The following is a 142,591-nucleotide window of genomic DNA, read 5'->3' as shown; positions in this document are numbered from 1 at the left end:
GCATTGGGCTCCATGCTCCGCGGGGAGCCTGCTTCTCTCTTTGCCTTCTGCTCCCCCTGTTTGTGTGCTGCTCTCTCTCTCTCTCTCTCTCTCTTTCTGACAAATAAATAACCTGTAAAAAAATAAAAATAAAATAAACTTGCGGAGTTAGAAAAAAAGTAGTTTGTAAGAATTTCCACATTAATATAGTCACTTAATTTTCAATCCATGTAACTGTAGGTATTCCTTAAAAAGCAGAAAAACAATTCCCCTGGCATTAAAAAACACAAATTATTATCATAACTAAATACTTATAATAATAGAAGAAAACAAAATCTCAGGTTTAAAAAAAATCTGATGATATGTATATTATATTTAAATAGGAAATTAAAAAAAATACAGGCCAATCAAATAAAAAGTTAGTTTGACATCTCTCTAGAAATTTGGATAACTTGTCACTTGTGAACTCTGGGTCTAAAATAAGATAAATTGGATATCAGACAGTAAAAATAAGCACAATTTAAAATCAGACTCACAGTAAAAATATTATATTGTATTTCATCAAGCAACTATTGCTTGCAGATATTAAGGATCAACTATAGTTTCCATCTTATCGAGGCTACCTCAAAGAATAACACAGGCAGTATACAGACCTACTCACCACTGTTTCCTTCATTTCCTTATTCATTCATTCTTACGTCCGTTAGTTCATTCCAAAAATACCCGTTATAACCAACTGGTGTATGACTGCTCCATGCCTCCAAGGAGCTCATTTTCCAGACAGGTAACCCGCTCTAGGGCAGGGGCTAGGAACCAAGACCAGATTATGCGTGGCTTCGACTGTCATGCAAATGAGCTTGAACTTCTGGCCTGGTGGGGTGTTTTAAGCTGGGGAGAAACCTGATATGGTTTATATTTTTAGAAAATTCACTGGGTTAGCCCTCTGGAGGTTTGTTTAGAAGCCAAAGACTACAAAGGCCAAGATCGAATAGGAGACTTAACAGGGGAGAGAGGATGTCTCTGCTGTCAAAGTCAGGTGAGCAGAGGGAGGTGTCTGACTATTCGGAGATGCACAATGTTAGTATTTCGGCTAATCCAAGTTTTACTGCAATAAAAATAGTTTAGAATGTCTAATTTGGGACTTAGCCCCATTAGGGGAGGGGTAGAGGTTACCATGACACCATTTCCAGTGTTGAGGGCGGTGAGCGGCTGGAGAGCCTTCTCATAGTGGATTAAGAAGGAAACCAAGAGTGTTCAGGTAAGTTGCAGGCATATCCTGGGACAGCCTGCAGTATATCTTTAATAAAATGTTTATGGTGTTTTGGTAAAGTAACAGTTTCAATAAAGCTTTTCCTCATGCGGGCGCCTGGGAGGCTCAGTCAGTCCAGCGTCTGCCCTTGGTTCGGGTCATGACCCTGCAGTCCTGGGATCCAGTCCCACATGGGGCTCCTTGCTCAGCAAAGAGGCTGCTTCTCCCTCTCCTCCCCACTTGTGTTTTTCTCTCGCTTGCTCTGCTCTCTCTCTCTCTCTCTCTCAAATAAAAAATTAAATAAATCTTAAAAAAAAAGTTTTTCTTCACAACTCACAAAGATTCTTTGCTTGACGAAACTTGAGTCAGGGTCCTGAGTCTTCTCTTAGGCCCTTCTCTATACTTACTTGTAAACAGTATCAGCCCGAACCCGGCTAAATCAATTTAGCAAGAAACCTCACCCTGGATATCTGATCATTGTGGCTGATCTTCAGCAAGAATCCTACGCAGTACCTTTAGCCAGAATCACCCTTTATACCTGATGTTTCCTTCCCCTTAGTGATTTGCTTTACAACAATCCCTATCCTGTTCTTTGTCTATACAGTCTCACTTGCTCACACTATCTTTGGAGTTGAGTCTAATTCCCTTCTGTAAGACCCCATTTCAGGGGTCCCTACACCTACCATCATGGCCCCCTTTGATGCTTTACCATCTGGTAAAGTAAGTGCCATTGAATAATTTTTTCTTTCATATGCAAGAGGATGAACAAGTAAGGATCATACAGACAGATGGAAGCTGTTGTCAGATTTCTGGTTTCCGTGTTAAGTGGTGATTTCTTTTTCTTTTTCTTTTTCTTTTTTTTTTTTTAGATTTTATTTATTTATTTATGAGAGAGACAGAGAGAGAGAGAGAGTAAGTGGGAGGGGCAAAAGGAGAGGAAGAGGGAGAATCTCAAGTAGGCTCCACACACAGGTTGGAGCCTGATGCAGGGCTTGATGTCATGATCCTGAGATCATGACCTGAGCTGAAACTAAGAGTCAGCCACTTAACCAACTGAGCCACCCAGGTACTCCTCCATGTTGGGTGGTGATTTTGATGGGAGCAGGAGACTGGCTGAGGACAAAGCAAAAGCTGGCACCTTGCACCCCCTCTCCACCTGCTCCCCTCGGTAATGTGTGTGACATTCCTCAGGGACCCCTGACTGCCATAAGCGAGAAACAAATAGCTAACTTGCAGAAATCACAATCCTACAAGACAGGAGTCTCCCTTGGTTTACAAATGTCCCTGAGATCTATAAACAAAGAAGTTACCTTATCAATAGCACAATTTCCAGAAGCAAATAACTCAGTTCCTCAAGCCCTAAATAAAGTTAAATTTCTTCTAAACCCAAATCTCACTAACAAGGACACTTGATAGGAGAAATGTGAAACTTTATCTCTAGATCTCCAAGATAGTGTCGAGAATCATTCCCAAGCATATGGCCCACAGATATACATCTAAAGGGTCTCACAAGAAGATTTTTACTACTAGTAATAAATAACCTTTCTCCCAAAAATAGCTAGCCCCTCAAGGTCCTTGCTTCCAAAATTCCTTGGAGACTAACATCACCCGCTTTGTTCTCACCTACCCAACTCCTGTGTATATAATCAGCCACTCCTCAGGATAACAGGGCAGCAGCTCTTCCTGCCCATGGGTCCTGTCCCCGTGCTTTAATAAACCACCATTTTGCACCAAAGATGTCTCAAGAATTCTTTCTTGGTCATTGGCTCCGGAACTCAGCCCACTGAACCTCACCTAGGTTCTAGAACTTCATCAATTTCAAGGGCATTTCTTATATTATTATTATTATTATTATTAATAGAAGTTCTTACATAGACATGTAATGAGAATTATGATTCCTCTCTCTCTGTGATCCCAAAGTCCAGTTTTATAAAAAGAGAAAAAAAAAAAAAGAGAAAACACCCTCCCTACCACAAGGGAGGGAAGGTAGCTAATGTGGAACAAAGAAGGAGGCTAATCAAATGAGAACTAGAATCTTTAAATCTTGTCTTTCCAATAATTTTCCCAGTTTTTCCTAGGTTACCACTCCTCCTACCTCTCTCATGAATCCTTCAATTTATTACGTCTCATAAAATATCTTTTTAAAAATATTTTATTTATTTATCAGAGAGAGAGAGAGAGAGACGGCAAGCACACAAGCAGGCAGAGTGGCAGGCAGAGGTGGAGAGAGAAGCAGTCTCTCTGCCAAACAAGGAGCCCGATGGGGGACTCGATCCCAGGACCGTGGAATCATGATCTGAGCTGAAGGCAGTGGCTTAACCCACTGAGCCACCCAGGTGTCCCTTTCATAAAATATCTTGATAATGGTTCAACTTTGGGCTTTAATCTGAAAAACTGTCCTCCTATTCCTCTTGTGTTAGAAAAATGCAGTTATTATTACCTATGCATAACGATAATCATATAAAATAATAATAAATACCCTTAAAACTGTTACCCAACATGGACATTAGAGACGTCCCATATGATTTTACAAATGGAATATGAAACAACTTCAAATCATTGTGTACTTCTCTTCCCACTGGATGAAGTTTAATCACATACAATTTTAAAGAGCCAACATCACACTAATAATACCTTTTTTTTAATGTCTCAGGTAGAAGAAGTCTGGAGGGAGGAGGTCTGGGACTGGTCTAGGAAATGGGACTGGCTTTGCAAGCTCTGTGCCAGATCCAGCTGTCATCCGAGACAGTCTTTCCTATAGTTCCAGACATTCCTAAAGACACACTCCTTGAGAGCAGGACACACATCTAATTCTTATCTCATTCTCATCCATGGTGTTGGTACTATGTCAGAACAATTCTTCAGTCAATATTGGTTGTAAGATATAGGACAGATCGATGGCCTGGTGGATGGGTGTAAGATTCTACTGGAACTTAATATCTCGTACCAACTGTGCTGACATAAGAAAAATTACATAAGCGTTTATTGGCTTTACTGCCTTATCTGGTGGGCCACTGAACAGACCTTTTAGAGTAGGTGTCTACAAACCAAACAGTAAATATTTGAGGCTTTGTGAGTCATAAGGTCTCTGTCACAACTATTCAACTCACGATAGCCATAGACACAAGTAAATGAATGACTATGCACCAATAACACTGAAATTTGGATTTCATATAATTTTCACATGTACCAAAATATTCTTCTTTTTATTTTTTAACCATCCAGTATTATAAAAACCATTCGTGAGGCTCCTGGGTGGCTCACTTGGTTAACCGACTACCTTTGACTCCGGTTATGATCTCAGGGTCATGGGATCGAGCCCCACATCAGGCTCCCTGCTCCTCCAGGAGGCTGTTTCTCCCTCTCCCTCTGCCTTCCACTTCCCCTGCTTGTACTCTCTCTTTCAAATAAAACAAAATCTTTACAAAAAGAAAAACAAAAAGCTATTCTTAGTTTGCGAGCTGCACAAAAAAATGGCAGTGAGCTTTAATTTGCTAACCCCTAGCCTAGAAAGGCAAGCTGACCTAGAATTAGAAGTGCTAAGAAAGGCAATAAACCATGAGGTGGAAACCCTAGGAAGCCAGAGTGGAATCTAGCTGGCTTTCATTTTCCTTTGGCTTTCCTTTTTCCTCCCCAGGGTTATTCCACTTCACTTTCCTGGGCTCCTCAGTACTTGTTTTCAACCAGTGTGCCCATTTCTTCATACCTCCAATGTTATATTCTTCAGAACAATATTTGCTTAAAATAGGATTCTGGAAGACCAAAGAACATTCGAGACCCAAAGGAATGGCTTTCTAATGAACGGCTTTCGTGCACTGAGAAACGTCATTTCATTAATACGAATAAATCTCTATGTGCCCCCATGATGAATATCATGTTGGCTTCCATTCTTCTCACAAAAGGAACATGCTTCCTGCTTGCCTGACTTGGGGCACCCGTGAAGGCAGAAACAGATGTACAGATGTACAGATGTACATACCTATGCGGGAACGAGGAGTGACAACCTATCTGAAGGGAAAAACATATTCTGCAGTTATCATGTGGAGACTGAGACTTCTCATGTGGAGACCTCACTGCTCTTTTCAGAAGTGCCTAGATTTTAGGTAGTTTCCTTCGTGATATGTGACTAAAATAAAGGTTGCAGTGTATGACAGATCACATCGTCACTTAAATGAGCATTTGTTATATACTTAGGGTATACTCGGCACTTTGACAGTGAGCACTAAGTTATCTCCTTCAGCTCTCACCTAGTTATTTTTGGATCTCTTATTAAACCTCTGTGGTGGGGCACCTGAGTGGCTCAGTGGGTTAAGCCTCTGCTTTGGCTCAGGTCATGATCTCAGGATCCTGGGATCCAGCCCCGCATCGGGCTCTCTGCTCAGCGGGGAGCCTGCTTCCACCCTATCTCTGCCTGCCTCTCTGCCTGCTTGTGATCTCTCTGTCAAATAAATAAATAAAATCTTGAAAAAAAAAAAAAAAACAAAACCCTCTGTGGCCTCTTAATGATTTCCGAGAGAGAGAAAGTTCAGAAATGACCTCTCTCAATGCATGAAAGCCCTTCCAGTAATGAGAGCCACTTTTCATTCCTTTCTTTCCTGAGTCTCTTCTCCCTTTGCTTGGCTTTCTCTTCTAGAGGCTCTGTGCAAAATTGTTAACCTCATGTACAAGAAGTCTGGAAGTAGGATGTCTCATTCTTACCTCATTCTCATCATCTATGGTGTTGGCACGACGTCAGAACAATTCGTCGATAAACATCTGCCGAAATGAAGGGTTGGAGATGGGTCCTGAACCACAGAAGCCACTCCTGGGAGACTGACAGGTAAGGGGAAAGGGTCACAGACCTAAATCCCATCCCTGGCTAGGTGACCTAGTTAAACCAAACCATTCTGATTTTTTTTTAATTTATTTTTATTTATTTGTCAGAGAGAGAGCGAGAGCACAGGCAGACAGAGTCGCAGGCAGAGGCAGAGGGAGAAGCAGGCTCCCCGCTGAGCATGGAGCCGGATGTGGGACTCGATCCCGAGACACCGGGATCATGACCTGAGCCGAAGGCAGCCGCTTAACCAATTGAGCCACCCAGGCGTCCCCCATTCTGATTTTTTGAATACATGTTTACATTTCCGGCTTTTGTAATAAGGAAGGGTTTGCACTTGGCCATCATCTTCTCAAATCTTTCGCCGTTTGCAAATTGGGGATGATCATCTGTAATGTCCAGGAGTGAACTGAGATCTAGAGGAACGTTCATAAGGCGCTTGGTATAAGGCTGGGTGCCGTAGGGATTTGGGGCGGAGGTGGTGTCAGCTATTATTTTTATTATGGGCAAAACTAATTCCCTTCCGCGGAGAACACGCTTGCAGGCGGGCTGGGGCTCTGAAAAGCGCAGAGACCTCATTCTTCCAGCATCTCAATTTCCTTAGCCCTGAGCCTGCTTTTCCCTTTCTGCCCATCAGTTGGCGCCTCTTTTGCCATCTCTCTCTTTTTTTTTTTTTTTTTTTCCCCTCAAGCTGGTTTTGGGGGCTGCGGTCGCTCCGCAGCTCGCAGGTCACATGGCCTGCCGGAGCGAGGGGACCCGGCGCGGGAGCTGCGCCGCGGGAGGAGGTGAGGCGCCGCGGGAGGAGGTGAGGCTCCGGCGCGCACCAGAACCGCGCTGCGCCCTCTCCGCCTGGGCCTTCGGGTTGGGCGATGGTTCCTCTGTGGCGATGAGCACACCCGCCTAAGCGACGCCAGAGGCGGCCCTCGGCGCACCAGCTGACCGCCCCCACCGGGTAGGTTTTCCCTGCGTGCAATCTGCCCAGCTCCTTGGGCGTCGCGGCCGGAGCTGCCGCTGGCGCGGGAAGAGCCCCGGCGGGTGCTGGCGCCGCTCTGGAGGGCCTGCGCCCCCGGCCGTGCGCTCCGGCCAGTCGAGCTTCGCTGAGGCCCGGCCCGGGGCGCCGGCCGCTTCCTGCCGGAGGACCGCGGGGACCCCTGAAAGGCATCCCCCGCGCGGCCAGGGCCGGTGTCACGGCAGGGATGAATTAGTGTCGCGGCGAGGGCGTCTCTGCACCCTTCGCCCGCTTCGGCTGCGCCGCGAGGCCGACAGGAAGGCGCGAGCCGGGCGCGTGCGAGCCCAGGTAAGACCCTGCTCCCGGCCAGCCCCGCCGGGCGGCACAGCCAAAGGGCGCATCGCATCGCCTAATGGCCGCCGGCACGCTGCAAGGGCCGCTCGCGCGTTCTCCCCTCGAGCCAGCCGGGCTCGCCAAAGCGCTGCTGCGGCGTGGGGTTTCTGCGGGCGACCTCGCCGCCCGGGAACCGAGAAAGGGCGATCCGGCAGAGGAAGGCGTCCCTCCCAGCTCCCGGAAAGACCAGCCGAAGGGAGCCAGCGCGGCGATCGGAACCATCAGCACCGACCTACGGGCCGGGAAACTGAGGCCCGAGCGCGATGGCGACTGCCCAAGGTCAGCAGCAGACGCTAGATCCGGGACTATGGTCTTCCGCTCCCGTTCTCTTTCCTGGAGGATTGGAGAGGACCACCCCCGCTAGTCATATCCTCTTCCTGGCCTCTGGGCGCGGGCGTTGCCGGTGCCGCACTGCGCCCGAAGTGTCCGGGGGCGAGAGCTCCTGCAGGGCGGGTGTGACCCTGGCATCCCCTGCTGGTCCCGTGCTGCCCCCGGGAGAAGCGCAGGGCCGCTCCAATGACGATCTCACTGAGCGGCCCATTAGCAGAACCTGCAGGTGTGTGTGCCTGTGCGCACGTGTATTTCCCCAGGAGAACAGAACCTGGTAAGGGGGATAGATTTTTTAGGCGTGCATTTCTATCAGGTACTTTGGGAGGTGACAAGAGAAAACTATGGGTGTCTAACACCTAGCATTATTAAAATTACTGGAATTTTTTTGAAGGATTAGTGTATTACAGAGCATTTAGGAAACAGAAAAATGTAAAGGAGAAAATAAAGATAACTTAAAACTTCACCTAGTTTGTTGAGATTTTCTGGATATCGTCTTGAAGCTTTCTCTGCATACAAACATCTAAATCAATAAGGTGGACAAAAATAGTATCTTGTTTTAATTTGCACGTCTGATTGCGCAGGGCCCACCGATACCTTTTCCTCTGTGTACTGGCTTTTTGCATTTGCAGGGGTGAGCTGTCTTGTTTCTTTGGCCCCACCACCCCTTTAAAAGGAATTTCTGTGCCCAGCGTGGGGCTCTTGCAACCCTAAGATCACCCGTTGCACACTCCACCATCTGAGCCAGCCAGGCGTCCCTCTTTTGCCTCCTTTTCAATTGGAGTGTCTTTCTGTTTCTCATTTTTTAAGCACTCCTTATATATTATGCATTAAAGAAATAATTCTGTCATTTATGTTGCATAGTCTTTCCCACTCTGCTTGTTGGTTTTATCAGTTTTTCATCTTTGACCATACAGAAATTTAACTTTTTCATTTAGTCATTTTTTTTAAAAAGATTTTATTTATTTATTTGACAGAGATCACAGATAGGCAGAGAGAGAGGGGGAAGCAGGCTCCCTGCTGAGCAGAGAGCCAGATGCGGGACTCCATCCCAGGATCCTGGGATCATGACCCGAGCCTAAGACAGAGGCTTTAACCCACTGAGCCACCCAGGCGCCCCATTTAGTCATTTTTTGAATTAACATATAATGTATTATTTGTTTCAGGGGTACAGGTCTGTGATTCATCAGTCTTACACAATTTACAGTGCTCACTATAGCACTTTTTTTTTTTTCTTTTAATGGTTTCTGCTTGCAGACCTTGTTGAGAAGGGGCTTTCCTAAACCTATGGGCCTTTCCTAAAATATATAAATAATCTTCTGTATTTTCTTCAGGTACCTTTAAGCTTTTGTTTGAAAGTTTTAATGTGAAATTTATTCTAAAGTTATAAAGTGGAGAGCTAATTTACTTTTCCTGAAGAGTTAACCAGTTGCCACAAAACTATTAAGTCTGTTTTTCACCCCGCATTTAAATTGCTTCATTACGGTAGATTGAGTTATTACATGTTTGATATCTATGTGGATTTTCGCTTCTATTTATCAGCATATTTTGGTGCTGGTGCCATGTTATTTTAATTACTGAAGTTTTATGGTAGATTTAAAATCTGGTTAGGCAGATTCCCTCTTACTACTCTGTATTGTCATTTTCCCAGCTCTTAGAAAAATCAGTTTTATTGAAGTATAGTTTGCATGCAGTAAAACACATTTCAATGTATATTTTCATGAATTTTATCAAATGTAACCACCATCACAATAAAAAATTATGAAGTGCTACATAAAATTGATGTCATCATTGCCCAGGAGCCATGCTGATTTTTGATACATCCTCCCAATTTTAGTGTATATGCCAGCAAAGTGAGCATTTCCTAGCAGTTTTTATTAGTATTAATCCCAGAAAATCTTTAGAATACTTTGGTCAATTTAACTAACCTCTCCCTCCCTGTGCCACCAAAAGAAACAGACAAAATCTTGTTCGGATTTCTGTTGGATTTTGATAACAAGGGTCCTCAGAGTATAGGGGCCCTGAATGTCATGTCACTAACCCAGTGCCCGGCACAAGACTCAGTATTTGTTGAATGAACATTTAATAATTATCATAAAAGTAATACATAACTCTTTACAAAAGTGTTGAAAGGGGAGCCTGGGTGGCTCAGTCAGTCTGTCAATTAAGCATCTGCCTTGGCTCAGGTCATGATCTCAAAGTCCTGGGATAGAGCCCCATGTTGGGCTCCTTACGGAGCATGAAGTCTGCTTCTCCCTCTGCCCTCCCCCCCCCCATGCTTGTCCACATGCTCTCTCTCTGAATAAATTAAATAAATATTTATTTAATAAATAAATAAATAAAATCTTTATTTTAAATTCTAAATTCTAAATAAAATCTTTAAAAAAAAAGTGTTGAGGGGTGTCTGGGTGGCTCAGTGGGTTAAGCCTCCACCTTCAGCTCAGGTCATGATCTCAGGAGCCTGGGATGTAGCCCCGCATTGGGCTCTCTGTTCAGTGGGGAGCCTGCTTCCCACCCCCCTCTCTCTCTGCCTGCCTCTCTGCCTACTTGTGATCTCTATCTGTCAAATAAATAAATAAAAATCTTTTTAAAAAAGGGGGGGCATGTTGAAAGCAAAACAGGAAGCTTCCATTCCTCCACACCTTCATCTCTCTTTCACTGAATTATGCTCCATATTAAAAATAGAATGACCATACCCTATACATTTTTTTTGCAATTGCATTGACATAGTTTGCCTTATTTTTCCTTTAGACACTTAAAATCTGCTCAAATTGTAACAAGTTACCATAGATAGGGTGGTGGAAACAGCAAAACATTTCTTTCTGGAGGCTGAAAGTCTGAGATCAGGGTGCCCTGCTGAGGGCCCTCTTCCCGGTGTAGGGATGCTACCTTCTCACTGTATTCTCACTGGCAGAGAGCAGAGAGAGCAAGCCAGTGCTCTCCCACCTCTTCTTATAAGGGCACTAATCCCAACATGAGAGTTCCACCACCAAGACCTAATTACTTCCCAAAGACCCCATATCCGCATATCACATTGAGGATTAGCATTTTCTTTTTAAATTTATTTATTTATTTGACAGAGAGAGAGAGATCACAAGCAGGCAGAGAGGCAGGCAGAGAGAGAGGGGGAAGCAGGCTCCCCCGCTGAGCAGAGAGCCCGATGCAGGGCTCCATCCCAGGACCCTGAGATCGTGACCTGAGCTGAAGGCAGAGGCTTAACCCACTGAGCCACCCAGGTGCCCCGAGGGTTAGCGTTTTAATACATGAATTTGGGGGGAATGCATTCAGTCCCTAGCAGAGACCTAGCTAAGACTTTTTAAATATTAGTATATTTAAAGCTTTCGCTTCCTTTTTAATGGCTCCTATGGTCCCTTTGTATAATTATGTAAAAATGTTTCCTGTTGCTGGGCATTTTCTTTCCCTGCAGTTCCTCCTTCCTTCCTCTCCTTTTCTCCTCCCCCCTCCCCTGTCCCTCCTCCCTTTCCCCTCTTTATCTTTTTCTTACTGTTGCAAATAAAACTGCCATGAACATTCTTTGTCCATCTTTGGTAGCAAGTGTTGGTATTTCTGTGGGATAGATTCCTAGAACAAATTTCTATGTCAAGGGGAATGCACATATAAAATATTTATAGATACTGGTTCAACTTTCCTTCCAAAGTTTGCACCAGTTTTTATCAAGTGCCAGTTTGTTGAACTGGGCCACTCCCTCTTAAAGTAAATTGAACTGACTTTATGTTAAATGTACAGATTAATTCTGGAGAAAGAGATCTCTATCCTCTTTCATTAGTGAGCCTTTTCAGCTGGGAAAGTGTCATGTTTCTCTACGTACCAAAGACTTTTTAAATATCTTTCAGTAGAATTTTATGTATGTATATTCTGCCTATTTAAAAAATTTATTCCCAGGTCTTTTACCCCATTTTCATGGGGCTCTTTTACCCCATTAATTAATTTGGTCATTGTTTGATAAGGTGAAGCTGTGTGTGTGTGTGTGTGTGTGTGTGTGTGTGTAATACTGTATATTATTTTTAAATATTTTTACATTATTATTTTTATATATTAATATTTACATTTGCATCCTGAAATGTTGTTACCATTTCTAATGATTTTTCAGCTGATTTTCTTGGGTTTCCAATCTCTGCAGAGATAGTATTGCATATTGGTTGAGAACATGGGTTCTGGAGTCTGTCCACCTAGGTTTTTAAGTGTTCCCACCCACTTAAAAGCTTTGTTAACCTTTGGTACAATTTAATTCTGTCTTCAGTTTTTGCAGGTATAAAATGAGCTGAATAATAGTATTTCTCATAGGCTTCTTAGGAGGATCGACGAGATGCTTAGAACATTGCCTAGCACACAATACGTGCTCAGTAGACATGTACAAATAAGTTGATCTCTGCACATTGTAAGGCCACACTCTTCGATACTCCCAATTTTATCGCTGAAGAATTGAAACCCACAGAGGTCAAATGACTTAATTATGGGCATTTATTTGCTTGACAAACATTGAGCCTCTCCTATGCATAGAGTACTGTGATGAGCCCGCAAGGGATACCGAAGATAAATCAGACTGAATTCACTAACAAAGGATTTATCAGTCTAACTGGGGCATAAGTCAGGGGTCAGGAATAAAGACATGGAGGGCAGCAGGCATTGTGGACAAAATACGGGCTTTGGAATTTCGCCCCTGTTTTAATTTCCTGCTTTCGACTTGCTAGCATTTATTTTAATTCCATTGCTATTCAAGAGTTGCTATTCTGGTTAAATCAAATAGATGTAAGAGTCTGTTACAGAACTTGGATATGTAGTAGGAGCTTAATAAGTGGTAGCTATACGTAGATACGGTCTAAAGTAGCAAGTGATAAATGAATGTTCTGGGGGAAAATTTATGTAAAGGGGCCAAGCACTTGAGAAACAAGAGTTTATTTCTGGTTGGGGCAGATGAGGGTTGGTTTTTAAGAGGTCCCTTCTAAGCTCATTCTTGGTCGTTAAGTAGCCTGTGCGAGGAGAAGAAATGACTGGAGAGACAGTTGAAGCTGGGTCGTGAAGAATCTAGGCAAAGAAGTTGGACTTCATTCTGTAGTCACTGGGGAATCCTGAACGGCTCCACAAAAAAGAGCATCAGATGAATATAATGTGAAACATTACCATCATTTGCAGTGTCTTCTGTCTGACAAAAGGCTTTCATAGCCATTGTCTCATTTCATCCCCACAATGCCTCCATAAATGAGGTATTTTTTCACTTTCCTGTTTGACAGAGGCAGAATAGTCTCAGATAAATGATTTCTTTACAAATGGACCTAATGAATGAGTGTTGGGACCAGACCTGGACTGAGATCCATGCACTGCTCCTTCTGGAAGCTGGAGGCCTAATTAGGAGCCTCTTGCCATCAGTTGGCTGGGGGGTGATGAGGAGTAACTAGGGTGAGGCAGTGAAGAAGGGCATGGCTGTGGGAGGACAGGAGAGAAGAGAGACATCAAAGAGGCCATACAGTGCCATTGCTAGGGGATGGGAAGTGACTGGATAGGAGTGAGAAGTCAGTGCCTACTGATCTTTTGAACTCAAGGTTCCTGGGAAGTGGTGTTGCCGTTCATGTAGGAGGGAAGACTTGGGAAACAGTGTTCTTGACAGCTTCTCTCCTGACACTCAGCCTAGTGTACTGCCTCATATACTTCTGCAACTCCTTCAGCTTAATTTTTATTTTATTTTAATTTTTAAAGATTTATTTATTTGAGAGAGAGAGAGAGAGTGCAGCGGGAGAGGGGGAGAGAGAGAATCTCTAGTAGATTCCCTGCTGAGCGCGGAGCCCCATGTGGGGCTGGATCCCGTGACCCTGAGATCATGACCTGAGCCTAAATCAAAAGTCGGCTGCTTAACCAACTGAGCCTCCCAAGTGTCCCCAGCTTAATTTTTAAAAGCTGCAGTAAAATGCAACTGTCACTGTCGCTCCATTTATTCATTCTAGCCCTATTTCATGTTCATTTCTTGGTCTTTGTCTTTTATTGTCTTTTCTGAGCCCTCCATCCAAGACACAGTAACAGACATAATCCAATTTAGAAAATGGTTGTGTTTCAAAGTGCACCAGTACGGTATAGATAAGAACTCAGTAATCATTACATAGTAGAATCAGGACTGTAATGGTGTCGTTGTTTCCGGGCCACCTGACAGATCCCAGTCAGTCCCCAGCATTCCTGGATGTGGTCCTGAGCTGGTGATGCCATGGGTAACTATGGAATTCTGGAAACAGACAAAGTGATAATGCACGCGTGGTCCTACTTCTGTCCCACCCCCATATTGGGCTGGGAGTAGAGACTTTCAAACTACCAATGCAAAATCCTGTTTTCAGGTAAATTATCCTAAAACCGAATCAGTAAACTGAAATAAATTATAGGAGGTCCTGAATACCACACCCCATAGTGCAGCAATTGGTTAAATCCTTTAAGAAGATGTTTTAAAAAGCAAACAAAGGGTGCCTGGGTGGCTCAGGGGGTTAAAGCCTCTGCCTTTGGCTCAGGTCATGATCTCAGGGTCCTGGGATCGAGCCCTGCATGGCGGGGTTGGGGGGGGGGTCTCTGCTCAGCAGGGAGCCTGCTTCACCCTCTCTCTCTCTGCCTGCCTCTCTGCCTACTTGTGTTCTCTGTCAAATAAATAAATAAAATCTTAAATAAAAAGCAAACAAGAACATGGTCTTGAAGGCCTACCTGACTCCACGTGGCTGGATTTTAGGCATACTAATCATCTGATCATTGAAGGATCCGATCCCACCTCCCAGAGCCCACTATGGGTGTGCTAGATTGCATCATTGTCCCGGATACTTTCTGCCACTCCCTAGAGAGACGTGTTTTTCTCTAATCATTAGCTTCAGGCTTGGCTATATGTCTTTTGGTACCCCTTCTTGCAGAAAAATTACATAACTCTTATCTTGAACTCAAGAGTTGTTGCGTAACTTGCGCTGGTCAATGAAAGGTAAGTGGACGTGATGTGTGTCATTTTTGAGCTGTGACTTTAAGAGCCAGCTGTGGTCCAATATCCATCTCTTTCTCCTCTGCCACAAACCCAGCAGTGTCTGAAAAAGAGGCAGTGCCATTTACGTGGGTCCCGGAGTGCGAATGACAGGGAGCAGAGTCTTCAGTGATCCATAACGGACAAGTAACATGAGCAAGAATTAAACCTCTTTTCTTATGAACTCCTGAGATTTAGGGGTCATTGATCTCGTCTGTCCTGACTCATACTGTTATAGTGATATGGGGCCAGATGCCTTGTGAGTGTTTCAGAAATGTCCCAGACTCTGAGCAGATTGCTAGAGCCTTTCTCTTTTTTGCTGAGGGCTTAGAAATTGGCCTGCTGCTTTTGCCTCCCATTGTACCTTCATTTTCCCCTTCCTGTGCTCTGCTGGAGGAGTAAATTTCCCTGCCCTGTTGCTTTGGCTGGTGCATGGTGAGTGGACTTAATCTATGGGGTGGTTAAGTGAGGCTGTGAATGTAGCTTCTTGTTTTGACTCTTGTGTACCTCTTGTGTCCACCAAAAGAGCGTGCTCAGACGGCTGTTCCTTCTGCAACGTGACCTGGAACAAGAGGTATATGGAACAGCCTGATTCTGACCCACAGTCCAGAGCTGAACCCAGTTGAAGCACAGCAATCCACAGACCCGGGAGCAAGAAATGCATGTCATTATCATAAGCTCTGAAGGTCTGGGCGGCTCGTCACCCCAGCAAAAACTTATCAGTGTAGGCAGAGACCACGTGCCCTCTGAACTGAGTCCCATTCCTTCCCTGATGGTCAGGAGAACAGCTCTCTCACACTATATATTTAAAGTAAGCTATTTCTGAGATGTTAATGATTTTATTGCCCCCAGTGGGGAAACCGCCTGGGATTAAAGGTCCCCTTGATGTCAACACCAGGTGCTGCAGTTCTTGACCCACCTGCCAGAGAGGAGCATCAGGAGCCTGGGGTGTCAAGGGGCAGGAGAGGGCCTGAGAACAGCAGCACAGTGGGGGCTTGGAGGGGACTGACATCTCCTGTCCTAATTTCTCCTGCCCCACACAAATAACAAAATCGAAGGAAGATCATCATGCTTGCTTGAAAAACAGCTTCAAGAACATTTTCTCCTCTTGTATCCACCTGGAACATACAAGCCTCTTTTATGCAGCAAATTTGAAGCCAGCCCTGCATGCCACACCAGGTCCCTTAGCAAGATCCTAGAAAATAAAACAGGAAGCCAAGGACCTGGGAAGACTGGGTGCTTTTAGGTCCCCTCCAGTCATACCTGGATTTAAAAGTGTGCCCTTTGAGCATATTTTCCTCCTTTTGCTGCACAAATGGTCCACTACACAAATGGTAGCGCATACACACACACACACACACACACACACACACACACACATAAAATACACACATATATAAATATGTACATAAATACATACTTTTCTAGGTCTTTTTTTTAAAGGTTTTATTTATTTATTTGACAGAGTGAGACACAGGGAGAAAAGAAACACGAGTAGGGGGAGTGGGAAAGAGAGAAGCAGGCTTCCCGCAGAGCAGGGAGCCGATGTGGACTCAATCCCAGGACCCTCGGATCATGACCCAAGTCAAAGGCAGACGCTTAATGACTGAGCCACCCAGGAGCCCCAGTCTTTGTTTTTGTTTTTGTTTTTTTCAAATCTAGCTCTTCTTTCACTGAAAATATATCTTAAAATTTTTCCATATCTGTATATGAAGAGTTTGCTTTTTTGAACTTTTTCTTTCTTTTGTGTGTGTGTGTGTGTGTGTGTGTGAGGACACAAGTTCTTCTCTCTTAGCTAATGTCAGTATTGTGTCTTAGCCAGCACAGTATTGGCAGCTGTAGTCACCGAGTTATGCATTAGATCCTCAGACCTTATTCATCTTTAACGAAAAGTTTATACTCTTTGCCCAGACTCTCCCGACTCCCACAGCCCTCCTCTTAGTACCCGGTAACCAACTGTCTATTCTGCTTTTACTTTTTTTTTTTTTTTAGATTCCACATACAGATGATACCGTGCAGTATCTGTTTCTCTGTTTTATTTCACTTAATGTAATGCCCTCTGTATTCATCCCTGCTGTCCCAAATGGCAGCATGTCCTTCCCTTTTTTTCAAGGCTGAATACTATTCCATCGCATAGATACACTACACAGTCTTCATCCATTCATTCTTCCATCAGTGGACACGTGGTTTGTTTCCGTAGAGCTTCTGTGAAAGCTGTATGGATTGTGAATAAGGCTGCAGTCCCGGATCCCTCTTCAAGGGAGTGATTTTTATTTCCTTTGGATAAATACCCAGATGGGGCATTGTTGGATCATTTGGTAGTTGTGTTTTTAATTTCTTGAGGAACCTCCATACTGTCTTCCCTCTGTATCTCCGTAGTGGCTCTACCAGTTTATGTTTCAGCCAACAGTATACAGCATTTCCTTTTTCCACATCTGTGCTAGGATTTGTTATCTTGTGCCTTGTTGATAATAGACATCTTAAGGTCTATTAAGATGTCTGTTAAGGTTCTGAGAGAAATCCAGAACCTAGCTAGCTGAGGAACCCCTACTCACAGGGAAAATGAGATAATATCCACGTTGAAACACATAGGAAAGAAAGCCTGAGACACAATCCAGCCATAAACCCCACCCCAATACAGTGCCCTACAACTGGGAGGGAACATCCCATTTCCAGCTTCTTCCTGAGGAATATAGGGTTTGGGCCACAAATCTAGCACCCTGAACTTTAAGACTCCCACCTGAAGGGTGGGATAGAGGGGTGATATTTTATTGAAGTTTCGATGTGTGTTTCCATGATGATTAGTGATGTTGAGCGCCTTTTCAAGAAGATTTGTTGGCTCTTTATGTCTTTGGAAAAATGTCTATGCAGATCCTCCTTTGTCTGCTGAAATAAGTTGGTTGTTATTATTATTAAATTGGGGATGATCATTTTTGCCTGCTCCCTGCATGCTGGGCCCGGAGGGGATAGAGTTGGCAAGTTCTCATACACCACAAAGAACACCTTCTTTGTTTGCTGTGGTCCTGTTGGTCTCACGGATGCAAGCCCCATTGGCATTCACAGCTAGATCTTTGGGAGCACTGCTTCTAAGTTGCTTCTTCTAACAAGTTGGTTATTATTATTGCTGTTGAGTTGTGTGAATTCTTTGTATATTTTGGATATGAACTCCTTGTCTAATATGTGGTTTGCAAATATTTTCTTCCATTTTGTAGGTTACCTTTTCATTTTATTGATGGTTTCCGTTGCTGTGTGAAACCCTTTAGCTTGATATAGTCCCATTTGGTTATTTCTGCTTTTGCTGCCTGTGCTTTTGGTGTAAAAAAAAAAAAAAAAAATCATTGCCAAGACCAATGTCAAGAAGCTTACCTCCTATGTTTTTCTAAATTGCCTTGGCTATCTGAGGTCTTTTGTAGTTACATACTAATTTTAAGATTGTTTTTCCTATTTCTGTGGAAAATGCCATTGGAATTTTAATAGAGATTGCATTGAATCTGTAGATCATTTTGGGTAATATGGACATTTTAATATGAATTCTTCTAATCCACGACCACAGAATATCTTTCCGTTTATTTGTGTCATTTTTAGTTCTTTCAACAATGTCTTATAGTTTTAAGCATACAGATTGTTCACCTCCTTGGTTAAATTTATTCCTAAGTGGTCTATTCTTTCTGATGGTGTTATAAATGGGATTGTTTTCTTAATTTCTCCTTGTTAGTATATAGATATGCAACTGATTTTTATATGTTGATCTCATATCCTGCAACTTTACTGAATTTTTCTACTGGTTCTCAGTGTTTTGAGTCATATAACATTGGTGACTTGGGGCCAGGGGACCCAGGGGCCCATCACTCAGGTGTTGCTGCAAAAGCTGGGGCATGAGGCCTGTGTAAAGCTCCTTCCAGAGAGATGCTGGCGATCTGGTTTTATCATTGGAGTGAGCCCAAGGGAGAAGATGGGAGAAATGCCTATCACTTCCCCTGGGTTCTGGGGAGAATCTCAGCCAGCTCCTAGGTACGGGCTAAGTAAGAAGCTCTACCCACTGGTGGGAGCTTGTAAAGTATGCAATCTAAACCCTTCCATGGAAAAACTGGGGATGCCTGCTCCCAGCATGCTGGGCCCGGAGGGGATAGAGTTGGGAAGTGTTCATGTACCCACAAAGAACACCTTCTTTGTTTGCTGTGGTCCTATTGGTCTCATGGATGCAAGCCCCAGTGACATTCACAGCTAGATCTTTTGGGAACCCACCCCGGTTGTAGGACACTGTATTGGGGTGGGGTTTATGGCTGGAGTGTGTCTCAGCCTTTCTTTCCTATGTGTTTCAATGTGGGTATTACCTCATTCCCTTATGTGTAGAGGTTCCTCAGCTAGGTTCTGGATTTCTCTCAGGCAACTTCTCATGGTGTAGCTGTACATTTGATGCATCCCTGGGAGAAGAGAAGTTCAGGAGCCTTCTATGTTGCCATCTTGGTCTCTTCCAAGTTTGCTTGCTTTTAATGGGTACTTTGTATTCCTGTCTTTGGATAGATCATAATTTATTGGACTCACTCTCAATTGATGAGCACTTGGCAGTATTTTGCTCTTACAAATGATGCTGCAAGTCATTTCTCACACGTGAGAATACATATTTAGGAAGGAATGTTAGAAATGGAATTGCTGAGTCATTAGTGGTTTTCTTAGGTATTCCCAAATTAATTCTACAGAGCTAATTCCCATTAGGAAAATAGGTGATTGCCAGTTTCGTAGGTCCTACTTTGCATGGGCCAGAGAGAATGTATTAAAGGATGAGAAAAAACTATGAATGTGAAGAAGCAGGGAAGGTGGGGAATGAACTGTTGCAGGGTGTGGGAATTGTGAGAGCAAAGGCCAGGAGTCGGATAGGAGTATAGCATAGTCAGTGTCCAGAAAGATCAGTGTGTCTAGAGCTACCCTGCTAGTTGGTGTCATGTGGCTATTGGTTACTTGAAATGCGACCAGTCTGAATTGAGATATGCAGTAAATGTAAAACATACACTGGATTTTAGAGACTTAGTATTAAAAAAAGGACATACAATTCCTCATTAATAATTTTCATATTGGTTTCATGTAGAAATAATAGTTCTGATGTATTGTACTTAAAATATATTATTAAAATTAATTTCATCTGTTTCTTTTTACTTTTTTACTTGACTTTTTACCTTTTTTACTTTTTTACCGTGGCTGCTAGAAAATTTTAACTACCTCTGTGGCTCTTGCATCATATTTCTATTGGAGAGTGCTGGTCTAGAACAGGGATTGGTGAGGTATGGGCTGCTGGCCAGATTTGTCTTCCGGCTTGTTTTTATGTGGCTGGAGCATTAAAAATAGCTTTTATATTTTTAAAAAGAGTTTTACAGAAGAAAAAATCTAGGAAGAATATGCAACAGAGACAGTATGTGGCCCATGAAATCTAAAATATTTGTTTAATTAAATTAAAATTAAATTTTCAAAAAATATTTTCTAAAATATTTCTAGCCCTTTACAGGAAAATATTGCCAACCTCTGATTTTGAGTAACTTGAGAAAGGGCCAGTTGAACAAGATGACAGGGAAGGGCACAGGTCCAGATCATAAAGGGTCTCGTGGACGATGATAGGAAATGAGGATTTTATTACCAGAGCAGTGGGAAGCTAAAGAAGGGCTTTAAACAGGAGAGCGATAGCATCACATTTATGTTTTTAAATGGTAACTGTGCACACACACACACACACACACACACACACGCAGTTCTTAAACATCCCACCCCTGGGACTAATCGGGGCTAAAGAGCGTCACATTCTTGCCTTACCAGAAACTGTCACTAGAAGATCGTGTCGAAGGCGTGTGGGTGGGGATTTTGCACCAAACACAGAGCTCTGCACTCTCATCGTCATCACCTTGTCATGTTTGCGTTCACCGTGTGCCTGGCATTCTCCAAGCTGCATGCCTTGTCTTGCTGACTGTATTTCATTCCTTCTTCCAAGTGGGTGCAGCTCTCTTGGGTGACAGCAGGCGCAGGGAGAACAAGCCACCTGAAAGACTCCATTCCTTACCAGGAATATAAACTCAATCCAGTTTCGGTCCTTGGCTTCCGCTAGGAGTGATGTGCGTCCACGTGGTTTATTCACTCCATTGGCCTGAGCCAACAGGGAGAAGCATCCCATCTACCGTACTCTGAACGACCTCAGACCCGCAGGCCTGGGGTTGCATGCTCTTCAAACCTCTCCCTGCTATTTCCCCCTTCTGGTACCAGCCAGATCTCTTACTAGTATTGGGGTAGTCCGTCTCACCTCTGGGTCCCACAGTATAATGGGCCGCTGATGCTGAAATGAGACCTTTGATGAATTATTATGTCATCATCCTATAGAGAGAAGTGTGGTATTGTACACGGTTCTACTGGGCTGGACAGGTTATTGGGGCAGTAAAAAGTCCAGTCCAGACTAGACACAGTGGATTACACGTTACTCCCCACCAGCCCACTCTAGATTGGGAAGCTCCTGGGAGGTGAGCAGCGGGAAGCACCACTCTTCTATGAAGTCATTCAGGACCTCAGCCTCCTGCCATCTGGTGGCTCCACACTCCTCCAGACCCGCCCCCCACAAAGTTGGCAAATGGAGAATGAGCAAGGTGGGAAGGCACACCTACTCTCAACCGCTTTGGCCCCGGAGTCACACCTGCCACTTTGCTCATATTTTCCTGGCAAGTCCTAGTCACCAGACGCCACCTGGAAGAAGATGGGCTAGGGAATATGGTCTTTCTGTGTGCCCAAGAAGGGAAGGACATAGAGGAAATGACAGCCCGGAACGCTGCACCACAACCTCATATGGTCCCTGGGCGGCCCTTCCTTTAAGATAACTCACAAGCTAGGCAGTTTCTTCCAAATGTCTACACACTTTCTTATGCTTCTGACATAAGAGGTTTGGGTTTACCTTCTGTTCTTTAGACACCGCTTAGTTTTGCATTCACATTACCGCTGTTATACTGGCTTTGTCCTTTGAATTCTGTTTCTCGGTCTGAGTCTGTTTTCCCTCAGATCATTAGGCCTGCTTACTCCCAAGGAGGTATTACTTGAGTTTGTGTGGATACTTTTTTATTTCTTTATTTTTAAAGATTTTATTTATTTATTTGAGAGAGAGAGAGAAGCAGACTCCCCGCTGAGCAGGGAGCCTGATGTGGGGCTTGATCCCAGGATCATGACCTGAGCCGAAGGAGATGCTTAACTAACTGAGCCTCCCAGGCACCCCTGTATAGATACATTTTTTAAAAAGATATTACTTGTTTCTTTTTTAGAGAGGTTGAGAGAGAGCATGTTCGTGAGTTGGGGGGAGGGGCAGAATGAGAGAGAATTTCAGGCAGACCTGTAGTATGGAGCCCGATGCTGGGTTCGATCCCACAACCCTGAGACCATGTCCTGAGCTGCAACCAAGAGTCAGATGCTAAACCATCTGAGCCAATCAGGTGCCCCTATGTGGATACATTTTTTAAAAATTTTATTTGGAGGCACCCGAGTGGCTCAGTCAGTTAAGTGTCTGCCTTCAGCTCAGGTCATACAGGATCAAGTTCCACATCAGTCTCCTTGCTCAGCGGGGGAGCCTGCTTCTCCCTTTCCCTCTGCCTGCTGCTCCCCTGCTTGTGCTCGCTCTTTCTCTCTCTGGCAAATAAATAAATAAAATCTTTTGAAAAAAAAGTTTTATTTAAGTAATCTCTATGCCCAACACGGGGCTCCAAGTTAGGACCCCGAGATCAAGAGTCACCGGCTCTTCTGACTGAGCCAGCCAGGTGCCCCACGGCTGTGGAGAGGTGATGTCACTTTTCACCCGCTGAGTTGGGAGTCACATGTGCCTGACCTCCAGCCTGCACTCTGAGCCACCACCGCCTGCAACATCCTTTCTGGACCAGGCTGGGCACAGCTGTCTCTTCCATCTTCATTTCTATCTATCCCTCCCTCCCTCATTGCAGAGCTGGTCATGGACCTTTCTTCAGATATTTCCTCCCCTCCCAAGTCTGGGGTTCTGGAGTTCATGTGCATATGGGAGATATTGGTTCCTGGGGTAGTGCTATAAAAAATAAAATAGAAGAACAATCAGTATTAAACTAAGATGCAGGGTTTTTTTAAAAGATTTTATTTATTTGAGAGAGAGAGAGAGCACGCAGGAGCAGGGGGAGGAGAGAGGAGCTGGTTCCCCGCTGAGTAGAGATCAAGGGACTTGATCCCAGGATCCCAGGATCCCAGGATCCCAGGATCATGACCCGAGCTGAAGGGAGACACTTAACTGCCTTAACTGACTGAACCGCTGGGGTGCCCCAAGGTGCAGTTTTTAGTTGTATGAGATTAGGAAATTAGAATAGAAGATCTTGACAAAGACATCTCAGAGAATCCTAAAGAGTCCTTTTCTTGTTTGGAATGTGCAAAAGAGACAGTTTGCGTAGTCCATCAATACACATTTAACTTTGGAATTTACTTTAAAAGTGTATTTGCTTTGTGTCAAGTCTTCCTTTTTCATCCGTTTTAAGAAGGCAGGTGTCTGTAGCTGCTGCATTGAAATAAGGATCGTCCTAGCCTACCCTGTGACTTCCTGGCACATTGTAAACCCAACCTGCCATCTGCGGGTGTGGCAACTTGCTTGGATACACCAGGATTTCCTCACTTGCAGAGATAATGAAAGAATCTCGGGGATCACTAACTGACACAACCACAGGAGAGCGTGCTAGAGAAAATACTTGGAAGTCTCTAGTAGCTACAGCCTAGAGGTAGAATTTCTGGGTTGATGCGTGCTGCTGTCCCCGGGTTTTGTTCTATTTTGTTTAAGGTCTCTCACCATCCTCTACTTGTCTCTCTCTAGGTTTGACTTGCGCTGATTTGGGCCTGCATTCCAGGATGGTTTGTTCTTGGGACCAGACCTGACCAGAAGTTGACCTCATGAGTGCATCAGCCCCTCCCGCTGCCATGCTCCTCCGGAGGCTGAGACGGCTCTCCTGGGGCAGCACCGCTGTCCAGCTCTTGATCTTAACGGTGGTGACATTCGGCTTGCTGGCCCCCCTAGCCTGTCACCGCCTTCTGCACTCTTACTTCTATCTACGCCACTGGCACCTGAACCAAATGAGTCAGGAGTTCCTGCAGCAAAGTTTGAAAGAAGGTGAAGCTGCCCTCCACTACTTTGAGGAGCTGCCGTCTGCCAATGGCTCGGTGCCCATCGTCTGGCAGGCCACCCCCCGCCCCTGGCTGGTCATCACCATCATCACTGTCGACAGGCAGCCTGGCTTCCACTATGTCTTGCAGGTGGTGTCCCAGTTTCACCGACTTCTGCAGCAATGCGGCCCCCAGTGCGAGGGGCACCAGCTCTTCCTGTGCAACGTGGAACGTAGCGTGAGCCATTTCGATGCCAAGCTGCTGTCTAAGTATGTCCCCGTGGCCAACCGCTATGAGGGCACTGAGGATGATTATGGTGATGACCCTTCGACCAACTCGTTTGAGAAGGAGAAGCAGGACTATGTCTATTGCCTGGAGTCCTCCCTGCAGACCTACAACCCAGACTACGTCCTGATGGTGGAAGACGACGCCGTTCCGGAAGAGCAGATCTTCCCGGTCTTGGAGCACCTTCTGCGGGCTCGCTTCTCGGAGCCGCACCTCCGAGATGCCCTTTATCTGAAGCTCTACCATCCCGAGAGGCTGCAGCACTACGTCAACCCGGAGCCCATGCGGATCCTGGAGTGGGTCGGCGTGGGCATGTTGCTGGGGCCCTTGCTAACCTGGATATACATGCGGTTTGCCAGCCGCCCCGGGTTCAGCTGGCCTGTCATGCTCTTCTTCTCCCTGTATAGCATGGGTCTGGTGGAACTGGTGGGCCGGCACTATTTCCTGGAACTGCGGCGGCTGAGTCCTTCCCTGTACAGCGTGGTCCCTGCCTCCCAGTGTTGCACCCCAGCCATGCTCTTCCCGGCCCCTGCGGCCCGCCGGACCCTCACCTACCTGTCCCAGGTGTATTGCCACAAAGGCTTCGGCAAGGACATGGCGCTCTACTCCCTGTTGAGGGCCAAGGGCGAGCGGGCCTACGTGGTGGAGCCCAACCTCGTGAAGCATATTGGGCTCTTCTCCAGCCTTCGGTACAACTTTCATCCCAGTCTGCTCTAGCGTGCCAGGAAATGCCTTTCTGAACGTGGCCGCTTCTCGATGATTCCAATATCGAGTTCTTTATTTGGACGTGGTTGCTTGCAATTATTATGTTGTTTCATGTTGTTAGGGATCTAGGCACTGAGACGGCCGAGAACACACCTGTCAAGAAACTTGGCTTTGGTAGCTCTGGCTGGAGCGGTTGTTCGCCCCCCGGCGAGAGCCCTCTCCCTCCACAGAGCCACGCTGCCTCCCCCAGGGGACACTTCAGTACCAGATGTATTCTGCAGTCGTCCTCAGCTCTGCTTTGTGAAAGAGCTCGTAACTGCCAAAAATATTGTGCACAAAGATATGACTGTTTTAGGATTTTAAGGGTAGAATTTGGTGAAAGGCAATATACTTTCGAATTGGTTTCTCTCTCACTGGGTAAGAGAACAGATTTATGTCTAGAATATAAGTCTGAAGAGGCAGGACCATATTGACAGGTTCCGTTTGTTTCTTTGACCTGGTGTAGTAAAGCCGGTCGGTTAAGGCCGTCACAGTGCCTGGTGACTTGAAGGCAGGCGATCTCACTTCCCTTATGTGATGTTTCTTTTCCTTTCATCTGTAGTGTGCTGATGGTCAGTATTGTTAGTGAGAACTTTGAGACACAGCAAGGTCTGCAAGCGCCTTCTGGGTCATCAAGGTCAGATTGCTTATGTTCAGTAGTGATTTCATATTGAATATTTCCATCATATTCTGATTCTTTGAAAATTGGACATTGCAGAATGATGTAAAATGGGTGAGCTCTTTACTAACAGCATAGCCTTTTTCTGAATTTTGCTGGCTGACTGTTCACCCTCATTTGTTTCCCCTCCTTCTGGGTATCATGATGTTAGAGAAGCAAACGCATAGACTGTGAAGTCGGAAGGGCCTGAATTCTTATTTCAGATCTCTGCCATGTCCCAGTGATGTGCCCTTGGGCAAGCCATGGCCACTCTGAGTCTCAGTTTCTTCACCTATAAAACAGGGATGGTGATACCTACCTTTGAAGGTTGCCTTGAAGATTAAGAGACAGAATGTTTATAAAACACCCAGCAAGTGCTTAGCCCATGGAAGGCACTTGCCAAATACTAGTTCTTTTTCTTTTCTGTGATAAGCTTATAACACTCAAGTGTATTTTCGATGGAGATATTAGTGATGTAGTTTCAAGTGTGCCGCAGGGTGTAGGGCTCCCACCCGGGGAGCAGCCATTCTGCACCAAATTGCTAGAATGAAGGCTGACTTGTCATTGTAATTCATGAAGGAGATGTAGGCTGTCACGTGGCGCCATCCCCAACCAAGCCAAAAATAATGGTTTGTTCCAACTGGAAATGATCTGAGACTCCTTTTAAACTTATTCCAAGACGAGCGTCTGAAAACTACTCTCCTCCAAAGTGACACTTAAATGTCCTTTGCCAATAGTGATCAAACCAGAGGCCAACAAGTTCCTTCGTGAAGCTGGATGTCTACATGGGAGTTGAAGCATTGACGGGTCGTTTCAGCGCCATGTTCGTTGGCTTTTTAAATTTCCAGTGAGCTTCCATCCGGAGATCCCCTTGAGAGCACTGAGACAGTAGCTCACGGCGCCTGGAGTTCCACACCATGCTTTGCAGGTGGACAAACTGAGGCCAAGGGAGGTGAAACAGCCTTCCCAGGTTCGCCCGGCTGGACAGCGGCAGAGCTGGGGTGGGAACCTACTTCCCTTGACTTCCAGCTCCTGCCCTTTTCCCTTAACCACATTCACTTTCTAAGTATCTGTGTAGTCAATGTCTCTTTTGTAGAATCTGATTGTCACCTGGACGGAACAATGTCTCTGTAAGCTGCCATGGTAGACCTGTTGGTCTTGGGGAACAAACAGGTCCATGTGTGTGTTGTTACCGTGAGATGTCATGTGTCGCTCAGGAATGTCCAAAGTGAACGGAGCTGCTGGCTGACGTGGCAGGATGTTCAGATGCCGCTGCTCCACTCAAACTCTCCCGGTCACTGGCTCATCCTGTGTTCGGGAACAGAACCACCCCGGCCTACACCTCATTAGAGCCTGTTGCAGTAACAATCGGATCTCCTCGGGAATGTTTTTTGCCCAGCAGCAGGAGAGTCACATCCAAGCTAGCCAGGCAGAAGATGGGGAATCATTGCTGGTTATAGCTGTGCTTTTTCAGATTCAGTGGTCTATTGCATGCACATATCTCTTCCTTGACTTTTTCACCCAGGATGGCAAAAGCTATCCCAGTCTTGTCTAATTTCTCCCCCTTTCCATGAAGACGCCTTCCCCCGTAGATCTTAACTAGAGCCTGCTGTCTTTGGACATTTACGGGAGATGCAGGCTCAGTTCTGCTATTTCATTCCTATCCTCTTCCAGATCTCCCTCCTTCTTGTCCCTCGTTCCTAGAGTCCAGTTTTTGTATGCTGTCTTTGATCAGGAGAGCTGACAGCTTTATACCAAAGCTGAAGTCTCATTTAATCCTAAGCGAGGGGGCTGGAGGAGAACTAAAGTCCCCTTTTCATTACAAAGGACACCGGTCACCAGGAAGGTGAAGGTCTCTAACAGACTCTTCTCGCCCTTCAGGGTTTAAATAATTATCAGGCCTAAGAAGTTCCCTATTGTGACTGGGTATATTTGCAGAGACGTATCAGTTCAAATAAAAGCACCTGTTCCACTGAGGCATCCTGAGAAGACTTTTGTCATTCTCACTCATTTCAATGGATGGATTTTTTCTTTTTTTTTTTTTTAATTTTTTTAAAAGATTTTATTTATTTGACAGAGAGAGATCCCAAGCAGGCAGAGGCAGGCAGAGAGACAGAGAGGGGGGAAGCAGGCTCCCTGCTGAGCAGAGAGCCCGATGTGGGGCTCGATCCCAGGACCCTGGGATCATGACCTGAGCCCAAGGCAGAGGCTTTATCCCACTGAGCCACCCAGGTGCCCCTGGATGGATTTTTCTAATGTGAATGGTATCAAAACTACAAACACACACACACAATCCATTTTGGAGTCCCAAGGTAGCCATTCACAATTACGGGCTGTTTGCTTAAAAATTCGTAATTGATTTTGTTGTATTTTTAAAAATATTTTATTTATTTATTTGAGAGGGAGACAGAGAGCAAGAGCACAACAAGGGGAGGGGCAGAGGGACAGGCAGGTTCCCTGTCAAGAAGGGAATCCAATGTGGGGCTCAGTCCCAGGACCCTGGGATCATGACTGAGCTGAAAGCAGATGCTTAACCCACTGAGCCACCCAGACGCCCCATGATTTTGTTGTATTAAGTGGAAACATTTGAATTGTGCATTCTTTTTTATTGTTGTTTAAAGAAAAAAGGGAGAGAATACAACTGTGTAGCTGGAGAATATAAATCAGATTAATATGATGAGAGGCTTAATCTAATTTATCTTGGATACACTCCTTATTTGGTAGGACTTATTTAATTGGTAACTTAGTTTGGGTAGAGAGTCATTCTAATTTGAATTGATTACTGTGGGATTTTTATATGCACTATGTTACATTGTGAGTTACAGTAATACATGATATGAAGTTGGCTAATTTTAAGTCACATGAACCACTTGAATATTTTTAACCCAACTATAATGAATTTGCTGAGAAATGTTCATTAACTGGCACTGGTTTTTGGTTTTGTTTTTAGGTTGGATTTTATTTGGAAAACCTTTGGGGGCTATGTCAAAGATGATTGAAAATGTAATTAAAAAGTACTTAATCTATTAGAACCGCAGTGGAAATGTGCTAGTGGCTTCCAGCTCACTCCAGGTCTTGGGTTTCGTGAGTCATCACTCTTGAGAGTGAGGATTTTTGGCTTAGATCTTAACAGATTTTCTTGATCTTTTCCCTAACATCCTACACACAAGTGTGGATGAATGAACTGATTCAAAAGAAGCATCTCTATTAATAATTTGGTGTAAAAACAGATGGAAATCCAAAGCCAAATGGTGACTTTATCCAAAAGAAACAAGGAACAGATGGCCTAAGTATGTAGGAATAGGGTAGCTTTAGGATGTCCGAGAGATGGGAGAGGAAGACAAAGATGTAGAGTGAAGCAGAGGATCTCTCATTTGTCCCCTGTTCTGTGTGTCCCAGACTCCGTATGTAATAAATGCTTTTTTTTTTTAAGATTTTGTTTTTAAGTACTCTCTACACCCAACATGGTGCTCAAACTCACAACCCCGAGATCAAGAGTCACATGCTCCACTGACGGAGCCGGCCAGCGGCTCCTGTAATAAATTCTTCCCGTGTGTCCCACTGTCAAGGAATCTTTATAGGACCAGCCTATGGAGAATGCATAGGAACTAAATAATGAATAGTCACTGTTCTAGAGAATTCACTACTTTGCTAGGACCTGCCTTCCTACTGCATTTAGAATAAATTTCAGCGCCCCTACATTACCTCCCAGGCCGGATGGAATCTTGCCCCTGCAGACTGTCTGACTTCATGTCTTATTACCACTCCTCTGTGTGTCTTCCAGGCTCTAACCATGCCAGCTTTCACTCACTTGCTTAGACTTGCTGCACTGACTCTTACTGCAAGGCCCTTGCATGGCCATCCTCTCTATATGGAACACTTTTCCTTTGGCAGAATCTTTCCTATAATTCAGGCCTCAATTTTAATCCTTTCCAATAGACTTTCCATCCTCTCTAAAGCAGTCTTCCCCTTCCCGACCCCAGGCCCATCTATCACTTACCCAGTTTGATTCTCTTCAAAGCTCTTGTCGTGACCTGAAATTCCCTTATTATTTTGGGATATTTCCCCCTCCTTCCCCTTCCCACAGGATACAAACTTCCCAATATCTGGAATCTTCTTTTTCATTTATTGCTGTACACCCAGATCCTGGAACAATACCTGACACATAGTAGGAAATGAATGAATGAAGAAGGAAAGAAGGAAGGAAAAGAAGGGGAAAAAAGGCGAGCAGGAAGGAAGGGAAGAAAAGAAAAGAAAAAGAAGGGTCAAAAGGGTAGAGGCGTCCACAGTGGAACTGCCTGTGGAAAAGAGGAATACTAGTAGAAGAGAAAAGGGGCTAGGGAAGAAAATTTAGGGGAGAGAGAGTACTGTCCAGATAGTGAGGGTTGGTCATGATGTACAATTCTGAACCCAGTGAAAAGAAGCTTTTTACATGCATTCCAGGCAGAGGGAATGACAAGCACGAAAAGGAACTTTTTTACATCACTGCACGGTTGCTTTTTGGGGTTGTTACGGTTTTATTTCTAGTGTGTGCATTGGGGGTTCTGTGTGGGGAGGTCCTGTGTGTTACCGTCAGGTGAAGGCTGGGATTTTCCTTTCAGGCCTCAACTGCCGCATCTTCAGGAATCATCGAGACATGAACACCACGTGTGGTGGGTCCACGGCCTCTTCTAGGACATTTAGGCCAAGAGGCTGGAAAGAGAGTGACAGAACAATCCCCACACTGTACGGGTGAACTCAGGTTAGAGGGGTCAGTGGCTCTGGGTGGTAGGAGTGGCCCTTGGCAAAATGTTATATGATTTAACACAAACCAAGAACAGAGAAGTAAACCTTCCCAGAGATGAGATGTAAGGAACAGGCCACTCCTAGAGGATTATTTTTTTGGTACGTGACTTGGGTTATTTTATGTTGTGTTAGCATGGCTTTGTTTAAATGGGAATTCTCCACAAAAACCGAGTCCTCTGCAAAACTAATATGCTGGCAACATTTTAGACAAAGAACGTATGACCCCAGTTTGGTTTTATTCAGAAAAGATATAAGTTCTGGCATTGCTGTGACCCCAAGACCTAGTTGCTTATACAGTTATCAGTCCATACTTTATTTTTTTAAAGATTTTATTTATTTACTTGACAGAGAGCGAGAGCACAAGCAGAGCGAACAGCAGAGGGAGAAGCAGACTCCCTGCTGAGCAGAGAGCCCAACATGGGGCTTGATCCCAGTCTGAGCCAAAGGGAGACCCTTAACCAACTGAGGCACCCAGGTCCCCCTAGAGGCCCATAGTTTAGAAATCCAAGTCAACTAGTCTGTGTAAATTTCTTTCTGGCACCATGTTTGGGCAATTCCTCTTATCCTTCTCAACCATACTTTGCTAGCCCTAATACCTCCAAAATCCATAGCCAGCTAGGGTTTACCAGACAAAGGTTGGCTTCCATCTAGCTCCTCCTGCAATGGAGTTTATGATAAAGGAGGCAGGGTTCCAGGAATCTACCTGTGGAGTGCTCTCCTTTTGAAAAAGAGGGAAAAAACATCTAAATTTTGAAAGTATTAAAAATAAAAAAAGAATGGTGTGTGTCTATCACATTCAAAATCATAGTTCATGTATTATTCTGCAAGGAATTATGTCAAGCAAAGTAATCATGTAAATCTAAATATAGCATTTTATCTCATCTTAATAAATGCCTAAATCACATAAGCAATATTCATTCAGATGACTCAAGTTGTTTTCTTATTTTAGAATGTTTTCCCAGTTTTACTGAGAAATAATTGACGTATATCACTGTATAAGTTTAAGGCATACAGCATGCTGGATTGATTTACATATATTATGAAATAAGTACCACCATAGGTTCAGCTAACATCCATCTTGTCATATAGGCACAATAAAAAGAAAAAAAAAAAAAACAAGAAAAAAAACATTTTTTCCTTGTGATGATTTTCTTTTTTATAATTTCACTGAACTATTAGCTGAAACGCCCCACTTTGCAGAAACACACTCCTGTATTTGAAACAGAGAAAGCTTTGAAGAGATTGGGATCACGTTATTTTTCATTTTACCGGTTAACACCTGAGGAAGAAAACCGTTCTAGCCAAATTAACCCCTACAGTCACACTTAAACATGAATCTTCACACTAAGGCAGAGACACACATTAAAATTCACAATCACATCTCATACATCAGGAAGGTGTGCTGCAAATTTGGCAAGTTGGTTTCAGTGCGGGAGATGGTTATAGCAGATGAATTTAGCTGCAAATAGCAGAATCCAGTCTCCCAGGGCCTCAGGCAATAGTGATGTTTGATTTTTATCACCTAAAAAACAGTCTGGAGAGGCCAGGCTCTATAGTGCAATGGTGTCATTCAGGACCCAGATTCTGTCTCTCCTTATCTGCCGTCTTTTGCCATTGGCTATCCCAGCTTCAAATATTAAGTCCTCACAGGGTTACATTCAAAGATGGAAGAGAATCGGGTAGGGAAAACTTTCTCCTTGTGAAGTTCTGTGTTTCTTTTCCAGGAAGAACGATTTCGGGAAATCACCCCGAGTCCTCTCCTTTTGTTTCATTGGCCAGAAAAGGGTCAGGCCCTCTCTTTGACCAGTCCCAGGCCAAGGGAAACCCAATCCCAAATCCCAATCCCAAATCCCTCCCTTTTACTTGGGTGGGGGCTTATCTTTCTTGATGTCAAGCCCTCTCTACCCATCACCTAAAAGGGGTTTCGTTAGCCAGAAAGATGGGTGTGGGAAGCTGAGGGGCGAAATGTGAATCGTGACTGCCCAGTTTCTGGAGGGAGTGGTCAAGACTTTTAGTATTATTTCCTGCTCTTGCCACTTTATATGATATTTAGAAATTGAATGAACATGAAGGTTATTTTACTTAGATGAGATGTATTTAACCAAAAAGTCACAGAGTTATGTCATAGGAGCCTTTAAAAAAAGATACTGCTACCAGATTGTTTTAGAGTGTCAAAAGCTGTGAGAAGCTTAACTTGTCTGATTCCTAGAGGCCCGTAAGACTTCAGTTTCTTCCCAGTATGATAGGGCATCTATCTGAGCTGCTGCACAGGAAACATCATGGAAGCAGTAAGATCTTTGTTGCTAGTTTCAAGGAAGTATAGATATTCAAACTCAAATTGGACAAGGGGATTGACCAGTTGACAACTGAAGATCAGGCTTTCTACTTATTGTTGAACTATTCTGAATTACCGATCTGGGGCACACCAAGAGCCTTTTATTTTTTTCCAAATTCACAGTTTTAGAAAGTGGTCACATGAATGTTGATGTATAGTATGAACTGTGCTATAAATTTCTGAAACAGGCTAATCTTATTATGTCCACATCAGAAAGTATTTTCCTGTCTGTATTCAGTTTCATGAGAAAACTATGATATTGAAATCATGTTTCAATTGAAATCATTGAAATTATGTTCACCAAGAAAACTCAGCGTTCCTGGAAGTTTAGAGGTAGGTCTGACATGAATTCTAGGGAGATCGTGAAATTTCCAGCAATTTCTTGAGCAGTGTTTGGCAGTTCCCTCTTTAAGAAGGGAATAAAGATGAAGATAAGACCTACAGTCAGTTCTAGAATTGCAGACTCTCCCCCACAGAAGACATCCCACAACACAATTAATACTAGAGACAGTAGCCTCACCAGCCTCTGAGTATCAACGTGAAGGTCATATTAATGCTAAGTAATGCAGTTTCCTTTGTTGACACACTCTTCCCCACCCCTAAAAATCCTCACTCGAATATTTCTTGAGAACTTTCAAAAAGGTACCTTAGGTGTACATACCACATAGCAATTTGCTGGCCCCAACTATCACACAGCATCTACCTTGTCTTTCCTCTCCTATTCTGGCCCCACACTGCCTGAAAGGGCCTCTTTCTTTCCCCTGCCGTGATAGTCTGTGCCAAGGTTACTATTTCTGAATGCTCACCAAACCGTCAGTCCTGGAGGCTAAGCCAGACTTCGGCGCTACGAGAACAAATGCTAATGTCTCGGCAACAGAGGTTGATTTCCCACTGCCGTAAGATCTAATAAAGATCCAGGCAACCCTGTAGGACAACTGTTTTCCAAGAAGCAACTCAACAGTTGAGGCTGAGAGAGGTTTCACCGTCCTGTAGCTCAGCGGGAGTGGGAAACCTCCCTGGTCAAGCAGGCTTAAAGAAAGATGAAGAAAAGGCTTACTGGTTACTCAGCAGCTCTTGGCGTCAGACTGCAAATGGCCAGAGCCGTGGCCTCATGGAACTGCAAGAGGGCTGAAAAGTACAGAGAGGTCCTCCGTGCATATGAAAGGGGAGAACAGTAGTGAAACAGTATTTGGTGAATATTAGTAATACCTACTTTACAGGTCAGTGCTGGGTTCTGGGAAAAAGTGGAAACAATGACTCTCTGTTTTTGTTTTTGTTTTTAAGATTTTATTTATGTATTTATTTAGAGAAAGGGAGAGAGAGAGGGTGCAAGCAGGGGGAGGGGCAGAGGCAGAGGGAGAGAGAATCTCAAGTAGACCCTACTGAGCACAGAACCCTACACAGGGTTCAATTTCAGGACCCTGAGATCACAATCCTAGCCAAAATCAAGAGTTGGATGTTTAACTGACTGAGCTACCCAGGTGCTCCTCTCAATTCAGTGCTGCACAGCTACCCTGTGCTCTGTTTTGTCACCTGATCCTCAAATCAGTACTGCTTATATCCAGAGTCCCAGAAACTTTCTCAGGAGGAAGCCCATTGTCATTGTTTAATCCATCATTTTTTCTTTATTAGGAGTCTCTCTTCTTTTTTTTCCGATTTTATTTATTTTTTTGAGAGAGAGAAAGAGCACAGGCAGGAGGAGTGGCGAGCAGAGGGAGAGGGAGAAGCAGCCTCCCTACTGAGCAGGGAGCCCAATGTGGGGCTCCATCCCAGGACCCTGAGATCGTGACCTGAGCCGGAGGAAGTTTAACCAACTGAGTCACCTGGGCGCCCCAAGTGTTTCAACGTAGTCCAAGAATGGAGGCACAAGGCTGTGCCATCTCTCCCTCTTCCTTTTTCATGACAAATCGACATACAGCCTTTTGTTTCTAATCCTTCAGACAGCGTCTGGCATGTTCACTGCTGTACCATAAGTCACGGCCCACTACCTGGAACTTCGAAGCATGTTAATGAGCACATGGTTGGAGGGACAGAAGAGTGGGGGGATCAGTGAATGATGGTTTCGTCTCTACCCAGAGAGGAAGCTCCAAGGGGGCCTGTTACAGCTTTTTATCTACCCTCAGAACCTCTGGCACTTTGACCCTAGTTGCAGACCTTCTACCTTAGACACCATTTTTGTTCTTCTTGGGGGCTCCCTTCGGACTGAGGCCTTTTTTAGGATTAACTATGGGAGTGTGAGCGTTTCAGTTTAGTGGCTGAAATCCTAGCGCTCGGACAACTTCAGGGATTCCTAATTAAGGAATGTGCACGTGGGAACAATAACCAGATGGAGAATGAAATACCTTTTTATTAACTGATGAGTGAGCACCCAATTGTCTGCCAGGGCAGACATCTTGGTTAAGCCAAATTAGATAATGCTGTTTAGGCCTGGAATCTAAGGAAGGCCTGCATCCCTTCTATCACTCAAGAGGGATGGGAAGGTCGGGAACAGACCAGATGCAATTGATGCTGAAGCGCTTAGGTAGAAGGGTGAATGGCCAACCGCTGACCCAGTGCACTGCAGTGAGGAGACTGTTTGCAAAAGAGGGAATCTATCAGCTCGGACACTCTACTCCCTAGTAGGACACTTGGTAATGACCCTGGACTTTGAGTGCATGAGCAATTCCTTTTCCCTCTGGAAGCGGCTAGTAAGAAGAGTGGACAGAAGGTGTGGGAGCAGCAGAAATGCCCCCTCCCCTACAGGCCAATGAGAAAAAGGGAGGAGAACGGGCTGGAGATACTCCATCTCCTCCCCACCCTCTTCCATGCTTAGCTCTTTGCTCTTTTGAATGCCATCTTCACTTTCCCCTTTGCCCAAACCCTTAAGGAGATCACATCCATTCCCCTCATGAGAGACGGTCTCCAGAACTCCAATCTAGGCTAATGTCCTCACTCTACTACACCTGTTTGTGAGAGAGACAAATGCAAAGTATAGGCTTATTACCGCATTTTTTTGTCAAGTCCTTTAAAAACCAAAATCCAAAAACCAAAACCAAAACAAAACTTACTATACATTAACACTGGTCTATGGATACACTCCCCCCCCTTTTTTTTTTTTTTTTACATATCTTTAAATTTATTTTCCAGAGAGAGAGAGAGCACAAGCAGGGGGAGCAGCAGGCAGAGGGAGAAGCAGGCTCCCCGCTGAGCAAGGAGCCTGATGAGGGACTTGAGCCATCATGACCTGAGCTGAAGGCAGACACTTAATGACTGAGCCACCCAGGCGTCCCATGGATCCACCTTCTTTTGCCTGTACATGGATTTCCGATCAAGCGGCTCGCCATGAAAGTTCTCGGGAGCCTTACCACACGGAATAGCCCGCAGCTAGATCCTGCAGCTGAGCTAAGGCCCCCACCTCCTTAACATGTTTGCCACGAAAACAATAAAAAGTTCTCCCATCATCATAATTTTAAAAAGTAACTTTGGGGAAAAAGGACTGTGAAAGTTTGGCCGTGAGAGAGGCAGTGCAACGGGAAAGACTCTGGACGGGGCAGAGTTAGTACTTCCTGCCTGGCTTCTTTCTCTCAACCTCTCCCACCCTCTCCCAATTATAGGCCATTATTTCCCCCATTCATTCACCTTCGCTTCTGCCAGCCTGAGTGAGTGTGAAGGGTCTTTGTCTGCGCCGGAAGCACCAACCTATTCAGGTAGCTGTTAGTTAACATCGCTCTAACTCAGTTTCCATCTGATTGTGTGGCTTATCTAACAGTCCTGTCAACAAAATTTTAGAATAGAAAAATAGAGAGCAAAATGCCTCAAAGCATTCTCATAACTGCAGAAACTTTACAAGAGAAAAAAAAAAAAAACTGAAGCAGCTGAAAGACAAGAATGTACGGATGCTCCACCCAGAAATGGCAGACAAGCACGGGAAAAGACGCCCAGCGAGATTAGTCATTAGGCAAATGCGAATTAAAACCACAATGACATACCCCTACACATGCACCAAAGTGGCTAAAAAATTATTTTTAAGTGACCGTACCAAGTGTTGGGGAGGATGTGAAACAGCCGGACTCTCACAGCTGGTGGGAACATAAAGTGGTAGAGCCACTTTGAAGAACAGGTGGCTCGTTTCTTGAAAAGTCCGATACACACCTACCATCTGATCAGCTCCAGCCATCCCACTCCTAGGTATTTATCCCAATTAACAGTGAAAATATATGTCTCCATGAAGACTTGCCCATGGATATTTACAGAGCTTTATTTATAATAGTTAAAACTTGAAAACCACTCAAACGTCCATCAGCAGCAAGTAGATAAACCAGAGGGACATCCCTCTAACGGAACACTAGTCGGCAATGAAAGGCTTGAATATGGGTGAATCTCAAAATAATGACGCTGAGTGAAAGAAGCCAGAGCAAACACACGAACAGAAGCATGTGTTGGATGATGTCATTTCTGTAAAACTCTAGAAGATAAAAACTAACCCCACAGGGACAGGAAGCAAATCAGTGTTGCTTGAAGATGAGGTGGGGTGAGGTAGGGAGGAAGGGTTTATAAAGGTAGATGAAGAAACTGTTAGGGGTGATGGGTAAATTCGGTATCTTGATTGCAGTGATGGTCTCATGGGTGTATATGTGCCAAAACATCAGATGTTACACTTTACAACTGTGAAGTTTATTATGTCAATTCTATCTCTGTAAAATTGTTATTTTGAAAAGACTCACATAGTGGTTTTTGTGCCAAAGATATAAGAGCTGGCTTGCATCTTTTCATTACATTTCAAACTGCTCTTGATAAGCTCTTTTCAGGAGCGTAGGTCAGCAGAGAGGAGGGCGAATGTGCTGGGTTATCTATCAGCTCACTGTGTTTTGGGGTTTTTTTAAAGAATTTTTATTTATTTATTTGTCAGACAGAAATCATAAGTAGGCAGAGAGACAGGCAGAGAGGGGGAAGCAGGATCTCTGCTGAGCAGAGAGCCCAGTGTGGGGCTCGATCCCAGGACCCTGAGATCATGACCTGAGCCAAAGGCAGAGGCTTAACCCACTGAGCCACCCAGGCGCCCCTTTCACTGTACTTTGATCTGTTGGTTTCTGTAGAGCTTCTCTAAAGACTTATACCAAAAAAGTCCAGCTTTAAGAAACAATGGAAAAAGCCTTTAAAATTTGCTGGATCATCTGATCTTTAATGCCCACTAGTTATAACATTTTATGAATCTAAAGTTCTTTAAATGAATTCCATTTACTGTCCCTTTGATTTGAAGATGCCCTCAATTATAAAAGACATGCCATATCTGGAACCTTTAACAGTTTTTTAGGGGGAAAGAAAGCAAAAGCAATAAAAGTACACTTCTTATAAGATTCCCTCCAGCTTCAAAAATATTAGAAAGTCTTTGTAACAAATTGTCCCAAGGCTGTCAAAAGGGATGTGTAGGGCCCACCTTTATCAGCTCAAGGTGCCCATGTGTGGTCTCAGCACTGAAGCTAGTCTCAGGCACAGTCTCTCAAAGAAGAACCAGCACACTAAATCCCCAAGCTTCATATTTAGCATAAGTTTCCTCTTTTTTTCAGAATCTGTAGAAGCCCCGATATTAGGGTTATATCCAGAACCCATCTTATTTTTTAAAAACGTGAATTGGTTGCACTTATGCATGTTGGATCACAAATCATCACGGAAATGCAAATCAAAACCACAATAAGATATCACCTCACACCTATTAAATGGCTATTACCAAAAAGACAAGAGATCACAAATGTTGCAAGGATGCAGAGAAAAGGGAACCTTCGTGCACTGTTGGTGGAAGTGTAAATTGGTGCAGCCACTATGGAAAATAGTACAGAGGTTCCTCAGAAAATTAAAAATAGAGCCACCATATGAGGTAGCAATTTCACTTCTGGGTATATATCCAAAGGATTGAGATCAGAATCTAAAAGAAATGCTCTGCACTCCTGTAGCCATTGCAGCATTATTTACAGTAGCCAAGACACGGAAGCAACCTAAATGTCCATCAACAGATGAATGGATACAGAAAATGTGTTGTACACATACGATATAATATTAGTCAGCCTTAAAAAAAAGGAAGTCTTGCCAATTTTGATGACATGGATGAGCTGAGAGAGTGTAAAATAAGCTAAACACAGACAAATGCAACATACCATTTATATGAGGAATCTAAAACAGTCAAACTCATTGAACAGAGAGTAGAATGGTGGCTTCTAGCATCTGGGGGCTGGGGGAGAGGGAAACTGAAAAGTATTAACCAAATGGTAAAGTTCCAGCTAACAATAAGCCTATAGCAATTGTACACTTTAAAACTTGATAGGATCTTACGTTAAATCTTCGGTTAAACCTTTGCTAAGATCTTATGTTAAATGTTATCACATACTAAAAGTAATAATAATTAAAGAGGGTGGGAGGAAATTTTGGAGGTGATAGATGTGTCTGGTATATAACCTGTTGGTTTCCTGAGTGTGTATTTATCTCTAACTTATCAAGTGGTACACATTAAATAAACAAAATTAAAATTAAGTGAAAAAAATTGTCCATATCTCTCTTCTTTTGGATATCATACAAAATGAGAGACTCTATCTTAACTTTCCATGTGAGACAATCAGAAACTATTTTAGACTTCCTTATGTAAGAGTATGAAAATGGAAACATTCATAGATTATAAAAATATACATGATGAAAAGAAGGGAATCAATCGAGGAATTAGAGATATATATTCCTATGAAATATAGTTGCTGCAATAAATAAATTCTAGAAAATTTCTGAATTGCGTTTTTGCCAAATTCTCAAGAGAACCTTGACTCAACAAATCATGTAGTCATGAAATGACAAAGAAAACATTAATAAAAAATAAAATGGAGATATCTAAATTTATCTGTTAGTTGTGGTGAATGATACGTATGTCTGGATCCCAAATTTCTGAACCCTGTCTTGACCCCTCCTTTCAATACCTTGGCAAAGGCCACCCCCTTAGAGTCTGTGCGCAGGCGACTATTATGGGAAAATCATCCCCAAATCTTGATGTCATCTGTCTTCTTAGGTCGGGCTATGAAATAGGACTTGTGCCCAGATGAGTCATCCTTTCGCCTGGGGAGACATCACTCCGGTTCTGGCTTTGTCTTCCAATTGAAGGAAGCAAAGTTTTCGAGTGGGAGGAGGACTCAGCCTCCCCCTGTGGTACCAGCTGTGAAGAGGAGCAAGGTGGGAAGCAATTCAACAGGGAATATCTAAAAAGACCAAGAGGCACCTGAGCATTTATCTTAACCCAGCTCTATTGAAGAGCTCCCCGGACTAGAAAGAAGGCGTCTCAGATCTCAGAGAAAGAGCATGAGCTCCCTCTAGAGGAAAGAGTGCAAGCCGGCACTTCCCCATTTGATGCCCCTGGGATTTTTACTTCCCTTTTCCAGAAAAGGCATGCAAGACTCCCTCACTGCTTTGAGCATACCTCTCTTACCGTACTTATCACGTGGCGTTATCTGTTACAGCCCATCTCTCCCCTGCAGATGTGAACCCTGAAGGAAACCAGAACATGTCATCTCCAAAAATGTCACTTTGACATCAAGATTGTTTTGCCACCTAAAGGACAGCAGAGGCAAAAAGGACACTCTGATCTTCCTTTTCATTCCTGAAAGCAGAAGATGATAGTCCTGTGTGAAAGATGCTCCCTCTATAACAGAAGGGCAGAAAAGTTCTTATCACCAGAGGTGGGAGACTGTGCTGAGAGAAATCTGTACAAACCAACCTCGTAAACTAACCCTTCCATCTCAGTCACGTCTCCACCATTGACTGTCCCAAAGCTTTGTCTTTTCATGTTTCCCCAATTTACTACTTTTGTCTGATTTAGAATATAGACGTTCAGCTCTAACTGCTTCCCTGGGTCTTCATTTTCTTGTGGGGCCTCCCACGTACATGTGAAAATCTGTTTGCTTTTCTCCTGTTAACCTGTTTTAGGTTCATTCAATTCTCAGGCCCAGCTGAGGGGAGAGGTCAAGTTTCTCCTCCCCTTCAGCCCCTGAGGGAAGTCTTCTCCATCATTTGTAACAGTGCCTGGAACACAGGCAGCCCTCAGCGATGATACCTGTTGGAGGAATGAAAGCATCTATAAGAAACAAAAACTGTTTGACCACATTCCTATCTTGTAATGTTCAGTTCTTTTTTCTACTTTCTCTTCTGTTCTTCTATCTCTGTCACATATTATAATTAGCATTCTTTTTTTTTTAAGATTTTATTTATTTATTTATTTATTTGTTAGAGAGAGACAGAGAGCGCACATAAGCAGGCAGAGGTGGAGAGAGAAGCAGGCTCCCTGCAGAGCAAGGAGCCCGATGCAGGACTCGATCCCAGCACCCCAGGATCATGGCCTGAGCCGAAGTCAGCGGCTCACCCGACTGAGCCACCCAGGCATCCCTATAATTAGCATTCTTATGGCCCTTGCATAGGCCATATTTCTTAATTCTTAACAGTTCTGTTGGGGGCATATATCTGTGCTTGCCTTTACTAAATGAGAAAACTGACATTCATCCTGGTGAAGTGAGTAGTTGAAGGTCCCAGAGTCAGGCAGTTCCCCTATGGCCTTTTCTCTGTAGCCCAAGGACAAGTATGCAGGAGGCAGGAAGCCAGGGGTACTCCAAGGTAGATGTCCCAACAGGCAGTCTGCAAACCACAAGAGGTCACTAGGGGATAAAAGACCACAGCTTCTCTGAGCAGACTCTACTTGGCTGAACACACTCATTTTCAGGGTGTTTGTTGGCAAAGGCAGGAATCACAGGGACTGAGTGATCTGAGAGGATACCAGAGTTCTGGATTTATCATAGACATTGATTTGCTGTGAGATGTAAAGGAAAACATTTCTTTTGCCAATCATTCCACCAGCCATTGTTTTAGGAATTATCTTGCCATCACAGAAAGCTTGGGTAGAAACAAGTGGTTAAGCACCAGGGCTTGGGAGTCAAATCTGCTGGGGTCATGTCTTAGCTCAGTATGACCTTGGGCAAATTACATAAGCTCTCCACTTGCTTACCTGGAAAATGGTGAGGTCGAGGACACCTATCAATTGAAAGATGTATGTAACATGCTTGGTTCGCATTAAAGGCTAAATCAATGCTAGCGGTTCTTGCGTCTGTGGTTGACAGTGGAAGGGATGTGAGTTCCTTGGAGATGAAAATGGAGAATGAACCAAGAGCAGAGTGAAGTGTGTATAGTCACACGTAGCCTATGGGGGGATTAACCAGACATACTCTCTCAGTTATGCAATCTGGAAATAAATACATTTTGGGGTCATTTTTTTTAGATAGATTCTATTTTATAAACAATAACTCATTTTTACAAGAACCTTCAGGAAGTGCTACTATAGACATGGATCAGACATGAAGAAAAAGTACATGAGTCAAATTAAATGGTGTCTATGAGATGCCAAAATATTTAAATGAAGAAATGAGGAAATGGTAGGGTATCTGGCTGAGGCTTAACCCACTGAGCCACCCATGCACCCTGTTAACAAATATTTTGAGATCCTTATTGCCTGTTAAATACCCTTCCTTTTATTCTTAACATTGATAAAGGAAAAAAAGAAGACTAATAAACACTCTTGGCAAAGGGTGTGTCATTCATTCACTTTTAAAAGAATCTTACCTCTATTTTGTTTCATTTGTTTCCACTCTTATCTTTTCTTTGGGTCTATTTTTTCTTCCAACTTAAGTAGCTTAGCTTAATTTTTAGTCTCTTTGCTATTGTGATGTAAGCATTTAGAACAAAAAATGTCTTTTATTTAAAATTTTCTGAATCTACATTTCTACTGTGTCACTTATAAATAGCATATACTGATTTAAAAAAAAAAAATAAATCCAAGGGCGCCTGGGTGGCTCAGTCATTAAGCCTTCAGTCTGCCTTGAGCTCAGGTCCTGATCCCAGCGTCCTGGGATCAAGCCCAGCCTCAGGCTCCCTGCTCTGTGGGAAGCCGGCTTTTCCCTCTCCCACTCCCCCTGCTTGTGTTTCTGCTCTCACTCTCTCTCTCAGTCAAATAAATAAATAAAAATATTTCTAAAAAATCCAGCAGAGGAAATATATTAACTGGTGACCTTAATCTATTCATATTTATCATAATTGAGATTTTTAAATTTATTTCTACCATCTTATTTTGCACTATCTCTTCTTCCATTTTTGTTTCACTCTCCTTTGTTGCCTTTTTGGGGTGGAATGCGTCTTTTCTCCTTTATTCTTGAAGCACCTGTTCAATTTGTTTTGGAAGTCAGAGGATGATGCGTATCTGGATCTTCATCTACGTTTATATCCTCCTGCCGGCGCACGGTTTATGTGGTTGCTCGTCCTCTCCTCTCGCAGGGATGTCGAGATTCGCTCAGGTAAACCGGCTCGTAGACGGTTATACGGGCTTCATTCCTAGGCAGGGTCGTTGGGTGGCTCCGCTTTCTGCGGCCCCCGCAAGCGTTGGCGCTCGCTGCCCTCGGAGTCCAACTCTGCAGGCTCTGCCTCCGCCGGGGCCACCGCCTGCTCGTGCGCCCCCTGCAGGTCGTTCGGCCTGCTGTGCGCGGCATCGGGTCGCGCAGAGGGGCAGCGCGCTCCCTGCAGAAGGCCTGGGCTGTCCCATTCGCTTCCCCTTCCCCGCCGCTGCGCGCCCCCGACTCCGCCTGTCACGACGATAGCACCCACTCCCCAGCAAGAGCGCGACCTGCCGGGACGGAAACCCCCACCTCGACCCCTTCTGGGTGGCACAGGTCCCTGCATGCCGACCCCGCACCCCCGCCCTGCCCCGCCAGCTCCTCCTGCAGGAGCCCCGGGCTGCCTCCTCGCCGCAGCCAGAACTAGTGCTTCAGTGTTCCTTCTTGTCAGATGAAGATAGACAATTTTCTAAAAACAAATACCTCAAACTTAAAAGCAATATCACGCTTAACAAGAGAACCCTAGTAGACTGCCATGAAAAATAATTTAGAAATAAAGAAGTTCACTATTATCACAAAATTTTAGCCTTTGTAAGGGCTAACCAAGGGGTAAGAGGCTATTGAAAAGGACTATGGCAATACTTTATTAAATCGTACAAGAGATCATTTCTCTTAGAGTAGGATATTCAAGATAGAAGGACGTCAAGTGAAAAACAGAACTGGCTATGAATGTCAAAAAGAAGGTAAGTTACTAAAGAGCTTTTATATAATGAAAGAAATAGATTTTCTAATAGCAGTAATAAGTTAAAAATATAAAGGAAAAATATCTCACTTAACACAGCAACAACAAAAAAGTTCCTAGCGTAAACTTCACAAGAAATGCATAGAGCCTATTATCACAAGAACTATGATCATTTAGTGAATTACAAACATGAAGATGTGTAAGTGGGGTGCCATTTTTATCTTTCTTGGTGCTAAGTTCTAACAACGCAGCAATTATTTCCTATAATTTCAATCAATGTCAAATTGAAAATTTTACAAAACCCTTTTAAAGTTCACTTGGAAGATTAAAAGGTAAGAGGAGCCAAGAAATCTTTGAAGAAGATTATTGGGGAGGTCATCTAGGTATTTACATGTATCACAAAGTTAAAGTAATTAAAACAGAATTGAGTACTACAAGGAAAAAGTAAAATGCATTCATAGAGAAACAGAAAGCATAATATGCATGTGTGTGCTATACGTGCATATACATGTATGTATTATTTTTAAAAACGATTTTATTATTTATTTGAGAGAGAGGGAGTGAGCATGAGCAGGAGGGGAGGCAGAGGGATGGAGAAAGGGAGAAGCAGACTCTCTGCTGAACAGGGAGCCCAACTCAGGGCTCGATGCCGGGCTCTATCCCAGACCCCTGGGATCATGACCTGAGCTGAAGGCAGACACTTAACCCACTGAGCCACCCAGGTGCCCCTACATATATGTATTAATCAAGTATATTATGGACAGTATCTCAGAAGAACACTGAATTGTTTTAGAAATAGTGTCGTGATTACTTCATCATGGTGGTCCAATATCTTTTGAACACCCTCTGACCTTTCTCACTTTGTAAACAAGTCCTGCTTTCCCAGGAGAATCCATAAATCAGGTCTATGACTTAGGTCTACACTCCCCCTTTCTCTGCCCCCATGACACCTGATGTGGAGAAGAGCCACGTGAGGGGGCATATTCAGGGAGGCTATTCCTCTGGGACATGTGGTGTCACGAGTGTTTTGGGGCAGTCATGTTAGAATTGTAGATGTCCCCCTGAATCCATTTTTTAAAAAGTTCGTTTTGTTAGAACCATCCTATGGTATGGTCAGATGTGCTGACCATGCCTGTCTTGTTCTTGGCTGTGTATTATACCCTACAATCCTATTTCTCTGGCTCTCACAGAGGTGTATGAGTTACCAAATATCCTTTAACAAATCCCTCTCTGCTTAAGCTAGTAATGGACTGAATGTGTCCTCACAAAATTCATATTCCTAACCCCTGATGTAATGGTACTAGGAGGTGGGGCCTTTGGGAAGGTGGAGACTTCATGGATGAGATTAGTGCCTTTATAAGAAGAGACAGGGGAAAGCTTGCTTCCTTTCTCTCTGCTCGGCCCTGTGAGGATACAATGAGAAGACAGGCATCTGCAAACCAGGAGACATGTCCTCACCACACCCTGGATCTGCCAGCACCTTGATCTTGGACTTCCCAGCCTCCAGAACTGTGAGAATATAAATGTTTGTTGTTTAAGCCACCCAGTCTATGGTATTTGGGTATAGCAGCCCAAGCTAAGACAAGTTGAGTGTGTTACTTGCACTTAAGAACATGCATGAAGAACGTTAAGAACAAGCATGGCTGGGACGCCTGGGTGGCTCAATTGATTAAATGTCTGCCTTTGGTTCAGGTCATGATCCCAGGGTCCTAGGACTGAGTCCTGGGTAGGGCTCCCTGCTCAGTGAGGAGCCTGCTTCTCCCTCTGCCTATGGCTCCCCATGCTTGTGTTTTCTCTCTGACAAATAAATAAATAAAATATCATTAAAAAAAAAAAAAGAACATGCATGCCTCACATACTTTACTATTTGGGAAAAATACATTTAAATTCCTGTTTCAAACTATTCATTAAAAATAAAAAAACATCTGGATTAATGAATAAAATGTAAGAACACACACACATACACACACAACCGAACATATACTAAAATACCAAAAAACAAAAACCCAAAGATAAACCGAAGCAGAACTAGCCAAACTAATAACAATGATATGAGTAGATCAAAAATATGTCTCTGGATGAACTAGCAGACAACGAGAAATGGAAATGTGGTCAGCTAAGTGGTTTCATGACATTAGAAGATACAATTAAACCGACTGTCCAGGAGTTGCACACCTCTTCATAATGCTCAGTCCAGGCAAGAATTTTTGTCTGTGTACTTCATACCGAGCACGCTCTGTGAGGGGATTATTGGACAATGTCCTGAGCGTGAGTAGCGCAGACCAGTTTTTGGTTTTGGCCCGCAGGCAAGTCAGAACATAACATACCAAGAGCACATCAGTGTTCTTCACCGGAAACAGTTCCAGCAGGAAAGGTGTGGGCCTGGGTAGGCAATATGTCCATTCTCTGTACCTCTGACGGACTGGACCGACTGCATGTTTGCCCAGGGATCCTCTCCTGATGTTTCTTTCAGGCTATCTTCCCAATAATTAAGGGACTTAAGCCCAGGTTTATAGTCCTTTGCTGTAGAACAAAGATATCTCTCTACATAATCAAGAGGCATGGGACAGGGCCTTTCAGAGGCCACAGGAGATCTAAGCTACTCCCCTAATTTTCAGCTTCCAGTAAATATGTTAAAAATGAAGAAATGGCAAAACCAGGGTTATTTTGGGTGCATACAGTTAACATGTTAATGCTTTGAATATACACATCTAATAATAATTTTGTGTATGACTCATTTGGTGATAATGTCGAAACCAAATTTGAGTCCTTTCTTAAATGTGAAGCTCAGATCTTCCTGTCTTCGGATGTTGGTCCTGGTTAGAGTTAAATGCCCAAAATTTAAATAGTCTGTATGTTAATAGCCAAGTAGTTCCAGCCTTGGCTAGATGCCCTCCTTGGCCAAGATGAAAAACCTCATTGATACATACCTAATGAAAACAGCCCTGTTGCTGGCTTTATAAGAAATTGTGTAAAAATGTCACACCAGTTGTGGGCTTGACTTTGAAGACCCCCTTTAAAGGAGGTAAACGTCTATGAACAAATAATTTAAAGTTCTGAATTGTGCAGATCTTCCCTTGCCTTTCTTCCAGGCCATGATTAGCTAACAGAGTCACAGTCTGTCCTTGTCATGTTTAGCTCAAGAAAGTGAAATTACATCATCTGGGTACAAAGGAATACTTGTCCTTTGTTCATTCTTCTCTGGTGTTTTCTGGTTCTGTTTCACTCCCACATTCAGAGCAGTAGGGCAAGGGGAAAACAGGCCCACAGGAGGATTGTTCCTCCTCGAAGCCTGGCACCCACCTCCATCCAAAACACGTACCTGAATTTCTACCTCAGAGTGGGAAAACCTCAACCCTCTCGCTTCTGGTCAGTGGGTCTGCGTTTGGATTCTTCCCTGACCATCTCAGAGAAAGAGATGATCCTCCTTTGAACTCACAAGGGGCCTTGCCTCTCTCGCGGCCCTCACCACACAACCTTGGAATATGCTTACGAGAGAAACCAAAATTGTGATGTAATACCAAACACCCCTGAAGGAAGGTGGGGCAGGTCGGAGAAGCTTCAGGGTTTCTGAGTGGCCTATCAGAGCAGAGCACAGGGCTCTTTCTGACAGCCCAGAACATTGATTTGTTTGGAGATACAAAGGTCTGGAGGTGTGTGGTGGGGTAATGCCTCAGCCTACTGGTTGAGTACAAACAATTCGGACTTCTAAGGACAAACTGAGAGGGAAGAAATGAACAGGGGACATGGCAGAGGAGAGAAATAGAACCTCTAACAGTGAATGAAACACCCCGCCTGGGAGAGGGGGGCTGTTTCGAAGGACTTTTAGGAACAGGGATGACTAATGTTCAATTTTAAATTGTTCTATGGCCGTCATGTAATTACCCTTCCTCTCCACAAACCATTAGCTATGTCTGTGGTTAAATCAATTATACAAGGAGGCCCTTAGACAGAGGTGTCGCTAATGCCATAGAGCCTACCTAAGCAAGCCAAAATCTAAGCCGGTAAATGCCTCAAGGTTACGAAATGGAAACCTAAGGACAGCCAATCCCTAAGAGCCAATTAGGTTTTAAGCTGTAGCTAATCAGTAATTTCTTTTCTCAGTTTCTGCCTTTTAACTAGAAGTCTTTCCTCAACTCTCCTCAAAGGAATGCTTCTAACCACTTGGTGTTATTCAAATAAGTTCTTAGGGTTTTAATATGACTCATTTAAACTTTTAACACTATGAAAAGGCTTTCCACATTGTTCACTTGTTTGTTTTTGCTTTTTTATGGAAATCTAATGAAGGAGTCAAGTTACCCTCTGGGTCACCATGGTAGGGACAGGTGCTTGGGGCATGACCGGTGTGCTTGACTGATTCAGTGAAATGAGAAGCTCTGAGCCAGAGTGACCTTAACCCCCAGAATCTCCCTCAAAGCTGAGGGAAGGCTTGGGCTTTCTGGAGGTTGTAGTACAGAGGTTTGAGCCCATTCTGTCTGGATCTACAAGGGCAAAGAAAGCCAAGCAGAGGTGTAAGTTAACCATAGCTCTTTGCGATCTTGCCTTCTCGTCCTCCTAGACTCAAAAGGGACCTTCACTTTTGCAGAACCATTATTGGCAGCTAACCTCAAAAGTCCAGAATGCATGACAGAAAAGATCCCAGGGACAGTGTCTCTGGGGGTTGGAGGAGAGGAGGGAGCACTGGAAAAAAGATTGGCAGGTTTGACTACACACCACGTGGGCAAGAGCTCTAGCAAGAGGAAACCATGCTCCCTGACCATGACATTCCAGAATATAGTTACTTGTAATAATAAGTGATTGCCTTTTTCCTCCCCACTTTCTAAAGTGGTGGTTTTTACACCCCCTCCCCACCACTGCCCCGCCAGGATCAAAGGTCTTTGTTTTCCCTGGACAAATGGCCCAAAGGAGAGCCTCTGGCAGAAGAAGGCAGGCCTTGGACAGGAAACAGGTTCAAAGAGGGTGAATTCTTCCCTCTCCTGCCTCAGGGGAACCAGCAGATGCCTAGCAGGGTCCGTCTGCCCACAGCCTCCTTCGTGGAGGTGCCAATAATTGGATGAGGACCTCCCTGGGCTCCCTGCCTCAGAGATGACTTGTTCCAGCCTCATAGTTACACCTCTGTCTGGCTGTGCAGTGGGGCCCAGCACAGCCAGGAGCCAGCTCTGCCACAGGGGACTGGCCTGCAGAGGTGCAGCTCAGCCATGTTTCCAGAATGGTGGGCACAGGCGTGCTGAGGAAATCGGCTCCTGCCTGCCTGGCGTGGTGGCCATTCCTGCCGCTCCACCTGCTTTTTTAACTCTGGAAGAGTGGCTGCATGGCCAGCTCACTCTCTGTTTTTCCTTCCTCAGGTTTTTGTTTAAATTCTAGTTAGATAACGTACAGGGTAATATTAGTTTTGGGTGTAGAATTTAGTGCTTCAACATTTCCATACAACACCTGGTGTCATCACCACAAGTGCCCTCCTTAGTCCCTGTCACCTATTTCACCATCCCTCCATCTGCCTCCCTCCCCTCTGGTGACCATCAGTGCATTCTCTGTAGTTGAGAGTCTGTTTCTTGGTTTTCCTCTCTTTTTTCTATGTTTGTTTCTTTTGTTTCTTAAATTCCAAGTTCCCCATATGAGTGAAGTCATATGGTATTTGTCTTTCTCTTTGCATTATACCCTCTAGCTCCATCCAGGTTGCTGCAAATGGCAAGATTTCATTCATTTTTATGGCCAAGTAATATTCCATTATATAGATATATCACACTTTCATTCTCTATTCATCAGTCAATGGACATTTGGACTCTCTCGATAATTTGGCTATTGCTGATAATGCTGCTATAAACATTGGGGTGCATGTATCCCTTTGAATCTGTATTTGTGTATCCTTTGGATAAATGCCTAGTAGAGCAATTGCTGGGTCATAGGGTAGCTCTATTTTTAACTTTTTGAACCTCCCTATTGTTTTCCAGAGTGGCTGCACCAGTTTGCATTCCCACCAACAGTGCAAGAGGGTTCCCCTTTCTCCACACCCACACCAACACCTATTGTTATTGTGTTGTTAATTTTCACCATTTTGACAGGTGTGAGGTGGTATCTTATTGTAGTTTTGATTTGTATTTCCCTGATGATGAGTGCTTTTGAACATCTTTTCATGTGTCTGTTGGCCATCTGTATATCTTCTTTGGGAAACGTCTTCTGCCCATTTTTTAACTGGGTCTTGGGTTTTTATGGGTGTTGAGTTTTATAAGTTCTTTATAGATTTTGGATATTAGCCCTTTATCACAAATGTCATTTGCAAATATCTTCTCCCAGTCCACAGGCTGCCTTTGGATTTCACTGATTGTTTCCTTCATTGTGCAGAACCTTCTTATTTTGATGAAGTCCCAATAGTCATTTTTGCTTTTGGTTCCCTTGCCTCAGGAGAAGCATCTAGTAAGAAGTTGTTATGGCCAATGTCAAAGAGGTTACTGCCTGTGCTCTCCTCTAGGATTTTAGTGGTTTTCTGTCTCACTTTTAAGTCCCTAATACATGGGCATCCCTTTATTCATCTCTCCTCCTTCATGCTTCTTTACACTTTCTACAAATCACGTTGCCATTTTCTTCCATCTCCTCAGACCAGCTTCTACCTCTCTCTTCATCCTTTTCAAGGTATAAATCACCCTTTCAAACTTTGGATACCCTAATGGGTGAAAAAAAAATCTTTCCTCATCTAAAAATCCCCACTACCTTCTTGTGGGGGGAGTGTTCCTTTTCTTGGGTGTGGGTATGCCACTTTTGAGATGAACTCAGGATACAGTTTAATTTTTCTGCTTATTAAATGAAGAAAGCTTCTGAGGGTGGGAGTGAGGTGTGAGGATTCAGGATGAAGGACACAGGACATCATGAGGTTGGGTGTTGTGGGAACAAAAGTTTTAGAGTGACTCTTCTTTGGTAATTGAGAGGCAAAAAGGAATTTGGAGAATGTAGGAGAAGGGGATGATGATGAAGAAGATGATAGCAACTGTTATTTATCTGGTAATTAATCTTTACCAGGCATTATGCAAAACCCTTTTCGTTCATCATCATTCAAGCCAATCCTTCAACAATGTTGTAGGTTACATTTGACTATTATCCTTTTGCTGCTGAAGCAACTGAGGCTCAAAGAGCTTAGAGGACTTACCCAAAATAACACAGCAAGGAAGCTCTGAGTCAGAATTTAAGTTCTATATGACTTCAAAGTCCAGATTCTTAATGATGAAAAGATACCGACTTGCCACAAAATAATTTATGTCTAGATATTCAGATAGGCACGAGGGTTGAGTTTGAAATTTAATTACCTGGGAGGCTGAATGATCCTGTTCTTCACTTTGTGGGAGAGTAGATGGCACTGAGGGGGTCACTAAGCAATGGACTGGCCCACTATTTGCAGATGCTGGCTCACTAGCTGCCTCTCAGAGTCTGGGCCTTCATCCAACTTTCCAGGATCTGGTAAGCCTGGCACTCTTCATTCCTGTGGGATGGAGCAACCCAAAGGGAAGGGGAATATGAGACAGGGAGTTAGAACTACCCACATTCTTTCATACACACCAGTATTTTGAAAATTTCTTTCCCCCTCCCCCCAAGCTTTATTTCTTTATTTTAGAGAAAGAGATTGAGAGCAGGAGCACGAGCTGGGGGAAGGACAGAGGGAGAGAGACTCCTTCAAGCAGACTCCCTGCTGAGCACAGAGCCTGATGCCTGATGCCAGCTCAATCCCAGGACCCTGAGATCATGACTTGAGCTGAAATCAAGAGTCAGATGCCCAACCAACTGGGTCACCCAGGTGCCCTAGTATTTTGAAGATTTCTAGTTAATAAATAATCTATTTTAACAATACCTCCCAAAAGAAAACATTTTACAATCTAATCTAAGTTTCTTTTACTATTGTTTAAAATCATTTACTTTTTTTAGGACAACCATGTGTGTTAAAAACATGCAATTTCAGTGGAGAAGACCACAGAATATTGCTGCTGGAAGCAATCTCTTCTTCACTGCAAAGATGATGAGTCCAAGGCCCTAAGATGGTTTTAAAATCACGGATTGATATTTAAGTCCTTTCCCCAATACTTACTAATGATGTGACCTTGAGCCAGAGACAGGATCAACTCCTTCCTCCCCAAAACAATACCTACCCAGCTAAATGATGTATTCTATGTGAAGTGCCCAGAAAAAGTCCTGGGAGGAGTAAGTGGTCAACAAATGGTACTGCCTTCCCTTGGGCAATACGTTCCATTGTTTAGCATAGAACTAGGTCCAGAACCTTGTTTTCTGATTCTCTTGTGTGTGTGTGTACATATGTACACATATATCACAGAAGCACTGGTAACGTTTGCTTCCCTGGAGTAGCTCGGTCTAGTCTAGTCATCCTGTAATTAGGTAGGGCTTTATCGTTTTCAAAGCACTCACTTAGATGCTATCGCTCACTCAGGGACCACATGGAAACGTTCATTATACAGGGGTGGTATTCCTAGGCCCACTTTGCACGTCAGGGATGGGAGGCCAAGAGAACATGGTTTCCTTCAGTCCCCTGGCTAGCCTGGGGCAGAACTAGACCACCACCCACATCTTCTGCCTCCCTACCTCTACCTCTTTCTACTGGTACGCAATGCCTTCCCATTCTAAAGGCCAGACAGTTCCACCAAAGAGATAAGGAATAGTGAAAAAAATACATGTGGGGGGTGATAAATGACATAAGTAACCGACAGTCCTGATTAGATAGGGAAGAATTGGACTTTGATATGATTGAGCAAAAGGCAAAGAGAGAACACTGACAAGGCAGTAAACAACTCATTAGGAGGGAATATGGGACAATGGGGGCTGGTGGTCACGGCTGACCCCAGTGTAACTCTTTCCTGTCAGATAACTACTGGTCACCCTAATCCTGAAATTCTGCAGCCCCGTCCTTTCTGACTCCATCTCTCCAGCGTCCTAACTGCCCATATGTTTCCTCAGACAAGACAAACCTTGTTCTTTATCACGTTCAAGCTTTAGCTGTTTCTAGTCTCAAGGGGATGGTATTTCTAAGCCCTAGAATTTAGGTCATTTTACATTCTCACCATCCTTCTGCACATAGGTCTTCTAGTCTGATGCACTGGATCAGATGGTATGGAGTGCGGCTTAGCCATGTGGCAGTCTGGCATATCTAGACTTTTCTTTCATGTTACTTCATGGAGCCTTCATTGAACCCGCAGTAACAAATCACCACCACCACAACTTGGTACTTTTTTTAATATGCATTCTCTTATTTGGTTTGATTTTATTTGATTCTCACCTCAACTTTCTCTTCCCACTTCTTAGATTAGAAGTGTCTTGACAACAGGCCTGACTTCCTCGTCGTGTATTCTCTACAAAAGTATCCTCTCTGAGAAATGCCTCTGGAGCTAACCAAATGCCTTGTTCAGAGAACCTCAATACACACTTTGGGAACCATGCTGAAATAACACTAGCTCCATCCCTGGGACCAAAACAATGACTGCTGCTTTCAGGTTGCTGACACCATCCTGACTCCCACAGCAGATCTCAAGACAGTAAGGAAACATCTGCACCACAGGTTGGAAAAGAGATCGTAAAATGCCTTATTGACCCAATCATGGGTCTTCCTTGCATCATGTAGATGTGGCCCCTTTTTATGAAAGTTCTCCCCCTATAATATTACTAACATTCTACTGAGTGTAACTCTGTGATCCAGGAGATTTATTTACGTGTTACAAGTCTGTCTGGGGACTCAGACCTCATAGTGCTCATGAATACGTTGAATTCGTAGCCCATCATACTCAAATCAGAACTATCTGGGGTGGGGTGGGGGGAACTGGACAATAAACATGGCAGTTATTGGAGGTAGTGACAGAAATGCTCATGGATTACATCTGATTTTTGCCTGTAGGAGAGTCTGCACTTGGAAACCTTTAAGCCAGAAGCACGCATTCAGATCAGGCCATTTAATAAAAATGTCCTCTGTGCTACACCCCCCACCAGATGTCATTTCATTCCTGCCTCTGAAGCAGTTTTGGGTGGAGGCATCACCAGCCCATTTTACCAATGGCAACAATGAGGATTGGAGAGGTTGGAGGCTTCGCCAGGGTTTCACAGCCCCCGAGTCCCACGCTCTTTCCACATATCATGTCCTATCTCAGTTTTGAGCAATTGACTAAGTTAAGAGACTTAAAAAACAAAACAAAACAACCTTGCAGGCCGTCTGTGTTGCTCAGGCCCTACTGTCCCTCTAAGCTCCAGGAAGCCTTGCCCTTGCTTTCCTGAACTTGGAGTTTCAGTTGGGCATCCAAGCCCGGAGGCGGCCAAATGCTGATGCCACGGAAGCAGCAGCAGGTGGCACCCATCAGGGGTGAATGTGTTCACGCTCCTCTGCCATGCCTGGCCAAGCTGTTGTCCACGTGAAATGATGCCCAGCCAGAGCAGGGCCACCCGGGTCTGCCGACGCAAGGCATTCTTCTCTGATGAATGCAGGTTTAATGTCCAAGGTTATAAACCGCTGGGAGGGGGAGAGGGAAAGGGCTCATCTATGCTGTCTGTGGTTGCCAAAAGGTAAGAAGCTTTGCTTTAGATCGCTGGCTTGGAGGAAACAGGAGTCCCCATGTAGCTGTCCTGTGATTCTAGGCAAGTTACTACCCTCTCCGAATGAGTTTCCCTATCCAGAAAATAGGAGTAGGAAACCTCTCCTTACAGGAGTGCTGAGACAGCAGATCATGTATAAAAAGAACCAGATGCATCCTAATACCTTAAAAAAATAGTTATTATTACTATTGCTGTCATTGTTATAACAAGAATAATTCATGCAGGTGGCTTAAGTTAAATTATTTCTACCCTGCATCTCTTGGCAGGTGGCATGTTTTAATCACGATTCTGACACTCCAGTCCTGACCCCCACAACAGCTGTCACTAACCCTGCTCTCTGTTCTATCATCGCTATCCTCCATTTTCTTCCTCCATTCTCCTTTGGCAAAAATCAAATCTGATGAAACTGACATATCCCCAGATGAGGTCATCTTGATCTGATGAATCAGGCAGCAGGGGCTTGCATGAGCATCAGGTGGAGATTGGGAAACCAGAAAGTGTGCCTTCAGGGGGCATGTGGAGTCAAGAATGCTGATGACCTTTACTTGGCCTGGCCCTTTGCTCTCCTTAGGACAGGCCTTGGCCAAAACTTCCCAGCCAAATGAACCTCAGTTTTGTGTTTCAAACATTTCAATTTCCTTTAATTCTCATGTTCAATGTCTAATGCTCTCCCACTTTTAGAAGCTGTCTGAGCCTAAACTCTATGAAGACAACCTAATTCTCAGCTTCTTTTTCCTTCATTCCATTGACAGTTCACTTACTAGAGCATCACACCCTATACCATTGAGCACTGTGGTTTTTAGGGTTTTTCTCCCCCTTCCATTTTATGAGTTATTTCGAAGGACTATATTCCTGAGAATTCTATGCTTTCCTGTCATCATGGTCATTCATTATTTTTAGATTTCCCCAGAACTTTTATTTGCCTCAGGAAGACAATTTTATTTGCTTTCTTTTGAATCAGATAGTAGTTTAGTACTCAGGAAAAAAAAAAATCCCTGTAAAATGAACCCTTACCCAGACAGTGCCATAACGAGGGAAGCTGATGGTGGCTTACACCAATCACTTTGAGTTGTATTCTAGTTTTTTACAAACGTTAAAGACAAATGCGTAAGGGGTAAGAAAGAATGAGAATGCGGTAGTTACAGTGTGTTCTGGTATTAAAAACATCAGGGGCCCAGCTTGATTTTGGAGGACAAGGAAGGAGCTCATGCCTATTGCGTACAAGCACTCTACAGCCTCATTCAATGCTCTTGTGAAGTTGAGATCCCACTTTATAGAGGAGGATATTATGGCCCAGAGAAGTTGGAAGGGAGGAAGGGAGAAAGAGAAGAAAAAGAAGAAAGAAAAGAAGGAAGGAAGGAAGGCAGGCAGGCAAGAAAGAAAGAAAAAAGGAAAGGAAAGCAAAGCTTGGCCAAGGTCATTTAGTAAGTGCTAGAGCTAAGGTAACATTGTTCCCAGGTTCTGTTGGTGGCTCTAGAGCTCTGTCATTTACTAACTCTGTGACTTAGGGGAATCCCCTAATCCTCTGTGCCTGTTTCCTCACCTGGAAAAAACAAACTGTCTGCATTAAGAACTACACGGCTCCCCTATAGCTTTAACATTCCCTGAGTCCGGTGAGTATGTGAGCATGATCGGGATTGGGTGTTTATGAGCCAATCAGGCACTGGTTAAACACCTCCCTATCAGGCCAAGGTGGGAAGGGGAGGGTGAAAGTTAAAAAAAAGAAGAAGAAGAAAGAAAGAAAGAAAAAAAAAAAGCAATCCAAAACCAACAAACAAACTCTGACAGGAGGTCTATAAAAACTGCGTGTTCCCAAAGGTTCGTCCTATTCGAAAGCCGCTGCCTCGTCCACAGCTTCTGAACCCTAAGAGGCCTCTCCTCTCCCAAACTGTAAGTAACAGAACTTCCTTTGTCTGCCTGGACTGCACCAGGGAGTGAGGGTCACTGATGGTCCTACACATGTAGCCGAGAAAGTCTGCTTGCTTTTATTTTCAGGAAAAACTCGATGGTGGCCAACATGTGTTGGTGTGCTGAAATGGTTGTTTTCCTCCCTAAGCGTAAATAAATGCTCATCCACAGCTTTGCTGACCCTCTGGGTGGAGGCAGAGTGTTTGAGACCGTTCCCGGTGTTACTCGTATGAAGGCTCTTCTGTCTCTGACTTCAACACACTTTCTTGGTTAGGTTCTAATCATTCCTCATTCCTCCTCTCCCCAAAACAACTGCTTATTTTGATGATTTATTTACAGACCTGTTGTCTTATGTCATTTTCTTTATTCTCTTCCTACACCCACTAGTGTTGGCACTTAAGGTTTTTGGTCACACAAATGGACTCCTGGTGTGTGTTGCCCTTGCCTGCTCCCACTGCTCAGATGAGAACGCATGGAACGGGCGTCGAACGGCCACAGAGCCCCGCAGTCATTGGATTATGAATCGTCCAACTTCCACTCATTTGATAGTTCCTGTAACATTTCCTACTTTGGAAATCCTACAGCTTAAGTTATTTGGAGTCAAAAGCAGGCTGATGTCCTTTGGGACATTTGCTCTACTCTCTGAAAAATAGACATGTTGTGCGGATAGACATGTTGTGCCTTTTAAAATAAACTTCTCTCTAAATAGTTACCCAGGGCTCCATTCGCCAGTTTGGACCTGGAGGGGGAGCGAACTCCAGCCGCCTTAGGTGAAGGTGCATCTGGGCACCACCCAGGCCTGCGCTAGAGTGCCAGGTGCTAAGTGCAGTATAGCTGTTGTAATCCTAAAAGAAAGGGAGCCACTCAGTTCTCTTTCCGAGCTACCTCACGTGGGTTCAAAGGCACCAGGCTGTCCTAAGGCATCTCATTGCATTTGTCACTGTGACACTGAGGACGGTAATGAAGCTGTGAGCATCCTCACACGTCTGTATATAAAAACCTTGCTCACAGTGCCTGCAGATCACAGGCTTTCAATGCATAAGCCCCTCATGTCCTCTTGAAAACCCATCCACCTTGCCTGTTGGAGAAGTGAATGGACTCTCTACTTTCTGATATTTCTTCAAGAGTTAAATATTCATATTTTACAAGGCATTCTCCTTTCACAGAACCTCTTGAAGAAAGGCAGAACGAACCGTACTGTAGGTTTCACGTGCTATTTTGCTAAAAAGGATTGGAAAAAGGATTCTGAGTCATAAGCCAGTAGGATGTGGTTTATAATTCTAGAGCATCACAATTTGGAAGGGGCCACCAGACATAGTCTTTCGGAGCCTCAGTTCCCCCATCTTTAAAGTTGGCAGGGTTGCTATAGATATCCCTGAAGTCATTTGCAGCTGTTTTTCTGTGATTGCTTTCTATTCTCATATTTTCATACTCACAACCTCTTCCAGATTTGTGTATATATCACCTGTTAATGTATAATACATAATGTCATATATACGCCTATTTGAGAAATTAACATTACAAAAAATTTATAAAGTAAAACGTGAGAGTTGGTCCATCCCATCCCAAGCCCCACAGGGAATCCCAGGGTGGTTATTCTCTGCTTATATACATCCACAAATAGTATGTGTTACATCATTTTTTTAATTAAAAAAGTATGATATTATGTATTACATACTTCTCTGAAACTTGCTTTTTTCCCCTTTTTATTTAGTAATATGATATGAACAACTTCCCATCACACTTTAAAATCAAATTGGCTTGAGACCACGGTGAGCAGAGGCTTTTAGCAGCATGAAACCATTCTCTACAGTTACCTACTCCCAGCTGGCCTCCTGTCTCCTGGGGACGAACACTGGTCTGTGACCCTGTTTTATGATTAACAGAGGGGCAACATTTGTGCTGATGTGGTATAGACCTTTAATCCCTCTGTAGAAGTTTAACTTCCCGTAAACAGGATTGGTTCGATTTGACCTTTTCTCTGTTTTTTTTTTTTTTTTTCTGGTCGAGTCAGCACACTGACTCGATGGAAAAAAATAACTTGGTAGTAAATAGAAACACGGAATTTTAGGTAATTATTTTTTAACAAATTTAAAAAGAGAGAAATGGTGACACCAACATTTTCTTTTCTTTTCTTTTAAGATTTTATTTATTTGACACAGAGAGAGACACATAGAGAGAGAGGGAACACAGCAGTGGGAGTGGGAGAGGGAGAAGCAGAATTCCCACTGAGCAGGGAACCTGATGCAGGGCTTGATCCCAGGACCCTGGGATTATAAACTGAGCTGAAGACAGATGCTTAATGACTGAGCCACCCAGGCGCCTCAATACCCAACTTTTTCATAATGCATTATAAAACATCTTCATATTTATCATGAAATTGACTCTACAAATATATTGAGCAACTACAATGAGTAGGGTGGTCACAGGTCACAGTAGATCCACTTGGCAATGAGACACCCAGAGCAGATATTAGTGCCATTTATTCCACAGTAAACTAAGACTCAGAGAAGTTACTGACTTGTCCATGGTCTCAGTGAGGAGGAAGCAGAGCTGGTCCTTGAACCCAAGTCTGTCTGATCTAGTAGCTAAAACCTGTATGAATGTGTGAGATGTTTATGAATTGACAAGGTCCATGGTATATGGACAATGAGCCACAGCCCATGGACTTTGGGTACTCTGGGGGTATCCTCAACAAGTATTCTGGGGGTGTTATCAAGAGTCACACAAAGACTGATACCTTTCACCAGGCTCACTCTTTCCCAGAAGGAGGGGAGTATTACCCCTTATCCCAACTCTATGCCTTATTAGTTAATTGTCCTTGGAAAAATAATTAAACTCTCTCATGTTCTTTCCTTATCTGTTTTGTGGTAGTGGTGGGCGAAGCCCAGCTGCCTTTTGAGGTTATTATGAGTACTGAATTATATAGTACTTGTAAAGCAATTAGCAGAGTACTTGGCATTAATGGTGATTTGCTATCATTGGGCTATGTTTTCCTTTTGTTTCATTAAGGAAACATCTTTATTTCGTATTTGTGAATTCTTTTATGCAATTACCTAAACTAAGAGAGAAAATTTGCACTTTGGCCTGAAGGTCACCAACTTCAGGTTGTTTTTTTCCACATAAAGATCTAGTGACCAGATTTATAGCAAGTAATCCCAGACTATGATATTGCGAACTCATGTGTAACCAAGGGGAAACATGATCTTCATGTGGCTGGGACAGGAGTGGCCTAGGAAGAATATCTTCTCTAGAGATCATTGGCCACTAGCCTGTACTGTCCTCAGGGACAGCACTGTAGTTCCAGGCTTTTGGGTTAAGATGAGGACCCTTGTTGAAGTGACAATGGCATCCGTGATACCAACAATATTTTTTCAAGAATTAGTTCCATAGCCCCATCCACTTCTTACATCAAGCCTGCCTTGAAGCAATGCAGAAAATGTGAAGAAATTGATTTGCCATCAGGGTCAGGACTGGGTGGGGAGCTCTGCCTCACCATAGCTGAGACTTTGGACAAGTCAGTTAACTTCTTTGAGTCTCAGCTTGCTCATTAATTAATGGAGATACTAGGTGGCCTGGTTACCTCATTGCTGAGTGGATCAAATGAGAACTGAGGTATCCTGGGCTTGCAGGAAGTAGAAAGCAGACATGGGATGTCTACCCTACGGATGAGTGTATGAGAGGGGGAAGAAGGAGTAGGTCATAGGACTGGATAGGAAAAAACTCAAGATAGTCTTTACTACCTTTTTTTTTTCTTTGATAGTCCAACATACACAAAATTACTCTTTCTAACATCCAAGATGTGAGCCCTGTGTGTTTGCATTTTTTAAAAAGATTTTATTTATTTATTTGACAGACAGAGATCACAAGTAGGCAGAGAGGCAGGCAGAGAGAGGTGGGGAAGCAGGCTCCCCGCTGAGCAGAGAGCCCGATGCAGGGCTTGATCCCAGGACCCTGAGATCATGACCTGAGCCGAAGGCAGAAGCTTTAACGCACTGAGCCACCGAGGTGCCCCGTGAGTTTGCATTTTTAAGACTGGCCCAAAGTGGCAGCCCAACAAGAACAATGATCCCCTTCAGAGGACCACCACTGAGGCGGGTGCTTGGATGGGGTTCTTCAAAAAAGAGTCCTTCCTTGCTAGAGCAATGAAGCTAAGAATTCCTGGGGCAGGGATCACCATATGACTTTTGCACCTTAGAGTCCATGGGAGCCTCCAGCCCAGAGGCACTAAGGGAAAATCCCTATCTATCCCAAATGGTGTCATAGTCAGAGTCCAGCCTTATACACCACACCCTCTATGTCCCAAAGCTAAGGGAGGGTAACTGCAAGGCCATCTCCTCTCAAGCTTGCTACCCAGAGAATAACACAGGCTAACAGAACAAAATAGGAGATGACCCTAGAAGCTAAAAGTCTCAGTGTCCTGGCCTCAAGTCACCCAGAGCACACAAAGGGACCAGAAATCCACAGAGAGATGGTCAAGCATCACAGTGCTGTCCATTCATCAGGTGTGAGTGGGTCACGAATGAGCTGGCCCAGTCTCTGGTTCAGTGAACCCAAAGGTCTCCTGGAAGACATTCTCTTTAGGATGACCAGGAAATCTGGCAGCCCACCTTCATCCACTATGGCTAATTGCAACCACTTAAGCTAACAGGGGGACGAGCCCAGAACTCAGTTGTTCATCCAGTTATGGAAGTGGGCCGGAAGTGTCAGAGGAGCCTTGAGAGGGTTTGTTTGTACCCCTTCCCTGCCTCGGTCACGAACCTGTCTGAGCTGCCTGCAGTTCTGTTCAGGACACTCCTGCACTCTTTTCCAGACTAGTCACCATGGCCTACCGATTTCCAGCCCTCACCTCAGAACAGAAGAAGGAGCTCTCCGAAATTGCACAGCGCATTGTTGCCCATGGGAAGGGGATCCTGGCTGCAGATGAGTCTGTAGGTGAGTGCAAGTCTCGTCCTACAACAAGCGTATTCTTATTTCTACAACTTAGCCAAGGCAAGCAACAATTACACTTTTTCCTCTCAGAGGAGTAAAGGTACACAGGTGTGGGAGCAGAAGACCCAGCAAGCATTGACATTTTGAGTCCTGTAGTTCTGGTAGGCAGATTTCTGAAAACCAAGGGAAGAGGCTCAAGGCCTCCATTTCAAGGCCCCTTGCCAGGGATCATTTGAATCTAGACTGTAGAAAGGCCAAGAACACAGGAACCAGATTGAGATCAGATACACAGACCTCTGCTGCTAATGAGAAGTCAGTTTAAGGTTAGCTAGGGAAGGGCAGGGAGGGCAGGGAACTGCCCACATCTAGGATAGGGAAGGGCTCGTGGCTGAAAGAAGCCCAGGATGGCACAAGGGAGAGTTGTGGCAGGCCTGTCTGGCCCACCATAAAATGGTAGAAGCCAGGGAAGTCAAGAGCCCACCTTATCCCTCCTTCTGTTGTACGTACATCAAGTCAGATTGATGGCTGGACCTGGGTCAGGGTGGTGGTGGCTGGAGAGGCCTGAGGGCTTGACATACACACTTGGACCCAATGGTGGTCTCCACCCTGACCTTGACACATCTAGTCTATACGCTTCCTAGCCAGCATCCCGGCAGCAGCCAAGGTCTTTCCCCTGGAGCCGAAAAAGGAGACAGGAGTTTTAAAGATCTAGATAAAAAAGAGAGTCTTGCCAACCATCCTGCTGAGGGTCCCTAGAGGGGAGGAGGCTGGCCACAAAGCCCTGGCTGGCTCCTCAAGCTGACTTTGGCCCGCCCACCGTAGGCACCATGGGAAACCGCCTGCAAAGGATCAAGGTGGAGAACACAGAGGAGAATCGCCGACAGTTCCGAGAAATCCTCTTCACTGTGGACACCTCCATCAACCAGAGCATCGGGGGTGTGATCCTGTTCCATGAGACCCTCTACCAGAAGGACAGCCAGGGAAAGCTGTTCAGAAACATCCTCAAGGAAAAGGGGATCGTGGTGGGAATCAAGGTGAACACTTCCATTCCCATCTCCCTTCTGCCTCATCCCAGTCAAACTCCCAGCTCAGTCGCTGGGCAGAGGCTATGAACACCCTCATTGTCTAGTTGCCATTCACTCTCTTTTCCTTCATCAGCCTCCCCCTGAGAGCCAGTTCCTTTTCTAGATTTTTCTGCCAGTGCCTTCTTCTTTCAACCAAGTTTTCTACAAGATATTCAATCTCCTGGTGTCTCAATTTTCTCACTTCTAAAAGGGGAATTGTAGTGCCTACCTCATAAGGCTCCTACAAGGACGAAAGGAGTTTTTAAAACAGTTCCGTCGCATAATTATTATTTAGTTCATGATCACTAGTGTGACTAAACTATTTTCAGGTGTAACTCAGTCTTCCGAAACTACATGAAATTCTCAGGAGTGAAAACTAATATCTGTTGAGTGCTTACAACTCCAAGCGCTCATTTAATCTTCCTTGTAACCTCTGGTGGTCAATTCAGTTCTTATCCTTGTTTAAGAGATGAGGTGAGAAAACAGACTTACAAGGCGTAGCGTAACTTGCCCACAACAAGGCAAAGACAGAGTCAGTTCAAACCCAGCCTGTCTACCTCTTGGGCTCATGACCTCAGCCTCTGCTATGCTGGGAGTTGAGGTTGCATCTTTATTCTTTCAATTTCCTGGAATAATGTTTTGCTCGGTATGTGTCAGTGCTCCCTAAATGTCTTTTGAACAAATAAGCTAAGAGAAGCTGCTCTTATATGGCCCCTCTGCATTCCAGGTATTGTCAGATTACTTACTCCCCAAGCTCCAGGCCTGTGCTTTCCATCCTTTCCATCTTCCTAGTGTTGACACTCTTGCATCGTTCCTTCTAGGTCCTTGCCTTCTGCTATGGATTTAATTGTGTCCCCCCACCTCCACCCCATGACTCATACACCTTCCTAATGTAACTCCTTAACTTGTGAAAGATGAGAACTATTTGTACCAGGGGCTCTGCTTTTGTTTTCCTGGGCCCCCTGACACCTGCTAATTACTTGTTAATTATTTATATTCACAGTTAGACCAGGGAGGTGCTCCCCTTGCAGGAACCAACAAAGAAACCACCATTCAAGGTAAGGCTATCACCTGCTGATATGAATCATGCTAAGAAATGCTAGAAATGCAGGCAAACAAAGAAGTGAGCAAGGGAAAACAAAGCATGAATCTCACCCTGGTTTTAGAGCCACATACACCTGTTTTTCAGCCCTTGCTTCTCTATTCAGTAACTATGTGACCTTAGTCTAGTCATGTTATGTACATGTTCTGAGTCAGAACAGGATGACAATATCTACTTTGCAGAGTAGTCACGGGGATTAATTAGACAGTGTACATAAAGTGCTTACCGCAGTGCTTTGCACAGAGAAGATATTCTGTACCTGAAAGTATAATTTTTAGAGAAAAATCCAGCAGCAGAAAAGAGGAAAGGTCCCAAGCTTTGGGATCGGACCCACCAGGGTTTGACTCCTGGTTCTGTCATTTACTAATTAGACAATTTTGCAAGGTCCTTCACTGCCCAAGTAGACAAATGTGAACCACAGCGTTAGATTAGTCAAGCAGAGTTTGAATCCCAGCTCTGTCACTTCTTAGCCATACAAACATGGTAAAGTCATGTAATGTCTTGGAGCCCCTGTTTTCACATCTGTAGAACAAGTATAACATCAACTATTAGAATCATTATGATAATTAAATGAGATAAGGTATGCAAAATGCCTAGAATCATGCCTGGAACAGAGCAAATATTAAACAAATATTAATTCCCTCTGTTCTTCTCCTTAAGTGTAAAGCCCCAGTTTGGGCTTAGTATTGGGATTAATGTTTTCTTACCTGGATATTTTCAATACTTAAGCTCTGCTGACTGAAAAGTAAGGCAAGGAAGAGCTCCTTCACTTTGACAGTGGCCCCATCTCTCTTTTCCGACTTGCAGGACTTGATGGCCTCTCTGAGCGCTGTGCTCAGTACAAGAGAGATGGTGCTGACTTTGGGAAATGGCGTGCTGTGCTGAGGATTGACAACCAGTGTCCATCCAGCCTTGCCATCCAGGAAAATGCCAACGCCTTGGCCCGCTACGCCAGCATCTGTCAGCAGGTGCTCTGCCTTCCCCTTGGGCTGAAAAGCAGTCAGAAAGAGCTTTCTTCTTTCCAATTTTACTATACCTCTCTTTCCAATTTTACTATAAGTACATGAGCCTTATCTCACCAATATATCCTGGTGCCATTTTCCACCACTTTTGCTATAGCAAAGTGTGGTAGGGAAAGATTTGGTCCCACAAGTCAGCTACGAGCCCACAAGGCCAATGCCATCAATGGCTGCCCTCTGCCAAAGTTCTATAAGCTGGGTCTTAAGAGTGATCCAGCCCCATATGGCCAGGTCATTGCTTACCTATGCTCCATCACGTCTAAAACACGATCCTTTTAGATCCCTAGCTTGAGAGTGATAGCTCTGATTTAGCCCCAATCCAAAGAATATCTTGGAGGATGGTGACCTGACACTAATTTCCAACAGTGTCTCTGGGATCCCACTTAAGTCTGATTTGCTTGTGTGGGTACTATGTTGAGGTTACCTGAGATGTGGGCACCTGGAGAGTCCAAATTAGAACTGTACACAGTGCTTAATTCCTTAATTAACCCACACAAGGGGTATCCTTCTTAGTGATTTAAATTTAACTGCCCCAAAAGGATGATAGTTGGGTTCTGAGGTAGTTAGAATAGTCTCTAAAAGAATCTGTTTCTATAGAAATTAAGGATTTCATTATTTTACGTACTCCCAGGAGAACTTTTTCTTCTTATTTTTAAACCTCATAGCTCTTTTTTGGCTAAGCTACAAATGCTTAGTAGAGATGCCATTAAATTTCTTTGCACTGCCTTTAAGTTAGTGAATGGCATTCCTCTATAAGGGTTTCATTTTATCCCAATCGCAACTGTCAAATATATTCTAAGGAAAGGATTGCAGTGAGCAGAGCCACATTTTATCTCCTCTTTTTTCCTTTTTAGAATGGGCTGGTACCCATTGTTGAACCAGAGGTCATTCCTGATGGAGACCATGACTTGGAACACTGCCAGTATGTTACTGAGAAGGTAAAGTCTTGAATAAAAAGGTCCCAATTCCAGTTGAAATATCTTATTTTTAGGTAAGAGCTGTTACTTAACATGTATCAGCTGTTATATTGAAATATTCTTCAGTTGGAATCATTATGTAGCACTGAGAAGGTAAGGGGATACTTATCAAACCTTCTACTTTTTCGGCATGATGGGATTTTCCTATGGGAAAAGCACAGGATTTGCAGTACCGAGACTTGGATTTGATAATCCTTATTCCCAGCTGTGGGGTTGTGGTTAAATCCTGTTATCTTTTGGGATCAGTTACATTATATGTAAACAAAGAAATTTAAAAGTAAGATGAGACTCACATGACAAAATGTAATTAGAAGGTACTTTGTTCATATTTGCAGTGCAATCTGATTTCACTTTCTCCACTTGCACAAGTAGGTTGACTGAGATGAGGTCTGAAAGTGCTTCTGTCTCTAAAATGTATGTTTTTATGACTACTCAAGCTTTATGACTACTCAAGTTTCTATGAGGATGGAGAGTAGAGGCCAATTTAGATGTCCCCAGCTAGCTAAATCAAGGCAGGCTCAATTGCCCAAAGGGAGTGATGGGAAGGAAGGAGTGAAGGGGCTCCTGGAAGCAGACCCATGCCATCTGTCCCTGCAGTAAGCAGTTAGAGTAGGGGAGGTGGGGCTAGGCCAGCGTGGCTGTGCTTAATGGCTGTGGCTTGCAGGTGCCTGTGTGTTGTCCTGATGAGGACTAGGGGCTGGTTAGGAAACTTTGGCCAAACCCATAGGAGGATTCCTTTGTCTCTCATCCCTGCAACCTAGAAGTGCTAAGGTCAGGTGACTGTCAGACTGGCTCTGGGTTTCACCTTTTGGATGTCTTGTCCCTCAGGTCCTGGCTGCTGTCTACAAGGCCCTGAATGACCATCACGTATACCTGGAGGGCACCCTGCTGAAGCCCAACATGGTGACTGCTGGACACGCCTGCACCAAAAAGTATACTCCAGAACAAGTGGCTATGGCCACCGTCACAGCTCTCCACCGGACCGTTCCCGCAGCTGTTCCCGGTAAGTCTTGCTTTCTTCTCTGACTTGAGGTCTTAGCCCTTATCCCGTGAAGGAGTTCCACCAGCATTGGTGTTGGCCTGGGAGTCTTCTATCCCAGAAACAGACCTCTGTCTCTCACAGGCGGCCAGCGCTTCCCTCACACTCCATGACACCACATTGCCTGAGACTGTCCAAATGCACACAATCCATTGATTTTCTCAATAGTTCGCCAGCCTCCTTATTTATTAAAGCCCTTCCCTCCTTAGCCCAGCTAACCTTGGCAAAAGCAAACTAGTTTTTCTAACCCAGTTCCATGCAAATCAAGTAGAGAAAGAATGGAGGCATTCTATTTCTTTTAGGCTCTGGCTTGCTTTCTCAAGCTGGGTAGAGAAACTGGGACTAGTAGAGTGCAATGGCTTCTCTTCTTCCAGGCATCTGTTTCTTGTCTGGTGGCATGAGTGAGGAGGATGCTACACTCAACCTCAATGCTATCAACCTTTGCCCTCTACCAAAGCCTTGGAAACTGAGTTTCTCCTATGGACGGGCCCTGCAGGCCAGTGCACTGGCTGCCTGGGGTGGCAAGGCTGCCAACAAGAAGGCAACCCAGGAGGCTTTCATGAAGCGGGCCGTGGTAAGATACTATTCCTTTTTTCTTTTTTTTTTTTAAGATTTTATTTATTTATTTGAGAGAGAAAGACAGAGAGCACAAGAGCAGGTATGGAGAGGGGCAGTGGGAGAGGGAGAGAGAGGATATCCAGCAGACTCCCTGGCGAGCACAGAATTGAGTGCTGGGCTGGATCCCACGATGTGAAATCATGATCTGAGCCAAAATCAGGAGTCAGACACTTAACTGACTGAGCCACCCGGGAGCTCTAAGATGCTACTACTTCTTACCTACTTAATCAAGTGGATAGTAGGAGCCTGGCTTTCTTACCTGGAGAAGCATTGTTTTCTTCAGGCCATGATGGTCTCTCAAGATAGTGTCTACTAGATATTTGAAAAGCTGTCATGAGAGCTCAGTAGGAAGGTAGAGGCTGGGGAGAGTTGTAAATGGTCTGCACTGGGAGAATGGTTGATGACAGTAGGCAGTAGACAATCTCCACAGAGACACTTGAGAGGGAAGAGAAGCACTTTTCATTTTAGGAAGCAGTAGAAGAAAGCCACTAGGACAAGCAGCAGTAATAAGATAGGATGTGCCAAGGATCCGGGGAACAAATAGAAACAAGTTTCAAGGGGGACAGTTAAAACACACTGTAGAGAGATTCAGAATAAAGACTGAGAAAAAAGATGAGATTGGCATGTGGGAACCTACTGATGACCCTCAACACAATAGTTTCCACAGAGAGAGAAGAGGAAAGATGCCCATTCAAGAAGGCTGTCAGGAAAAGGCCCAGAAAGAGAAATGAGGACAGAAAAGGATTTTATTTAGTCAGTAACCATTCCTTTTTGAATATCTACTCTGAGCCAAGGACTGGGGTGAACAAAGGAAACACAGATACCAGCTTCAGGAAGCTTAGAGTTTAGCCAGACAGGAGACAGCCAGGCATGTTCAAATGTAAAGCAAAAGGGTGATGGGTATTGAGGAGGGCACGTGTGGTGAAGAGCACTGGGTGTTATACACAGTTAACGAGTCGTTGAGTACTACATCAAAAACCAATGATGTAATATATGTTGGCTAATTGAACATAACAAAAAAATAAAGAAATTAAACGTAAAGCAAAAGGAGCCAGAGGAGAGATTAAAGATGAGGACAGTCGGGATAATTGAGAGGACAAGGAGGTAGAAGAAGGATTGTGTGAGACTATTAAGTGCAGGTGGCAGCTGATCTTGGAAAGGAGGGAAGAGCAAAGAAGAAAAAAAAGTTGGGTTTGGACTCAGGTCTGAAGAGGTGAAGGGATATGGCAGTTGATTACAGTCAAGGGCATCTGTTGAGGGGGATAAGGGAGTGGAGATTTCCGTCTTCACAGCAGGGAAGCTCGGGATAGCTGTTGAACTGGTCCACTAGGAGACCCACTAGACAGAATGGCCAAGTATCAGGCAAGATGCAGCTGAAATGAGAGTGAGTTTGAGATGCATTAACTTAGATCCTGAATTTTCCTAATAGCTCTCTTAATCATGCAGGAAGATCCAGAGCAATCTAAAAGGGAAATAGAATAGAAGTGTAAAAGTTCAAGAGGGAGACAGAAGAGTGCTGAATTTGAGCTATCGCCATATTTGGCTTGCTGATGACAGAGGAGGCTGGGCGAGGAATCAAGTGTAGCCAGAAGTTTGGCAATGAGGCACTAAAGGGAAGGCAGACCCCAGAGAAGCTTAGAAGCCATCTCAGGGGGATAAGAGAGGTGTAAGATGTTAGAGGTAGTGTCTTAACTTTGTTAGGATGGAGAACTGGGTGTGGCTGTGCTGGGATGTAGCCGATGAGGGGTGGCTAGATGTGGCTAATATGATGGGAGGGATTGTGAAAGTAAGGTTGGAAGAGTCATCCACACAAAAGAAGGGAAGCTGAGCTCGTTTAGGATGGTGGTTCTCAAGCTTGAGTATGTGTCTGAATCACCTGGATGGCATGTGAAAACAGATTCTGGGCCCCAGATACTGAGTTTCTAATTGAGACGGTCTGGGGTCAAACCAGAGAATTTCCATTTCTAAGAAGTGCTGAGGTCCATGCAACATGCTTTGAAAATCACTGTAGATATAGAAATAAGTCCCAGAGAGAGCAAGAGAATAGTAACAGCGACTTGAAGACATGGTACCATTGAATGGCACTCAGCTATTATTATGGCGGGCTTTATAATTCTGAACTCCCCTTTAACTGGAATTTACACAAGGAATCAAGATAGTATGATTACAACAACAACAAAATGATATAATCCTGTGGGCAAGTATAGGTGGAAAATGGAAATTTTTTTAAAAAGGAATTTTTTTAAATTTGCCGTGTCATCCCTCTGGCTGCACCTTACCTGATCCTTTGGCATAACGTCCAGTGCGTTTCCTAACAAACCGCAAGCTTCTCCACTTGAAACATCCATTCTCTTATCACTGTATCAATGAGAAGTTTCTCAACTTCAGTCTCTAATACTGTCGTTGCAATACTGTTGGTACTAAAAAAAAAAACTTTCTCAGTAACTGACACAGACTTCAGCTTGCCTGAGAGATGCTCAGAAAACTGGGATAAAAAAGGAGATGATGTATTAGAGAAGGCAAGGGAGGCTATCAGCACCAATATTTAGCAAAACCACTGTAAGGAGAGAGAAATCCAGATGCAGGTGGAGCTGGTTTCAAATGAGAGCCGGAGGGTCAAGTACAGGGTTGCTTTTGCTCTAACCCCATGTCCTCTCTCACGCTTGTTTTTTAGGCTAACTGCCAGGCAGCCCAAGGACAGTATGTTCACACAGGCTCTTCTGGCACTGCTTCTACTCAGTCCCTCTTCACAGCCTGCTACACCTACTAGACCCCCAGGCCCACCAGCCGGCCTCCAGCTCTTCTGGGTGCCTTGGTGGGAGAGCTGAAAGAGAACAACTTTTCTACTGTCCCTGGAAATTAGACAAAATCAGATCGGAACTACTGGAAACACAACACATGCTAAATTCTTAGACACAACAACAACAACAACAAAAATCAGTTCCTGAAACGTAGGTGTGAATATCAAGGATCTGATGAAATTTCATGCAACTTCCTTGCAACAGCTCCAGCTCCCCAGGCCCCAGGTATCCACCTAAGAAAAGAACAGACTTGAAAACAAACCAGCTCTCCATTTGAATAACGACCACCAGATAGAACACCTCAGAAGCTGAGTGTGGAGAAGTGTGTCTTATTTAACAATCATAGCAGTGGTATGATTATGCAGTGGTTATGAAGGAGGCAACTGCAACCGACAAAGAAATAAAATGTTCTAGAAGCCTCTAGCTGGTATCGGGTTTTACTTTCTGCTCCTGCTTCCAAAGGGCTCAGTATAGTTCCTGACCTTTGCCTCCACAAGACTTGACTGACATTAATGGTCAGGGTCCTCAACTTGGGCTACTCACTGAAATCATCTGCCCAAAATGTAAAAACCCAGATGTTCAGGCCACGCTCAAGCCCAGTTAAATCAGAAACGCTGGATGTGGGATCCTCTAAATGTCAGGGTTTCTTAACAGCTTCTTTGATGATTTCAAAGTATAACCACATTTGAGAACTACCACACTAAGTTTCAATTCTGAGGATATTTTATTTTATTAAAGATTTTATTTATTTATTTGACAGGCAGAGATCACAAGTAGGCAGAGAGGCAGGCAGAGAGAGAGGGGGGGAAGCAGGCTCCCTGCCCAGCAGAGAGCCCGATGCAGGGCTCGATCCCAGGTCCCTGAGATCATGACCTGAGCCAAAGGCAGAGGCTTAACCCACTGCGCCACCCAGGTGCCCCACTGAGGATATTTTTAAAGGAAAGCTTTGGGGTGCCTGGGTGGCTCTGTTGGTTAAGCAACTGCCTTCAGCTCAGGTTATGATCCTGGAGTCCCTGGATCAAGTCCCACATCAGGTTCCCAGCTCCACGGGGAGCCTGCTTCTCCCTCTAACCTTCTCGCTCATGCTCTCTCTCGCTGTCTCTCTCTCAAATAAAATATTTTAAAAAAATAAAATAAAATAAAAGGAAAGCCTTTCATAATAGGAAGCAAGCTACACTGTAAAGTGATTTCAAGAAACACGCAGAGTGTAATGGGAAAATCAGTGTGGCTTTGACGCTTGCATTCCCCTTGAAGTCACCCAGGTTTGGTGACACACACTCCACTCCCTGTGCACATCTAAGCACACTGCCTCAGTCTGCAGTAAATACAATTCACATGATTATACTTTATTGCAGCTTTCAATTTTCAGAAATAACCTACAGAACAAGTATTAAAGACAACTGTAGTTACAAAAGAATTTAAATATAATTTCATACATTATAAAAATTATGATTTTGGTGAAAAAAATAATGATTTCACTGACAAGCTAGGAAATTAAAGGAACAGGAGAGGTGGAAGGAAGCGAAGGGAACATTAATTCACTTAGTGGGGAGTCAGGATACTACTTAAAATTGCCGGATTAAGAAACAGTGGTTAAAAAAAGAAATAGCGCTTTTAGTCTATTCAACAGAATGGATATAAATCCTTAAAATATTCACACATATAATTAATATAGGAGGAAAGTAGTAAACTAAATTCTTTGTCTTGAAGAGTGCAAAGATAAATGGTATTGCTTAGAGTAGATAAATTAAGAACTAGAGGCATACACATAGCATTTAGAGGAATAAGACAGAATTGGTCCAAAGGGACTTTATTTGAGAAGACCGACCTGGGAGTGTGGCACAGGGAGAATTTTTAGTCATGCGTCTCTACCACAATTTGAGTATTTGTTTCCACACACCTGTACTACTTCTGTAAGACCGTATTCATTTGGCCCGGGGCTTTCACTTTTACTAGGATAATATAACCAAGCCTAGAACAGTTAAGTTACTTGCTGACGGTCACACATATAGGGGTTTAGGGGTTGAGAGTGGAGAGAATTCAGCTCTCAGGTCTCCTTCTCCTATAATGGGCATGAATTAGAATTCAGGTCTCCTTCTCCTATAATGGGCATGTGACCAGGGAGAAAGGTAAAGACAGGCAGTGTTCAAAACCTGTGTCACCAGTGGTGTAGGTCTTCTACATGTCCTTTTTTCTTTTTTTTTTTTTAGGATTTTATGTATGTATTTATGTAAAGAAAGAGAGTGTGTGTGAGTGGGGGGCAGGTGCAGAGAAAGAGGGACAACCAGACTTTGCACTGAGCACAGAGCCCAATGTGGGGCTCCATCCCACAGCCCTGAGATCATGACCTGAGCCAAAATCAAGACCTGGACACTTAACTGACTGAGACACCCAGGAGCCCCGGTCTTACATTTTTTTTTTTTTTTAAGATTTTATTTATTTATTTGACAGAGAGAGAGAGAAAGATCACAAATAGGCAGAGCAGCAGGCAGAGAGAGGTGGGGAAGCAGGCTCCCCGCCGATCAGAAAGCCCGACGCGGGGCTCGATCCTAGGACCCTGAGATCATGACTGGAGCTGAAGACAGAGGCTTTAACCCACTGAGCCACCCAGGTGCTCCATATTTTTTACTGCATTCATTCATTCAGCAAATAGTTGAGATCCTACCATGTGTTAAGCTTCCTAAAGCTGGTAATATCTGGTGTGACAAAACTCTTCTGCCAGAAAATTTTTATCTAGAGCTTATTCAGCACCACTGACCCTATGTTGTGAAAAAACCTCCTAGATTCTCATTTATGGGTTTAGCGAGAATTTATAATCAAGGTTGAGTTATTTAAGTATTTTGATCTAGGCCGAATTACATTTCACTGGGGATAAGAATTTATATAATGCATTTTTCCTGGCTATCATCGGATATATTTTCCCAACTAAGGCACTACAGTTGTCTTTGAAATCTCAACCCCGGTACTTAACTCCACTCAGGGTAATATGAAGACAAATATTATACGGCTATAGACTTTAATTTCTATTAACTGTATGATCACTTAGTGAATATATTAGTGGCTTCCTACCTTTTGGTAAACCCGTCACATTTATTCTAGTAGTTATTGAACACCTACTAAAAATAAAATTTGGGACTAGGCACTGAAGGTAATTAAGACAAGTTTCAGCTTTAGGGTAGGCATGACATTTGCATACCACACAATGAAGCTTAAGTAGCTAAGCTAGAAACACATGCCATTGATTGGGGGTTGGGAAGAGGGAGGAGATAGCATTTAGGATGGACATCAAGGGAGGGCAAAAGACAAGGAACTCAGAACTGCCATTGTGTAAGAAAATTTAATGGGAGAAGATGATACCTTGAAGGCATAAGTATCAAAAACCAAGGTCACAAAAAAATGAGTAAATGCAGGAAGGAATTGCAGGAAGGACTAAAAAGAGGAATATAGTTTTGCTCTGAGGAGGAAGAAGGAGAGAAGGGAGAGAAGAGGCAGAGAAATGAGCAGGACAAAGGAAGAAAGGAAAAAGGAGGGGAAAGGGAGCAGGCAGGGAGAAGCCAGGGCAATATGGAAGTGGGAGAGGGGACTAAATAAAGCACTTTTAAGAAGGTGGAGAAATCTCAAACAATCTAAAGACATTTGTCTGCTTGAGAGGAAGAGCTGAGTTTCACACATGAGTTTACATCCTGCTATTCAAAAACAAGATCCTGAGATGATTCATAATGATTCATAATGTGAATTAATTTAGCAGAAGCTAAAGCCAACTGTGACAGTGAGAATATAAGCCTCCAGAACTTTGCAGAAATCTTGGAGCAGGCTTTATGCAATGCAGGATGGGAATTCCAGTCCATCTGATTTAGCTCTTGTGGGGCAGAAGACTCCAGCTGACATCTACCTTTCCTCGCAACAACAGCAGAGGAACCTGGGGGCCAGGGCACTAAGGCAGTTGTCCAAGGTCACATCACCAGTCCGTGAAACCTGCAAAGTTCCTCTTGGAAGGCAGTACTTGGGGTGGTAAAAAGCAGTCGTTCTAGCGTCAGACAGTCTAAGCTCAAATGCTGGCTCTGCCACTTATTAGTCATGTGACCTTGCGCACATTGTACAACCTTTCTCTTGTTCTTCATAGCCAAAAAAAAAAAAAAAAAAGAAAAGAAAAAGAAAGGAAAAAAAAAGTATAGCATTGCAAACTACTGAGAGATTAAATGAGTCACTACATCTCAATAACAATTTCACATCCCTTATCACAATTTTCACAATCCTGAAATCCAAAAAGCTCTGAAAACCAAGTTTTCTCCTAAGCTTGCAGCAAATTATTTGGTGGCAAAACCTGACTTGAGGCTGTCATCTTTATTCCACTTGATGGGATGTGGAGCTAATGTGTCTGATTTTAGGTGCTGACTCATACCCTGCAGAGGGAGTTATACAATATATAGCATAAGCACTCTATTTAATCTCTAAAATCTGAAAAATTCTCATTTCTAAAACACATACACCCTCAAGGCTATCAGATAAAGGAGTGTGGACCTGTCCTTAGAACAACAGCTATCTCACATATGGGGTAAAAATGAATAACCCATGCTCAGTAGAGACCAGAGGGCTCATGTAGTGCTACCAATTCCCTGAGCCCATTTTCTAGAGAGGACGAGTGAAGACACAGGAGTGATGGCAAAGCTTAACACAGCCAGTCATAGCTCTTTTTTCACTCCTTGAATAAATATGTTTTCCTGTCCTAAGCCTCCAAAAATGGTCAAACGCTCAATACTGGGTATCAGTCTCTGTGAACATTTATAAAATCAGTCAACAAGTATTCATTTAGCACCTACTGTATGCTCTGCGATATGAAGATACTACATGGTCCTGACCACTGAGATGAGGAAGACAAGGATACAGTTAGGAAACAAAATGGTACACAACATTGTGCTAAATTAACAGTGGCACAGGCGAGGTGCTGAGACCAAAGGGGCTTTATAAAGACAGTAGGATGAATTACAGTTTATTGCTAGTTATATGATCTTGAGATCTTGAGCCTCAGTTTCGTTGTCTGTAAAATAGGTTGCTGTGAGGTTAGAAATATTTTATGTAGAGTGCTGGATACATAAATTGTAAATAAATATTGTGTTTTTTCCCTGTCAGTTGGTTCTTGGAGTATGGTAAAGACACTTGAATGAGTGTGAAGATGAATTAACTTTAGAATACAGATTATATATGTTGAGGTCACTGTTGGAAATTAGACTAGAAGGGTGAGGGCAAGTGGAACAGCACAGTGAAGGGGAAGGGGAGATTAGGCAGGGTTATTATGGGAAGTCTTGCCTTGGAGTAACGACAAATAGAGACCAGTGAATAATTTTTGAGCAGAAAATAATGTGATAAAAGAGTAGTGTTGAAAATTACTTTCTTGGAAGGTAGTGGACTGGGAGGAGATTGGGAAGCTGGGAGTAGCTTGGTATAGCATAGCAAATCCAGCATACAGCCTAGAGTCTTGGTGGTGGTGGGTGAGCAGACATGAGATCTTTAGATTGGAGAAAATAACAAAAACTCTCATGTAAAAAACAAACAAACAAACAAACAAACAACTTTCATGCAAGGTTGCTATTTACCACCCTAATAACAAGTCTCTGTTTTATGGCAACTCAACAGGCAAGTCCTAGGACAAATAATTCACAATTCTTCTACATCTACTTCTCAAAGCGAGGTTAACATACACACACAGATGCAGCCCTTTGAGTATGGGGGCAGCACAGTGAAATACAAAGCATCCTCTAAACAGAGCACTAATTCTGGCCGCTCAGAACAACCAGGACTAGGCTGTAGCCAAGGTCTCAGATGTCAGAGAAATCTATCCTGCCCTCTTAAAAAGTCCAAGGTCAAACATCTTTTGGCAGCCACTTCCAACTTTTCCTTGTCCTGCCCTGGTTTACCCTGGAGCATTTCACAGGCTAAAGAAGTCAGAGTGTATTTCTTGATCCCAGGGATGCAATGACCGTCATGTGATGTAGGTTACCTTAACCATGGAACATGAGATGCACATTCTTGAGAACATGGCTCCTGGACAGGAAATAGCACAGCTAGAGATATGCTCTGTTTTATTCCTGCAAAATATATCAAGACTCAGCATTTTGGAAACTTACATGATTTTCCCCCATTCTTTACACTGTAGAGTACATATGGCTTACTATTCACTTCTCAAAGTCTCCTTGAAGATAAAGGACTCCTTTATAGCAACTATGCAACTAATACAGTATTAACATAGCACCCGACGTGTATTTTAAAATACACGTTAATGGAACTTGTACTATTTGTGCAAGTAAAGTAAATGCACCTATCCTTCTATTTTCCATGCATTATGGTTATAGAGTTGGCCTTAATTAAAAAGAAATCAATCAACCCACTCCTGCCAACCACTCAAGGCCACAGATCACATTTGAAGGAGAGAAGGCAGGTGAAGGGTATTAAATACTGATTAGGAACAATGACTTCAAAACGAAACAAAACAAAAAAGCTTGTAATATTTGGACTAGATTTTTTTTTAAAGTTGAAATTTACTCTACAAAAACTATGCTCAGCTGGGTATGCTGTGTATGCCCCTAGATTTGCTGATGACATCCTCCTTTAGGAAGACAGATGAAAATGAAATGCTTCACTTATTTCTCTAACAGAGTTAGAGAAATGGAGCATTGCAGTGATTTTCAATTTTTTTTTTTCCACCAAAGACTCCTTTTGCCCGCTTGTTTTAAAATGTTGTCTACTGTGATGGTTAACTTTTTGTTTAAATTTGACTGGGCTAAGGGATGCTGATAAAATACTACCTCTCGTGTTCGTGAGGGTTTCTGGAAGAGATGTGCACTGACATCTGTAGGCTAAGTCACCAATGTTGGTGGGTATCATCTAGTTCACTGGGGGTGTGAACTGAACAAAAAGGCAGAGGAAAGGCAAATTTGCTCTCCACCTAAGCTGGGGCATCCATCTTCTTCTGTCCTTGGACACCAGTGCTCCTGGTTCTTGGGTCTTTTGGGCTGGGACTGGATTACACCACTGGCTTTGGTGGTTCTTGTTTATAGCTGGCACGAGACGTCTTGGCCTTTGTTAAGTACATGAACTCATCTTTCTCCTCCTATTCACTTCTGCATTCTCTCTTAAACTAAAACAGAGGCACCACAAGATGTGCTCTGTGTGTAAATTTTGGAAAGGTACCCAGGTGAGTATCAGGTGTACCAGTAATCTTTCTTAAGCTGAGTGCTAGTTATATAGGTTTAGTTGTGAAATTCAGAGCTCCACACTTAAAATATGTGCCCCTTTCTCTTTTGCACACACACAGCTTAAATACAAGGAAAATGTTATCACAGAACTTTTGGCAGCATAAAGTCCTATCTCTTTAGCATGGCAACTCTCCCCTGCCTTAGCTACCTGCCACTTTCCCATCACCACACAACGGGAGGCTCACTCCATAGCTAGCAGGTCCTAATTCTGTCTTCAGACACTGTTCTTTTTTCTTGGTACTCATCTTTTAATCTCATCTTAAGCATCATCTCCTCTTGAAAGATTTTTCTCCTCCTCTTCTTCATGTGCCTCCCGGTTCTTTTATCATCCTCTCAGAAAACAACTGTGAACATTGCAATAACCTTGCTTTAAAAAATTAATCTTTTTGGCTATGCTTTATATAAGCAATGAATTGTATATATGATCAAGAATTGTTTCATGGCGACTGGAATTTTGAGCTATCACTCCAGGTTTACAACCGAGGATGTTAAAAATGATGTAATTTTAGTAGGAATATCTCCTACGACCATGTCCCCACATTACGATGAAGTCAATAGCCACAGCTTCTGCTAAGCAAGAAAACCATACATGAAATAGATGCGACTCCAGCAAAAAGCACAATGCTTAAGTGTGCATGCATTAGGGTTTCCAAAATACTGAGAACAGGTCTGAGAACCTTATTATCAGTTGAAACACTGGCCAGAGAACGATTTGTGTAGTATAAGTAAATCTGGGGAAATTTCCAGTAGGAGAATTGAGGCCTTAAGTGCATTTCCAGTTACTTTTTCTGCTTTTCATTGGGCTACCAACTCTGTTTTGACAGTTAACTGAGGCTGACTACTTAATTTGAATGCAGAGAGCACAATTTCTATACATACACCTTCATGTTCACATGTGCACACACAAATATTCCCAGGGGAAGATGAAAGAAAGTGTGGAGGGGAGGTTCAGAATGTCTGTAATATAGAAGGGAGGTGTTTTGCTCAAACTATTAGATAGATAGAATTATAGAGTTCCAGGTGATCTGGAATTCTATAGTAAGAAACTAAAGAATCTGGATTTAGCCCTAAGGGAACTATCCCAGAAAAGGTCACTACAGGCATACCTCATTCTACTGTGGATTGCTTTATTGTGCTCTGCAGATACTGCGTGTTTTCACAAATGGAAGGTTTGCAGCAGACTAGCATCAGGCAAATCTCTTGATTCCACGTCTCTAAGAGCATTTGCTTATTTTGTGTCTCTGTGTCATATTTTGATAATTCTTGCAATATTTCAAACATCTTCATTACTATTATATTTGTTATCCTAATCTGATTAGTGATTATGACTCACTGAAAGCTCAGAAGGATGGTTAGCAATAGGTATTTAGGTATTTTAAAATTAAAGCATGTACATTGCTTTCATAGACATAATACTATTGCACAGTTACTAGACTACTATGTAAAGTGTAATCATAACTTTTATATGCAGTAAGAAATAAAAAAATATATTGCTTTATTGCAATATCTGCTTCATTGCAGTGCTCTGGAACCAAACACTATCTCCATGGTATGCCTGTAGTCACAGGTACAAGTGACAGCAATTTCTTTTAAATCCTTGATTCTAATTTTTAAGTGCAGTATTTATTTGACAGGATAGATTCTGAATGAAAATAACAAAGAACTCTTACACAAAGCAAAAAACAAAACAGGTTTAATGATTAAAACAGATGAATTAATAGGTTTATATAACCATCAACTAAGGGAAGCCCTAGAACCAGAAATAAGGATTTTATTTAAAATCGCATGCAAAGTCTAGTTACCATAAAAACCAAAGCAATACCAAAATATCTGTTTCCTAGTATAGACTCCAGGTCTTTTTATTTCCAACTCTTCGTAGTCAAAATATGTACACTTTCGCATGCTACTGGTAGTGGAGGAATAAGATTATTTGTATAGGACTACAGTTATGTTTCACAGATGGGAGGACACAAAAAGAAGTGTCTTCCTCCACTTTTTCGGGCCCATCTTGAAAAAAGGCACTCCCAAAGGTTCCTTGGTAACACCTTTGCTAGGCTTATTAATTACTCATATAATCTTTACATGTAAGATTAATGGTCCACTCATTTCACAGACCTGGGAACCACAAGGCATTGGAACTATTTCTTTAACTCGCATGCCAAGTAACTGGCTTTCTTAAGCAAAGACCCAGAAAACCTTTGGCTATCAGTTTGGAAAAAAAAAAAAAAAAAAAAAAAGGGGCTGTTTCCTTGAAAACTTAATCATATGCTTCGTCACTAGGCTTTGGCATGCACTGCCAAGCATATTATGGAACTGAACGAACCATCATATGATGGTGGCAGGGGACACTCCTGAATAATTAATTATTCCAGTTTTCTCACTTCTGCTCCCTTGTACCAATGCAACTTTGTCCTTGTCCCTTTATTAATTATAATACCAAGTGCTCTGAACCTGGGTTTGACCTCTCTCCTAAAAGACGTGTGAGAAAAAAAGATGCTTAAATAAATTACTGAGTCCTTCTCTAGGATCATCAAAATAGAGAGTAATGGAAGTCTTCAGCTGCCTGTGGGCAGCTGTCCCCCTTTCACAGAATCTTTAGAAACCATTTGCCTGAGGCCAAGGACAATCTGCTTTGTCACTAAACCGGACTCACAGGGAGCCATACTGAAACTGCACTTGGGTAGCTAGTCTCAAGTCCAACTGAGCTTGAGTATGTCTCTACATTTACTGCATCCATGTAGTGTGCAATTTCTGATGCTGAATAAGAGAGATGCGGCAATTGAAGGCTTCGCCACAAGCATCACATTCATGGGTTTCTTGAGTTTTTGCCTCTGTGTGGATCTTCTGATGGTTGACAAGGCTGCGCTGTTGACTAAAACTTTTGTCACACTTCTCACACTTGTAAGGTTTCTCTCCTGTGTGTATTCTCTGATGCTGAATTAGGCCCGAGTTCCGGCTAAAGGCCTTCCCGCATTCGTCACATTTATGGGGTTTATTACCTGTGTGAACACCCTGATGTCGAATAAGATTACAAAGCTGACTAAAGCTTTTGCCACACTGTCTGCACAGATAAGGTCTCTCACCAGTGTGGATTCTTTGATGTTCAATAAGAAATGAGCTCCGACTGAAGCTTTTCCCGCATACAGTACATAGGTAGGGCTTTTCACCAGTGTGGATTCTTTGATGTTGTACAAGGTGGGCACTGACACTGAAAGTTTTTCCACATTCATCACATTTATAAGATTTTTCCTTGGGGTAGACTTCCTGCTGTATAACAAGACTGCAATTTGGATCAAAACTTTCCTTGGTTTCATTGTATGAATAAGTCTTCTCTCTGGTGTGGATTCTCTGATGCTGAATAAGACCCGAGCTTCTGCTAAAGGCTTTTCCACATTCCTCACATTTATGGGGTTTGTCTCCTGTGTGAATTCTCTGATGACGAGTAAGGTTGCACAGCTGACTGAAGCTTTTCCCGCACTCTTTGCACTGATAAGGTCTTTCACCTGTATGGATCCTCTGATGCTCAATAAGGAATGAGCTCCGACTGAAGCTTTTTCCACATTCGATACAAAGAAAAGGCTTCTCACCAGTGTGGATTTTTTGGTGTTGTATAAGGTACGTACTTAATCTAAAAGCTTTCCCACATTCTCCACATTTATGAGGTCTTTCCCCAGTGTGAATTCTCTGATGTTCAACAAGTAATGAATTTCGACTAAAGCTTTTCTTACATTTGGTACAGTGATAGGGTTTCTCACCAGTGTGAGTTCTCTGATGTTCAATAAGGTGTGACTTCCAACTGAAGGCTTTTCCACAGTCACTACATTTATGGGGTTTCTCACCTGTGTGAATCCTTTGATGTTTAACAAGGCTCCTTCTCTGGCTGAAGCTCTGTTTACACTGATTACACTGATAGGGTCTCTCTCCAGTGTGGATTCTCTGATGTCTAATAAGGGTTGAGCTCACACTAAAGGTTTTTCCACAATAATTACACTCATACGGCCTTTCCCCAGTGTGAATTCTCTGATGCTCAATAACAAATGAACTGCGACTAAAACTTTTTCCACATTCGTTGCATTGAAAAGGCTTCTCACCAGTATGTACCCTTTGATGTTGAATGAAATGGGCCTTCCTGACAAAACCTTTTCCACATTCTTCACATTTATGGCATTTCTCTTCTGAGTTTGATCTCTTACGAATAATATTACTGTTTCCTCTGAACATTCTCTGGTCCTGGGCCAAAGATTCCCTTGGTATTTCCCATAAGAAGATACCTCTCTGTTTATCTAACCTACCAACAAGTTCAAAGGTTTCCCTACCTATGGGATCTTGGTCAATTTCACTTTTGATTCTTGTAACTATTACACCCTGTGGTTCCACTTCTTCCTCAATCTCCTCAATTTCTTGTTTCACAGTTGGCTCCTCATCCTTATCTCTGTTCAAAACATCTGGAATAATAAATAGAAAATAGATCAGCTGGGCTCTTTGCTAGCAAGGAGAAATGCTTAGGAAAGATTAATACAAATTAATCCACTACATCTATAAAATGTGAATGACTACTCCAGAGTATAGTGAAGATTAAATTAGTTTATATACACAAAACATTTAGGACAATGCCTGGCAAAGAATACAAGCTATATAAATAATATTAGTTATCTGATAAAATATTTTTCTTGGAGAAGGGGTATGAAAAGAGTGAGTGTGTGAGCGTGTATGTGTGTTTTTAAAGAAGCAAGCTTTTAAGTTTTTTATTTTTTATTTTTTTAAAGATTTTACTTATTTATCTGACAGAGAGAGATCACAAGTAGGCAGAGAAGAGGGGGAAGCAGGCTCCCCACCGAACAGAAAGCCAGATGCAGGGCTCAATCTCAGAACCCTGAGATCGTGACCTGAGCCAAAGGCAGAGGCTTAACCCCCTGAACCACCCAGGTGCCCCTAAGTTTTAATTTTTTTTAGTAATCTCTACACCCAACATGGGGCTTGAACTCACAAACCTGAGATCAAGAGTCACATGCTCCTCTAACTGAGTCAGCCAGGCACACCAAAAGGGTGTTTTTATAAGTAAAATGATGAGTTAGTAGGGCAAGCAGAATTGGGAGGAAGTCCTGGTAAATCAACAATTAGGCAAGGTAAGATGGGGAAACAATGAAATAGAACAAGTAGTAGTATAATGAAGTATTCGATCAAGGAAGAAAGGATGATGCAGGAAAAAAAAACAGTAGGTTCAGGAAAATATGAGGTAAGACAGCATTACTGAACCACGAGTAGACCAAATAACTGACAGAAATGAACACAAAATGCTGAAAAGGATAAAAGACAAAAACAAAAAACAAAACAGGGGAAGCAACAATTCATTCATTAACAAGAATTTACTTATTGTAAAAAAAAGCATTCCAGGTATGTGTAATGATTCAGGATTCAAAGATAAGACATGAAATTCCCCACCTAATAAAATGAATGATGAGTACACTGGGGAGAGAAAACATGATAAAATATTTAACAAAAGTACTCCTGTACTGAGACAAAATGGCCTTTAAAATAAAATAATGGGTTATTATGGACACTGGGGAGGATATGTGCTATGGTGAGTGCTGTGATTTGTGTAAGACTGAGATTCACAGACCTGTACACCTGAAGCAAATAATATGTTATATGTTAATAAAAATTTTTTTTTTAAGATTTTTTATTTTATTTATTTGTCAGGGACAGAGGGAGAGAGAGCGAGCGAGCACAGGCAGACAGAGAGGCAGGCAGAGGCAGAGGGAGAAGCAGGCTCCCTGCCGAGCAAGGAGCCTGATGTGGAACTAGATCCCAGGATGCTGGGATCATGACCTGAGCCGAAGGCAGCCGCTAAACCAACTGAGCCACCCAGGCATCCCTGTTAATAACATTTTTTTAAAAAATGAAAAAAAAAATAATGGATTGGAGTGACAAGGAGTCTATGATACAGAAAGACATAATAAAATAAATACAAAAGGAACATGGTCACAGTTAATGAAAGAAACAGAGAAAATGCAGTCTGTGGTAACTTATGCCCTCACCTACCACAAATCCTACCACATTCTTCAAGTACATACGTTTCTCACCCTTCTAATGTAAGAGCCAAGATGGAACCATTTAGTTCCAAGTGAGAGTCTCTAAGACATCTGAGAAATGAAAATCTTACATGTGTAGAAGGAAAGATAACATAATAGTCTATGATGAAACAGAGTGGCATACAGAACTCGAGTCTGCCTCTGACTTTTTCCCCGATTTTCCCTCTTTTGCTCTCTGCTGGATAATTCCACTAGAAGAACTGATCGGTACCAGATATATACACTTGGCCCTAAACAATTTCCTTTTTTAGACTTCCTCTTTTCTCTCAATTTTCTAATTTTCTATCTTTGGAGTCATCTCTTGAGTTTTCTTTTCACTTAGTTCAAACCAGTCATTAATTTATTTTATTCCAAAAAAACTTCTCTTATTCCTCTAAGAAATCAGTAGAAACTTTATTTCTCTTTATGCTACTAATAGTATTATATCTTAAATTCACTTGAGAGGTCGGTCTGCTTTCTTTCACACAATGAAAAAGGATGAGAGAACTCCCTGAACTTTCTGCCCCCTGCCTGTAAAATTATCTGCAATGGTACATGAAGATATATTACATTCCTATCCAAAGCTAATTCATCTACCTTCTCTTGATCTCCCATGTCTCTTGAGGACTTAACTACTACCATTGTTTCCTCTTTCTTCCATCTGTTCTCCATTGCCAACATACTTACATATGCTCAGCATACAAATATGCCCAACTTTATCTCAAACCTGAAACCCTTCTCTTAATGAAATCTAAGTTTTGAAATAAAATCTTAACTCTGTAGGTCTCCCTTTCCTAGGTATGTTTCCCATGCCCACCTCTTCCCCTACAACCTACTGTGAAATATGGCTTCTGTTTCCAGCATCTAGAAAAGCTTCTTCTAAATCACCAATGACTCTTGAGTAACAAATAAACATCTTCAGTCCTTACTCAGCAGCATCTGACACTGTTGACTAGTTCCATTTTGACACTATCTGGTTTTGATTTCTAAGCCATTATATTCTTTTAGTTCCCTATTTCTTCTTTGGCCTTTTCTAGTAAATTTCCTTCATGTATTTCTCTTCCTTCATTAACTGTTGAAGGTTACCATTACCCATATTTACATTCTTACCTTGCTCTCTATATATAGTCTGGGTATTGCTATTTACCTGTCTCAAAAAGGCTTACAATTAACATGATCATCATCATTTGCTGTCATGTATGTCTCCACCTCCAATCATCTTCTCTTGACAGGCACCTTCATCCATTACCCAGAACAGAAAATCACCCTAGATTTCTCCATTTTTCTTATTGGTAAACAATCACCAAAGTCAAAGATTCAACTCTCCAGTATCTACCTTCTTTCCATGTCTTCCCTGGATTATGCAAAAGCCATCCAATAAGTAGTCTCCATACTACATCTACTCCACTGCATCCAGAGAGATGTGCATGAAATGGAATTCCAGTCACATCACCCCCTATAGATTCACTAGTACTCCATCACTTGTGAGAGCAAATCAAAGCTCCTTCCACCATGATACTCAGCACTTCACAAAAGGTTCTCTAAATCTCAAGTCACCCTCCTACCCACTCTCTCACACTGCAAAGTGGGCAAATTGCTTAATGCTAATCTTATTTTTTTTAAAAGATTTTATCTATTTATTTGACAGACAGAGATCACAAGTAGGCAGAGAAGCAGGCAGAGAGAGAGGAGGTAGCAGGCTCCCTGCTGAGCAGAGAGCCCGATGGCGGGGCTCGATCCCAGGACCCTAGGATCATGACCTGAGCTGAAGGCAGAGGCCCTAACCCACTGAGCCACCCAGGCGCCCCGCTTATGCTAATCTTCTATGCCATTTCTTTGAACATCTCATTTTACTAAATGTCCCCTAACATTGTTTACCTGGCAAACTCCTGGTTTCTCTTTAAGATTCAATTCAAGTAAAAGCTCCTCTACAAAGCCTTCACTAAGTCCAAGAGGCAGACTTAGATGTTCTGTTTTTTATTACCAGCCCTCATCCACAGCTGCATTATAGCTATTATATGCACTATTATTGCGCTGTATTTACCTCCTCCATGGGACTGTAAATTCCTTGTGAGAAGGGGAAGTCTCTTTATAATGTTTACCCAGTGTTGTTGTTCTAGGGTTTTACTCAAAGGAATCAGATAAAATTGTTGCTATTTGCAGACAATATAAATGTCCATATAAAATTTCTAAAACAAATTAAGTTAAATATAATAGTAACAAGAAAACTAAGATATAAAATAAACAGTGGTAAGTACTTACTGCCAAGAATAAACAATTAGTAAATGTTATAGAAAAATAAAATGTCTTATATGGTAATAAAAACCATAAAACCAGGAATAAGTCTCATAAGAATTGAATGAGAGCTTTGAAAATAAGCCATAAAAATTTTCTGAAGGACATAACACAGATAAATAGAGTCAAGCAAATTGCTAAAGTGATTCAATGTTATAAGGATCTTAATTCTTCCCAAACCAATTTATGAACCCAACTATATTCCAATCAAAATCTTATAAATGAATAAAAAACCTCAATGAATCTAAATTTCAACTGGAAGAATAAAGAAAACAAGTGTATCCTAAAAAAGAATATAAAAGAATGATTTACCGTATCAGACATAAAATGTAATACACTGCTTAAGTAAATAAGACAGAGAGACACTGGAATGAAAATAAATAGGTCAAAGAGATAGGTAAAGAAAACAAGTGAGTTTTGGCTTCCACACAGAGTAGTACAGAAAGGACTATCCATTAGATCTGGGCTTGGTAGCTATAATCACCTTCTGAGGTCTCTGCCATGCTTTTAGTCTATGCTCCCATCCTGTGATCATACAGCTAATTTGTAGAGAATTGACTCAAAATGCATCTCTACCAGGAATTAAAACTGAAATAGGCAGTTATCCTGAACATGACTAGAATTGTAATCTATCAACTCAGAAGCTATAACGACAGAAGCATGTGGATATGAGGAGGAAAGACTAGTCTACCAAGAAGAAACAGTATGCAAAGACAGAGTTCCTTCCTGACTTCCTGAGCAATCCAATTTCTGTGTTTCATTTTGTTTTGTTTTAAAGATTTTATTTGTCAGAGAGAGAGAGAGAGAGAGAGAGAGAGAGAGCGCGCGCACAAGTGGGCAGAGTGGCCGGCAGAGGTGGAGAGAGAAGCAGGCTCCCTGCTGAGGAAGGAACCAGATGTGGGACTCAATCCCAGGACCCCGGGATCATGACCTGAGCCGAAGGTGGCGGCTTAACCAACTGAGCCACCCAGGTGTCCCAGATTTTTATTTATTTATTTGACAGACAGAGATCACAAGTAAGCAGAGAAGTAGGCGGCGGGGGGGGGGGGGGGGAGCAGGCTCCCCACTGAGCAGAGAGCCCGATGTGGTGATCCCAGGACCCTGGGATCATGACCTGAGCTGAAGGCAGAGGCTTACCCCACTGAGTCACCCAGGCACCCCTTGTTTTTGTTTTTAAAGTAGGCTCCACAGTAGATGTGGAGCTTGAACTCATGACCTTTGGATCAAGACCTGAGCCAAGGTCAAGAGTCAGTTGCTTAACCAACTGAGCCACCCAGATGCCCCTGGGTTTAGTCCTTTTCTGACATCCAGCTGCAGTCGTGCTCATATATTCTGTGTGCCACCTCTGTCCCTACAATAAGTTCTCTTGTTGGCTTAAGCTAGAGTTGATTTCTATAATCTTTAATCAGTTTAATACTATGGTAGCTGCAGAGAGAGAGAAATGGCAAGGAAATGGTGAAGTGGAAGTGGCTAAACTTTAGGCCATAACAAGAGTTACCATACATTTTCTAAAAAGGGCCAGACAATAAATATTTTTGGCTTTGAAAGCCATATAGGCTCTACTGCAAATGTTCAACTCTGCCACTACAGCATGAAAGTAGTAACAGATAATACATAAAAATAGGCACTGTTTTTTAAAAAGATTTTATTTATTTATTTGACAGACAGAGATCACAAGTAGGCAGAGAAAGAGGAAGGGAAGCAGGCTCCCTGCTGAGCAGAGAGCCCGATGTGGGGCTTGATCCCAGGACCCTGGGATCATGACCTGAGCCGAAGGCAGAGATTTTAACCTACTGAGTCACCCAGGTGCCCCCAAAATAGGCACTTTATTCATAAAAATGGACAGTGTGCCAGATCTGGCCTGTGGACTGACCACAGCTGCCAATCCTAGTATCAAAAGTGTATAGGAAGAACAGTTTTTTTGGTAAAAGAATGAGAGAATGGGGAAGAATCTGCATTCCTAGCGCTAGCACAGTGCTTGATTAACTATTTATTGAAAGGATGAGTAGTTGAACAAACAATTGAGGAAAGAATACATAATATATATATATTCTAAGAATATATATAATCTAAGAAGAGAAACAATGAGTTTAAGGTCTTACAGGAACAGCAATTCCCAATTCTGTCAAGGTCCAATATGGTTCAAGCAGACTAGAAAGAAGTCATTAAAACTGAAGACATCCATTTCAGTTGAAAGAACTGGAAGACTTGGGGTGCCTGGGTGGCTCAGTGGGTTAAGCCTCTGTCTTCGGCTCAGGTTATGATCTAAGGGTCCTGGGATTGAGCCCACATCGGGCTCTCTGCTCAGCAGGGAACCTGCTTCCTCCTCTCTCTGCCTGCCTCTCTGCCTACTTGTGATCTCACTGCCTCTGTCAAATAAATAAAGAAAATATAAAAAAAGAAAGAAAGAACTGGAAGACTGAGAACTGAGATCAAGCTGTCAGTTGTATTATTAACATAGTTACTGAAGTGTTTAAAGAAAAATCATCATAGAAAAGAAAGGTACGAATAAAGGACCAAAATCCAATTTGGAAGAGAGCTGTACTAACTAAAGAAGCAAGATGATGTGCAGTAAAAAATTACGTTAGAAAAAATCAAGTAATTGTGATCTTTCACCAAGGGAACTCTTATCAAAGGAATGGTGACAGAATCTATAGATGAAAAGATTGCAGAGGGAGAAATAATAACCGATAAAAAGCTGTAGTTCAGCTAAAATGGGAGCCTGAAAGTAGGAGATCACAGATGGGCTCACTGCCATGCCTTTGTCCATATGGTACTCACATCTAACAGTAGTAGGGGCAGGCAAGGCTGGGCATATGTCTGGTTCTATCAGCCAGGATACCATATGTGTGGATAAAGCTGGCAATGACTCAGAGACACCATGGCATATTGGGGAAAAAAATCAGCAGCTGATATGAACAGAGATTGAACTGGTGTACAAAAATAATATATGATGCTAGAAACCCAGGCAGGGCTATTTAGAGAGGCCCTAGCAGGTACAAAAAATTAAGATTTTTATCCTTTAGGCTACCAGGAATTGTAAATTATAAGCAGTTAACTAACAAAATCACTTTGGTGGCAGTAAATAGAATATATTAAAAGAAAGGGAAATTGGAGGCAAGAGGCTAGTTTATGGACTAATGCAGTAACTGGTCAAGAGATACTGAATCTTGAGTATATTCATTCATTCTATTACACAAATACTTAGAAGCATATAATATATATGCTTCTGTGCTGAGCATATAATAGAGTCATGTTAAGTAGACTCTATATATGGTTCTGCACTAAGTGCTGGAGAAATCAAATGAAAAAAATATAGTTACTGTTCTCATGGAAACCAGTCTGGTTAGAAAAATAACATAAAGAATGATTAGAGTACAGTGTGATAAATTCAACAGAAGTGTATATAGTAGCACAGAAAAAGGAGTACTTAATTCCAAAGAGAAGGGCCTTGAGATCTGAATGGGTTATTTGAGATTTGCCAGGTGTGAGTCATTTACATGGTCTTCAAAAGAAGATGACAAAGATTTTAGCGCTCTTAGAGAGGATAAAGAGTACAGTGACAGCCATCAACATTTATATTATACTTACTACATGCTACTCAAGGTCCTAAGTACGTTACATATATTAACTCTGTTAATGCTCACAGTAACCCAAAGAGGTAAGTGCTATTATTATTGCCATTTCGTAAAAAAGAAACAGGCATGGAAAGATTATGTAATTCACCCATGGTCACGAGGCTTGTAAGTGGCTGAACCAGGATTTTTACTTAGGCAGGTAAGCTCCAGCTGCTTCTCTCAGGTGAAAGTAAGATTTGGGACTTATCACATAGAAGTAGGTGATGATCTGAGTATAGATAAGCTTTGCCAAAGAAAGCATATAAATTGAGAGGAAGTGTGAGAATGCAAGGCAACAGAAGGAAGCAACAGTTTCAAATATCTATAGAGAGGTGAAATAAAATAGTGTCCAAAAAAGAGTCTATTGCATTTGGCAACTGGGTTATTACAGACCAATGTTAAACAGTTCAAGGGGAATGGCAGAGGCAAGAAAAGGGGCTTAGAGATAATGGAAGGTAAAGTACAAAACACACATTAACTACTTTTACAAAAACTTGGCTATGAAGTGAATGAGGAGGTGACAAGGAGCAGCAAGGAGACTGTGGCTCAAAGGATCACCACCCACTCCCCTCCTTCCCCAACTGGAAGAGTTATAAACATACCTATTATCAAAATAAAGTTACCAGTGGAGTAGGAATAGAGACTAAAGTTGTAAAGGGGAAAAAAAAAAGATGACAGATGGATAAATTCTTGGAGAAGCGAGGAAAGAGGAGTAGTCTTAAGCATGCACATGAAGGGCAGGGAAGGTGGGAGTTCACGTTTAGTAGCCTCTATCTTCTCTTTGCCGTAGAAAGTGAAGTCTACTACTGAGTGATGGACCCAAGGAAAACTTCTTTAGTTTTTGGAATAGTCATTAAAAAGAAGAAAGGAAAGAGCAAATCAATGATAAAAAACTGGCTGAGATGTAAAAACCCACTGCAGACTAGAAGAAAAGCCATGCATACATATACACAGGGCATCAGTCCTTTCAGTTAAAGAATTTCTCTTGCTGTATTTAGCAACTCTGGTAGGAGAACAGGCAGATTTTATAACCAACACAGAATCTGAAGTTTGCAGAATGCAAAGAGCACAATGACAAGGTGGCGAGAGAGCTTGCTGGCGGTAATTCATATGTAGGTCCATGGATTAGATGAGGAGATGAAGTTAGGACAGGACTGATAGTCTGGCGGGGAGAAAGGGAGAAGTCAAGAACAGGAAACATGATTAAGAATAACCAGGTGTAGGAGGAAAGGAGTAGGAGAGGTAGAAAGGTAAGAAGTTAGAGTAAGCTCCACATGGGCAGAGATGACGTCTGTTTTGGTCACCCCTGTTTAGTTAATCTAAAATAATAATAGTGTCTGCAAAATTTTCAAAAGAGTAATAAGATATCAGGGTTTAAGATTTGCCTGCTTTGACAAAATTGAGTGTTTGATCACTTATGTGAACTGAACAAAAAAGGAAAGCCAGGTCCCTAAAGTGAATAAGGTCAGGGAATATAGTGAGGGTTAAGTGATGACTACATCACTGATTGCATAGGTGAGCATACAGAAGATTCTGAAATGTGACAAAATCTATGTGTGAGGGACCAAGACATGTCGACAGATGACAGTGAAAAGGAACTGAGTGGGTAGAGCAAGACTGCTGAGGCAAGGAGAGAAATTTTGCTTGAAGGGTTAAACCAATGCTTCGGGAACAGCCCTGAAAAGGTAGAAGAACATAACTTCTCCCTTCTAGCCTTGAGACAACGGATAGGGGAAAAAAAGAGGATGCAGGAAAATAAGCAGCCTCTGCCAGGGAAGTGGTGTCCTTGGGAAAGTGCCAGTTTTCAGTTAAGGCCAGGAGGGGTAAGGAACATTATGTGAAGAAGAACAGGGGCTCCAGAAGGCAGAGTGAAAAGGGGTGGGAGGAAATCAGTGGGAGGATGAGCCAGGAGAGAAAGTACAGAGCAATATGGGAATGAGATTATGAAGATAAGAAGCCAGAAAGGCATGTATTTTGGTTATTGCAAGGATGCTAGGCATGACAGGCATGGAAACAATTAATGGCTGAAAGGTTTGAATCAGAACTTTGGAACAAAGCAGTTTTGGTACTGGTAGTGGTCCAAGTGTTCTCAGAGTCTGATTTCCTACAGCCTCTCAGATATTTTAACCAGAGAAAGAAAAGATTCTTACCCAGTGAGACCAGGTTTCCATAATTCTCCATCATGACATCTTTATACAGGCTTCTCTGTGCTGGATCCAGATAATCCCACTCCTCCTGGGTAAAAAACACAGCCACATCCTCAAATGTCAGCAACCCCTGAAATAGTACGATTTCTGTGGTCAGTTCTTGTTGTCTCAAGGACAATTCTACCACTGAAAGTAGAAGAAATCACTTATCAGGGCCGGGTAGGCTAGGAGGAACATGATAACCAAGAGTTCCAAATGGGGCCCAATTTTCTAACAGAAAAGCACCTCAAACTAGATGATAACTGAACTGGATCCTTGTCGTCAGTAGTGCTGGTCCTAAAGATAGAGCTTTTCTGGTTTAATAATTATACACTAACATTTATTCTAGTAAGCTGCCCCCAAACTCCCCAAGTTTCCTGCACTAACTGCCCAGCTCCAACTCTACCCCACTGGCTTGGGACCCTGTTCAATTCCATGAACTTCTCTAAGCGTCTACCTTGGGTCCAAGCATAATGACAGGCGCATAAAACACGGGGGAGGTTTAAAAATGGTGCCTCATTTGGAAGAACTCACAAATGAGGGCGCGTGTTTGGAACATTACAGATTTTCTTCACCTGATTTACCAAGTCGCTCTTAAAAAAAAAAAAAGGCCAAGTGGGAGCACTACGGGGTACTTCCCTGCACACATCGCTGGCCCTAAAGACCACGGTCAGGGGGTGGGGGGGGGGGGGGTCGGCCCTGCCCCGGTTCTCTCGGTGATACCCAGAGGGGGACTTACCTTTGGCTCCGGCGGGGGGCTCGGGGAGGCCATCTCCTGGACAGAAAATCAGGGCAGGAATCCGCGGCGGTCGCACGGAAAGAAGCCTCTCGTTAAGGCCTACCCAGCCTTTAGAAATTAGGCCCAACGAAGGCGAGGCCTCCAGGCTGGGTATGGCCAGGTCCTGCCTTGGTCCCCGAGCGGTCACGACCCCAGCGGCATATCAGACGCGCTCCTTGGCCGTCCCCCAACCCTAAATTCCCTCCCCGCCTAGCTGCGCAGACTTCCAGGCCTCGCTAGAGCCTCCTCCCAGTTGCCAGTTCCTCCTCCTTTCAGCCAAGGAGCGCTATGACCGCCCGCCCCCGGACCAGAAGGCGTCACCCGGAACCTTCCGGGACGCCCCCCAACTACAACTCCCGTCATGCTCTGAGAGAACGCCTCGGTCCAGCCTCCGCCGGCAATGGCCACCGGACTACATTTCCCGGCGTGCGAAGGGGGAGGGAGAAGCTAGTGGCACTTAACAGGAAAAAGGGAACATCTACCCCTAAGCTTACATGTGACTGGCTGGTCTTGGCCCGTCACTGCTCCCTGAGGGCAGAGCGCTAGCAAGCCGCTTTTTTCCGACATGGCCGCACTGTCAGCGTCCGGCGTTACCAGAAGAGGCCTCACGTGGATCGTCTTAGGGGCACCACGCAGAGAATTTTGGTCTCGACTCAGGTAAAGCGGAAGGTTGGATGGTGGGTCTCGTTCAGGGAAAGTAAGGAGAGAAACTGAGGAGGATAAAAGCACGAATTCGAAAGCGAGTGCCATGCTCTTGAGACGGGACCCTAGTCCTCCGCTTAGGTTAGGGTTAGGAGTCCAGAAGCGTAAGCGCGGGTCTCCTGGAATGGTGGGGGCCCAGTGTTGCCTGTTTTGTCAACTGATCATGGAGATACCGCTCTCTTTCCCTCCCACTTCGCTCATTAATTTATTAAGCAAACAGTACGGACCACTTGTTCCAGGCCCCGCGTGCGGTGTCCGGAAACAAAGGGTTCGTTTGGAACGAGCAATATAGAACATGAACGTGAAAGCGCTCGGTAAACGAAGTTCGTTTGCGCGGTGTCTTTCTTCACGCGCCGGATTCAGAAAGGAAGTGTGGCCTCCTCTTTTTGTTCGTTTGTGTATTCATTGATTCACTCAACAGACAGTTACTAAACGTCAGGTCTGGGTCAGCATTTCCCTAAGTAGTTTACAGTAGCGAAACAACGCCCATTCTCAGAGCTCCGACATATGGGGAAACTGAGGCTCCATGGAGAGGAAGTATTTTGCCAAAAGCAGGTAATGGCAGAGCTGGGACCAGAACCCAGGTCTTTGATTCCCCGTCTACGGCTTCTCCCACAGCACCCTGTGGAGTATTTTGAAGGTAAATCTGTTTGACTCACAGTGTTAGGACCTCAAACCTTGTGGGAACTTCAGGGAACAATTTATGCCCTCAGGGTTCAAGCAAAAACTCTTTTCCATCCGGAAGGATTTTTTTGTCATCTGTTCATGGATTTATTAGCTTCCCCTCTTTTTTGGTGAGTAGTAGTATCTCAAATCTCCTTCAGGTTTGTTTCAGTCACTCATTCATCACAAATTTATAGAGTGTCTACTCTGTGTCAGATGTTTCCTTGGTAGGGATACAGTTGTTAGTAAGTCTGACTAAATATTTGTCTTCATAGAGCATATATTCTGATGGAGGCAAAAACACAAACGTGGGATATAATTTTAGAAAGTGGTAAATTATGGAGAAAACTAGAGCAGTGTACTAGATAACTGAGATGGGAGGAATGGATTATATTTCATTCTGATGGTACTACTAGAGTAGTTTGGGGAGAAAATGGGAGGTGATGAAGTAGACACTGAAAGTGTAGACAACTCTGGGAGACTGGTAAGAACATGGAGTCTAAGGGGTATTTTTGTTTTTCTTTGAGGATGGGAGATTTTTAACAGCTTATTGTGTGCCCTGGGAACACTCTAGGAGGTAGAGAGAAAATGATAAAGAGTTGATGCAGAATGAGGGCTAAATTGCCTGAAGAATCTTTAAGTAGGTGAAGGAAAATAGTGCAACAAACCATATTCTTGGCCAGACATCCATCCATCCATCCATCCATCCATCCATCCATCCATCCATCTATTCTTCCTTCCTTCCTTCCATCTTTACCTTCCTCTCTCTTTCTTTCTTCTCTTTTTTCCCCCAGACATCTTTTTTTCTGCTGCTTCCCATTTCTGTAAGGATGAGCCATCCCAGTCTGTTACCAACTCCATGGAAAACAAGAGTCAGGTCATGAGCTAATATTTCATTAAGCACTGAAGTAGTGTATCAGGCAGATTTCCTGACATTGGCTCATGTACTCAGTAACAGTTATTCAAGCAGTTTTCAGAGGACTGCAGATCAATAAAACAGGTCTTCATGATAAATAAAACAGGAGTTTATAATTTGGTACAGTGGTTTTTAACCAGGGATAATTTGCCCATCTGGACATTTGGCAGTGTCATTTGGTTATGACTAGAGGACAGGAATGCTATGGCATTTACCCTACCCTGGACAGAGGCCAGGGATGCTGCTGGACTCTGACAATGAACATGATAGCCCCCTACAACAAAGAATTACCTGGTCCAAAATGTCAGTGTTTGAGCTCAGAAATCCTGATCTGGTTAGAGAAATAGAATGTAAAAAAATTAAAACTCAGGTAGGATGCAATATAATGTGCTACAGTAGATCAGAGGAATTTGCAGTTGTATTTGGGCAAATCAAGTAAAGCTTCTTGGAAGAGAACAGTTGTGTTCTAGGACTTAAAGTAAGATTCTATAGGTGAAGATGAAAGATAGGCATTTCCAATAGGATATAACTTGAGGTAACACATGACACCAGGAAAGAGGGAAACAGAATGTAGTAGTTTAGTTTGGGTAGGGCATAGAGTATATATAGGAGATTAGGAGATGAGGTTAGAGAGGTAGTTTGGGTTTAGAAACTGGGAATCCCAGGCAAATGATATACCTCTTTACCTGTTCTTGGAATTTTTAGAGCATGTAAAATCTATAATTTTTTTTCTGGGTGTACCAGACCAATTCAGTTATAAGCTTCCGAAGGCAGTTACCTACCTATCTTATTCTCTCCACAGGGCCTGGGAGAGTAGTAACTGTGCATATTATTTATTGAATTAGATAGATAAGATTGGGTCTGGTGTTTATCAGCTTGTCAGCTACATTAGTGCAGCTAACCAAAGATTCACATATTTGCTTTTGATCATTCCAGAAAAGAAACAAAGCCAGTGGTGGCTGAGACAGTGGAAGAGGTGAAGAAAGAACCTATTTTGGTGTGTCCGCCCTTACGAAGCCGAACATATATACCACCTGAAGATCTCCAGAGTTGTGTGGAATCTTGTGTCAAAGAAATTTTTGGCTCATCTGTACCTAGTAATTGGCAGGACGTGTCCCTGGAAGATGGTCATCTGAAATTCGGTTTGTTGGCACGTTTAGCTGATGACCTGGGCCATGCAGTGCCCAACTCCAGGCTTCACCAGATGTGTAGGGTCAGAGATATTCTTGATTTCTATAATGTGCCTATTCATGATAGATCTAAATTTGATGAACTTATTGCCGGTAACCTGCCTCCCAATTTAAAAATCACTTGGGATTACTGAGCAATTCAGAAGAGGAGCACGTTGAAATCATTTTGTCCTGAGCAAGGGGTTGGTTATTAGCCTTGATACTTTACCATGTAAAATGCTGTCAGAACTGTTTTCTAAACCCACTTTTTCTGTGGAAGAATGAATTACCTCTTTTTTTTCCTCATGTCATGAATTAACAGCAGGATTTTCTTTTTTCACATTTGCTGAAAAAAAATTTTTTTTAATGGAATCAAATCACCAATTGTGTATGAAAATTTCCTTCTCTGGAGGACACAGTAATTAAATTTGTTCCTACGATGTGAGGCTATTATATGTTCAGACATGATGTTTATTCTTCATAGGCATAAAACATGGTTTTATGCAAAAACACGTTTTAAAATAACATGTTTTAATCCTGTTAGGACTCTTAAATCTAAGGTGGTATTATGTATAGGATAAATGCAAATAAGGAAACTTGGATATTTGTAAAAGAAATGTAAAAATCTATGTTGTTTATTTTAGCAAGTTGTTTCTTTCACTGCTTTACTTCACAAATAGAAATAGAAAATGGTAGTGTTCATTCTAGATTAAGCTCTTGGAATTAAAGTACATTTTTTGAAGAGTGTTGTGTGTTTTAACTTTTTTTAAAGTGAAATTTGCTTCTCTGTCTTGTCATTTCCTTAATTTAAGTATTATGAATGAAAAAGTATATGCCAACTAGGAAATGCTATAACTTTTTTAAAAATAAGAGAGATGCCAGATTCTATATCTAAATGAATATTCTCTTCAAAGGAGATGATGCTTATGTCAAATCCTTTATCTTTTCTGTCACTTTTTTCTGACAGAAGGGGCATGCACTTTAGCGGGGCAGGGGGTGGGATGCAGAGGGAGTGGGAGAGAGAATCTTAAGCAGTCTTCATACCCAGCATGGAGCCATGATGTAGGGCTTCATCTGATGACCTGAGCTGAAATCCAGAGTTGGCCACTTAACCAAGTAACCCAGGTGCCCCATTATCTGTAACTTTAAAAGTGGCTTTGAGTACCTACCGATGTCCACTAGGGTGGTCTTTGCAGACTTTGGTGTAGGTACTCAATTTGTGGGAAATACTCAAGTAGCTAGTTACCAAATAGTTCTGAACTATAGATGTTAAGTGAGGAAGGGATTAAATTAGGAATTATTTTTGTTTAGACTTCAGATATGGCTAGACAGTAATAAGACGGAGAAGGAATTTCATGTATTTTATCTTGACCACTAATAGTTCTGAAAGAAAAGTGATAGTTTTTATATGAAGGAAATTGCATATATTCTCTTTTCCAGGGTGACTTCTTTGAAGTGGGCAAAAGTCAGATGGTTATATAAATTCTGGCATATTAATAAAATTGGTTACATTATGGTCATACCCATAAATGTCATCAGCAGACGATGAGATTTTTAATAATCTGCACATTAAAGAACATCAGAAGTTTCCGAAGCCCTGGAGCTTAAATATCAGAGCTGATAAATTTCTTCTATGTGAGAAAGTTTCTGTATGGAAATAGTTGAATTTAACTTACAGGATTTGATTATCTCATTTCCCACACATCTTTTACTTCTGGAGACACAGAAAAATGTGCAAAGGGCATGATGGAAGTAATAGATAGTAAAGGGAGTGTGGAAAAAACACTTGGTTTCACCTGGAGAGCTGCAAAACCTGGCTGCATATGGGTGTAGAGGCAGAAGGACTTACTTCTTTGTAACCTGGAGCAGTGTTTCTCAAAATTTAACGTGCATATGAATTACTTGGAGATCTTTTTAAAATGCAGATTCTGATTACATAGATCAAGAGTGGGTCCTGAGCTTCTGTATGTCTAAAAAACTACTACACAATGCTGTTCATGTTTTGAGTAACATGACCCTAGACCCTAGTATTAAAGTGGGAAAGTACCATCCCTGAAGCAGTGGTCCTGAAACATTGAGCAAGATAAACAAGAAAAACCACCTCCATTAATAACACTAGAAGGTGTCACTTGTTTGACAGTCCAATGCAATAAATCTATCAATGATGACCTTTGGTTTTCCTGAAAAGTTTACATTAGATTTGCTAACTTGTTTACTGAGGTCACCAAGCATGATATAATTATAAATGGTTTACATTTTAAAAAATTAAGTAATTGCTGTATAAAAGAGTTCTCAATTATAGTTAACTGGGCCTTTCAACTCAGTAAATATATTTACATAAAACCTGGTAATAAAATATTCAGTGTTAATAGAAATAGATTTGCACAGAGAGTTGTATTTCAAGCCACCTAAATAGACTTCTCCCTCTCTTTTATTTTAACATCATTTTTCTCATTAGAAAAAGCACATTTTTAAAAATTTGGGAAAGCAAATACCATTTTGGTCTTACCACTCAGATAATCACTAACATACTGGTGTATTTCCAAATGAAAAGAAACTTTTTTTCCTATATTTTAAAACTTACTGTCACATTGTCCTATTCCCTTCACTCTACGATCATTTCTGCTTATTTTAAGATAGTCTTAAGAGTAACAAATTTGACTAATAACATATTCTGTCATTGAATGTTAGGTACAGTAGACCTTTCTTAACCATGGGGGGATACATTTCAAGGCCCGCAATGGATGCTGAAACCCTGGATAGTATTTAACCCTATATATGCTATATTTTTTCCTATACATTCAGACCTATGAGAGTTTATAATTAGGCACTGTAAGAAATTAGCAATAGCTAATATTAAATAGAAGAATTATAGCAATATGCTGTAATGAAAGTTATGTGAAGGTGGTCTTTCAAAATATTGTGCTAAACTGGGGCACCTGGGTGGCTCAATGGGCTAAGCCTCTGCCTTTGGCTTAGATCATGATCTCAGAGGCTCTCTGCTCTGTGGGGAGCCTGTTTCCCCCTCTCTCTGCCTACTTGTGATCTCTTTCTCTCTGTCAAATAAATAAATAAAATCTTTAAAAAATATATATTGTACTATACTCACCCTTATGATGAGGTGAGATGATAAAATGCCTATTTGTGATGAGATGAAGTGAGGTGAATAACCCAGGTGTTGTGATGTAGAATTAGGTAGATGCTATTGACCTGATTTTCATCAGAAGGATTGTTTGCTTCCTGATTGGGGTTGACCAATGGTAAATCAAATTGGAAAGTGAATCTAGCTAAGGGTGGGGAGGACCACTGTAATCTTTCAACCAATATGCTATTACCGGATATTTAAGTTATTGCCAGTTTTTGCTTTTATTTTTATCTATTTTTTAAAATACAACTTTTTTAGTTCTTTATGTATTGGTCTGCCATAAAACTCCCTTTTACTCAAAAGTGGAAGTCGTTCCACTAAATTTCTTGACTTTGAACCTAGGAATGGGCAACGTGGTCTTCTTTCTTTATAAATATTTATTAATCTCAAGTCATTCTTTTGGCAGTATTTTTTTTTTTTTGGCAATATTTTTTTAAAGTAAGCTCTACACCCAAAGTGGGGCTTGAATTCATGACATCAAGATTAAGATTCACGTGCTCTCCTGACTGAGGCAGCCAGACACCCCTGTCCTACTTCTTTGATTTGTAATCCCATTAACATGTGTTGTGTGTATCCTAAGAGATTAGACAGGTACCTTGAACTCAGTCATACCTGTAAACATGAGCTTATCTTATCTACACTTTTCTATCTTATTTTTATTAGGTTATTTCACAATGCAAAAGTCCTAAAGTTTTTATTTGTATGATTTCTAAGTCCAAAATTCTCTAAAATTAACTTCTGATTCAGCAGAATTCCAATGTTAGTTGAATAGTAGCAAACTGCAGCTACCATGAAATTTATTTTCCATCAGGAAATATTAAATTCAAAATATTTAACACTGAAGCAATACTAATCATACATTGTTCATATTCAAATTTCACTGATGCCCCAGAAATGACCTTCATAGTAATTTTACCTCCTGATAGAGGATCGAATCGTGGTTCATACTTTACATTTTTGTTATCACCTTCACTTGCTCTCCTTTACTTTGAAACAGTTCTTTATTAAATTGTATTTTACAAAGAATTTATTCACTCCATCTAAGTTGTCAAATTAGTTGGCATAAAATTGTTCCTAATATTCTCTTATTTTCCTCTTAATGGTCTATTGTATCTGCAATGATAACCCCCTTTCATTTTGGGTATTTAAATTTTATTCTTTTTATTTGATCATTCTGGCTTGTAGTTCATCAATTTTGTCGGTCTCCTCAAAGAACCAGATTCGTCTTTGTTAATTTCTTTCTACTGTTTATTTTCTGTTTCATTGCTAATACACTTTTCTTACTTCCTTTCTTCTAATTTGGGTTTACTTTCCTCTTTTTTTTTTTTTTAAGATTTTATTTATTTATTTGGCACAGAGAGACCCAGTGAGAGAGGAAATACAAGCAGAGGGAGTGGGAGACAGAGAAGCAGGCTTCCCGCCAAATAGGAAATCCAATGTGGGCTTGATCCTGAGCCTAAGACAGAGGCTCAAAGACTGAGCCACACAAGCACCCCACGTTTGTTTGTTTGTTTGTTTATTTATTTATTTATTTATTGAGGGAGACAGTGCTTAATTAGTTTGATTAGACTGCAAAGACATATTTGAGGTTTTGACTTATAAGATGACTCTAGATAGCGCTGTTCTTTTTTATTGAGGAAAAGGAAGGTTTGAGGGGAATATGTCAGGTACTTTTTAGCTTGTAATCAGGGCTATCTCCTCTGGGCTGATTGGAAATGTGTTAAAGTCTCAGGTCTTGAATGAGAAGTAAAGTCAGATTCTTAATTTCAGTGTTTGGAATTTAGCAGTTCATGCAGACAAATAGTCTTTTTGCCCATTTTATAACCTCAGCTATGGAGTTCAAAGAGCTCTCAGATAAGGGCACAAACTCTGTTGGAGTTTGTTTACAGAAGATACCAACAGGGACTTGTGATTATGAAGATATGAAGCCAGAATTTATATTTCTGGGGAAGAATGACTCTGAAATTATTTGTTAACTTTTCTTTATTCTATCTTCCCCCATCTCCATTAATATTTTTTCCTCTTTCTAAAACTGTTTCCTAGAATATTGTAGAAGAAACTCTCTTAGTCTGGGATTTTGAATTGTGGTTTTATTTTTATATTATTTGAAGGGTGATTTAATGTCAGATGAATGGTTTGTTAGAATTACATTATGCGAGGATATTTCTTAAAGGTCTTACATATTTATGCAATTCAAGAATGCTTTCTGGTAGTGAAATGTAATAAACTAAGGATATGAGGGGTGTTTGAAAAGAATTATAAGTTGAACTAAGGCTAATGACTTTTCATTTACTTTCTTTCTGTTCAGGAACACTGGTTGATCCATGTGATATTTAAGTAGAAACTTAATGGATAATGTATGGAAGGAAGTCTACACCTTTAGGCTTATTTAAAGTAGGACTGTGTCTAATCTCTCCATGATTATCATAGTGTAGACCCTTGATAAATTCTTACTGAACTACTAATCAATTTTACTAAGAGTTGGAGATATAAATTCCATTCCTGACTGCCATGTATTTCTGTGTGCCTTATGTATACTCAAATTCTTGAATAAATTTACAAGGGAAATAGAGTACTTTGGGGCTATAAAATCACTTGTTTTTAAGCTTCTCGGGGAAAAATGTCTTATTCACCATCAGATTTTCATTCTCAGCACTTGTCTCTCTGTAGGCTCATTCTCATCAGCATGTATTCATGCCCGTGTCTACCCCATCTCTCGCTCTCTCCCTCTGAACACACACACACACACACACACACATACACACACACATTAAAAACAGAACACAGTGTTAGCAGATACTGTCAATACCTTGTCTGTATAGACTTCTCCTAGTGGTATTAGTGCACAGGCCTGACTCACAATATCAGACCTTGGATTCCTGTGCCTGACAGTTTTTTGGGGCCTCCAAAGTCCACTTTACCTCTCAGCATGGCAGGATGGAAGTGGTGGGAAATTAAGGCTCCTTCTTCCCCCACCAGTCAGCCCTCAACCAACAATTTATTAGATACTTCCCATTGTTCCTCGGCGCTCATGTTTCCTGGAAATCCCTCAAAGTACACCACTTGCTTTTGAGTTCTTATTATCTCAAAGTAGGGTTCTCGAGGAATGTGAGGTAGGACACAAAGCAAACTCTTGGCCCATCCTTCAACTACCACTCTATTTCCCTTCTTAATCTGGAATAATTCAGCTGACATACTCATTCTCATTCCTACTCTTACCAAGCAATGTCATCTCTCTAAAAATGCAGGAGGATTTACACATGGTATAGCAAATAGCAGTTTCAGATTTGAACTTGCCTAAATTATCAATTGACAGTCATCTTTCCTTCAGCTTCCTTCACCCCACTGGGATAGAACTCTTCAAGGATTTGATCTTACACAGTTGTGAGAACTGGTTTAGTAGTCTCCAAAAGCTTTTTGTCTTTGCAACTGATGGCTGATCTCATTGAGCACTTTCCTGGTGTCCTGCAGAACATAGGAGCACAATAAACAGCTGTTGTACACCTTTAAGTTTTTGAGTGGTTTATTACACAGCCTAGTAACTGGAATACCTATTTCTTTTGGGGTTACTCAAATATTTTTGTGTGTGTGTTATTCTAGAGAATATAATAGGTACCTGAGAAGTCTAGCTCTTGGTTAAAAACTCATGTGTGATTTCCCAGAACTGACCGTAGGCAATTACCAAGGCTTTAGTTGGCAGGTATCATGGTGGAATGCTACTCTTCCAGCACAGGACTTGGGGTACAACCAGTGCATGGCAATCTCTGAAAAAAGTTGGAGGCAAGGTCTCTGGACACTTGGTACTTACTGTTCTCCCTAGTCACTAGTCACATGGGCTGGTTGGACCCTCATATTTGCCTTTCCTGCCCAGGATTCTGTTTATCATCAGACCTTCGCTCAACGTCCAAAGTCTTCAGGTATATGTGCTGAGGCCTCTTTGCGAAAGAATGCTTGAAGATATTTTCATTCACTCTCATTCAGCAGCCAGTTCTTTTCTACTTCTAGCCCTTCCCCTCACTCTACCCTGACTTCAGAACTGCTGGATCCTTGGTTTGGGGCTCCCTCAACAGCGAACCCACCCCCACATCTGGCTGACCTGCCGACTGCAGACCCTTCATCCTTATCTTGATCAGGCACTTTCTCCCTCACAGTAAGTGATTAAAAGCTTGACTCTTGTTTTCAGCTTGCTGCTTTCATCAGCTACTCTTAACACCTAAGCTGCTCAGCTTTCTCTGTCTTCCTGGGCTGGGCTGAGCTCCTAATAGTGCCTTTAAATTGTTACAGTCTGCCAGCAAATAATCTTGTACTGCTTGAAAAATAATAAGATAATAATCTTAAACAATATAATTCTATTAACTGTATTCCCACCTTTTTGTTATTATATTTCTATGTGTTCTTTAAACCCCATAAGACATTATTATTTTTATTTTAAAGTCTTTTAAGTGCATTTAAATACACACATGTGTATGTGGGTATACATATTAAAGACTTTTTTAAAGATTTCACTTATTTGGGAGAGAGAGAGAGCGAGCACAGGCAAGGGAAAGGGTGCTCTCTATGTCTTCTAAACCACACCCCCAAAACGAAAACAAAAACACCACAACAAAGTTCCTTTCTAATCATTCCACTCTCTTGGCTATTTCTGTGCCTCTTGCTATGGACTGTTTGCTCTTATCATCATCATGGATCAATTTTCTTGATTCTCTTGTGTCTTATAATATTTACAATCATACTCCAGATATTTCATATAAAAGAAATGACCAGAATAAGTAATATTTACCTCAAGAAAAGAGCAAAGCCCTACCGTGTCAGGATGTTAGAATTAAAGGCTGAGGGGCACCTGGGTGGCTCAGCGGGTTAAAGCCTCTGCCTTCAGCTCAGGTCGTGATCCCAGGGTTCTGGAATCAAGCCTAGCATCATGCTCTCTGCTCAGTGGGGAGCCTGCTTCCCTTCCTCTCTCTCTGCCTACTTGTGAACTGTCTGTCAAATAAATAAAAAAAATCTTAAAAAATTTTAAAAAAATTAAAAAAAAAAAAAGAATTAAAGGCTGAACCCATCTGACCTGTGGTTGACCTGGGTCTGGGCTTGCTGCTGCTTTTTTTTTTTTTTTTTAAGATTTTATTTATTTATTTGACAGACAGAGATCACAAGAAGGCAGAGAGAGAAGGGGAGGCTGGGCTCAATCCCAGGACCCTGAGATCATGACCTGAGCCGAAGGCAGAGGCTTTAACCCACTGAGCCACCCAGGTGCCCCACTGCTGCTTTACCTGAGTCAGTGCACCACTGCCTTCAGATATTTCTGGGTATGGGATTAGGCCTTCCTCATTAGAAGAAACTGCAGGCTAAGCATTGGTGAACTTCTCGAGATATCTTTGGCTTTTTATGGCCATGTTGCTAGCTTTTCTAATTGTAGGATATTTCTCTCTGATTTAGAATTCTTCTAGAAAAAGGGTCACTAAGGAAATGTCTTTGCTCTGTAGTCCCACTCCTGGCTTTCTAAGCCCAGGGAAATCTCTCTATTTGGCTATCTCCCCCTTCCTTTGGAAGTTAGCTGCTTTGATGATACGAATGACTTGCAATGCCTCAGACAGATTGCTCCCAGCTCATGCCTCTGCTAGCATTCTTTGATGTATTGTCCTAGAGTATGTGACCAAATCTCCAAGTCCTTGGAGAAGGACTCTGGCTAGGATCTCTCCGAATTCTAATCTATCAAAACAGCCTGCACACATCCATTAAAATTGCATTAAATGTTCTGTTCATTTCTCCTCATTTTTCTTTATGGGGGATTCTTTTTTGCTGTTTGATCATAGATGAAATCACTCTGTAGAAGAGAAAGTTTCCTCTCTCATAGGAGGAACCTATCACTCACTGGAGTTTAATTCATTTAGATTCCTGGCAATCTAATGAGTTTAAGACAACAAAAAAATTTCATTTTGTCTTTCTCCAGGTAAGTTTAGGTTATTAGAATGGGAACAATGACCATTTTTGTGACTTTCTTCACACTAACCCGAAGGAGAAAGGCATTCCTTAATCTTTAAGACAGAGATTATGAAATGCTTAGCAAATTTTTCTGTACCTGAAGGTTCTGTCAGCATCTGGTTTTGCTTATGACTGGAGAAGCCTAACTACGAAGTTGTGAGTATTTTTTCTTTAGGGAGAAACATGTATGTCAGCCTCCTTGTTCTTCCCAAAGATTTCGTCCTCATTCTTTTGGGAAGATTTGTTTGGTTTTCATGCTCTCTTAGTAGCAGAGTCACCAGTTCCATATATGTAGATGTTTAACAAATCCCCTGTATTCTTTTTTCTTTAAGAAAGAGTATTTATTTATTTAATTATTTGTGAGAGTGAGGAAGAGACTGCAAGTGGGGTGAGCAGAGGGCGAGGGACAAGCAGACTCTGTGTTGAGCAGGGAGCCCGACATGGGGCTCAATCCCAGGACCCTACGATCATGACCTGAGCTGAAATCAAGACTCAGAACTTTAACCGACGGAGTCACCCAGGCACCCCAACAAACCCAGTTTTCAGCCGCACATCTAACTCTTGTCCTCTATTGCATTTAATTTTTCAAGGGCTCTGGATGGCCAATTGTGAGATCTTCCATGGATGCGCTGATACCACTTGTGCCTATTTGGCTGCTGCTTCCTCCACCCTGGTTCATAATTACTATAAAAGGCATCTACTTGTTTTACGTCTTCCACATATTTGCTAAAAGCTCTCCGGTATCTCGCACTTGCAGATAATATCAGGATATTTTTATTTATTATTTATTTATTTTAAGCTTGTATTTACTTGTTTGTTTATTTATTTGTTTGTTTATTTTGAGAGAGATCACAAGCAGGCAGAGAGGCAGGCAGAAAGAGAGGGGGAAGCAGGCTCCCTACTGAGCAGAGAGCCCAATGCGGGGCTCGATCCCAGGATCCTGGGATCATGACCTGAGCTGAAGGCAGAGGCTTTAATCCACTGAGCCACCTAGGGGCCCCTGTATTTGTTTATTTGACAGAAAGAGAGAGAGCACAAGGAGGGAGATTGGGGGGGGTGGGGGAGAAAAAGGCTCCCCACTGAGCAGGGAGCTTGATGCAGGGCTCGATCCCAGGACCCTGGGATGATGACCCCAGCCGAAGGCAGACATCTAAGGACTGAACAACCGAGGCGCCCCTATATCAGGATATTTTTAGAGCTGAATCCCAAGCAGCCAGGTTCCTGGTCTTGTTCACCTTTCATTAATCTTATCACTGTCTTATTTAATTTTCCCATGTATATATTTTTTACATCCAGGTCTTACTACAAACATTACTGAGAATCATCCCAGGTGCCTCACTGTAACAATGATTCAGCTGACAGCTACCCCTGCAAGTGCACTTGTTGATGAACCCGTGCACATTCGTGCTACTGGCCTGTCTCCCTTTCAAGTAGTGATTCTTCAGGCCTCCCTGGCAGATGAGAAGGGGAACCTGTTTCATTCTCAAGCCTACTATAAGGCCAATGAAGCTGGGGAGGTAGACCTGCAGCAGGCCCCTTCGCTGGGAGGTGACTACTCTGGAGTCCACCCTATGGGTCTCTTCTGGTCCCTGAAACCTGAAAAATTTTTAATGAAATTGGTGAAAAGAGATGTGATGAATAGTCCTTTCCTGGTCCAAATAAAACTTTATGATTCAAATTTGCAATTAATGGACATCGCCACCACTGCTCCAAAAGTCAGCCTGACTTTGGAGAGGTGGTATGTAGCACCTGGTGTCAAACGGATCCAAGTTCGGGAAGGCCACCTTCGGGGAGCCCTCTTCCTCCCTCCTGGTGAGTAAAATTAACCTGGTTACTGTCATCCTTGTGTCTCCTCTTTCCAGTGCCTAATCCTTCTAGAGGTTTAACTTGCATATGGATAGTACATAGTATAATCCTTTCCAGCCTTAGAATCAGGGCTAACTCTGGGTCAGAACAAGAATATGGTGAGGCGGGGCACCTGGGTGGCTCAGTGGGTTAAGCCGCTGCCTTCGGCTCAGGTCATGATCTCAGGGTCCTGGGATCGAGCCCCGCATCGGGCTCTCTACTCGGCAGGAGCCTGCTTTCCTTCCTCTCTCTCTGCCTGCCTCTCTGCCTATTTGTGATCTCTGTCTGTCAAATAAATAAATAAAATCTTTAAAAAAAAAAAAAAGCTTCCCTTTCCACAATCATCCTGACACATGCAGTCGTAAATCTCAGTATTTGTACACCTAGTAATTAGCATAGAGACAACATCATTGTGTGTAGGGATGGGAAATTAAGTGGCACAAATGTCTGTGCCTCTCCTATTCCACCTCAGTTAAAAATCTACATATCAGTGATATCCCCATCACCTGGGGATGATGTGCTGGGTTAGAGGGTACTTTTGGTGAATCCTCGAGGATACTGCATGTTCTGTGTGTCCTGCTTGTTCTGTGGGGATAGATACAAAAGAGCATTGAGCTGTGTGGGGCGAAAAGAGGATTGAGTCAGGTCTCAAAACAATTCTCAACTCAACCTTCTTCCACGATCAGAGGCTCGTTACTCTTAAGTCCTCCCTCCTCCTGGCAATCAGGAGATGAAAAGCAACTTTATTCATTTATTGAATCGGTATTTTTAAAAATTTATTTTATTTTATTTGTTTATTTGACAGAGGGGAGGAGAGAGAGAGAGAGCACAAGCAGGTGGAGTAGCAGGCAGAGGGAGAGGGAGAAGCAGGCTCCCTGCCAAGCAAGGAGCCTGACATGGGGCTCGATACCAGGACCCTGGGATCATGACCTGAGCCGAAAACAGTCGCTTAAGCAATTGAGTCACCCAGGCGCTCCTTGAAGTGGTATTTTAAAGCCAAGATATATTTAATACCATTTTATTGCTCCCTTTCTCAAGATGAGAAAACATAGCAATGTTTTTGTTTTGAAAATTCCCAATATCCTTTAAATCAAGTCACTCTTTTTTTTTTTAAATTTTTATTTTTAAGTAACATCTCATGTACTTATCTCTTTAAGTACTAACATGGGGCTTGAACTCAACCCCAAGATCAAGAGTCACATGTGCTACTGACTTAGCCAGCCAGGTGCCTCCATGGATGGGACAAGTCTACCTCCATTAAAATCACTTACTGGACACTAGAGTGCCTCCAAGAAGTGCATCATAAATTTTTTTTGCTTTATTTAGAAAACTAGCTGCCTACACAGAGCGTGTGTAGAATGACACTCTGACCATCCCTACTTTTTACCAGTGTTAAGTTGCAGGGAATAAACAGATTGTTGTCACATGGAAGGTCTTACCATTTATACCTGCTTGACTGTAAGATTTTGTCACTGTGTTGTCAGATGAGTGGAATAGAGCGGTGCGAAGTCCAGATTTTAGCTAACAGTCATTTCAATAGCTTTCTTTGAAGTCATATATTTTGAAGTCCCCCCCCCCCTTATATGAGTTATATATACTTTGAGAACTCAATTAAATCTGTAGAGGCTTTCATTAGTAAAATGCACACATAGGGGTCCCTGAGTGGCTCAGTTGCTTAATCGTCCTACTCTTGTTTTCGGCTCAGGTCATATCTCAGGATCCTGAGACTGAGACCCCTGTCAGGCTCCCTGCTGAGCACGGAGTCTGCTTAAGAGTTCTTCCTTTCCCTCTGCCCCTCCCCCATGCCACCCCATCCCAGCTTGCATGCTTTCTCTCTTAAAAAAAAAAAAAGAAAGGAAGGAAGAAAGAAAGACCCACTTAAACCTATATTTTGCATATAATTTCAGGACCTTCACTGATTTCCTAAAGCCCAACTGTGTATCTTTTCATAGGTTAAAAAGTGCTTGCCTAATTTCAATGGCTTTCTTTACTCCAATACTATAGAAATGAACCACTGTGAGTCCTCAGTACCCCTTGCCTACAGAGATTAAACTTGTCAGTGAACATGGCTCCCAATCAACCTTCCTGATACTATGTTCCATAATGTTCCATAATGTATTCAATCAGCTTTAGTTCTGAAAACTTGGGGATTCTACTGAAAATTTATGCTTCAATTCCAGAATTTGTGATGCATTTCTTCGTGTTGTATTTTTCTTCTCTTTTCCTTCCCTTCCCCTTAACCTCAGCTTTGTTTTGTTTTGTTTTGTTTTGTTTTCCTCAGGAGAGGGCCGTTTCCCAGGGATAATTGACTTGTTTGGTGGTATTGGTGGACTGATTGAGTACCGGGCCAGTCTCCTGGCCAGTCGTGGCTTTGCCTCCTTGGCCTTGGCTTACTTTAATTATGAAGATTTGCCTGCCCAACCAGAAAAGACAGAATTAGATTATTTTGAGGAAGCTGTCAACTTTCTCCTGAGACATCCTAAGGTAATTTTTGCCTTTTCTTTTAGTCCCTGTTTGTTTTAAAGATTGTGTTTATTTTTTTTGACAGAGAGAGACACAGCGAGATAGGGAACGGAAGCAGGGGGAGTGGGAGAGGGAGAAGCAGGCTCCCTGCCAAGCAGGGAGCCCAATACGGCCCAATCCCTGGACTCTGGGACCATGACCCAAGCCAAAGACAGACGCTTAACAACTGAGCCACCCAGGTGCCTCTTAGTCCCTGTTTTCAAATAACCATTACATCCTGTGGCTTCCCTTAACTTCCAAGTATGATTCTCCTCAGTGAACTGGAAGTTCTATGACATAGCCATCTTATTCACATGATTTCTTTCCCACCCAATGTCTTTTGCTCAGAAAGACAAAACGGGAAGTTAGCCTGTGCCCATGATGGAATCAAAACACAATGGCTTCATTTATTTATTTCAAAGATTTTATTTATTTACCCAGGTGCCCTGAGCAATTCTCATTAAGAAAAAAATATCAGCAATTAACAAGGGATAACATGCAGCAACCCTAATATAGCAGGAAAAGCACATTTTAGAACTTAAAGAAGGTATGGATTGGGAAGTCTACAGCATTATAGTTAAGTCCTCTCCAATAACTAAAAATCAGACTCACTCCTCAAAGGAAGATTATCTGTCTTGTAGAGTCTGGTGACTTAATAATAATCAGAGAAGGTGATAATAATAAGAATTACATTTATTGAGGATGTGTATTGCTAATTACTCTAGTAAGCGCTTCACTTGTATTATCCCCTTTACTTCTCACAAGAACCTTACGAAATAGCATCACCACCATAGTATTTAATAGATGAAGAGATTCAGGGTTAGAAAGGGTTAGTAGCTTATCCAAATTCCCACAACCAGATGGGAAAGAGACAGAAACGCAACTCAGTTCCATCTGAATCTAAAGCCATTGCATCTTGGACGCCTGGGCGCCTCAGCTGCTTAAGCATCTGCCTTCAGCCCAGGTCCTGATCCCCAGAGGGTCCCAGGGTCCTGGGATCTAGCCCCACATTGGGCTCCCTGCTTATGGGAAGCCTGCTTCTCCCACTCCCCCTGCTGCGTTCCCTCTCTCGCTGAGTCTCTGTCAAATAAATAAAATCTTTAAAACAAAAAATTGCTCTATGAGTATCTGGGTAGCTCAGTGGGTTAAATGTCTGCCTTCAGCTCAGATCATGACCCCGTGGTTTTAGGGTGGAGTCCCACATCGGACTCCCTGCTCAGCATTTCCCTCCTTCATGCTTATCCCCTCTCTCTCTCAAACAAATAAATAAAGTCCAAAAAAAAAAAAAAAAAGAACTGATCTAAGTAAAATTAAGTCTCTGTACCACACCCTATTTCATATAAAGGATCATCCAAAATATGATCAGAATTATAGTAATAAGATGAGCAATAATCACTAACAATCTACTGATGCACTGAATTTTTAAATAGCTATATTGTGCTGAGTTTTCTGCTTGGCTTAGATGAGAAATGAGGAGGTTCTGTGATTCTGCTGTTCACTTTCTTAGCCTGCTTGCCCTTATACTTGCTGCATGACTTCCCTCCGCGTTCTTCCCAAAGTCAGCCAATGGCTAATGACTTCCCAAAGTTAGTCAATGCCTAATGAGACTTAGAAACCAGATTTCTCTCCTAGGCTCTTACTACTTCCACTAAGCCTGCTTCATGCTCTCTCTTCTGTGAGAAGAGAGACCACCCACCTTTCAATTCCTTATAGATCTTATTTCTCCATCTGTTGATTTTAAGTGTCTTCTAAGCATTCTAAATTCCCTGATTCCAAATTTGGTGGCAGAAGTTATAGCAAGAGCTGGTGTTCTGCCAAATGTCTGCACATAACTGACTCACTTGTTGTTGTTGTTGTTGATCCGTGTTATACTTCTTTTTACTCTGTCTTCCCTGGCCATATCCATTCTGAGTTCTCACCTTTCATTGCTGTAACTGTGACTCTGTATCTTTCATATTAAGACGTAGAACTTCAGAGCTTGAAAGGTCTTTTTAATTCAAAAGGAGATGATTCCAGTCACCCCTCTTAATATACAGGATAGGACCTCAGGTAGAATGTATTGGCCTTCCAAAGAGGCTGAAAAAATATATATATATATTGCAAAGGGGAATAGGTTCAGGTACATCGGACTCTACCCCCTGGGACTGGATACATGCCCCATAAAAGAAAAAGAGAATAGTTCTTATTGGTGTCCACTACACAGCATACAATACCTTTCCTCCTTGTTTGCCCCCCCACCCTTTATTTTGTATAAAGGTCCAAATTGTAGCTCATTTCCTCTGAGAATCTTTCCCTGATCCTGCTTTATTCCCTGGTAATCTGGGTTGGCAGCCTTGCCTATGTGCATTCTTATATCACAGAAGTTGTAAGCTACTCTAATTGTCTGTGTTTTTCCTTCCTGTCTCTCCATCGGGCAGTGAGTTCCTTGATGATAAGAGATGACTTACGCCTTTTTTCCCCTCTGTGTCCTCCGGCGGTTAGTACAGGGTGGACAATCTAAATTTGCTTGGTTAGGGGCACCTGGGTGGCTCAGTCATTTTAACTTTTTTTTTTCTTTATTTTCAACATAACAGTATCATTGTTTTTGTACCACACCCAGTGCTCCATGCAATCCGTGCCCTCTCTAATACCCACCACCTGGTTCCCCCAACCTCCCAACCCCCCCATCAGTCATTGAGTCATGATCTTAGGTCATGATCCCAGGGTCCCGGGATCGAGCCCCACCCCCTCATCAGGCGTTCTTGCTCAGCAGAGGAATCTGCTTCTCTCTCTCCCCCTGCCTATTTCTCTGCCTGCTTGTGTATGCGCTCTCTCTCTCTCTCTCTCTGTCAAATAAATAAATCTTTTTAAAAAATGCCTGCTTGATGACTAAAGGCGGAAGAGGAAGCTGAGCCAGGTCTCCTTTATGAAACCTTTCTCTAAAGGAGAAATCCAGGGAAACCACGGCAGAGGTAGAATCCTCTGCTCACATTTCCATTCTCTGTTCTACTAAACTCATCTTTTTTCTCAGTCTTTTCCTGTAGAGTACCCTTTCCTCTGGACTTCTAGAGACCCTAGAATTGGTACAACAGCATTGATCGATCAACTGTAACTTGACTTATGTTATTCACATGAGTTATGGGCCTTTTTCTTCTTTTTCCTACTACATTGGTATTTCTTTAGGGCATTTTAAACTCAATGCCTAACATCACGCTGAATCCATAGTATTTAATTTGGAAGGTCTGATATGTTTTTGAAGGAGTATTTCCTTTGAACATTCATCATGTATTCCAGAACTCTAGAACTGGGCATGTGGGTGGGATTAGTCCTTGCTTGGCTCCTACTGGCCATTCAAGTTCTTTGGTTATTTGAGATGGTCGCATTTTGCTAAATGGTAGACAGAATCAACATCTCATTTCCATTATTTTTAGGTCCTCGGCCCAGGCATTGGCATAGTTTCTATAAGCAAAGGTGCAGAGATTGGACTCTCCATGGCTATTCACCTAAAACAAGTCACAGCTACTGTGCTTATTAATGGGCCCAACTTCATACTGAGAATTCCACAGGTATATTGTGGTCAGATAAGTAAGCCCTTAGCCCTCTCTCCACAATTGCTGTCCATCACTGCCTTGGGGTTAGCAGAGTTCCAGCACAGCTTTGAGGAAGCTAGAAGTGAAGCCAGTGAGACTTCTTTTCTCCCCATTGAAAAGGCCCAGGGACATTTCCTTTTCATTGTTGGAGAAGATGATAAGAATCTCAACAGCAAAGTGTATGCTGAGCAAGCCACCCAACAGCTGAGCAGATACGGGAAGAACAACTGGACCCTGCTGTCTTACCCTGGGGCAGGCCACCTGTTAGAGCCTCCCTATTCCCCACTGTGCTGTGCCTCAAAGATCCCCAGTCTTCACCTGCTCATGCACTGGGGTGGAGAGGTGATCCCACATGCCGCTGCCCAGGAACATTCTTGGAAGGAGATCCAGAAGTTTCTCAGGAAGCATCTTGTTCCGGTTGTGACCAGTCAACTCTGAGAAGATATTCTTGAGGAACAGAGCAGCAATACTTCACTTGATCCATCAATCAATATCTTTGATTTCTTATTGTGGGAGGTTATACTAAGAGAAAGCAGGAGGGTGACTGACAATGGTCATGTCTTGACTTTGGAAAGGGAGAACGGTTTCTGTTTAATCCAATATGATACATGGAGAGTTTTATATTTTAAAAAGTACATTTAGGAAAAAAAATACATTTAGGGCTCTACCTGCCCTAAAATATTCTGGTTTATTATTACAGCAATTGTCTTGTGGGAAAGAAAAATGACCAAAATGAATGACAGAATCCCCTGGTTTTAAAAACAGACATGAGTAGAATCAGGTGTTGATATTTGTTGATTTCTTAAAACTCAAATGAAATATGTTTAGATTTCTCATATATGAAAATATGCTCATGGCTCATGGTTACTTCATTGCCATTGAAAAACTAGAGCTTGGGAAACATATATTATTTTGAGGCAATATGGAAGCTGATATGGGGGTAAAATGATTGAGTAAACCTAAAATCAATAATTTAAAAAAGGCTAAGAGAAGAGAATAAAGTAATATTTGGGTCAAAATGTATAGCATTTTGAAAAAGAAACAATCTGAGGTTCACAGAATTGTACTTTAGGGAAGGAGCCATGATGCTGTGGGTTGTATACCTTATAGGCTGGCAAACTATTTCTCTAAGGTTCTACATGGCAAATATTTTCGGCTTTGTGGGCCATTAAGTCTCTGTCACTGTTGTTGAGTTCTGCCATTCAAACACAAAAGGAGCATAGTCAGGCCATAATGAATGTTCATGGCTATGTTCCATTTAAACTTTATTTATGGAAACTGACATTTGCATTTCATATAATTTTTACATGTAACAGAATAGTAATTTTCTTTTTCTTTTTTTTTCTAAGCATTGGCCAATGTAAAAGCCACGCTTAGCTTGTGGGCAGTAGAAAAACAGGCTGTTGGCTAGATTTAGCTCACAGGGCATAGTCTGATGACCTTGGGTGTAGAACGATCCGAATTACTTTGTCCAAGGTCAAATTTGACGTATTTCCTCTAACGGGCAAGTCATAATCCACATATTCCTGAGCTACTGAATTGCAATGGGTAAAAGTGGAAGGTAGATAATCAAGTGAAGATGAACCAGTAAAAAGGTATTCTGAATGATTTTGTAGGTGTGTTGGGGGAGCCAACAAGGAGCTAGAGGGACAGAAGTAGTACACAAGACACTTCACGGTATCTGCCTAAACTCTTTTTCTTTCATCTGCTTTCTGATACTTCCTGTTTAGAGTGAAATCATTCCATTCAGGATGAGCGAGGCTATTAGCCTCCCACCTTTCTCACTCAGAGAAGTTTTTACATTTCCCACACCCAGTCAATCAGACTACGTCACTTCTTTGACTCTAATAATCATGTAATTGCAATGGCTAATACCGCCTATGGTATACGCTACATAATAACTAGATAGATTAGATGCTACATCATTAGTTATATATGCCATACGCTATATAATAGCTAACATAGTGGGTTTAATGGGTATAATTATTTTTGTTTCCCTTCCAGACTTCAGGAAGAATGAGATGTTTATGAGATACGATGTTTGTGTTTTATATCCCTTGATTTACATTTTGTGGATTTTCAGAACCAAGAAGGTCTTAAAAATTTTTTTCATATATTCTGTTCTGTATCACTACTACAAATATTGGCAGGAAGGCAGATCAAAAAAAAACATTCCTTTTATTTATTTATGTGCCAGAGAGAGAGAGCGAGCAAGCACAGGCAGGCAGAGGCAGGGGGAGAAGCAGGCTTCCCGCCGAGCAGGGAGCCCGATGTGGGACTCGATCCCTGGATGCTGGGATCATGACCTGAGCCGAAGGCAGCTGCTTAACCAACTGAGCCACCCGGGCATCCTTCCAAAAAAAAAAACCATTCTTGGCCAGCTTCTCTGACCTCTTGGAAATGTAACTGGTCTGCTTTTCAGTGTGTACCCATAAAGTATCTGCACCTGGTTAACTCATAGCATGGTCCAGGCCAGCTGGCAAACCCACTCTCACCTGCATTTGGTCCACTTGGCTTTTACTATCCTTGCACATTCTCTAAATGTGAGTTGTGTCTTCTGTCAGGCCCCTGACAGATGCATATACCGCATCTCCTTTGCTAAAAGGTCGGCTGGCACGTGGCCGCAACAATCAGGGCAGACTTGCTGACCTTCAGCTCTCAGCTGCCTTCCATGCCCATCACCATGAGAATCTGGGAGCTTGCTAAACTCTTTCACATGCCAGGAGTGCAAAAGGAGACTTGCATACGCTATCTCCTTTTGCCTATGCACACGATGTCCTGTTTCACTCTGCTTTCCAGAACTCTAAACCGGAAGCAGGACAAAACCTTCTACTATAGATTCCAGTTTCTTTCTTTTCTTTTCCTTTTCTTCTTCTTCTTCTTTTTTTTTTCTAGCTTCTCACAATCCATTCCCACCTTGGTCAAGGCCCAGACCTTCCCTCTAGACAGAACATCTCTTCTGAAAGACAAGCCCCAGGACCCAGACTTAATGGAATAAAGCTTCTGAGGAAGAATAAAGCAATTACTAAGAACATCACTGCTGTCAGAGAGGCATTTGTAAAGATCATCTTTGCCTTACAAGAAATAGGCCAGAGGACACAGATATAGCTAAAACATAAAAGTGCTACTTAATGACAGGCTTTTTTGGGGGGTACTGATCTATGTCAGCCTTCTCATACTGAGTAGTAGAGGTGCAGAGAAACTCACACGATGAATTAATAGCAGGGCTAGAATCAGAACCCAGGGACTCAGACCTAAATTTTCTCTATTACACTGTGTTGAGATTTTCCCCAATGGCCTGTTAATCTCTAGTCTCTGGAAATTTGAAATAAATTTGGGTCTATACATTAATGCATTGTTTTGGTTGTTTTTGGCTTAGGAGAGCTAGGGACACGACAAGTTCTATATTTACTCTTACTAGGGAGAAATTTTTTACCTTCTAAAGATAATCAGGGACACGGCTGGGTCTACCATTGAGAAGGAGTCAGTTTTCCACGGATTGTGTTGCAGCTGTGTGGAAGCCCAGTGAACCCCAAGTGCACTCGTGACTTTACCCCCATTAGAATAGTCTTCATTCCATAGGCACTAATTTTCATGCTTTTGTTCTCTCTCCTTTGAAGGCAACCAGAATACATCACCCCAAAATATGCCTCTTGAACAAAAATAAGCAGTTAAAAAGGCAGATACAAGAAGGGGCCCTCCGACCCTTCCTTTTTCCCTCCTGAAAGCAGGAGATAAAACTCCCAGATGGAAGGTGTCCTCCCTCCACCAGAAGGAAAGTAAAATTCTTACCACCAAAGACAGAAGTTGAGATTGAGAGAATTCTATACAAATAGACCTTGTTCGAATGATTATCCTCCTTTTGACTGCCCACATAGTTACTTTTCCACAATGGTCTCTCTCTTTGTTCAAGCTAATATAAAACCAAGTATTTGTTTTTCTTTGGGTCTCATTCCTCATGAGGGCTCCTGTGCCACATGAAACTTACATTAAAAACTTTTATGTACTTCTCACCTCTTAATCTGTCTTATGTCGGTTACATTCTCAGGCCCAGTAAATATACCTTAAGAAGGTGTGCATGGAGAGAGAGGGAGAGAGATTGATTGACTTTAAGGAATTGGCTTATGTGATCGCGGGGGCTCAAACCTTCAGGACAGGCCAGAAGGCCAGAAGAATTGATGTCGCAGTCGTGGTTCTGAAGGCAGACTGCAGGTAGATATCCTTCTGCCTGAGAGGACCTCCGTCCTTTCTGCATGGTTCATGCCAGCTATTGATAACTCCCAAAGTCTCTTCTGTACGCAGTCATCACTCCACTGCCCAGTGTCCCCACTCCTCATATGCTACAGCCTTTAGGGGTCCATGGACAGCTAGGTTCCCCGATGTTTTCTGTTCTGGGCAAGCGGAGTGGAAAAGATCTGGCTGTTTGCCAGCCTGACCTGCCCCCACTTTATTACCTGGGTGCCATAGCATCCTGTCTTGCCCACCCTTTCCTGCACTGCTCTTAGAATCTTCGTAAAAATGACACTGATCCCACCCTGGGACCTGATCTTGAGAATTAGTCCCTCAGCTGGGAGTCTTGCTATCCTGCCAAGGTACCTCTCACAGGCTATGAGAGCTGTGTGCTGAGACACCATTCTCTTTCCTCAGTACTTCCAATCTGCCCGTGACTTCCAAGATCAGCCCTTTCCACCCCAGGCTAATATTTCACTTTCAGTACATTTATATATCACTCTTATTTAAGAAGTCGAAGCACAGGGGCATCTGGGTGGCTCAGTTGTTAGGCATCTGCCTTCAGCTCAGGTCATGATCCCGGGGTTCTGGGATCAAGCCCTGCATCAGACTCCATGCTCTGAGGGAGGCTTGCTTCTTCCTCTTCCACGTCCCCTGCTTGTGTTCCCTTTCTCGCTGTGTCTCTCTCTGACAAATAAATAAGTAAAATCTTAAAAAAAGAAGAAGAAGAAGGAGAAGGAGAAGGAGAAGGAGAAGGAGAAGGAGAAGGAGAAGGAGAAGAAGAGGAAGAGGAAGAAGAAGAAATAATCAAAGCCCAAGGGAAGTAAAGCAATCTGCCTGAGGTCAGACCACATGGCCAGTTAAAGAGTCCAGGTTCCAATCTAGGTCTCTCTGATTCTAGGGGTGGTCTAGGGGTGGTCTCCCAGCTACACCTCCCTGGCTACAAAAGGTACAGAAATGAAAAGACACAGTGCCCTCCCCCAAGCAAGTCACCACCTGGAGGCGCAGTCTACAATCTGTAAACCTGATCATTCCTGCATTTTGACCATGGACTTGGACTGAGGACATTAACAGTGGGGCAGGTTTCAGAGGTTCTGGTCTCGGGGAGGCGTTTTTGCATGAGGAGGGCTTCCGCTGTCCCTTGGAAGAGCAGTTCAAACCCCAGCTATGCCTTAGCAATCCCCTGTTGAACATACAGACCCCAGGACCTTATTCCGGTTAGAAATCTCCTGGTGCGGACTTACTACGTCAGACGTTTGGGACTTACCGTGTTAGACGCTGTCAAAAAGGCAGTTAGTTGCCTAAAAAACCACGGACTCAGAGGAGGAAATCCCCAAGGAGACCAGAGCCAGCGATGGGGAGGAGGAGTCAGGGAAGCGCTTAGAAACCAGAGCCCTGTGATGAAACCTGAGATTCCGTTGTGAAACACTTGGACTGAGAGGTACAGCGGTCAGCCTGAGAGTCTGCTCTGACCCCGTCACAGCAGGGTCCACAGTCCCATCACTGGGGACGTACGTAAGAGGAAGGAGACGCTGACAGTTTTGTGAGGGTGAGTAGGCTGGCTCAGTTGTTAGAATAGGCCGGGGAAGCTTCCAGTGTCTCTAGTGGGCCCAGCAAGCCGCCCTACTCCAGACTGCTCCCAGCAGCTGAATTCAGGGTGAGTGTGGGGGAGTCGGGCTGTCACGGCCTGGCCTGGCCTGGTCGGGAACTGCTCAGTGTTTTGTCTGGGCACCAGGAAGGCGGCTTTCATTCAGCCGTGTGCCTTCCTCATCTCCATGGCGAGCGCAGCTCTCTGGGGAAACTGCAATGTCCTTCCGCACCCCGGCGGTGGGGTGGGGTAGGGATGGGTGGCCGATTGCTTGGCCACGCAGATCTATGTTAGAAGCATCCACTTAACAAGAGGTTGTTTAGAGACTGACTGTGGCTGCAAAGTCAGGGTCCTCCTACTCATGTGAACTTACGGAGAGATTGTTTCTTGACTCAAGAAATTTTTCTCTGGGACTTACGGCTTGGGAGGAGGGGGAGGAAATACCTGTGATGAAGGAAGAAAAGCCCCTAAAGGGAATGGACTTTTGTTTCTTGATTAGGAAGTTTAACTGCGACGGGTGACTTTTCGCTTTCTTTTATTCTTTGTTTCCGGCCACTTGGGGCGCTAGCGTCTTAGCAGCTCCTGGCTGTCTTTTCTCCAGAAGAGTCAAGGTCGCCCAGTGGCGTGTGTGACCTTGACACCCTTCTGCCTGGGAGTCCGGAGTCGGCTCCACAGCCGGGCTTTCGGCTTTCAGCCCAAGAGGCTCCTATATTGCCGAGGGCTCTCTCTGCAACCACTGGAAGGCTAATCCTGTGTGGGGCAGCTTGTTTCTCGCCCTCTGGCTGCTTTGTGGCTTCAGTTTCATGGACACTCAGCGAGGTGCAGTGTTTAGGCTTCTGCTGCAGAGATGGGAAGAAGCCTGGAGACTTTCTTCCATCGGATTTGGAAGAGTCTCACATCTTCAGAAGTAGCCTCTGAGAATTCAGTTGGGCCTCTGTTCTTTCTTCTTTGTACTCTCTGAGAAATGCTGTTCTTTTTTTTTTTTAACCTTTCCACTTATCATTTATTCTTTCATTTAATTACTCTTATACTTACTGAGCATCACTACCTGCCTGATGCTATTCTAGAAACTGAGGAATAGAGTGTCAAGCAAGGTGTAATTCTTGCCCCCGAGGAATAATTAACAATCCAGGCGAGTGCTGTTCAATAGAATATTCTAGGATGATGGAAATATTCTCTATCAGAATTGCCCAGTGTAGTAACCACTACTCATGTGTGGCTATTGAACAATTAAAATGTGGTTATTGTGACCAAGGAATTAAAATTTTATTTGTTTTTAATAAACTGAAATTTCATTAGCTGTAGGGGGCTAGAGGCTACTACATTGCCAGAGCAAAAAGGGAGAGAGATAAAGAAGCAGATTTTTATAACATCATATGCTACGTGTTATGAGATGGTTGGCTGGACTAGTAAGTAGGCTGGGGTTAGTTGGAAAAGGTTTTGCTTGAATCTGATTATTATAAAGGGCACCAAACACAAAGGGGAGTCCAAGACTGACAGATTCAGCTGGTAAAGAAATAATGAACCCCTGTTAGATTCAGACAGTTTATCATTTACATAGATAGTGAAGGCCAGAGAAGCCACAGGCTCCAGCTGTCTGAGTCCTTGTCTTATACCCTGAAACAATGGCACTGAAACAAACAGGACCCCATGAACTCAACACAGTTGCTGGGGGACCAACTCCAGACTGCAACAAAACTGTCACAGAGCCTGCAGCCGTGCCCCAAAGTCGTACACCTCTCTGGAACCAGGGAAGTGGATGGGAAAACTGTCTCATGGCAGCCTCCCGTAAGATAGGGAGAGACAATTAAGAGAACAAACTTCCACTTATAAAGTAAATAAGTCATCGGGGTGTGGAGTACAGCATAGGGAATATAGAGCCAATAACAGTGTAAGAACCTTGTATGATGACACATGGTAACTAAACCTTTCACTGATTGTTTGGCAATGTGTATTAGTTGTCGAATGTTGTACACCTAAAACTAATCTCATATGTCAATTATATTTCAATTAAAAAAAAGGATAAGAGGGACAGGTGAGAAAACACTCTTGTGGAGCCTCCTGTGAAGATTGCCTAACTTGCCGTGTCCCCGCAATCACAAGGCATCCCATCCCGATTTAGGTCCTGGTGGTCCAAGTTCTGCCTGTGGGCACGGGGAACCCTCCAGGGTGCTATGGTGGAACCATTCCCCTGCAAAGGGTCTTAATGCTAGGCCAGAGGATTTAGACTTCACCCTTCACCCTGCGGCCATCGAAGTTTAAAGCAGGAGAGTGATTCGATTATTTTTGTGTTGAGATCCGACTAGATTGCAGAGATTAGACTGGGAAGTGAAAAAGCCTGTAAACAGGAAGGCAGACTTAGGTAAATGGATGAGAGCTTAGGGGAATGAAGTGGAGAGTGCAATCAATAATCATTTTGAATAATCAGTTGATGACCAGGAAATGAAGGGCTCCCTGTGCAGTGAATGTGACCAAGACACATCAGACTGGATCCTGCCCTCAAGAAATTTACAGATTCACAGGAAAGCAAAAACACAGCATAAATGGCTCTAGTGAACCTTTCAGTAACATATTATGTGCTCTGAGTGGCATTGTGGAGAGCCCAGAGGACAGAAAATTGTTCCTGTATACAGTAGGCGCTTTATCGATGTTGACAATACAGCATTGATAGGATAAGCTTTAAGGCTTCTTATGACTTATTCTAGAAAATCTGTGACAGACTGGTTTTGAGAGCCAAAAGCCTTATTAACAAAGGTATTAATTCCTATCACAGTATATGGATTAGTTGGGATCTAGTTGAGAATAAGACAACAGAATTAGAATACAGGGAAAGCAGAAAAAAAGTCACGAACATTAAGCGTGGTTAAGAGGTAATAAGGAGACAGTTGGAGGGCTTTGGATATTGGGGGCAGGGCTAACTTGCCATATACCAGTGGAAATATTGTATGAGTCCTTACCTCCAACTTCCCACCACCATATTTTGGTATTTCCATTTCACCTTGTCCTTCTACCCAAGAGAGGTCAGTTGGCCCTCCGAGCTTCAGGAAAGAATGACACAAAAACAAAGGCCAGGAAAGTATTTTTTTGAGTTACAAAAACCCTAATAGGAGGATGTAAATTCCCAAAGTCACAAATAGGTGCGTTTTGTTTGGTATCCACCTTGGGGTTTCTGTTGTGTGTCTGTGTTATTTTGTGTTGTTTTGTTTTTAGGAGAATACATGTGAATGCCTTTAGACTGGGCAGATCTTTATTTCATTACTGTCTTATATTGCATTCTTTCTGACCTTTCCCTGCAAACTTATATTACCCACCCCTTCCAGGTATCTGAATATGGACCCCTGGCATACATTGCAAAATGGGTTTGGGAGAATGCATAAAAATAGAGGAGCATGGTGTTCCGGCCAAGTCTTTTAGCACTATACAAGTCACTGGGACTTAACTTGGACTGCAAGGAAAAGCAGAGTGCTCTGAATTCTGTGCGTGTATCTCTGCCACCTGGAGGAAATAGGACTGAAAAGAGAAATTACACTGAAGCTAGGATAATAGGAAAACATTGCATTCTGTGCACATGTGGGTTTGTGGACCATTAAATTCAACCCTACTATTCCATTATCAGTCCTGCTATACTATGCATCAGGCTGTCTCTGTCATTAAAAGCTTCAGAGTCAGGGAAAGGAAAAGAAGAAACTAAAGACAAGAACGTAGTGAAAAAGAAACAAGGATGGGAGAGGCCAGGGGGAAAAAAAAATGCATGTTCACATTCTTACTGTCATTTAGGGAAAATAAATAAGATTTTTTATTTCTAAAGATTTTATTTATTTAGTTGACAGGCAGAGATCACAAGTAGAGAGGCAGGCAGAGAGAGAGGAGGACAGGCTCCCTGGCCACTGAGCCACCCAGGCGCCCCATAAATAAGATTTAAATGAAGGGTCAGATGACATGGGTTAAAATTCTTTTTGTACCGTTAACACAGGCAAACTTGGCTAAGTCACGTGAGTTCAATCTCCTGAATTATAATGACCATGAAAGGACCTTGAAATGTGGAAAGGCTTTATTATGGGAATTAATATTACCCAGTGGCTAGCTTTTAGTAAGTGCCCAGTACATTTTAAGGAGAGGATAGAATTCCAGTAGTCCTTTAAAAGAACCAGGCCCTTTCCTTGTCAGATGATTGTGGTGTATGATTGCCTTTTCAATTTTCCTGGAGCTGCTGCTGCATTTTAAAATTATTTGTTAAAGATGATGCTCATGGAACAGGACAACTTATATCACCAGCTAGTGTAAATCCCATTGGTTAGTAGCTTCATTGTCTAGACAGACTTGACAGCGAGTCATCTCTTGTGAATTGACTCAGAAGACGGTAATTCTCCATTTCTGATCTCATGAGGCATGTCTCCAGTCCTTCAGTCCTCTTCTTCCACTTTCAGTTTATCTTCAAAAATCAGCCTGTTGGACCATCGGATATGTTTTTTTTTTTTAAGATTTTATTTATTTATTTGACAGAGATCACAAGTAGGCAGAGAGGCAGGCAGAGAGAGAGGAGAGAGAAGGAAGCAGGCTCCCCGCCAAGCAGAGAGTCCGATGTGGGGCTCGATCCCAGGACCCTGAGGTCATGACCTGAGCCGAAGGCAGGGGCTTTAACCCACTGAGCCACTCAGGCGCCCCCAGAGGGGGTTCTTGATGGTTAGTGAGCATTCTATTGCATGGGGAGGAGGGTGGTAGGCTGATCATGTCTGCCCCTCCTTCCTGAATTACCTACCCCAAACTCCCTTTACACTTCGAGAAATGAGTTAAAGGAGTAAACAAACCCTCCTGGTGTAAGGGAAAATGAGAGGGAAATCTGCATTCCGAAAAATGAATCCTTACACAGCACAACTCCTCTGAGGAACAACACTTGGCTATTATTTGTAAGCATTGAAAAGTGTGGACAGAGTAAGAAAGGCGTAAAATAGAGGCAGTATAAGAAGAATATTGTAACAAGGAATCGGTCAGTAGCCCGGACCAGGCTACTCCGTGGAGTAGATGACCATTATGCCATATGACGCCCCGCGAGACTCAGTGTGCAGCCACTCAGACTCCACAGCGGGAGGGGTGGAGCCATACAGACGCATTCACACAGTCAGGCACTCTTCAGATTCAAACAGGTTGGACACCCTCCCCTTTGGGTATCCCTGGCTAATGGGAGGCGATCAGTCTCCCCTTCCATTCTTTACGAATGGGTCTGGCTCCGACAGTGGCCTCAGGGCTGTTTTTCTCTCTTTTTACATACAGAGTTGCTTTTCTCATTTCCATCAGTCTTAGTTACACTTAACAGAATTTTGTACTCTTAGAAATACCCTAACCTCTAGTGATGGCTAAGTATTAACCAATCGTAAACAGTTAAAACAGAATTCTTTAGATGGCAAATTTGTCAATCAGTTAAGCACAAAACATGTTTACCAACAGATTTCAAAAGCACAAACCTAGTTCCAGCAACCAGCACTCTAGCATTTTATCCCATTTGGTTAAGACCTAGATGTCCATAATTTAATTCCATTTGTCATCCAAGCAAAACTTTAAAGTTTCAGGTTACCAAAGACTTTGAAAGCTACTTTAATAATCACCCATTAAAACTTTGAGACAGACAATTAACCATCAGTTTAGTCTTCTCTTTGCTAACAGATTTCAACAGATTTTAACACAGATTTTAACAAATAACACGAACTTATTTGACCTTCAGTAAACTTTGAAATTTCACTTTTACTACTGATAACTCAAAAGACATGTTCATCCTAATTAACCTGACAAACTTAACTTAATTCAAATACTGATTTACGTTCTACCTGGGCCCACTCCACTTTGAATGTTTACCTGAGACACGGGTGGGAAGATCTGGAGTGGGGGGGTGTTAGATCCAGGGGCTGCTCTTCTTGCTCCTTGACAGTGAAGAGAGGAGGAGCCGTGGTGCAGGAGCACCCAGGATGGTCTAGAGGCCAGTCATGCAGGCCCCACGCACGTTGGTGTGGAAACAAAAGGGTGAGACAGAAGAACAAAGCGCTGCTAGGAGGCAGAGAAGGATTCCCGGTTTTAGAGCTCATCAACTCCAACAGAGGAGCAGACGCCATGCTTTCCTGCCAGCAAGGGGGGGAGGGGCTAGGCAGTCTCTGTCGGGCCACAGAGGGCAAGGAATGTCCCTGAAACAAAGTTGTTTTGGCAGCTGCTTGGGAATATTCCTTACGTCTCTGTCTCGAGTTAGACCAACCACAGTTGGCTCCAGTTATAGCCTTAAACACACGAAATGAGTGAGGGAGAAGCCCCACATCTATTTAGGAGGAACAGAGAGATGGAAGTCAGAGTCTCCTTACTCTCTGCTTGCCCCATTCCTCCAAACATAACAAACACCACAACAGACTACAAAGAGACAGGACAAAGACAACCGCAAACCCAGCGGCCCTCCCGGGGCCATCCAACATTAAAGGATGGCCATTCAGACATGCAGAAAGTCCGAAACTTTCCCTTTCGTACGTCAGTGCGCAGGTTATGAGCCCTTTCCCTAACGTCCAAGAAGTGGTCAATCATCAGAGACAGAGGGTTCGTCTGCGTCTGTCCCATCATGTCCTCCCTCAGTCCACAACAAGACAAATACACTTATAACAATTAAACTAGAACACACTCACAAGGACAAACGATCTGGTGCGGCCATGAAGACAAAACTGGAAGGAAGCTAAGCCCCGACCGCAACAGCAGCCGAGCCTCCAGGCAGGGCCCGTCTGCTATAGCACTGTTACCAAAAAGAAGCCAGGAAAAGACAAGGGACACAAAGCCAACAAACACACAAATCCAAACTGAGTTTGCTAACACCCACCAGCCGGTCTGCCACACCACATCCACAGGCGCCGTCCCACTCACACAACACTCAGGATCCTTACCTCGCCCTCCAAACAGTGTCTACTGCGGACGTCATCAGGGCACCTCTTAGTCGGGGACGTTTCCCGCGACTCCTCTTCGGAGGCCTGTTTCAGTCCTCCCGTCTTGGAGGTGGCCAAACCTCCTGCCACGGCTTCTGTGTAAACCTTGGTATCAGGGATCGTCTGTCTCCCTGAGGAGGGTGTTAAGATCTCGGTGGAACCTCCAAATGTTAGGGTACGGAATCGACCACCCCTCAGTTAGACAGAGAACACTCTCGATAATGCAAGTCACACAGCGAGGTTTATTTCCAGCTCGCTGGGGTCCAAGTATCCACCCGGCACAGGGGGTTTCAACAAGGACCTTGAGCACTCAAAGCCAAGGGTTTAAATAGCATTTTCAAGGCACTTTCCCATAGCTACATACATATCTTGCACCCCACTTTGACAGTCTAACTTTGTTTAACCTTTTGCCACCCCAGCGTCACCCTGGCACCATCCTGGCGGTTAAGTGAGATTTAGGTTTAGAAGAAATTTAACTTTATTTACATTTCCTTCTGCCTCAGCCTCCCTCAGTTTTATGGTGGGGAGGGCGACCTTAGGCCTTGAGGAACTGAGCCACTTGTCTCTGGAAATTGGGCCATTGAAGAGATAGCCCTTTTTGTTGTAAATCACCAGGACATTTGCAAACCAAGGGAGACTCCTGTCTAGCAGGATTGTGATCTCTGCAAGTTAACTGTTTTCTTTAACATCTGGTCCCTGTGGTGCCACCGCCTAACCGCCCTGGTGGTATATGATTAAGTTGTTTCTCAGGTTTTAGCTACTTTCTCTTATCTCAAGTCAGGAGCGCAGTGTGGGCTGGTTAGGGACGCTCAGTAAAATGGCTTCCCGGCCTTCAGGATGGCCATTCTTATGCTAACCTACTCTTACAGTGCAAGGTGCCGGCTGATGCTTTGCCAAGATGGCTGTACTTATGTCAGGGCTAGACTCGAGGTGGGTACAGCCTTGTTTTTCTTGGCCTCCACACCTGGAGCTAGTTTCCAGGACTTGTTTTTAAGTCCCTTGGGGGAAGGGGAGCAGGGACAGTTTAAGGGTTAAACAACAAAGTTATTGTTTAACTTCAATGGAAGCCTCTGGCTAAAACAGAAATATAAAATAGGTCCTTACAACAGCACATGAAAAGCTTTGCTTTTCATGCTCTAGGTTTTCTTTGACCAATGCCTGATTTTGGTTCATATTTTCCCAGTTCTATTTTACTCTGCATCTGTTATCTATAAATAGGTTCTTTTTTTGGTGGGGGGGTGAGTATGAGGTATGGAAGAAAGGAGGAAAGGGAGGAGAGAGAGAAGAAAGGAAAGGAGACAGGATGTAAGAAAGGAGGAAATAGCCCAAATTTTGCTCATTAATGGAGCAGAGCATGAAATAGCTGACCCAATGTCTATTACAGTCTCTACCACTGACGACATTTTGACATTTATCAGTCCATCAGAAAGGCATAAAAGCAGAGACAAGATCATGGAGTTTTGGTGCACCTGGGTGGCTCAGTCATTAAGCATCTGCCTTCAGCTTGGCTCATAATCCCAGGGTCCTGGGATCGAGCCCTGCATCAGGCTCCCTGCTTGGCTGGAAGCCTGCTTCTCCCTCTCCCACTCCCCGATTGTGTTCTCACCCTCGCTGTTTCTCTTTGTCAAATAAATAAATGAAATCTTCAAACCCCCCCCGAAAAAAAAAATCATAGAGTTCTATTTTCCCTTAAAAGGAATAAATAATGGGAATACAGAAAAAAAGAGCTGGAAGTTGATCTTATAACGACAGGGAGGGATTAGAGACAAACAACACCATAGTATATTTCTTGTTCCTGTAACTCAACCCCAGGTAGGTGTGGGGCTTAAAAAGCAATACTGATCCTTCCTGTAAGGGCTTTTCCATGCATTACCTCCTCAGATCCTAAATACACCCCATGAAGTAGGTCAAATGGGTATTATCTCAACTGAAGAATTAAAGCTCAACTTACCCCAAACCATGAAATGAAGGTTTTCTATAGTGTTACAACAGAGAAGACAGGAGGCTGCGGTATCAGCCTTAGCTTGAATTTCCAGTTCTACTGCTAATTATTCATGAGGCTTTGAGCATGTCACTCAACCTGTTTCCTCATATGTAAAATGAGAATAATGAGTTTTCTTGCACGTCTTCGTTTCCTTCCTCTGAATGTTCTGTATATTTTGCATGAGGTCTCTAGAAGCAGAGCTTGGCCAGACCTAATGCAAGCCTTGTCTCAATCTTTCTCCTGGGATTTCGGTCTCCAACTCCAAGTCTCCTCTCACCCTCCAGGACAGGGAATACCACTCTGTCCCTTTGCAACTTGCCAATGTTCCAGCTGACAGCCACCCCAGCAAGTGCCCTTGCAGATGAGCCGGTGCATATCCGAGTGACTGGCCTGCCCCCGTTGCAGCTGGTGACCCTAACAGCATCTCTGAAGGATGAGAAGGGGAACGTGTTCCAGTCCAAAGCCTTCTACAAGGCGAATGAGGTTGGTGAGCTGGACCTAATGGAGGCTCCTGCATTTGGAGGTGACTACGTGGGGGTCCACCCGATGGGCCTCTTCTGGTCTCTGAAGTGTAAGAAGGCTTTCAGGAGGCTGTTGAAGCAAGATGTGATGAACAGCCCCTTTTTGGTCACTCTGAACCTCTATGACACAGTTAGTTTCCAGGGTTTCAGCAGAGAAGAGCCCATGGCCAGCCAGGTGGTCCAGCGCTGGTTTTCGGCCCCTGGGGTACAGCGGGTGCAGGTCCGAGAAGGTCGGGTGCGGGGAGCTCTTTTTCTGCCTCCAGGTAAGACTAATCTTTGGTGATACAGGAAATGTTGTTGATGAATATAAAAACACTAACAAATGGCATCACATTCTTGGAGAACTAGTATTTCCCACAGCAATTTAAAACCAACATGCCACTGTGTGTGTGTGTGTGTGTGTGTGTGTGTGTGTGTGTGTGTGTGAAAGTGGAATTTATTCTCTCACCTTGTACTCCCCCTCTTAGCCACTTGAACCTGTTTCCACTCTTTTTGATCCCATTCTCTTTTCTTTTTGTTGCTTTCAGGGGAAGGGCCTTTCCCAGGAGTCATTGATTTGTTTGGGGGCCGAGGGGGTCTGGTTGAATTTCGGGCCAGTCTTTTGGCTGCGCACGGCTTTGCCGTGTTGGCATTAGCGTATTTTGCCTACGAAGATCTGCCTGAGTTACTGCAGGAGATCAACCTGGAATACTTTGAGGAAGCTGCTAACTTGCTACTAGCTCATCCCAAGGTAATTAAGAATACTTTTCATTCTAGCTTGTAACATTATAGCCCCCCCCAATCAGAAATGTCTGTTTTGCCTATTTTACCAATCTGTTTCGATTTGGGCATAGCACTATTTGCTCTTGAAATGGTGAGGATGATGTTGACCTTGTAGGATTGCTGGGTTGCTGATCAGCTTACTGGCACAGAGGACAGTAAACGGTGGGTGTGTTATGGTTATCTTCAATGGAAAAAAAAAAAGCCAAGACTCCTTACATGACTTATTCATCAGTAACTCTTCAATTTTTATCAGCTGCTGATCTCAAATGATGAATTCTCCGGCTTGACGTGGTTTCAGACTTCAGTGATTGTCTCTACATGGGCAATGCTGAAGTTAAGTCCCCCTCAAGAGTCCTGAGACTCAGAATGCGCAGAAGTTCAGTTTCAGAGATGGGCCACAGAAGGAGAGCAGAATTATCAGCAGAATGGATGTGGCCACACCATCTGATTAGCTGAATTAGCTCATCAATTAGTATCAGATCTAGGGGCAGAACTGAGCCCCAAGCAAGTGTGCAAAGCCCAAAGCCACAGAAGGAATCTAGAAAGGAAGGATCATTTTAGAACTCTGTCAAGTATTGTTGTACTGTGCAAAATGTGGTCCACGATCCAGAGGCCTTGGTAGGACCAGAGAGCTGTTTGAATGCAGACTCTCAGGACACAGCCCGGTCAGCATCTGCATTTTAACAAGATCCCCAGGTGACTCGGATACACGTTCAGGTATGAGAAGGACTGAACTAGTATGTCTCATAATCCAGCTTTTTTTCTAGGAATTAAATATCAGATGAATTATAATCTAGACCTCTTGAAGAGGTCTCGAAGTACTGATGTTTGTGTTGGTGACTAAAAACAGAATAATAGGAATAAATATCACGTGGTCATGTGCCTGGGTTGACATTCTGTTAAGCTGAAACATAGTAATTCTGGTTTTTCAGTTTGAAAATGGTCGAATATCAGCTATGTTCTATGGTTCAGCCTGTCATGGTAAAACGATCATACCAGGTTAACAGTTACTAAACAGCTGTTTGACTCTATGCTAAATACTCAAAAATCACTCTTACTTAAGGGGCACCTGGGTGGCTCAGTTGGTTAACTGTCTGCCTTCGGCTCAGGTCATGATCCCAGGGTCCTGGGATTGAGCCCCACATTGGGCTCCCTGCTCAGCGGGCATCCCGCTTCTTCCTTTCCCACTCCCCCTGCTGTGTTGCCTCCCTCGCTGTGTCTCTCTCTGTCAAATAACTAAGATCTTTTTTTTTTTAAAGCACTCTTATTGAGCACTCACAATTACTTCGTGATGTGAGTTCTGTTGACATCCTCGTTTTTCAGATAAGAAGGCACCCTCAAATTAAGTCATGTGTCAAAACTAGACAGCCCTTATGGCAGTGCCTTTGCTCCAAACTCTTTGGTTATCCTGATTCCATGACTCATACCGTTCTCTCCCTGGAGACTTTGACTCTTCTCTAGGAGACACGAGGCCGCGTCTCCTATTGGAGTATTATCAGTATCTTCACCTTCAGTAAAACTGCCGTCACCACCACTAAACATACATGTGATTTTTCTTTTTTTTTTTTTTCAAAGATTTTATTTATTTATTTGACAGAGAGAGAGAGATCACAAGTAGGCAGAGAGGCAGGCAGAGAGACGGGGAAGCAGAGAGCCCCGCTGAGCAGAGAGCCCGATGCGGGGCTCGATCCCAGGACCCTGAGATCATGACCTGAGCCGAAGGCAGAGGCTTAACCACTGAGCCACCCAGGGGCCGATGTGTGATTTTTCCAAGCATATTTGGCTCTCTTTAAAGGACTGTCTAGAAGGAATTAAATCCCAGATAAAATGTTTTCAAGTAAAAAAAAAAAAAAATTTTTTTTTTTTTTTTTCATTTCAAATGTCACTAATTGTGACTTTAGCTGAGGAGGAAGGGCAACTGGCAACATTCAGATTCAGTATCATCAGAAGAGATTCAGTTCCCACCTTGGCCCCTTGATACTATTGTAACCTTAAGCAAGACCTGTAGACTTCCTGATCTCTAGGCTCTTATTGGAAAGGCAAGCTGAGACCATTTGTGTGTAAAGCACTTAGCTGAGGAGCCAGCACACAGAAAACTCTTGATAAATCCACCTAGTCATCCGTGCCCATCTGTTTTTCCCTCTCTCCCTTCCCTATATCCTCAACCAGTCCCAAACGGCTTCAGGGGCTATTACCCAATCGTTCTCCCTATGTCACAACTTCTTCACCCTCCCTGCCACTCACTGCTGTAGTTTGCTCCCTCCTCATTGCTCCCCTGTGTGGTGCCACCATTGTGATGAGAGTCTCCTCCCTCCCTCCCCAGTCTGTTCCTCTTAGGAGTGCTTCCCAAGTGTAGAAACGCACTGGATTTCCTGGAAGGGATATGCTCTTAGGATGAGCTTCTTGGGCCCACTCAGACCTATTGAAGTAGAAACTTGAAAACTGGATCTCAGAAAGCTGTAATTAAAGCAAAACAAAACATAACTTTTTTTTTTTTTTAGGTGAACTGATGACAGGCCTGGGCATACAACTGTAAACAAAGTAAACGTATCAGGTTGCCATGTGTTTGCCCCTCTCTGTCCAAAATGCTCTTCCTTTCCCTACTTGTCTCTCAAACTTCTTCCTTCCCTCTGCTCCCTCAGCCTTTCACAGAATTAAGGACCCCTTCGTAGGACTTACTACTCTTCCTATTAGATGGGGCGCCAGGATTCAACTGTTTATAGAATCCAAGTCTTGCATTTTTACCCTTCCAGCGCTTTCATGATTAGCTCTTGGATTAGTGGATACTCAAAACCTCTGTACCTGTAAATTGCTATTTATTTATTTATTTATTTATTATTATTATTTTTTAAAGATTTTATTTATTTGACAGAGATCACAAGTAGACAGAGAGGCAGGCAGAGAGAGAGAGAGAGAGAGAAGCAGGTTCCTGCTGAACAGAGAGCCCGATGCCGGACTCGATCCCAGGACCCTGAGATCGTGACCTGAGCTGAAGGCAGCGGCTTAACCCACTGAGCCACCCAGGCGGCCCTGTAAATTGCTATTTAAATATGAACAACTGGGACGCCTGGGTGGCTCAGTGGGTTAAGCAGCTGCCTTCGGCTCAGGTCATGGTCCCAGCGTCCTGGGATCGAGTCCCACATCGGGCTCCTTGCTCTGCAGGGAGCCTGCTTCTCCCTCTGCCTCTGCCTGCCATTCTGTCTGCCTGTGCTCGCTCTCTCTCTCTCTCTCATAAATAAAAAAAAAAAAAAATTAAAAAAAATAAATATGAACAACACCTACATAATACTCAAAAGGACCCAGGAACCTCTTTAACTAGCTGGGGAGAAGAATTGGATTCCTAAGTTTACCTGCTTCTACAGGTGATGTTGAATGTTGCTGGTGAATTTAAACTCTTTTTGCTTTTCTGGAACACTCCCTCTGATGAAGAGTTCTTATTTCTATTGTTTCACTAAATCTGTACAACAATCCTGCAGGGTAGAGAATATTATGGGGATAATAAGACAGTAAGGCTTCCAGAAGGCAAGGGGGCAATGTTTTCAGTCACAGAAGCTGGTAAAGCCCAGCGCTAGGACTGCCATCCCATATATTGGATGTCTGACTATTCCCATGACACTAGCTTACTGGCCTGCAAGGCAGCTCCTTCAAGTATGGCCTGTGATGGGTTCGCTTCATTTTGTGCCTCAGGTCCAAACGCCAGGAATTGGAGTGATCTCCGTGAGCAAAGGTGCAGAGATCGGGCTGGCCATGGCCTGCTTCCTGAAGCAGGTGGTAGCCACCGTCTGCATCAATGGGACCACTGCCATCTACGAATTTCCACTCAGGTACAAAGATCTGGTGATAGCACCCATCCCCATGTTTATGGAGCGCTTGCAGTTTGACATCTCCGGGGCCGTACGCCTCCTCCACTTCAGAGGGGACCCCCGGGATAAGGTGAATCAGCGGAGCGTGCTTCCTGTCGAAAAGGCCCAGGGTTCGATCCTCTTCATTGTTGGAGAGAACGACGAATGCTTGAAGAGCAGGGAGTATGCTGAGCAGGCTCTGCACCAGCTGCAGAACCACGGGAGAAACAATGGAAGGATGCTGGTGTACCCGGGGGCGGGCCATCTCATCGAGCCACCCTACGCACCCTTGTGTTACGCTTCCCCAAACATGAAACTTTCTTCGCCCCTGCTCTGGGGAGGGGACCCCACTGCCCATGCCGCAGCTCAGGAGCACTCCTGGGGAGAGATCCTGAAATTCTTCAGGCAACACCTTATTCAAGCCAGAAGCAAACTCTGAGCCAGGGCTCAGGGTGACGATGAAGTGGGGAGACAAAAAAATAAGACTAAGGCAGGGATAGGATGGGAAGAGGAGGTTCTCCTGACTGCTCTAGGTTCACAGTTATCCTGAATCAGTTGTTACAAAGTAGGGCAAAAATCAAGGGCTAATGGCACAAGATCAATATTTGACAAATTTGTATGGAATTTGAACTTTTTGTAAACTGAATCTTAGTTTCTATGCACCAGGGTACATTGCCGTCTCAAAACTGTGATGCCCTAGCAAACTGAATTATCTTTTGCTTCCCAGGTAGGGCTACCTTGGACCCAGGGATTGCCCATCTAGATTAATTCCCTGGAACTTCCAAGTTACTTGTGGAAAAACAAGTCACTTCTGTTTAAAATTGAGTTTCTGACATTTGATACGAAAAGTTCTAATGTCACCATCACATGTAATGCTCGTTATTGATTTCCAATAGATACTTTATTTTTTTTCTCAGAATAGTGATGTTTCTTTTTATCCATAAAATATATTCCTTTTTCCAACTTTAATCAGGAACGGGATTGAATTTAATCACGTGCTTTTATAGCATTTATTGAAATTAGTTATTGAAGTTAGTTAATATACTTAAAGCAATTAGATTAGCCCAGGTATGTAACAATTAGTGTATCAGAATTGACTATAATTATTTTCATAATGCTTTCTTCCTTCAATCTGTTAATGTGGTGAATTACATTCATTGATGGACTCATGTTGCTTTTGTGTCTGATTTTACTAGATGATTTTTCTCATATTGACTAATATGGGTTTTAAAATTTCTTTTGGGGGTGCCTGGATGGCTCAGTGGGTTAAAGCCTCTGCCTTCGGCTCAGTTCATGATCCCAGGGTCCTGGGATCCCCACATCTGGCTCTCTGCTCAGCGGGAAGCCTGCTTCCTCCTCTCTCTCTGCCTGCCTCTCTGACTACTTGTAATCTCTATCAAATAAATAAATAAAATCTTAAAAAAAAAATTTCTTTTGGAGCCAACCTGGTCATTCCTATTTTCTCAGAATTTCACCCATATTTTCTAGAACACATTTTTCACTTATAATTTTGCACATATCCCCTATTATTTGCATTCTTTCTCTTTTTTCCTCTCAACCTGATTTACCAAATATTTTTCTATTTTGTGGATCTTTTCCAAGAACAATTTTTGGTTTGTTTCTTGGTCAAGTCTTTTTGTCCTGATTCCTTGATTTCTGTTGTTTTAAAATAAATTCATTCCATCTCCAATTTTTTTGTGTTTATTTTTCTAGCAGTGTTCTCATTTTGTTAATTTCTAGGTAGTTCCTGATTTACTACTCCCCCACCTTTAAACCCAAGAATAACTTTATCAAAGTACAAGGTATCAACTAAGGGGAAGGGGTAAGGAAATTTGCAGTTGAGGATCAGACTGTTACCACCTGAACCCACGGATCAAACTTAACATCTCTTAAAATGGTCATTTTTACATAATGTGCTTCATGACGAGATGTAAGGTGGAGTGCCTAGCACTACTTAGATTACTTCTAACAACGCTACTAAACTTGAACCTAATCAAACCTTTACATCAAACTTCTTATTGATACAGTGCCTAGAGACCAGTTAAACAATATTACAAAGAGACAAACAAATCCAGGTTGTGGGTCATTGTATAATCTGGTCTTACCATAAGTTAATTAGCAATTGACTTGTTGTTTTTTTTCAGAAGCTGGTTTCATGAAAAAGTTGGGGATTTTTCCTTTATGCAATACCCCCCGCCCCAGCTTTTTTTTCTTTTGGCATTGGAGTGAACTATGGAACTATCAAGCATTAAAAAAAGCCTTAAGAGACATATCAACCAAATGCTATTTGTGGGTTTGGTTTGAGCAAAATAACTGTAAAAAAACATTTTGGGGACAATTAGAAAAATCTGAATATGGACTGGATATTAAAGGATACTATGAAATTGCTGTTATCTTGTTAGCTGTCAAAATGGTATTGTGGTTATGTAAAAAGTCACTTTTAGATAAAGATGTATACTGACATATTTAAAGGTGAAGAGTTGTGATATCTGGGAATTTTTCTAAAATACTATAGAAATATGGCAAAATGTGAATAATTATTACTTCTAGATTGTGGCTATAATGAAGTTTGTTATAATATTTTTTATGAGTGGTTGTAACTTTTCATATAAAAAGCTAAAAAATAAAAGATACAATCAATATATTTACCTTTCTTCCCCCAAAGGCAAGAACTTTGGCAGGTATTGAATTTTTTTCTCCATGACAGCTCCATTAATTTCAGATTACTGATTCGTTTCACAATAAATACATATTTAACATACACCTATGCTTCAACGTGTCCTTCCTGCTTATAGTTCCTTACAGCCTGTCTTTTAAATTCTTGGCTTTATCTTTCATTTGGTCATTTCCTAAAGGACAAACTCATGTAATTATTTTAAAAGATTCCTATTCACCTGAATCTTAACAAATTTAAAAATATCTCTATTTTGCTCGCTTTGCAATAATGAATTTTATACTTGAAGAATTTGATGTTACTAGACTTTGACTTTTTTATTTTGGCATCCACTGTTGTCAGTGAGAACTCTGAGTCTTCTTACTTCATGGGATTTTTTTTTCTCCTTTTGTTCAAATTTTCCTAATTCTATTTTATTTTTATTTTTTCTGTATCTGAAAATTTTTTACAATTTTTTCTTCCTAGTGTTCTGAAATTTCTTCAAGATATAAGTAGGGGTGGGTTTATCATTACTATGTTAATTCATTTTACTTGGTACTGTATAGTCTATTCCAAATTCAAGACATGGTTGTCTTCCACTTTATTTATTTTTTTAAAGATTTCATTTATTTATTTTAGAGAGAGAGAGAGAGAGAGAAATCTATCACGAGTGGGAGGAAGGGCAGAGTGAGAAGCAGGCTCCCCCCCTGAGTAGGGAACCCTATGTAGGGCTCCATACCAGGACCCTGAGATCATTACCTGAGCCGAAGGCAGGGGCTTAAAAAACTGAGCCACCCAGGCGACCTGACTTCAGCTTTAGATATCTGCTTCTATTACTCTTATGATCATTTTAATCTTTACGTTTTTTCTACTCTCTCCTTCTGGAACTCCAATTAGGAGAATTTTGGAGTTTCTGAATAGATCTTCCATGAGTATTAAATTTTTCTCATATATATATATTTTTTGTCCCTCCTCCTGCTGTCCCAAGCTCCCTGTAATCTTGGAGAACTTTACAGTTGAATTGTTCACCTCACTAATTTGTGCTTCAGCCGTGTCCAAACTGCTATCTAACTCATCTCTTGGGTGTTATTTTGATGACCATTATTTTTAATTTTCCCAGTCTGCAGTTGGGTTTGATTCCTTAAAGCCTGTTCTCATTTTCCCCCTCAGCTTTACTGAGATATAATTGACAAATAACACTGAATAAATTTTAAGGTGTACAACTTGATGATTTGATATACATATACATTATGAAATGATTTACACAAGTAGGTTAGTTAACACATCTATCCATCGCCTTACATACTTACCAATTTGTGTGTGTGTGTGCGTGTGTGTGTGGTGAGAGCATCTATTCTCACAGGAAATTTCAGATATACAATACGGTATTAGTAACTATGGTCACCATGCTGTACATTATCCTGTTTTCATTTTACAGATAGATCAGTAGATCATCCTTTCTTATTCCTGGTTTCACCCACGGCCTTCGTGAACACACCCACAGTCTGTACAGGATACTGTCATTATATTTATTTATTTTTTGTCATTATATATATATATTTTTTTTAAAGACATCTATTTATTTATTTGACAGAGAGAGAGAGAGATCACAAGTAGGCAGAGAGGCAGGTGGAGAGAGAGGAGGAAGCAGGCTCCCCGCCGAGCATAGAGCCTGAGAGCGGGGCTCGATCCCAGGACCCTGAGACCATGACCCGAGCCGAAGGCAGAGGCTTTAACCCACTGAGCCACCCAGGTGCCCCTTGTCATTATATTTAAAAAGCAGCATAAATCATTGGGATTAAGAAAACCCACTCATCCCAGCACTACGTGCATATTACTTTCTAGGGATCTGATTTCAGCAAAATGAAACCTATCTCCTTCATAGTCTTCTATCAAGGCTTTCCTAGCATCTCAGCTTCCATCTCCATTATTTAGTTTCCCCCTGTTGTTTGGTTAGAAAAATCTGACTAAAATTGGTTTAAAGAATGGGCTAATTATTGTCTCCTCTACAAAGAAACCCAAAGCAAGGATGGCTTTGGTTTATTGACCAGTTCAGCAATGTTGTGATGAACCAAATTCCTTCTTTCTGTTCTGCCATCCTTAACACATTAACTTATTCTCTTAGGCTAGCCCCCCTATTGTTCTAAGATGTTGATCAGCTGCCCCAGTATCTCATGAAGAAGATCTCCTTTAGATTTCCCCATGTGTCAGTGGCCAAAACTGGGTCACATGTTCCTGCCTAAAGCAACCACAAGTGAGGGGAGGGAGACCACCATGACAGCTTAGATGGTCAAGACTTAACCTTCTATGCCCAACATCACTGAAGAACATGCCCACTTGAAAGACGGTGAACAAAAATGAAATTCATTATTGGCCAGGTCTACTGACGTGCCAGTCAGCACAGTTTGTCCATGTGTGTTTCCTATTCCCTCTACTATGTCCACAAGAAATGAAAATTGTGAGTTGGGGGAGGTGCTTTTCTGGTTTCTGAAGCATTCTAAATGTTTTCTTGGATGTGTGGACCAAGATTGCTCTTGATTTGACTTGTCCAGGTATTTTGATTCTCTAAGCTACACTCTCCTTTCTTGTGTCCTTTGGCATACTGCAGATGTCCCTCTGGTTCAAACAAATATGTAAGACACTACATACCTTCTGATTTATGTGTAATTAGGAGTCCCAATATTTTCACTCTATAGTATTCTCTTTCTAGGGTGTTTAGGCAGTCTACCTCAAAGGCAAAGATTTATGTGCCTTTGAATATGTGTAATTTGTAATACAGGACATGGCAGCGCCTCAGTCTTTGGATTTCTTTATCCCTAAGGCTTGCCACTCTACTGTTTCGTTATTATACAATGACCAAACATTATTATCTCATTTTTTTAAAAGGTTTTATTTATCTATTTGACAGACAGAGATCACAAGTAGGCAGAGAGGCAGGCAGAGAGAGAGGAGGAAGCAGGCTCCCTGCTGAGCAGAGAGCCCGATGCGGGGCTCCATCCCAGGACCCTGGGATCATGACCTGAGCCAAAGGCAGAGGCTTAAACCCACTGAGCCACCCAGGCGCCCCTATCTCATCCTTTTTTAATGTGCTCTTCGTGGATTACAGTTGCTTTTGGCAGAAAGTTACATTGGTTTCAAAACTGCAGCAAGTACTCCCAATAGCCTAAAGTACTTCCTTTCTTTTCTAATAGTACCCAAGCATGTCCTTATGCGTCAGTGATTCTAGACTTATTCCAGCCCCCACAGGTGAGTGCTAAGTGGTGTAGACCAATCACACTGTTTTTTTCCCTTCATCCAGTGAGTAGTGTAGACACAGACTTGTGACATAAATTTTTGCCAGTAGGACGTCAGAGACATCTGAAGAGAATGAAGATTGCCTGAAAGAGACATTCTGGAAATTTGGGGGAAATCTTTCTTATCTTAAAAAGCAAAGAAACACAACTCTTCCCTTTGGATGTTGCTTTATCTTAATGCTGAGGATGTGCTGAGGCCAGCCTGAGGACAAAACCAACACACACAGTCTAAGCCAAATGAGTTGCAGAGAAATGGAACTGAGGTTCTAGTTATGTGGTTTTCATGGAAGTTCGACCTTGGATTTCTTGTTATTGGATTAAATAAATTTCCTCCTTTGTTAAATCCATTTACATTGGAATTTTCTGTTCTTTGCTACTGAAGACTATCATCATCACGGACACTTCCCTCATCACAGCAGCCCACCCTCTTTTGGATTTGGCCTGAGGCAGTGTAGAAGGACAAATTGCACAACCCAATTTTTTTAAAAGAAAGGTGGGCAAGGTGGATTAAAAATTAGAGAAACATTGAACAAAGCAACATATTAAGATTAATAAGGCGATAAGAATGAGAAGCCCGAAAAGGAGATTTTTAATTTTTGGCCATAGTCCTCCTTCAAACCAGGAACTTAACCATTCACTGAGAGAGAGAGAAGGATCTTGTGGAGCCTTAATCTGGGCATTCATATCTTTTATTAGTCCTGTGACATTTTTGTGATAGTCTGGGATGTACACACAACGTTCTGTTTTGATAACTGTGCATGTGCCACCCTGTGCTGCTGTCACAACATCTAAGTCCATCCTATTTCGTAGGACTGCTTTGCGTATCTGTGAGATTTCTATATTAAGTAGGGAGATGCTTTTTAGTGAATCACTGAGTGCCTTTGTAGTATATTTATTGAGGGCTTCTACATGCCACATGACATCCTCTAGTCCCACAGATGGAACAAAAATGGATGCTAAGTGATCATACCATTTAAAAACAGATCATGTCCATCTTGGTTTTAAATTGGGGAGATTAGCTGGAGTGGTAATGGTTTTAGTAATGCGCCCATGAATCCAGGCAAATCCTAAAGTACAGCAACCTATCCACCCTGGAGGAAGGCAGGGCCACATATTAGTTCCACATATCCAGTGGGTTCCATTTGGAGCTTACCATCTAATGCCACGTTGCTTTACCCAATCAGTAGCAAACCAGTCAGTAGCCTGGAGTACTATTACTTGGGAACACATTTCTAGTGATAGCCATCCTAGATGTCGTGTGTTATTTGCCCAAGTATCATATGTATGATTCTTTGTTCCCAGCAGGATGGACTGTCTTTAAGAAAAAGAGCTTCATATTCACCTCGTTCTTCGCTCTGCACATAGGTTTACTGGGATTCATGGGAAGCCCCTAGACTGTGACCTTTTATAGATGCTGATACACATAGAATACCGAAATGCACAAGCCCGACTGAGGACAAAGGCACCAGTCTTGAGCGGTACAAAGGCTGCTTTCCCAGGCAGAGTCATTTCTAATTTTAGAATTGTGTGTGCGGTTAATGGCTCCACAGGGGCAACGGGCTGGTGAGTAGAGTATCAATATGTCAGTTGATTCCGGGATATCCATGAATGTATCAACTGATCCCAAGCCATTTGGATCAAGAACTAGATGCAAGCAAGGGGCTTGGTGCTCACTACAAGATTGCCATGGCGGTTCAGGGGATGGCAGGGAATGGCAGACTGGTTCTGGTAAACATCTTGAATTCGGCAGGACAGGCACGGTATAAGCCTTACTGCAACCCTACTCCTTAGAACAAACTGGGGCAATCCAGTATTGCATGTCCAAGATACACAGCGCCCTTGAGAGAGTAGTTGCATAAAACATGGAAATGAAGCCAATATTTTGAAACAAAAAGGCTACTCCTGACTCTTCTGCTCTCTAAATCACCCCATTTTACCCACTCCTTCTCTTCGAGAATGTGGTATCATGCCCGTTTGCATTCTCGGATTCAGAGGAGCAACATACAGCCCTTCTATCATGGCTTGATTGGGAGCTTTTTAGAATTTGCCAGGAGATGCACCCACACATTCATGAGTGCTTTTCCTCATCCTTATCATTCCCTTATCTAAATAGACTTATTGTTTAACTACCTACAGGCCCCATTCAAATTCTCTTTACTTCCAAAAGAGTCATTGTCTCCTTTAGCAAAATTAGGAGGATGTTTGGAATCCATCTATTTGACAAACTTTAGTTATTTGCTCTATAAAGCTGTTCAGGTCAACAGGCTTCCTTAGCCTTTCCTTTGTTCTTTCCCTCCTCCCTCTCACAGGGGGTCAGACTTCATAGGCTCCTCTGGGCTGTCCTTAAAAAGAGGAAATGCTTATTACAGGATTCATTCTGAGGCTATAGTGACCACTCATCCTAGTTAGCTGGAGGGCTTTGTCTTTGTAGAAGGCCCTTGTGGAGGGGTCCCTAGCTCTAAGAAATGAAACTCAAGTGGCAGGCTTGAAAGATCAACTTGAGGTCTGTGAAGTGACTTGGGGGCTAATTAGAGGCAATACTAAGGTTGCCATGGCATAATGAAAGGAGTCAGATTAGCTCACTGGTCCCAGGGATGTGAGCCCAGAGATGTCCCTTATTTCCAAGTGTCACAGTGTGGTGTCCTCTGGAGCTTGACTCAGTTATGTACCAATACTCCCAAGCCCAAGACTAGGAAACTAGAGTCTGTGGCTAGAGCTCTTGTAACACTTGAAAAGGCCTTCTAGATGGAAACCAGGATGGAAAGAAGGATAACACTCACTCATAAGTCAACTTGACTTACGTTCTTGGAAATACCGTCTGGGAGTCACACATTTAAATGGCCTCTCGCTGTGATGAGAAATGGATAATATAAAATCAATAAAGTCTGCCAGCATTTTTCAGGATGTCTTACCGTGAACAAGAAAATAAAATCAAGACTTCATTGTTGTTATTTTAAAAAAAAAATCCTAAAATCCGTTTAGAAAATGAATTGCTCAGAAATTGGGCAACATTATGCTGAGGTAGCTTATACAAAGTGGAGAGCTCTGAGCCTGTAAATTATTCCTTCTTGTTGTAAGGGCCTACTTAGCCAGAGTGAGCCATTTTGTTGTTTATGCAGTAAACTTAGATTGAACCTGCCCCTTCCCCCAAGAGGAAAGCGCTTAGAAACAGAATTGGTGAAATATGGCCAAATAGCCCCCGATAATGGAGTCCAGATTCAAGGACATGCCCGGCCAGATGGAAACACCCAATCAAGGGAAAGCGCACGTATTACCTCCCTACCCCCCAAGGACGTGTTCGGCCAGGTGGAGACGTCCAATCAAGTAAAAGCGCACATATTACCGTGAGCCCCCACCTTTTGGGCAGCAGACAAAGGCGCCAATTCTAGCCAAGGTCATAGGCTGAATTAGATGACTATCATGGGGTAGAATGTAATTCAATTGGCCACCTGTGTGCGGCCAGGCTCAACCACATGGCCTTTACTGTATAAAAGTTAGTCTGTGAGACTGGGAGGGGTCGCCTCTTTGCAAGAGACGGCCCTGGCCGGTCAGTTTGATTCTCGATGCTTGGCGCGAAATAAAGCTTTGCTTGACCTTCGCTTTGTATCAGTCTCGTCCTTTTGTCCACGGACCCTTTCAGTGGGGGCTCGTCCCGGGATAAAACGGCGAGGACTGAGCCAGCATCAGAAAGACTCCAGAGGTAAGATCTCAAGATCCCTTGAGATCCTATCTGTCTGACCATCTCTCTGTGGAGTTCCAGGGTAATAAAGCCCACCGGGGAGAAGCTGGACGCAGCATAGCTCCCAGGGCTGGAGTGGATGCGGGGACGCCTCATCCCTCAGGGCGGGGATTGCCAGGGGGTGTGGGCCCTCCCAGGCAATCAGGGGACCGAGAAAATCCCCAACATTAGGTGCATCTAGGGGACCAGGTAAATCCCCACCAACGAGCGTGTCGAGGGGACTGCAACCGTTGGGTTTACGGTTTGCACGTAGGGAACCGAGAAAATTCCCTACAGCGGCAGGTTACATTTTTAAGCTGGTAACCGGGTAACCCCCACCAGCGGGTGAGGGCCGCTGGGTCTGGTTCTGGTCCATGGCTCGTCTCAGCGAACATCTGTAGGGGGCCGGGTAACCCCTGTAGGGGCTGGAAAAACCCCCACCCGCGGCAGGCTCTGGATGAGGGCCGCTGGGTTTGCGGTTGTCTTTGTCTTGTCTTTTTGTTGTCTGTTGTTTGTTGTGTTTGAAGGAATGGGGCAAGCAGAGAGTGAGGGGACTCTCATCTCTCCATTCCT

The 142,591-nt window shown here is 42.9% G+C and overlaps 6 protein-coding genes and 1 long non-coding RNA gene across 14 annotated transcripts; 5 read left to right on the top strand and 2 right to left on the bottom strand.

Moving 5' to 3' along the window:
• The first annotated feature begins 5,957 nt into the window (after positions 1-5,957).
• PGAP4 (post-GPI attachment to proteins GalNAc transferase 4) lies at positions 5,958-25,364 on the top strand. 5 transcript variants are annotated; one of them, XM_032860738.1, is made up of 2 exons: positions 5,958-6,047; positions 23,544-25,364. In XM_032860738.1, exon 2 carries the CDS (start codon positions 23,621-23,623, stop codon positions 24,830-24,832), a length of 1,212 nt encoding a protein of 403 aa, XP_032716629.1. In that variant the 5' UTR covers positions 5,958-6,047; positions 23,544-23,620; the 3' UTR covers positions 24,833-25,364. The 5 variants fall into 5 exon arrangements, with proteins under 5 accessions (XP_032716629.1, XP_032716627.1, XP_032716628.1 ...); XM_032860736.1 differs by lacking the exon at positions 5,958-6,047 and adding an exon at positions 6,739-6,993; XM_032860737.1 differs by lacking the exon at positions 5,958-6,047 and adding an exon at positions 7,094-7,338.
• Positions 25,365-56,103: 30,739 nt separating this feature from the next.
• On the top strand, positions 56,104-69,910 carry ALDOB (aldolase, fructose-bisphosphate B). Its single transcript, XM_032860732.1, has 9 exons — positions 56,104-56,220; positions 61,052-61,173; positions 61,993-62,204; positions 63,238-63,292; positions 64,144-64,304; positions 65,210-65,293; positions 66,161-66,335; positions 66,746-66,945; positions 69,664-69,910. The coding sequence occupies exons 2-9, from the start codon at positions 61,062-61,064 to the stop codon at positions 69,757-69,759; spliced, it is 1,095 nt and encodes a 364-aa protein (XP_032716623.1). The 5' UTR covers positions 56,104-56,220; positions 61,052-61,061; the 3' UTR covers positions 69,760-69,910.
• A 9,360-nt stretch (positions 69,911-79,270) lies between these two features.
• ZNF189 (zinc finger protein 189) lies at positions 79,271-92,589 on the bottom strand. 3 transcript variants are annotated; one of them, XM_032860726.1, is made up of 3 exons: positions 91,952-92,589; positions 91,177-91,303; positions 79,271-81,488 (listed from the first exon to the last, which is right to left on the bottom strand). In XM_032860726.1, the coding sequence occupies exons 1-3, from the start codon at positions 91,982-91,984 to the stop codon at positions 79,768-79,770; spliced, it is 1,881 nt and encodes a 626-aa protein (XP_032716617.1). In that variant the 5' UTR covers positions 91,985-92,589; the 3' UTR covers positions 79,271-79,767. The 3 variants fall into 3 exon arrangements, with proteins under 3 accessions (XP_032716617.1, XP_032716618.1, XP_032716619.1); XM_032860727.1 differs by having other exon boundaries at positions 91,177-91,261; XM_032860728.1 differs by having other exon boundaries at positions 91,177-91,258.
• Positions 92,529-96,185, top strand: MRPL50 (mitochondrial ribosomal protein L50). The gene is made up of 2 exons (XM_032860735.1): positions 92,529-92,647; positions 95,208-96,185. Exons 1-2 carry the CDS (start codon positions 92,556-92,558, stop codon positions 95,593-95,595), a joined length of 480 nt encoding a protein of 159 aa, XP_032716626.1. The 5' UTR covers positions 92,529-92,555; the 3' UTR covers positions 95,596-96,185.
• A 6,480-nt stretch (positions 96,186-102,665) lies between these two features.
• Positions 102,666-112,971, top strand: LOC116869460 (bile acid-CoA:amino acid N-acyltransferase-like). Its single transcript, XM_032860731.1, has 4 exons — positions 102,666-102,735; positions 105,861-106,376; positions 108,691-108,893; positions 112,322-112,971. The coding sequence occupies exons 2-4, from the start codon at positions 105,911-105,913 to the stop codon at positions 112,916-112,918; spliced, it is 1,266 nt and encodes a 421-aa protein (XP_032716622.1). The 5' UTR covers positions 102,666-102,735; positions 105,861-105,910; the 3' UTR covers positions 112,919-112,971.
• A 2,400-nt stretch (positions 112,972-115,371) lies between these two features.
• LOC116869464 lies at positions 115,372-117,277 on the bottom strand. The gene is made up of 2 exons (XR_004383042.1): positions 117,211-117,277; positions 115,372-115,439 (listed from the first exon to the last, which is right to left on the bottom strand). It is a non-coding gene; the product is annotated as an uncharacterized LOC116869464 (long non-coding RNA).
• A 1,011-nt stretch (positions 117,278-118,288) lies between these two features.
• Positions 118,289-133,983, top strand: BAAT (bile acid-CoA:amino acid N-acyltransferase). 2 transcript variants are annotated; one of them, XM_032860730.1, is made up of 5 exons: positions 118,289-118,367; positions 127,514-128,013; positions 128,278-128,480; positions 132,200-133,599; positions 133,795-133,982. In XM_032860730.1, the coding sequence occupies exons 2-4, from the start codon at positions 127,551-127,553 to the stop codon at positions 132,791-132,793; spliced, it is 1,260 nt and encodes a 419-aa protein (XP_032716621.1). In that variant the 5' UTR covers positions 118,289-118,367; positions 127,514-127,550; the 3' UTR covers positions 132,794-133,599; positions 133,795-133,982. The 2 variants fall into 2 exon arrangements, with proteins under 2 accessions (XP_032716621.1, XP_032716620.1); XM_032860729.1 differs by lacking the exon at positions 118,289-118,367 and adding an exon at positions 121,676-121,868 and having other exon boundaries at positions 133,795-133,983.
• The last annotated feature ends 8,608 nt before the right edge of the window (positions 133,984-142,591 follow it).

This window comes from Lontra canadensis, unplaced genomic scaffold, assembly GCF_010015895.1.
Source record: "Lontra canadensis isolate GAN:19392208 unplaced genomic scaffold, GSC_riverotter_1.0 scaffold19, whole genome shotgun sequence".
Taxonomy (NCBI): domain Eukaryota; kingdom Metazoa; phylum Chordata; class Mammalia; order Carnivora; family Mustelidae; genus Lontra; species Lontra canadensis.
This window is presented reverse-complemented; position numbering and strand designations above follow the sequence as displayed.

Bases quoted from the DNA above. Each gene is read 5' to 3' on its own strand.
- PGAP4 (XM_032860738.1), top strand. From the start codon at position 23,621: ATGAGTGCATCAGCCCCTCCCGCTGCCATGCTCCTCCGGAGGCTGAGA.
- ALDOB (XM_032860732.1), top strand. From the start codon at position 61,062: ATGGCCTACCGATTTCCAGCCCTCACCTCAGAACAGAAGAAGGAGCTC. The intron at 63,293-64,143 runs GTAAGGCTATCA...TCCGACTTGCAG, and splicing joins CAAAGAAACCACCATTCAAG to GACTTGATGGCCTCTCTGAG. The intron at 66,336-66,745 runs GTAAGTCTTGCT...CTCTTCTTCCAG, and splicing joins CGTTCCCGCAGCTGTTCCCG to GCATCTGTTTCTTGTCTGGT.
- ZNF189 (XM_032860726.1), bottom strand. From the start codon at position 91,984: ATGGCCTCCCCGAGCCCCCCGCCGGAGCCAAAG. The intron at 91,304-91,951 runs GTAAGTCCCCCT...GTACTATTTCAG, and splicing joins GCCCCCCGCCGGAGCCAAAG to GGGTTGCTGACATTTGAGGA. The intron at 81,489-91,176 runs GTAAGAATCTTT...TTATTATTCCAG, and splicing joins TGGAAACCTGGTCTCACTGG to ATGTTTTGAACAGAGATAAG.
- MRPL50 (XM_032860735.1), top strand. From the start codon at position 92,556: ATGGCCGCACTGTCAGCGTCCGGCGTTACCAGAAGAGGCCTCACGTGG. The intron at 92,648-95,207 runs GTAAAGCGGAAG...TGATCATTCCAG, and splicing joins GAATTTTGGTCTCGACTCAG to AAAAGAAACAAAGCCAGTGG.
- LOC116869460 (XM_032860731.1), top strand. From the start codon at position 105,911: ATGATTCAGCTGACAGCTACCCCTGCAAGTGCACTTGTTGATGAACCC. The intron at 106,377-108,690 runs GTGAGTAAAATT...TGTTTTCCTCAG, and splicing joins AGCCCTCTTCCTCCCTCCTG to GAGAGGGCCGTTTCCCAGGG. The intron at 108,894-112,321 runs GTAATTTTTGCC...CATTATTTTTAG, and splicing joins TTCTCCTGAGACATCCTAAG to GTCCTCGGCCCAGGCATTGG.
- BAAT (XM_032860729.1), top strand. The intron at 128,014-128,277 runs GTAAGACTAATC...TGTTGCTTTCAG, and splicing joins AGCTCTTTTTCTGCCTCCAG to GGGAAGGGCCTTTCCCAGGA. The intron at 128,481-132,199 runs GTAATTAAGAAT...TTTGTGCCTCAG, and splicing joins TGCTACTAGCTCATCCCAAG to GTCCAAACGCCAGGAATTGG.